The following is a 138,732-nucleotide window of genomic DNA, read 5'->3' on the forward strand; positions in this document are numbered from 1 at the left end:
AAATCTGTTATAAAAAGGGGCATGACAATGTTGTGACTGATGCCCTCTCATGTTTAAGATAAGATAATCCTTTATTAGTCCCACAGTGGGAAAATTTGCATTGTTACAGCAGCTAGATGTACAGGATAAGCAGCAAAAGAACAATACAATAGTAAAACACAATTACAAATATAAAAAATATTGAATAATAAAAAAACAAGGTGCCAAGTATAATAAGAAAACAAGGTGCAAAAACAGTAACATTAAGTTACAAGGTGCCAACAATTCAACAGTCTAGAAAAATATTTATATAAAAATATCGAAGGATGACACCAATACATGTCATTATGTGTTTTACATTTCCTGTCATGATTCACCTGTGTGTGTATGTGTGGCTGCTCTCTTTGTTCTAGGTGCAGCTTGTTAGTGAGCAGTGACTGATTGAGGGCTGATTGAGAGCAGCCGTGGAGCTGTGGGCTGAGGCTATATCAGTGGCTGCATGCTCTGCTCACACTCTCTCTGACTCACTGCACAAAGATGCAGCTTTTTGTTTAGTACCATTTACTTTGTCCTTTTTGCAAATAAATGTTCTCTTTTTGCATCCTACCTGGTGTTGCTTCCTCCTCTGTGTTGTGGCATCTGAGCTAGTAGTAATTTGCTCCATTGCTATTATAAAAATGTTAATCATGGCAACTTTAAAGTCAAAGGCTACATTTCTGGAAAAATAATCTGTGTGATCTTCTCATATCAGGCTTTTTTTTTTTTTTACAATCAGACTATAATCAATCATTTCACAAATCAATTTCAGTCTATAATTAGGTCATTTTTACTCTCCATCTTTGTCTCAGTCATGATGCAGGGAGGTGGTGACACACTGTGGATTCATAACTGGCCTACTTGGCACCACACCACAGCAAAGCGTAGGAGGGAAGTGAGTTTTCCTGCTGCAGAGTGAGCTAGCAGGAATGATCATTCTGGCACAGAGGTCAGGTTGTTCCACTCAGCTGGAATGGCAGTCGGGGTGAAGACCGTTGGTACGAACTAGGAGGATCAAAAAAGCTTCCAGCTGACTGAGCAGCAGGGAACCAACCAGGCACCGGGGACTTAACCCACCGAGGCTGTAAACAGGCCGCAGGTCAGCCTGGGTTGAAGATACTAAGTGGGTTGTAGTGAGATAAAACTGAGACATCAAACGCTGACTGCTGTATACTGGATTATTCTGGTTTCTTGATAAAAATGATTTAAAATACCCTCCACCCACAGATCTGTTGGTCGGTTGATCACTTTGATCCACAATAAACCATCTTAATCACTAATGGATGGATTGCCATGACACAGACACAGATAAATGATGCTCAACATTGTGGACTTTGTTTTGGGGTATTGTTATCTCTGTTTTCATGTTACTCCTGTTCTGTTTCCTATTTTATTTTGTAGTATATATCCTCATGTGTCGTGTGATTTTACATCCCGTCTGTTTCCCTGATTTATTTCACCTGTCTTTCATCAGTCTGTTCTGTCCTTCTGTTAGTCTTCCCTGCACACCTGTTCTGTTTTAGTCTCGTTTGTACCACCCTTGTGTTCCCATCAACACCTTAGCCAGTCTGTTTCCCTCCTGTTCACTGCGTCCACCAACCTCAGCTGTGTGTCGTTGTCTTGATGAGTTCCCAGTGTATATAAGTGTTTCTCTCCGACCCTTCTCAGTTTGTCTGTTACTCTTGCCACAATCCTGCTGTTTGTCCTGAGACTCTACCGTGTTCTCCTTCATGTTGCTGCTGACACTTTTATCTGAATTCTTTGTTGTTTTAGCTTTCTGTTATTTGTGTTTCCTTTGTTTTTTTTATGGACATCAGCATTAAAAGTTCGCTTTTCATTTGCACACCTGCCTGCTTTGTTTGTGTTCTGCATTTTGGGTCCTCATGTGAACTCAGTCCATACAGCAGCCAAGGTTCAATTCCAACCTGTGGCCAGCTGTACTTAAATAATGGCAAAAAGCCCCCCAACAATTCTTACAAAATGCATTGATTTTTATTTGTATGCAATTGGGGAAAATACAATACAGTAAGAGGGCAATTTATGATCTGACTTTACAAATCCCCTGCACACTGGTCTTACTATTGCAGCCTTTCATTGTTGTTATGTGTCAGTGATTACTGTTTGTCAAAGAGAAAATATTCTATGTGGTTTCATTATTTTGGCATTTTCTCAAGGCAAACAAAGAGAATTTCTGATTAAAAATCCCAGAGATTACTTTATTTTTAATAACAGTATGACACACACACACACACACACACAGAAACCATCAGTGTTGTCCATCTTTAACTCCTCCTCCACCCATCTCCGGTCACTACTCCCCTTTCCTCTTCTCTACTGCCTTCACCCGGCCCTCCAGGGAGCTCAGCCGGGAATCCACCGAACATGCATTCTCAGAGTGAGAAGTGAGCAGAGTCAACAGGACGCATCCCAGCACCAGGCCGCCCAGTCGAACCGCTGTGACGTCCGCACTGGCATGCTTATCAGTCACAATCAGTCCGAAAAGCCAGAGTGCCAAGACGGTTTTCACCACCCAGAACACCCGCCTCACCACACTGATCAATAGACGGAGAACGATGGTCAGCACCCAGTAGCCAATGAGGGCCACCAGACCCCACTGGGCGATGGCGGTCACTCCCTCTGGAGTGAAGCGGGGCAATGCATGTGCAACTGTGGAAGTAAGAAAATCCAGTTTAGGCATATTTTAAATCACAAATAAGGCTTGAAACTACTTGTGAGGAAGCAACATAAAAAAGGGAGTGGCAGACAAATTGCCCGAGGGAGAGGCACGTCTGCATAGTTTTAGATCCTCTCTCTCATTAGCAGGCAATTTGCAGCGAGCTACACATACAGGGTTAAAGTGGAGCATGCAGCACACTCAGTGGCTCTGTCACACACACATGAACGCGGGCCATCCTGCTACCCACCATCGAATCCTGTGACCCTGAGGATCTCTGTGACGTAAACAGCGATGACGTTCAGTCCGCTGGCAGCTCCTTCAGCGAGGAATCGGATCACCATCTCAAAAAACTGTGTGGGGGAGGGTGGAAACAAGTCTTGCTTTGTTATTATATAAAGGTGACAATGAAGAAAGGCAGCATTCTTATTAGATGAATACTCATGCAGAGATACAGATCTGTTTACAGAAACACTAATAGCAACTACATGTATTCCCATGGATCCAAAACACAGGCAGGTGCATTTAAATTCATTATTCTGCTACAACACATTAATAGTAAACTTTTAGAGACTCTAAGTGCTGCTGAGTTTCACCTTAAGACAGAAAAAGTGTTGTATTGTTGACTTGGACAAACAGCTGTGCATGCGAGTGACAGCTGGACAGTGTCCGCTCTCTATTCCTGTACAGTCTCTGCCCACCAACCCCCCAAAATCACACAACATGCACAGTGTAGCCTCGTCAGGCAAGGTCAAGGGTAGCCCAGTAAGTTGGACAAGAATCTTATCTGCACCTGTTGCACATACATGAGGACTGTCCAGCATGTCCGAACGAGAGTCAAGCATCTGTCACTCCATGTCAGCATGTGTTTATCATTTGGAAACACACCACTAATCATTTACTGCACTGTTTGGTATTATGGCTCAATTTCCCAACCAATGACAGCCTTAATTATTTTAGTGAGGACTGATTAAAGCCTGGCTTTAATGCTAAAGGCAGGCTGGTGTTAACACACGTCTTTTTAAGAAGGTGCGAGGCAGCCCATCAAAAGCAATTTTCAGCTCTTTTATCTTAAACAAAACAGATGAAATGCAAAATGGCAGCGTGTTTTTCTGTGGGCATCCAAATATGGTTGCAGCAGTATAAGGGTTTGAAGGTATATGTGTACATTTGCTTATCTACGGTATTGAAAAAAAAACCCCAAATGGTCAGGAAATCTCACCTTTATCTTAGTTATTTTGAAAAGGGAGAATTTTTACATTAACTTGCATTTTAAAATTGTTTAAAGTTACAATTACAGTAATAAAATATTTGTTCAACTTCAAAAACCTTCTGTTTTTAGGGTCACAGTAACTCATAATAATAATAATAATAATAATTTTGTAATACTGTGACACAGTAGTATTTTTTGATATGGTTATCATACTGTGAAAGTCTCACAATGTTGCAACCCTACATCCAAACATATAATTCTGTACTGTACTGTATTTCATTTTACTTACTGCATCCTCAATAAGCTTTTAAAGGTGAATAACTTTTGAAGACACACAGTGCACGGCAAGAACATGCAAAAACTTTAACAGCCGCACGAAAAATCAACAACATCTGCACACTGTGCGAGCAACTCCCAGTAAATTTATCTAAGCAACGTTATCAGACATGACCTTGAGGAAATGTTGCTCTGTTGCATTATTGGGGGCTGCCTGTACAGTGTGCAGGTCTTATTTCCAACTTTTACCTTCATTTTTTTATCCACCTGTTAAAGTTTTTGCATGCTCATGTTCTTTACTGTGTGTCCTGAAAAGTGAGTGAGGTTTAAAAGCATTAATTGAGGATGCATTAAGTTAAACAAAAAATAAGTACAATATCATTAGGGTTGAAACAGTACGAGATTTTCAAGGTATGATAACTGCGTCAAAAAATGTTGCACTGTGCAAATCTTTGTCTAACTTTTGCCTTGAGCACTACATGTGATCACTAAATGACATTATTTCCTTTCTTTTAAACTGTGTTTCTCACTGTAATAGAATAGAGTAGAAATACTTTATCAACCCCGTGAGGGAAATTGTTTTGTTGCAGCAGCAAATAAGAGAACAGCAACTGAATTAAATAACTGTTAAAATGTTCAAAACATGCAAATATATATAAACAAACATCAAATTCAGATGGAACAATGTTCTTTTTAAGTTCTAGATTAGATTAAAAATCTATTTCTCGTCAAAGGCTCATGTATACCCCATAATTTGCATTTAGAGCTACCAAATGAGTCTGCCAACTTTACTAGCTTGCCAGCAATTATCACTAAGAGGTCATAAACAGGACTGTGCTGTGGTCTTTCATGAATACGGCCTCACATAAAGCCACAGCTCACTACAGCCATGCTCACTAACTCTCTGCACTAACTAAACAAAGCCACACGAGAGCACTCTGTCAGAGAAACCATGTCAGGGGAAGACTAGACAGAGACACCGGGAGGTTTCTTACCATGGCCACTGTATAGACGTTCTCCTGACCAAGCATTGACTCAAGAAACAACACTGCACTCTGGGGAAAAGGAAGCCACAGCCGGGTGGGAGCAGAAAAGTGTGTGAGGTGGGGGATGCATGGATATAAGAAGATGTGAAATGAGGGCAGGGAAGATGAGGGGATCAGGGGAGAGATTAACAAGTTGAGGGGCATGGGGAGAGGAATGTGTGTGAAGGGTGAGCAGATGGATGGAGAGAGATGACAGGGATGGAAATTAGTGATTAGTTATTGATCAAGAATAGTGACAGAGAAGTTAGACCCAGTAAGATATAAGAAAATGCTAAGAAAAAAGAAGTGTAAAGCCACTTTCTGGTGGAAAACAAACAGCAGGGATATCAACCAGTGGTGCACCGCCTCTCTGTACCTCAGCAGCTGACCGGATCACACCGCTTCCCACCACTGACTCCGCGTACCGCTGGATCTCCGCGCAGGTTCCGGTGATCAGGGTGCGGAGAGTGACCGCCGATGTGCTCTCTCCGGTCGGCTTGGCCTGCTCAGCTTCGGCTCCTGCCCAACCCAGCACCAACGCCAACAAAAAGCTGGAGAGGAAAAACCGAACCATGGCGCATCCGCCGCGCCCAGAGCCAGACGCACAGAAAGTCATCGTTCGGAATTGGCGATCACTAGAGAAAAAAACGCGAAACAAATGTATGTGCACAGGTTAAAAGCTGCCGCCCAAATGGGACTATGAGCAGCTCGCGTTCAGTGAGTGTAAATCAAAGAAAAATGGCTTCTGTTGGGAGCAGTCATCGGCGACGGAGCGTTTTTAAGTGCTGCAGCTCACAATAAAATTATGTTCAGAGCCGCGCAGCTTCAATAACAAATAGGCTGATTCAAATCGGTCCAATTTACGAATAAGACAAAATGTGTTAGTGAAAAAAATAAACACCGTAAGGACTCAATATAATCTGAGAATTTAATTATAAACTTTGGCAGCGCCGCAAATATCCAATTTAGGACCGCTCAGCTCCGTCAAGGACACTCCAGCATTAACAGTGGCTATATTTGGTAATAAACTGTTAAAGGCTTAACATCCTACAGCGATCGAAATACTTCACCGTCTATCAAGATACAAAAGAAAGCAATTAAAAAAAAGATACAGCGCAGGAATACCTCCTAAAGTTTTTCTCTGGTCGCTTTGCGCGTAAAAGAAAACGGCGGTGACGTTGAGCTGACCACGAGTCCCCTAAAGCCTCTTATTTCAGCTCTGAGCTCCACAACCGCTCAAGTTTGGTGTTCCTTTGTCTCGGAGCTTGTACCAAATGCACTATCGCGATGGATTATGTTGCACAACCTTTTTTTAAAAAAAAGCTCCCTTGTCGCCGTCCCCGCATGGCGCTCCCTTCCTTCCAGCGTTTCTAACGACAGTTTCCAGCCCGCAAACACAAATGTTCAGGGAGGAGGAGGAGGAGGGGGAGGAGGAGGAGGAGGAGGAGGGGTGGAGGTGGAGGAAGGCGCTCTGCACACGGATAAACAGAGATTTGCACACTGGGACTTGTGGTTTAATGCTTCAGGTCAAATGTTAAGATTATTCACAGGGAAAAATAATGAAAGAGAAGCCCGACAGTTCAGATGTCAGTTTAATAACCAATAGAAGAGCAATTACACAGCATCAAGTCAGATTTGAGAAATTTCAGGACAATACGTTTTCAAATAAAAAAAAAAAAAATGACACTATGTACACACACATACATCCACAACATGTTGTTTTCTCATTGTCCTGTTATTTTTCTGTGTTTACTGGTTTGTGTAATTGTCTGCTGTCACACACCAACATCACAAAAGTCAGTATGTAATGCAAACTTGCAGAATGTCTCTACATTCCTCCTGCACCAGTATCTCACATACAGCAGAGTGGTGGACGCTGGATGGGACAAGCTGAATTCAGTCGTCGTTAAAAACATGAAAGCGTTCATTTCATAGCATCGCTGTGTCCTTTTGAAGCTGGAATCACGCTGATCCTGTACGTACAGGAGCAGGGGAGGAACAGTGTGTGAGCTCAGTGGAGAGTTTCGCCGCAGGTACTGTCTGTACTTACGCAGTTTTGTTTGCATATCTTCTTGAACCTTTTCCAAACAAGTAACTGCAGCTTTAGCCGATGTATATGCGGTGGAAGTCGTTTGCTCCGAAGGCGGCGTTGCACTTGGGGCACTTCCTCTGGCGTGTGTCGTAGCGAGTCTTGACGCACTCGAAGCAGAAGACGTGAAAGCACTTTGTCAGGACCGCATCCTTCACCCGAGAGTTGCAGCACGGACACGTTAAGCGTGCCTGAGGGAGAGAGAGAGTGAATGGGTTTGAACAATAAACTGAGGAGCCACTTTTGTCCCGAGCTGAGTGGTTTTTAAAGAGTGACCATAAATATCTTCAAGCTCTGAAGCAGGAACACTGATGTCAGGAACATCACATGATATGAAGGCTGATTACTAATCCGATGTGGCCATGACTGATGCTGGAGACCATGAAGAGTACAGAGAACAGTTGACCCACAAATCTTGCGACATGGCAGGACACATCATGACATAAAACCACTTACAAGTTTATAAACTCATCTTGCAAATTACGTAAGTTAAAAATAGCTTGTGTTTTATCCCCAGTGATTCGGATCCACTCCTAAATTTAATGGCTTCTTCCTTGACCCACGCCACACCCTTCTACCTTGTTTCATGAAAATTGGGCCTGTAATTTTTCTGTATTCCTGCTGACAGACAGACAAACCTCTTTTCTTGCTGGGGCCAATAAATCCTCCAATTGTTCATTTAAATAAAAGTAGAAAAATATATAAAATGCTTCATAGTTTTCCTAAACCTGCACTAACTGGAGTTTTTTGGACACTTAAAAGAAGTGCAAACAAGCTGTGAACACATTACTGTCCTGATATCACATTATCACGAGCTCATTAACAAATAATTGCACTTTAAAAAATCTGAGCATCATCTATTTAAACTCAAAATATAAACATGGACTACACAAACATCCATGTGCAGCATTTGATGTGTGATGTTGAGCCTTTGCACAGTTGGTCAGAATTTTAAGTGTCCTTGTGTGTTCTCGTTGTGTGATCACACAGACAGCTGGTCTCATTTAGTGGAAAACCAAAGTACTAAAAATTACTCTGGATCATTCAGTTAAACTGCCTACTTACAAGAGACACAGAGCCTTGTTTGTTCTCTTGCAAAGAGAGTCAGCCGAGAAGATTGATAACACGCTTGTAAATGGGTTTATATAAATAAAGTTTCAGCCAGCCACTGGTTTTTTTGTAGCACAGAAACCTACCTTATAGTCATTGATTTCTTCATTTAGGATATCGTCTCCATTGCTGATTTTCTCAGCTGGTTTCTTGGCCTTCTCGATCTTTCCCCTTAGTTTGGAGATGTCCTCCTGAGACAAAGTCAGAGTTAACAGCCATAAGTTAAAGGAGTCAGATTTTACAACAGACGACATAAATGCCGGTACATTTTAGCAGTCGACTTTGAGGCGTCCCACCATCATTCAAAAGCACAATATGAATCTAGAAAGGATTAGTCGCACGGTGAAAATGTTTATGATGTTGAAATTTTTCACTATATCAGTAGAGGAAAACAAAATTAAAACTTGCAATCAGTATTTAACCTAAGAGACACGGTAAGAAGTAAACGCGGGGTTTTAATCCACAAATCTAACTTTTCAGTAGAGAACAAAGAGTGTACTTTGGGAGAGAGTCATCCCACAAGTCTTATGACAGTCAAACAAAAAAAACTTGCTCTTCCTGTGTTGACTAAAACTTGCATCAGGCCTGACAGTGATATTAGACTTCCAATAACAGTCTTCAAAAATAGCCTCATTGGGTGTCATTTTGTGTTTTGACCATGTCTCGGTTTTAAACTTGACAGCTTGAGTGTATTAGTGGATGTTGTTACCTGTGCTCGTCGGGCGTTAAAGGACTCTTTCTCCCTGGAGATGCTGTTCTCTATGACCTCCTCTCTGACCAGATTGAGCCTCTGCTGAACCTGCTCCAGCTGAGTCCGCACCTCCTCTGACAGCAAAGCGGACTCCTGAGCCTGAGAGACAGAGGGAGGTTATACGACCTCAGATTTCTATCAAACTGTACAATCCTTAAGTACACATAATATCTGAGTGTCTTTAGGAACAATAATCTCAATGCCATTACAGTTTAATTTCCTAATGTGGCTCATGACTACTGCGGCTGTGTTACCTTGCGTTTGTTCATGTCCAGAGCTTGTGTTCTAAGTGCCAGCTCTCTCTCTGCAGTGCTGATGGTGCCCTGGAGGAGACGCTCCTTTTCCTCCAGCTTCCTCACCACCTGCAGCTGGGCATCCACCTAACAAATGGGCACGATCCCAAAAATATGACAGTGAACAAGGATTTAAAATTAAAAATGTGAATTTTTGAAGTAGAAAAAGACAAACATAAACAGTATAAGTGATGAGCGAAGTATGCACTGTAGAGGCTAAAAACTTTTATTTACTGGCAAGATGTTTTACTGAGGAATGAAAAGAGTTGCATATTTTGTTAAATATCATCTGTGGTTGGTCATTGCTGCAATTTAACTGTGTGTTTGTTAATAAACCAGTGTGCACAAACCCTTATTATTAGGCAGATTGCTCCTTATGATGTAGTGGCTCACCTGAGTTTTTAAAGTGAGCAGTTGGTCGGCCAGCTCCTCCTTCTCCTCTTTTAGCAGCTTGTGGATCTGGTTGGACTTGATCCGCTCGCTCATCAGCTTGAAGTTGGCGTCGTCTTTTTCTCTGAGCTGCTGCATCAGACGAATGTTCTGTTCCTGCATGTCCTCGAAGGCCTGGCCCGTCACGTCCATCTCGCTCAGCAGCGCGTCCTCCTCCTGCAGAGGGAGCAGTGAGGCGATACGAACGTTAGAGAGCGAATGAGGTTTACTTTGTGGATGAAAAGACAACTGACGGGCTCACACACCTGTTTTGCTATAGAGAGTTTCTTGTTGAGGATATCGATCTGCTCCTCCACCGAGCGAATCTTCCTCAGAGCCTCTTCGTCGGCCATTTTTTTGCCCTCCCTCCTCTCCCGCTCCTCCAGCTCCCTCAGCCTCTGCCGCAGCTCCTCTCCCTGGAATCAGCATGGTTATCACGAGATGGCCACAAAATAACATTTTAATGATTAATATTATTGCACAAATATCCCTAAATCATGTTAGAGATGGTAACGAATGGAACCAGGAGCAAATCTTCTACATATCAGCAGAAACTTGTACAGTGTGCAGCGTCCATCACCTCTGACTTGGACTTTTTCTCTGCAGCCATCAGCTGGACTTTGTCCCTCTGCTCCTTTGGTGCTGAGCGGTACATGTCCAGCAGTAGTTTCATCTCCCTCTGTGACTCCTGAGCTTTCCTGCACAGTCAAAACAAGAGTCTTTATCAAAACTATCAATATTAACCCAAATCATTAAAAAAAACCACCATTCAAAGTCAAAAATCAGTCATGGCTCTGCATGTTGTTTCTGAGAATACACTGAAATGACAACCAGGCAGGAAATCATCGTCTTTTTCAACCATTCCTCTGTGATTTATCGTTAACCTGCCATATACTGAGACAAAAGTCTACTATTCCATGTGAGCCCCTGCTGGTGATTCACACTATCATTTGACTGCTGATTTCTTTCCCATGTTTCATTGTTAGTTAGAAGAATGGTACATATTTTACTGGACATCACAGCCTGACGCTGACCTGCAGGAACAAAAGCATTGATAAAAACAGCACAAGAAAAATGAAGATTATTTTAACCATCCTCTTCTGCAACTGGGGAGAGTGGAATATATCGCAATTTCTTTACAAACATCAACATGGCACATATTTTGTCTGCCTATAGGAGCAGCATTTTTTAAAATTGAAATCAAGTCTCAAGAGATAAAGAAAAAACCCTTATCACTATCTATTTGTGGGTGACAGACACATGATCTCCCTGATATTCTGACAGTATATGCAACAATATTTTTGACTTCTATAATTTCTTTTCGAGTGTGCGTTTTTAATTTATGCAGGTTGATTTCTGTATGTATTAACAGAGGTTTTAGTGACCATCCATGCAGATTATTCAGTGATCCAGAATGACTGCATGCTTGCTGACACATGGACAATGGTATCAGTAACTACCAGGCCGCTTCTATTGTTTTTCCACACATGATGAATGCGGGCTGCCAGAAGCCAAGGCCCACTGATTGGCTTCCAGCGTACTACTATGAGCAAGCAAGCAGCAAGTCAGGTGCTGCTGGCTTAAAAAAGCATCCAATAGCTGCACAACCTGCAAAACAGCACAGCTTGAGTTCATCAATGGTTTGTCCCCCTCTCATCCCTCTCAGCAGAGGCAACACATTGATTTCCGATGCCCCGCTACCTCCTTTATGTATCTGTGTGTCTTGTTTACATGTTTATGCATCCCGTCACTGGCTAAAATTTGAGTTGCTACAACCGTTACCTAACCATATGGCTATTTTAAAAGCTACTGTAGCTGTCATACTTGCAAAGACCACCTTCAGTTGCCCGAGCAACTCGAATTCAGCAAAAATCCCAAACACCGAGCATCTAACCCCCACCGGCTCCATTCTGGATCAACAAACGTTCAGGCCTTGTAGTCTCCTTGTTTCAGGGAGTGAGATGGAGAGACACCCGCGGTGCGCTAGCCAGCTAATTCTTGTCTAATTTTGGGACACGTGTGAGCCCATCAAGGCTTTCGTCATGCAGAAATTAGTGTCATTAAAGTGGGCTGGAAAAACAATGGATGCCATCAGGCCACGCAGTACTTCCTCATGTATTTGGTAAATTCGTGTAAAATAACCACCGACTCCCATACTTACTTGAGCTCCGCTCTGACAATCTTCAGCTGCTCCATCTCCTTCCTCTTTGACCCTCCAACCATAGACAGGCGCTCCCCAGCTGACTCCTCAGGTTGGCTGCTGCTGCCCGGCTTCTCTTTCTCTTCCTTCATCATACTGCTGCTCCCACTACTGCGGGTCGGCCTCTCTCTCTCCTTTTCCTTCTCCTTCTCCCGCTCTCGGTCTTTCTCCTCTTTCTTTATAATGTCCTTTTCTTTCTTTTCCTCCTTCTCTTTCTTCTCCTCTTTCTCCTCCTCTTTTACAGTTGCCTCAGGTTCTATTCCAGGCTCTGTTTTCACTGAGGCTCCTACAGAAGAGAATAACACAAAGTTAAGGAGAAACTTTGCACTGGTTTTAATATGCATCATAAGAACACAGGGAAATCAGTCATTTACATTCATTAGGAATCAGCTGGGTGTTAGTTACCAGTGCTGCTGGGTGTGGAGGAGCCGTTGTCTGGCTCGGTCTTGACCACAGGTTCCCCAGAGACGGCTGGGGTCGAGGGAGAGGTTGTCTCGTCCTTTACGTCCATCTCTGTGCTGGACTGGGACTGGAGGATGGCGTTGCCCTTTGAAGCGCGGACCTAAAGAGGCAACCGATTAATGTATGCTGTTGATTTCTGTTTCATACTCTTCAGATCTGATACCTTCAAAGGAAACTTTATTGCCTTCGCTGGTGAGGGGTGACTGCACGAGTTTCTCTTCGTGACCTACCTGGTTGAGCTCAGCTTGTGTCTCTCTCAGTCGGATCTTATATTTCACCACCTCTCCCTTCATCTGCTGGTTGTGGGTTTGCAGCGTACTAATCAGGTGACGCATCTCCCTGTTGATAGGACCTGAAAGAGAGAGGGAAAAAGAAAGCAAGAGATGTATGGTGGGGGAAAAAAACAAGTACAGATTAAGACTTTGTTAGTTTGTTTGAGTTCTGCTGCATTTTTAGCACAATTCATTCACTTAATTCACCTTTTAACCCAATTCTGTTACCTGCTTGCTCGTTGGCAGCAAGAGTCTGTTCAAATTCGATGCGCAACATCTCGTACTCCTTCCTGACCTGAGCCAGTGTATCCTCCAGCTGAAACACCTCTGTACGAACCTTCCTCTGCAGAGCCACCTCATCATTCTGCACACAGAGGGAATGAGAATAAGAGCAGGACCAAAGAACACGTGGATGGATACTCACACACACACACACACACACGCACACACATGCACTCACACACACACGCACACATGCACACACACACACACACACACATGCACTCACACTTACCTCCATGTGTTCCAGCTGTCGAAGTCTCGCTGTCCTGGTTGTGTTGAGGCGAGCGCGTGTCTCATCTAACTGAGCCTTGAGGATCAGAGACTCGTTGTAGAGCACAGAAAACTGCGACTGCAGACAGCGATACTCAGAAGTCTCTTTCACCATGCCTTCTGCTCGACTCAGCAGCTCCGTCTGAAAAGATATTTTATTCAATGAATGACTTCTAATGGTGTATGATTCACCAAGAAGATACACTGATGCAAAAAGAAAAGCTGTGGCAGTAAATTAGGTTCCAGGAGTGCGGAGACCACACATGCTGAGGAAGTCCTTTGGTTTAAAGCAGCTTGAATACATTTGAGGGGGATTTATGATCATGATTCTTCAAAAACCTTTCAGCCATGGTTCATTTTCAGATTAAAGTCAAAAGAATGACGTGTGAGAAACAGGAGTCCACCTTCATGTTGTTGTTCTCCTGGTGCACGCTCTGCAGGTCCTGCTGGAGCTTCTGGAGCTCAATGAGACGGTTTTCTGCCAGCTCCCTGTTCTCCTCCATATCACTGTTCATTTCTTCAAACTTGACAGGAGAAGAAGGACGGTGTCACCAAGTGTGAAAATTACGCCGTTGAGAGAAATGGTCAACTTGTGAAATGCGATTCTCACCTTTCTTTTGTTAATAGTGATGGTCCCACAAACGCTGCTGGCCTCCCCGCACACCTTATAGCCTTTGCTGTTCACCTGGGATGCATTACAGAAAGTGTTAATACGTCATCACAGATATAAGAACATTTACACAACACTGTCACGGTCACACAAACTGAGAGAGCACATCCTCACCCTCTCGAGTATCTCGCTCAGGTGCGCATTCAGTCTGTTCTCTCGGCGGCGGATCTTCTCCATGTCCCACTGGAGCTCCTCGATAAGAACCTGCAGCTCGCTGACACGCTGGTCTGCTTTGTTAGCTGCGCGACCCAGAGGACGGGACTGGACAAGACAGGAGAACAGAGACTTGAGACCACAAACAAAAGAGCTAGCAGAATCCTTCCTATGATCGGGGCTCTAGATTTACTTTTTTATTCCTACCACAGTCCCAAACAATCCTGAAATACAATTGAAACCATCCCAAAGTAAATGCTGGCTGTAAACCAGTGCACATTTTACAAACAACAAATTTCACTTTTTCATTCATTTACTCATATCACGTTTTCAATTCACCTGATTAACTTTGTGTTACCTTCTTTTTCACTTGTGAACACTGAGGGTGTGCACAGTGCACACATGAGAACACCATGTACTGCACTATTGTATACTACTACTGTAGGTTATACACCAACTGTGGATAAGTAGCTCATACAAACCCACTTAAAAATTCAGAACTATCCCTTCAATGTCGGCTCAACCTGAGGCTGAACATACTGAGACAGCGAACAGGGAAGGACATTGATTTGTACCTCGCTCGTCATGTGACTGTGCTTCTGCTTGAGGTCCTCAGTCAGCTGTTGCAGCCGCTCGTTTTCTTTGGTCAGTAGGGAGTTCAGTTTGGAGGCTGCCTGCCACAGACTGCCCTCTGAAACAAAAAGCATGGCTGTAAACATGTAAAATAACTCATGAATCCCCTCTAAATAAACTTCATCCTCAGTCATACTCCATTACTGCAATTTTATCAAATCCTCCTCCACCCACACCCTCCCGTCTTTTATCTCACCTGCTCCAGAGTCCAGTTCAGCCTTCAGTTGGTCCACAGTTCTCCTCATACACTCATAGATCTCCACCACATGACTGGCCTGCTTCTGGCTGGACTCCAACCTCTCCTGAAGCTCAGCCTCCATCTCCTCGCTGCTGCTGCTCGCCAGCGTGGCCAGAAAGGAGTTGGAGGTCTCTCCCTGGTGGCCTGAGTGACAACAGCAGGAAAGAGGATTTTAGCTTTGGTGTTTGTTTTGTTACCAAATATCGACATGTTGATGCTTGCAAAGTCATGATCCCGTCTCAGCTCAGCTCCATCTATACCTCTGTCCTTGGCCCGCTCCTGGTTGGAGTCTCCATCAGGTTCTGGTGTTTCTGGCTTCAGGCTCCGTGCTTCGCCTGCCTGGGATTTCTCAGGTTCGCTGCTTGCTTGGTCATAACGCCTGATGATCAGTTTAATGTTTTCATCTAACTGATGGAGAGAGAGAGGCGTCACATTTTCACTCTCTGATATTTACAGAGAAAAAGAGTTATTAGTTTTTTTTTCTTGTCTGAACTTAGTTACCTGGTTCCAGTATCTATTGAGGATCAGCAAACTGGCGTCATCAGTGGCCTGGCGGGTCTCCAGTCGCTCAATTCGCTCTCGCAGTTCATCCTCAATCACCTGCAAACCAATAAGCCAAACAAGAGAGTGCATAGGTACAGCTTCCCGTGGGTGTGTGTGTGTGTGTGTGTGTGTGTGTGTGTGTGTTAAGACTTATAAACATGTATTGTAGAATTAGTTTACCTGTCTTTGATCAAGAGATTCTCCCAACTTTCGGTTCTTAGCCTGGAGAGCTTTGATGTCTTGTTCTTCCTGAAAAATAATTTATTTAAACATTAGTGCAAATAGTGCAAAAAGAAAGGCAACAAAACCTTGTGAACTTTAGGAACACATGCACCAATCAGCCAAAAAATTAAAATCACTGGCTGGTAAAGTCAATGACGTTAAAAAGTGCATTACAATGCCATGTTCCGGTGGTAAACTTTTGGTCCTGGCAATGTGTATTAATTAATGTGGATGCCATCTACGCACCCCACCCATCCAAACACCACACAGACCAAGTATACCGCCCTACATGGCAACAGCTCTAATGACAGTTGTCCCCTAGCAGAACAATGCACTACACCACAAAATAAACACTGATCAAGAATGACCTAAGGCCTCCACATTTCTCAGATCCCAGTATAATCAAGTGTCTATGGGACTTGCCAGTAACTCAGAGGTACACCCAATCCACAGTGGGGCCCTCTAGGATCAGACTTGGCTCTGATCAGTTAAGGCATGAGCATAGGAACTCTGGGTGGTATCTTGTGGTGTTTGACACCAGGGTGTTGGTGGCTGATCCTTTGAGTCCTGTGGATTGTGGGATGGGGTACCAGCATGTTCCACATACGCTAGATCAGATTTGGATCTGGAGAGTCTGGAAGCCAGGTAGACACCTTTAGCTCTTCGTCACGATCCTATGGCCATTCCTGTGTGATGTTTATGATGTGCATTGTGCTGCTGATGGTACTTGGTCTGCAAGGGTGTTTGGGTGTTTGGAGTGTGTCAGGTGACATCCACATGAATACCAGATCCCAGGGTTTCCAAGCACAACATTGCATCGTAAAAAGATGATCAGTGTTATTCACTTCACCAGCTGGCGGTTTTAGTGTTTTAGCTAATCGGTGTATAATAGCAGTGGTGGATAATAAGAGGGGCCTCACTGAGTTGGATACTCCTCCCAGTTTGATGACTGTCTCCACCGCGGTGCTCCCCGCGGCGGCAGCGCTGACGCCGGGACCTCCGTCCTCTCCTTCCCGTTCCCTCCGCTTCTCCGGCGGCGCACCGGAGGACGAGGGACCGCTGAGGTCAGCAGGACGCTTCTGTCCCGACATCTTCTGATTCCTGTAATAAACGGCGAGGAGCAGAAAGTGACCGATCAGAGATAAGAAGGACTGTTAGATTCAGATGCTTTAGCTGAACGAAAGCTATGTTGTACATGTAGCTAGCTAACTTTAAAGTGAGCAAATATGGCTGCCATAATGTTTACTCTGACATCTTATTGATCGAAATGGTCATCAGTCGACAGAAATGGACACAAAAATGATTGATCACGTTTTAAAACCAGAACAAGCTGACAAAAAACCCCAATGTAACGTTATGCTAACGTTAGCTGCTTGCTAACGTTAGCGTTAAAAGCTGTTATTGCTCAGTGGAAACCGACAGATCAATCCATTTACTTTGTGATATTGTCAGTGTTAATCACACCTGCCCGAAATCTTACCGATGCTGATGTTAGGAGTTTTATATTATTAACTAAATCTGTATGTGGCTGTTGATGTTGCTGCCTCCTGCCTCTCGGAACCGGAAGTGTGAACGATCTGAATGGGACAGTTTCCAGCGCTCACAGCGCCCCCTGCAGTCAGGGAGGAGACCAGCCCGTTCAACATGTACCAGGCCTATCAGTATGTTAAAAGTAATAAAAGTTATCATCAACAACGACAATAATTTGTGGGCTTCCACTGGCAGAAAAAAAACTTTATGTCGGGCCCTTGTTCACTCCAAGTTCCCATATATTAAATCATGTCAGTTTTCTTGTGCTGAATTCAGAGTGTTTAAATCTGCGAACCCAGAGGAATTTGGTTTGATTTCTTTTGAAAACATGCGGAAAAAGGCACAGGGCAACTTTGCAAAAAAAAAAAAAGTCCTGCAAATTGTAAGAAATTAGTACATTTAGACAATTATTTTAATTTTAAAAAACGAGAGGAAAATGTACATGCAACTACATATAAAATTATTACAATTACTATTTGTATTACTTTTTTCATGTCATTTCCTTGGCTTTTCTTTATGTTCCTTTTAATTTTCAATATATTTTTAGTCAATTTTCCTTTTTTTAAAAAACCTTTCTTTCAGGGGATAATTTTCAGGGAATTTTCTAATGGCCGACCTATTTTTGGGGGGGGGGTTGTTTCCTCTCAAGCTGCTAATTGTCTTCATTCTACTTCTTTGAAAGAATTCATTTCAATTTGCTCAGGTTTCAAATGGTTAGAAAGCATACCTATCATAGATGGCAGATAAACCTACCAGTACATCCATAACGCAATGCATTGGCCCAGTATTACTGCTGACTCACTTTGTAGCGATTTGATGAGACACAATAATAAGCAAAACACACCATGTGAGCAAAATATAAACTACAATAATTAAGTTTCTTGGACTAAGTATATGTTCTCATATACTGTACTTAAGTGGAAATGTGATGTACTTTTACTTTCTCTGAGTATTTTAATCTCATGCCAATTTCAACTTTACCCCATAAACATTTCAGAGGGTAATATTGTATTTTGTGCTTCCATATAATTATTTAGTTAGTAATTAGTGTTTACTTTACTGGTTAAGACTTTTGCACACAAACATATGGAAATATACAAGTGCAGCAAGTTGATTAGAAAATGAAATGAATTGTTAAGTATAAATTACTTCTTAAATATAAAATAAAAAATGAAATATAAAAAATATTTCACAGCCTTTCAAATATGAAGACTTGCTGGTTTTCCTCATAATTATTTTAATTTATGAAGCTATTTTTTTCTGCATCAATTACTTTTACTTTTAGTATTTTAACACAATTTCTTTAATATTGATTGTGCTTTACTTAAGTAACATTTTCAAAACAGGACTTTTACTAGTAACAGAGAATTTTATAGTGTCGTTTAATACTTTTACGCAAGTAAAGTGTCTGAATATTTTTAACTCCAGTGTTTCCTCATCGGGGCCTACCGGACTGGGAGTGGTCTCTGGTCCACCATTGGGGGTGCTGTACCGTGGACTGTTTCGGCCCGGGTGGCTAGAGGGCTCGGCATCTTGGTGCGGGCACTCCTGTCCGCCCGGGTTGGGATGGTCTCTGTGGCGGCGCCCCGGCGGTGCTGGACCGTGACCTCTCTCAGTGAGGTTGGCCCCCAAAGGTAGCTTCTCCCTCGCCTCAGGTCTCAGTGCCTAGCCATGTCTCTCTAGCCATGTCTCTTTAGTAACAGTTGGTGTGTGTTGGTGTATGTGTGCGTGTGTGTGGGTGGTAAGGGGAGGTGTTCGGGTGCCTTTGCGAATATGTGTGGGAATATCTACATGAATGTGTGTGTTTTGTTGCGTACGTATATGTGGGGGTGGGAGGGTCAGGCTGTCTGTATTTTTCTTGATTTTCTTTGATGTTTTTCATTTCTGTTATTGTTTTTAATCTCTGTTAGGCACTTTGTGTTACTCTTTGTATGAAATTGCCATACAAATAAAGATTTGATTTGATTGAATATTTCCTCCACCACTGCCTCTGGGTAGTCGCCCTGGCTTGCCTTGTTGGTATCCAGCCCTATCTGAAGTAGAGTATGGTTTAATAAAGTGAATTTACCAGATCCCAAACATTATGCAATAACCTCTGCAAAGCCTGCAGCTAAATTAAGACACCATTTGTAATGCACGTGTGCATGCATGCATGATTTCCCTTTATTGGAATTACTAAGACAAATCCAATGTGACCAAATTTTCCCAGAAGATATATTTACTGTTTTTGCAGCATTTTATTGCAGCACCCACAGATCCATAAATGTATGACAGCTGCAATGCTTGAGGATATTATTGCAATTACTGCGCAACTAAAACAATGACACCAAAGTTCCTCTGGGGCTATATTTTTTGTCTTTAGTTCACATACTTGTAGGTTTAAACAAACTTGTCTGAACAACAATTTGCTCTTTTCCAGCTCTCCTTTTCTAAGTCAGTCCTTACGTAAAAAGGGACTCATGGACAGAGACTGAACTCTGATCAGCACTATTAAAGAGTACATTGCACAGGGTGCAGAGTCCAAGTTGTGTAAAAGTCAATTGTGAGTTACAAATCTATCCCAGCCTGTCAGTTTAAATACCCCTATCTGCTGAGGTCATTCATGGACTAATGAGAGCATTACAAACAACCCAACAGGTTTTTTGGGCCATTTTCAGCAATCAATAGGGAAACAGTTTATGCATCATGCTTTTGACGAGCAATGTGACGCATGAGGAAGATACACAATGAAAAAGCAGGTTTTTCTGTTGCAACTCCATGGGCATAACTAGGCGAAAGAGCTGTCTTATACTAGTGTGATTATACACCAAATCTGAAAGTGAATGAATAAAAAATAGTATAAAGTAACAGTTGATAAGTGTTTCTCCTGTTGGGCATGATGCAGATGGGTCTGATGCATTTCTTGCATTAGTACTGAGGGTTTTTTTTTTAATTATTATTTATGCAGGTAAAAAGCTAATAATTGGCCTAAAAATAACTTATGTCCATGTGCAGGGAAAGGAAGAAGTAAGCCCTATACCTCTACATAAATGATATAAAAAGAAATTTACACTGTTGAAAATGTATATCATGATAGATTCAGTATATACTCTGCAGGACTTTGGAAGATGTGACTGTAAAGAAATTAGGTAAAAGTTTTACATAAGACACTGTACTTTATTTACATCATGTACGTTCATGTATTAACCAAAGTGTGACAGGGGGAAAACGCATGACACACCCTCTACCATAAAGAACCATGTTTTACAGTTGTTTTTGTGTGTTCATAGTTTCATGTTATTTTCTTGTAACTTTCCACAAATTTCTCTCTAGGTTTTCCTTTTTTGTATCTTAACATTGAAGTACAGAACTGTACCACTGACATCATATATTATTAATGTAACTAAATCGACCCAACATCTTGGGAGTGGAAATTAAACTGTCCCCTGAATGACCCCAAATTAAACTAACAGACAGTATCACATGCTATTTACCAGGACAAAAGCAACAAAGAAACCTGAACTGCAACATAGCAGCAGGCCTGTCACATTACATTTCATTTCCATTGGAGTGTAGTGTACATTAAAAAAAAAACGTGTGTGCAGTGTAGTGTACATTAAAAAAACGTGTGTGAAGCGTGCACACTTGCAGACTTCGACTTTATAACTTCTTACAGTCGACACATAGTGTTCCCTTCTTGTTTTCAACTCATCCTCTGATATGAGCATAAAGTCCACAATCGAGCATTGATGCCACATCATGCAGACACCGCCCCTGTCTGTCTGAACCGGACCAATTGCCTCTCAGGGGTGTCTCACGCCCCGCCACATCACGAGCACCTCCTCCACAGCGCCAAACAGCCCATAAATACAGCTTTGTGTCCAAATTTCGGCCTTCTCAATCAGTGAAATTGCTGCTGGGAGGCTGTACAGGCCGTCTGCCACTTCTGTTGCCGTCGCTGTGTGACAAAACTCTGTTAAAGTAAGACCCATTTTCTAGTTTTTAGCTTTTGCATTCTCTCTCTGTCACTGCTTTTCAGTTGTTTTCATGCAAAGTGAACAGGACCATGCCGTATTGTTTGTGCAAGATTAGTTTGCATGCGTGGGTTTCCTCGTGTTTTTAAGTGTGCATCAATGGACATAATGCTGCATTTCTGGATTTAAGATGTATCTTTCAGCCGGCCTAGTCTGGTAAAACCGGATAAGCAGGTTGTCAACTGTTATGCTCGAGTTACATTGAGAAATTACATAAGAAAACGTAATTTTTGTAATACAGAATGGTGGTGATTGTACTTTGAGAAGTTTGTAGCCTGTAGTAAATGTCGACGTGTGTTATCTGCTGAGGGTTCCCAGTATGCCTCAGGCTGTGTGCGAATACCTGTAAGGAAACACATCCGCGTCTAACGTGCTGTTTGCTGTCACTTATGGAATGCATGCAAATAATGCTCTTGGTTTTAATGCTTAGCCTTCATATTATGCTGTTTGCTTAAGTTAAGAATAAAGTAACTTTGAGTGAACTATGAACTGATGTTGCACGCCTGAAGGCAGAACATATCTGCATGGAGGCCGAAGTTCAACCATGCAAGCCAAATATTTACAGAGGTGGTGCAACAGAGGCAGGAAGTCAGAGGTCCATTGTTTGATTGGAAAATTAGATAAAATCTTCCTCATACTTCAGAGTTTTTGTGAAATAACTGGTTTCTCTCCTCCAGGATGACTCATCAGTTCCCATCCCTGTCTCCGGAGCAGAAGAAGGAGCTCTCTGACATTGCTCAGAGGATTGTGGCTCCAGGAAAGGGAATCCTGGCTGCAGATGAATCCACAGGTGAGTCACAGTGTCTGATTATTTTTTCTGTGTGGACTTGACTACTAGAGTGTGCATCTGCAATGATTCCCTCTGCCTCTTTTTAAGGAACCATGGGAAAGCGTCTCCAGAAAATCAACGTGGAGAACAACGAGGAGAACCGTCGCTGCTTCCGTGACCTCCTCTTCTCCACTGATGCCTCCATCTCCAACTGCGTGGGCGGGGTCATCTTCTTCCATGAGACACTCTACCAGAAATCAGACAGCGGCAAGCTCTTCCCCCAAGTCGTCAAGGATAAGGGCATTGTTGTTGGCATCAAAGTGAGTGCTGGTTCAGACAAATTGAATATGCACATCTTCAGGTCTTTCACATGTCCTAATTTAATGGATCTGTGTTTTTTTTTTAATGCTTCAGGTGGACAAAGGCACAGCCGGTCTGAATGGAACAGATGGAGAGACCACCACACAAGGTGAAAACAGATGTTATTTATTTTCTAATTCAAAGTCTAAAGGGGAAGTCTTTTTATTGCTGTTTATTTATTTGCACATTTTACCAACGTAACGCAGGCTGAAGACAAACACCACAGCATACCAATATTTTGTGGCTTTTTTTTCCTACAGGTCTTGATGGACTTTCAGAGCGTTGCGCCCAGTACAAGAAAGATGGTTGTGACTTTGCCAAGTGGAGGTGTGTGCTCAAGATCTCAGACGGCTGCCCATCAGCTCTCGCCATTGCAGAGAACGCCAATGTCCTCGCCAGATATGCCAGTATCTGCCAACAGGTGAATGCGGCCATAGTCTCTCAAGAAGTGAATTTGTTGTGACCCAAAATACTGGCTGCAAGTTCTTTATTTTACATTTATGTCCTCCAACAGAATGGCCTGGTGCCTATTGTGGAGCCAGAGATCCTGCCCGACGGAGACCACGACCTGCAGCGCTGCCAGTACGTCACAGAAAAGGTTGGTCTATCATCTTTGTCTTAATTGGCCAAACCACCAATAGTAAAGAAGGATATTGTATATCAAAGCATGTTTAGTGATAAATCTGCCTCATGTTAAGGTCCTGGCTGCTGTGTACAAGGCTCTGTCTGACCACCACGTCTACCTGGAGGGCACTCTGCTGAAGCCCAACATGGTCACTGCTGGACACTCCTGCACCAGGAAGTACACCCCTCAGGAGGTTGCCATGGCCACAGTGACCGCTCTGAGGCGCACCGTCCCCGCCGCTGTGCCTGGTGAGTGTCTGAGGCTAGCTTAGGTTAAACCAATTTAACCTTTGAGAACCTGGGTCAACATTTTTTTTCCTTTTTTTTGCTACATTCTGACATTTTTCTCAAGCATTTACACCTATTGATCCTGAGAAAATTGGTTTGATTTCTTGTGAAAACATAGGAAACAAGGTTATGAGCAACTTGGCAAGAAATGTCTGTAAACTGCAAAAAAAAAAATAAAAAAAATAAAATAAAAAGTGACAAAAATTGCTTGAAAATGACCAGTGTGGAGAATATTAGATATTATCAAAAAAAAAAGAAAACTGTATTTAGCATTCTTATAATTAGATTAATAATATAAATTAAAATGTAAAAAAGATAATAAATACTTTTTTTAAAAAAATAATTTTTTTAAAAACTTTTTTGTGGTTATTTTCACGTAATTTTCTTGCAACTTTTTTACTAAATTCTTGCCATTTTTTGGAGGGGGGGGGGGGTCCATTCAGTTGCTCATTGCCTTACTCTCAATAGTTTTTGAAAGAATTCAAGCCAATTTGTTCAGGTTTCAAAGGCTCAAGAGCATCCTGCAGTTTCTCAGTGGCATGCTGCTTTCTGCGTATTTCCAGGCATCTGCTTCCTGTCTGGAGGCCAGAGCGAGGAGGAGGCCTCCCGCAACCTGAACGCCATCAACCAGGTGCCCCTCCATCGCCCCTGGAAGCTGACCTTCTCTTACGGCCGTGCACTTCAGGCCTCTGCTCTTGCAGCCTGGCAGGGCAAAGCTGCCAACAAGGCAGCTGCACAGGAAGCTTTCTGCACTCGTGCTAAGGTTAGTCTCAGAGGGCATAAATGGCTATCACGAACACTAATCAGACACTAATAAATGAGTCCCACTTATCAATGTGTAGTTGTTGACTGTGCACAAAACTGGCTATTGAATCACTACTCTTGTATTACTCAACTTTATACTGACTGGTAAATGATTGATTCTAAAAAGCTTTTTGTCTGTTTAGTTTGCACTAATGTAGTCCAGGCTGATCATTAACACCCAGGTTTGACTTTGCCCTAACTTCCCCCCTCTGTTGCTCTCTTCAGATCAACGGCCTGGCTGCCAAAGGAGAGTACAAGCCCACTGGCTCAGCTGACCAGGCCTCCATGCAGTCTCTGTACACAGCCAGCTACGTCTATTAAATACTGTGAACATTTAAAAAATATGCAAATGGACCAAATATGACGACAACAAATGCCTCTGCTGGATTTCCCTCTTCCCTGGACTTACCAACACCAGGGGAGGACTTCCATCGTAATGTTGAACTACTGTTTGTCTCCTTAGTGAAATGACAGGAAATAAATTAAGCAACCAAAATGTTGCTGGTGTCATTGCAGTTTTTGTGGTTTGTGATCTTTTGAGAATGTCACATTTTAATCATCGTCAGCGATAAAGCTGTCAGATTTTTACTAACCTCTGTGAATGGAAGGTGGAAAGATAACTGATTACAACATCATTGCACTTGTGGGCTTCATCCACCACTGACTTAGTCTTGCACGTACAGTAGAGGGTATAATGGTTGACAACAAACACATTAGTCAAATCATCATGGTGAGTGTGAAGTGTAATGCATGTGTTGTTAACCCTAACCCATGTGGAAAGAACTGATCTGCCCATCACTATCACGTGCCAAATTCAACATGGGATTAGAACACGAGTATTTCTTTGAAATTTTCACTTCTTTTTCAAACACCAACACATTGTCTGATGCTAATCAGTTTGGTAATGCTGAAATGTTAACTTTTCATCTGTAGGTCAAAGTATTAAATTAGACATTTTATAATAACTTAAAAATTCTATTTCATTGGATTTAAGGTTGGTCCTTTTAACTTGGTATCTTGGACACTGACAAACGTAAACCGAACACCCTGATCAGTTATTTGCTGGACATCTAACATGGAGTTCTAAGTACTCTCGGTACAAACTTTCTGACAGACTTTCCGAACTTCATAATCTCTCCCACTGCAGATTAATGATCATGTGTTTACATGATCATTAATCTCCAGTGCACTGTATTTGTGTGTTTTTACTTGTGCAGACATTATGTCTCTGTGCTGTCCATACATATAGATACATGCATGTGTAGTATCAGTCATCTGAGCGCCACTTTATTTCATTGTTCATTTAACACAGACAAAATACATTACATGAATTGCAACACATTAAACTAAAAGCTAAATCTGTGTTTTTCATACATTCAAAGGTTCAGTCATGTTGATGCTGAACTATATAAACATTACAGTGATTCACAATAATTATCAACAGCTGTACAGAGTTTAAATGACAGTTTAAACCATGACCAACAGCTGGACATACCGTAATAATGATTCACATAATGCAGATAATGATCATAACAAAGGGGTTAAAAGTTATCTGTAAGTTTCCACATTATACAATCATCATAAAATTTCTTTGATTAAACTGTGATGGTTTGATTTCACACATTGTTATTCTTTGTACATAAACATTAAAATTAGGAGAATGCAGTAACTGATAGTTATCAGTATTGATACAGAACGCCTGTTAACTTCAAAGTTAAGTACCATAGCTAAGTGTTTATTACTGTATGACTCGTACAGTGATAAGCCATAAGAGACTAGTGGTTACTATGCTCCATTAACAAGTGCATGTTAAATTTTTCTCACGAGACAACAAGAATCACTTTGATTGTAACGCAAACTTTACAAAAAGCAAATCAATGTGGTTCAATGATACATTCCTCACTGTTACACATACTGTAGCGTGAAGCTTAGTGCAGATGTGGGTAATTAAACTACCTCTAGGTGGTGTAACATTCACATGTGCTGATCTGTGCAGAATGATGACCTATATCTTTCACAGTGTTGGAAAATCAGTGTTAGTAAATGTAGAATAATACTTCAAAAGACTGAGACTAGTTTGTGGTCATGTCAGTCTGCGGTGGCAGGACTTGCTGGAAAACAACCTGTTGAAGAAAAGAGGAAGGACAGGTCAGGGATGAGGACAGCGAGAAGGCAATAACATAATGATGGATAGACAGGCAGTAAATAATAATAATCATCAGATCGTATTGTTCTGGTTGTTGTGGTCTCATTTTGGTTGTTTCTAGGACAAAATCTTTGATATTATTGCATTAGGGAATTTATTTACTGTGATTTTACAATTGTATTTCTGTTTAATTCTGACTTTGTGACATACTTTGTGTGATCTGTATTATGTTGTTTGACTCAATGTTAATGCTGCTGAATTCCAAAGAGGCTTTTCTAGTTAAATAAAGTTTAAAGGGGCACTGAGTAGGATTTAGTGGCATCTAATGGTGAGGTAGCATATATCAACCAACTGTGTATCCCTCTGCTCCCCCTCCCTCTCCAAGTAGTAGCAGGAGAACTCCTGCCTGGGCCGCACTGCCTGCCTTGAGCAGTGCGACGGCTAACTTGCTGAACTGCTGTGCCTTGCATGTGTGTGGTGTTCACATAGACAACGCTGCCTGCTGCTGTCACTATATGTCCACAAACAAAAACTCCACTCATTTATGAAACAGTACAAGCCACTGCATTCTCACCAACATGGCCCTGCAAATATTTCACAATAAAAAGCCTTGTGAATGAAGCAAGCAGATATGTTGCCAGTTGGCTTTTATCTTGAAAGGAAACAGTTAAGGTTGAGTTATAAAGATATGTTTATATTTTTCATGTATGTGACAGTTAAAGCAATTGAAATTGTCAAAAGACAGCTGAGTTCAGCAGCTGAGCTGAATTATCAGGAAATCAGTGGATACATTTGTCACAACATCTGTATAATTGTGTAACCCCGGAAGTCTGACTTTTTGGCTTCGTGTGCTACTGGACAACTTAAAATAATGGGGCCCCACCTTAAATGGTGCATCTATTTCTCTATATACAACCACGAACAGGAGCTACTTCCTATGTAGATATAAACAGCTCATTTTAACAAAAACACAACATTTCTTATTTTCAGGGGACTATACAAAATTGAAAACATAATTAAATATTATATCAACTAAAATAAATACCTCTAAATCCTATACAAGGCACCTTTAAATAAAAAAACATTACAATAAAAATTGTGTTCAGTGAGGGGAGGCTATAAGACTTCGTAAAAGAGCAGGAAAAATATGTATTAATAATACAGTTTCTACACATAACTTTAATGTAGAATACTTCTGCTTGCTTGTTCAATACTGGATAGTCCTTGCTAAATAAAACAAAACAAAAAAATCTGTCTTGTCCTGGTCATCACAGACAGAAATATGCAGCTAGTGATGATTGGTAACAAATAGACATTGCTTAAAGCCAAACTGTTTGAAACTCTGGTCCAGATGACTTTGGACTCTGCTGGTCAAAAATATTTCCCTCCAGAGAGTTAAATTTGAATAATGAATCTCTAATCTCAGTGGGAAAAGCCTGTTTTAGAAGAAGTGATGATGACAAAAGTTTTACCTGAGTGCGTGAGGATTTCAGAGCTATACGTGCAACGCTGCTCAAGAAGATGAGAAGCACCAACACACACAAAGAGGAGGTAAACAATATGAATTCAAGAGAGAAAAGCTGAAACAAAAGAAAGTGAAAGTTAATCATACACGGTGAAAATGTGTCCATTGAGCTTAACACATACACTATAGTACTGTAACTCACCAAGTTTGTTCTCGTAGGCATATAGCGTCTGTAGGGGTAAGCGAGAGAAACTACCAACATGACATATATCCTGTAGCCGAAAGAAACCAAGATTCCTAAAAGTGTAACCACATACATGGCCAGAGATGCGGTCACCTGGGAAAGATAAATTCAACTAGATTACTGAGAGTGAAAGTTAAACACTAAAACTACATCATAAAACCAAAATATACCCACCGTCCTCTTGGATGGATGTATCTCAGTGTAGATAGACAGGTTCCCACAGACGAAAAACTTCAAAAACAAACAAAATAATTATATAATTTGTTCTTTTAATGTAATGTAATTTACCAGCAGAATATTTAATGACTGTTGGTGACTTTTAAAGCCTTGTTCACATGTTGTATTTATTATTGTGGCAGTTAGAGAGGTAACCAAAGCTGGACTGAAGTCGAAAATTTAAACTGATTTTTATTTGGATCAGCATATTAATTTAATAAAGATTATAGTGCAGAACAAAATAAAATCCACAGTCTACCTATTAGCTTGCTCTTCTAACTTATAAAGCATATTTTTAATAAAAACAAGTTTGTAAAAAATAACTAGCTCAACTTCCTTTGAAGGAATAGTTTGACATTTTTTGGCACTTATTGGCTTATTTGCCAGGTAAACGACATAATCGATACCACTGTCACGTTTGTTCTGCAATAATCAAGCAGCAACCTCCAGGACTGAAAATTGAAGCCAACATGTAAGTACAAAAAAACCCCTGCAGTACTTCAGACGGCCACATGAAGCTGGCTCCCCCACACATTGAAATGCATAACTTTACAGCAGAATTAAACATGCTTACAGCCCACTATAAAAGACAGTTTAGGTCTATGTAGCTAATTTTTAACTTTCATACAACTTTTGGCAAGAAAGAGAACAAGCAAAAATGTAATTTCAGAAGCAAAAATTCCAAGCATTTATAAAGCCATACTAATACTGCAACACTCATATGTTGAAGACAAGTGCATGTCTCCAAATATTATGTACCAGAACTCCCTGCCAGAGGGGAATGTAGATATGCCAAGAAGTCATGATACTTAGTCTGGACATGGTAAATCCCATCATGAGCTCTGCACAGCCAAAGATCAGAATAACAATCTGGGAAGAAGAGGAGGGATGTGTCAAAAACACCTATGTAATAACATCATGTATCATTATAGCTGTGATTTATGTGGCACTGGATTATATGATGCGTTACCCCAAGAATTTTGGGCTGTCTTTGGACAAAGCGATGCAAAGGCTTGCCAGACAACAGCTCCATGTTGACTGCTGCCTTATTCCCATCGTTTCCTGTTGCTCTCTGCGTAGTTGTTGACTCAGTTCCCTCCATTGCCAGTAAACCACACGCTAGGGAGAAAGAATGAACTCAACCAGAAATAAACTTTCCCACAGTGATGGCCAGTGATGGTCTTCGCAGCAGATTTAAAGATGCAGGAGTTAGAACAAATTACTGTTAGAAGCAAGAACAGACAGCAGTCTAACAAAATACAAGGATTAAGACAAAAACATGAAGGGATTTACCTTGTTTTAGTATTTCATGCAGAGACGCAGTGTGAATGACAGGAAGGGAGTGTTGAGGAGGAAAAGGGGAAGTGAAGAAATTTGAGACTTCTGCTTTTTTTAGGGAGGAGCTGAACACGTTGTCTGCAGGATACAAGATGAGATTGTTTCTCAGCACCAACGTAGAGGAAGTGCTCAGAATTTTTACTCAATTAAAAGCAATAGGCTACCACAGTGTAGAAGTACTGTGTTACAAGCGTTTCAGTAAAAATACAAAAGTATAAGCATCAAAATAAACTTTATTGCGAGCTATAGAATAATATACATTATGTTACTGGATTATAAATATTGGTGCTTTAATGTCTTCATCACTTTAATGTTGCAGCTGGTAAAGGTGGATTTTATTTTAATTACTTTATATCCTTTTGGGTAGTTTGATTTATAATATCCTACAAAAATGTATTATTACTAGTATGTTTTTTGTATTATTAATCCAAATCTGCAAAGTAACTCAAATTATCAAATAAAGGTAGTAAAGTTAAAAGTAATATACCACATTTCCCCTCTGAGATATAGTGGAATATAAAGTATTCCAAAGTATCAGAGAAGGTAAATTATTAAGTAGAGTACAAGTACCTCAAAAACAGCTCATGAGGAAATCTACTTTTTTCACAACACTGCTCAGCAAAACACTCACTCGGTCACCGAGTCAAAGAAAATCCCACCAAGATCTGAAAAGAAATCCAGGAACAAGAGGGCAATAATGTCAAATGTTAATATGAACAGTTTGTCATCTGTGAGTGATTTTTTTTGTTAGATTATAAGATTACAAGACAGAGGTGAGGACTCGAGTCACATGACTTGGACTCAACACAGATTTCAGTCACAAAGTTGATGACTTTAGACTTGACTTGACTTGACCAAAAAATTAAATAAAATTGCAACCTGACTTGGACTTCATCACCAGAGACTCTTGATGTCACTTTAACTAGAGCCTTTTGACTTAAAAATACTTGATATCTTCCCGCAAACCCAAAGATCAAAAAGTATGTTATTTAAAACATGTGCCAAGAATAAATTCATTTTCCTTTATTCCTAATTCAATTAGCAATAATGCGGTTCATTCACGGCATGACAGCATCAACTAAAGTTGAAGGAGAGAACCATGAAGAACTAACGTTACGTTACTGACTATTTAAAAAAAAAATTACATCCATGCAATAGGAATAATAATTATTTAAAAAAATTTTATCAGTTATTTTGAAATTGTACAATGCAACCTCAGAAAAAAAAGATAAAATCCTATTTGCCATGTCTTTGCATATTTAAGACTTTTGAAAAGTTTATTTGAGACATTTTAATAGGTCTGGGTTCTTGTTTAGATAAATTAATTTAATGTCTTTTAGACCTTTGAACCTTGAGAGAATTAATTTGATTTCTTTCCAAAACATAAAGCATTAAATGTCCAGCAAAATGCAAGATTTTTTTAAGCTAAGGAAATTGTCAAGAGAACTATGTTTTTAATTATTGTAATTGAATATTTCAATTTTTTTTACAGAGTTTTCAAGCATCTTTTTTTCAGGCCCTTTCCTTGTTTTTTTTTTAAAAATGTCTTTATTTTCTTAAATCATTCTTCAGTCATTTGTTTTCTTGTTTTTTTTTATTTCACTGATTTTTATCATAATTATATATTTAAAATTCAGTTACATAATTAAAATATTTTCAACCTTTTTTCAGGTAATTTCTTTGATTGTTTTTTGTTTTTGCATTTTTTATGCTAATTTCTTGTTAATTTCTGGGTCATTTCTCCTTGAGTTGCTCATTGCCTTCTTCCCATTAAAACAAATCATGACAATTTGGTTTCAGGTTTCAAAGGGTTAATTTAGGTGGCGGTCCCCTGTAACTGCAGTACCTGTATCTACCGTGTGTGACCGCTAAACGGCGCTGCAGCCGCCGGCTGAGGTCCATCAGCAGACACCGAAGAAGAGCTTCAATTTCTGTTTTGGTTGTTTTGGCTACAAATAACCAGCAGCGTCCATCATGATTTGAAGTTTAACTCACGTTTAACTGTTTACCTGAAAATAACCATAATGTGGAGGTTAAATAAGGTTCGCCATAAAGTTGGTCGACAAGGCGACAGCTTGGAGGAGTTCAGGTTAAAGAGGCGGGAGCAGGAGAAAGGTGAGTGTTAAAATATGTTGATAAATTGAAGTTATCCTGTGATGTATCCACAGTGTTAGCTGTTAACCAGTCAGCACAGCGTTAACTTAATGCGAATAAAATACTTCAAAACCATGTTATTTTAAATACAATGAAAAAAAAAAGGCTTAAACGGTGACTAAAAAAAATAACGACCGGCAAACATAACGTTTTTTGTTTCCCCAAAACGTTAAACTTGTGTTATTTCAGGACATTAAACGGCAACTGTTTATCTAGGTAACAAAGATGATCCCTAACGTTACATGAAAAGTCTCTTTTTTTGTGAAAGCAGTTTCAGCGTGCAGTTAGCTTCTGATTTGGCAGTTCAAGTGGGGAGTTAAGGGTTAAGTAATTCAGCGACCATTGCTCGGCTTTTTGCACCTTTAAGTGGTGTAAAAGCAGGTTAAACATTTAAGGTAAAGCCCGGAAGCTTTCTGAAACCCACGTTCACATTTGTGAAACATTTATTCTGTTTGTGAAAACCCAAAAAGGGAGATTTTCACATTTTGATCACATTAGACTAGGTCCAGTTAATAAGAAACACTGCACCTAGACAGGTCAAATCTGGACTAGATTATCCCAGAGAGGCTAAATATGATTTAAAACACAGTTTCAGATTTGTGAAACATTTGTTCTATTTGTGAACATATATATATATATATATATATATATATATATATATATATATATATATATATATATATATATATATATATATATATATATATATATACACATATATATATACATATATATATTGATGCAAACACTTTTGAGATGGACAGATTTGACTGCAGGACTTTTTCTTTTAGCAGAGTATTTCTGCACTGTAGTATTGTCACTTTTACATAAGTAAAAGGTCTGAGTACTGACCACCACTGACCACGTGTCATGAAACACTAATATTCTGAGTAATGTTAAGACTCAGTGATGACTTTTCTTGCATATCATTTTTTAAATAAAGGGTATCATGGTTGCTAAGAAATTAAATAATTAGTAATTCAGATATACAGTAACTACTGGGAAACCAGCATAACGTTATTTAATATTAATTTCACAGCTTGCATCATCATCATCAGCATCATCCACAGGGCGGCCATGTCTCTAAAGTTGACACTTCAATGACTTGTAGGATATATTGTCACTAAACAGCTAAGTGTGAAAGGCTACTCAGATGTGATGTGATATTTGTCTCTGTGAAATGCTGTAGCACTGAGACAAGCCCGCAGAGACAGGCAGCTTGTGAGTAAGAGACTTGTGGTGAATGAAGATGAGGAGCAGCCAGAGGTCACCATGGACACTAACTCAGGAGAACAGGTGAGACAGATGTTGTGATAGAAAACATCTTGGTAGGTTAACTTCCCATCTGAATTTGCTTCTCGTTTCCCCAGGACGTGGTCAGTTTGTACCACAGACTTCAACACGGCGGGCTGGAGAGGGAGGCCCACCTGAAGGCCCTGAGTAAAGCTCTCCGTGACCCATCGGCACAGCTCGCCTTCATCAAGTATGGTGGTAACTTTTGTCATCTTATTGACATTTGTGTGTCTGTTTCTTATGTTTCATGTCTGTGTACACCTGTCTTTCTTCTAGGCAGGAGAATAGTATGCATCTGTTGGTTGGTCTCCTCACTGGCTCTGATGCTACGTGCCGTCTGCACGCTGTTCGGTGCCTGCACGAGCTGTCTCACTCTCCCCATGCCAATGTGGCGCCAGCCTGTCTGCCCGCCACTCCTTACCTGCTCACCTACCTGTCTGGCCAGAGCACCAAGTTCACTGTGAGTACCCACTTGTACCAGGTGTTGTGTTCAAAATGCAGCTGCAAGACTATTGATTAGTACGAGCTGCCGGTCCCACATAACACCCGTTCTTGCATCCTTCATTTGGCTTCCTGTAAAATTCAGAATATGATTACATACAAGGCACTGCATCACCTCGCCTCCAGTTAAATATCTGATCTCCTTGTTCCGTGTTCTACTTCTTGACCTCTCCGATCTTCAAATCTTGACCTTTTATCTATCCCCTGCTCCAACTGCAGAAAAAAAGCTGTGCATTTGCTGTTTTAGCCCCTAGCTTGAACTATCTTACCTGGTCCACCAGATTTGCTGAGTCTCTCGACTGTTTTAAGCATCGCACGCAAATCTCCTATCTCCAAAACTGCTTTTTTTAAGGAATTAGAAAAAACATGGTGTTTGTGTGTTCAGTGGAGATAGGAGGTTAAGTTACAAGCTTTTATAAATGCATTTATCGGTTGAGAAATGGTTGAACCCACATAGACGTAGAGGGGGACCTATAGAATTTATTTACGAAAAAAAAGAAGAAAATAGCGAAATGTGGAGATACACGGTTTGTGCCCGACAATGAAGATATGTTTTTGTTTGTGTTTAGTCTCTAATTGTGCTGTGTTCTGTAGTGTAATTTATTGTAACTTGATTAACTCACTTATTTATTTTAGGTGTGTGTATGTACAGTATGTGTGAAGCGCTTTGTAACTGTGTGTTTAAAAAGTGTATATAAATAAAGCCTCTCTGACTTACTTACTAATATCATCCCTTAATTATGCAGAGATTTTTTTAAACTTTCACTGCGTGTATGTTCATTGTTCATGTGTACACAGGAGTTGTGTCTCTACACGCTTGGCAATTTATGCCCAGACAGCGATGCTGTAAAAGAGAAGCTCTTGGCACAAGGACTCGTACCAGCTCTGGGCCACTGCATGGAGGTAAACTAACCAGATTTATTAGTCTTCAGCATTTTAACAGCACCTCAGTCACACCAGTACATTAAAGGTTCAGCTTGAGTGATTTAAGGGGATTTACTGGCAGAAATGAAATATATAATAACAAGTATGTTTTCATGAGTATAATCACGTGAAAGTAAGAATTTGTGTTTTTGGTACCTTGAAATTGCTGAGGAAAATCCCTGCACACATAAATGTGTGACAGGTGTGTCGGAGTAGAGAGCAATCTCTGAACTAAGAGAGAAACTCCCGCACATTGTCCCGCTTACTGCTGACATATTTATTGAATGAAAAAAAAAAAAGACATTTCGGTTTAGCAGATCTTCATTAGGATCACACCTGATGAGGGTCTGCTAGACCAAAACATAGTATATTGGATGGAACTGTCTCAATTACGAGTAGAGATATCAAGCATTAGCAGTTTTCCTATTCACAAATGCCTTGGAAAATGCATGTTTTTAGGACTAACCCCTTTAAACTACTGAAATAAAGTCATGGTGATGGGGACAATATTATGGAAAAGTTTTGAAAAGTTGTTGGTAAAAATGTGTAGGAATCCTGTATCCCCTAACTGATGCCACACAAGGTTTATGTAGTCATAGTAGTAACTCTTAGTGTGTGTGTGTGTGTGTGTGTGTGTGTGTGTGTGTGTGTGTGTTCAGAACCAGAGACATAACCTTGCCGTGGTGGAAGCTGTGGGGTTCACCCTCTCTCAGCTCCTTCAGGCCAAAGATGCAGCGGAGACAATAATCCCGTAATGACACACTACGTCATCTCTCCACTCTCTACGTATTGTTGCTCTTTCATTCCTCTTGAGGCATTGCTTACATTAAACATTTTTTGTCTTTGCTAAAGCAAATTTAGGACGAGGTAAAGAAAACGAATTATTTAAAGAACCCTTCAGATATAATCAGACAGAATGAGGGACCTCATAGCCACATACGCACACTTTACCTCTTAAAAAAAGATAGCTATTATTGTTGTTTTTGATATTGATAGTGAAGATGAGGACGGTAACTTTGTTTTGCACTTTATTCTTTGTTTATTAAAGTAATTTTCGATGGTTGCGTACCTCTATTAATAAAGCTATAACTTACACAAAAACAATAGAAATGTGCAATGGACTTGAAGTAATGATTTTTTACAAAATATATGTAAGATGTTTAAAAGAGACATTGTAATAAAGTGTAAAAAAAAAAAAACAAAACATTGTGTGCTGTATGATAGTCTTACTCTGTGTCTGCAGGATGGTGCTGGCCTCAAGTTTACCTCCACACCTGTTATCAGTCCTGACTCCAGACCCAAACTTCGGCCTGGCACCTGCCATTGAGTGCGCATGGTGTCTGCACTACCTCACATGCAGGTGAGAGAGAAAGTGTCAACAATATATTTACTCAGATGTCCTTATATGTAATTGCTCCACAATAAGTGTAATTTTACTCAGCAAAGCAATGATGATCCGTCTCTTGTGGTTTTTACTAACTCCAAAGCTATGGGGACAACACGGTGCTGTTGGCTCATGGGGCCCTGTCACAGTGCAGTTCCTTATTAGTGTCACTAGGAGGTGCTGTGGCCGCAGGAAACAAAGAAGAAGGAATGGAGCTGGTAAGGAAGTGATTGGATTAAATACATTTTTATATGTTTGTTGCTTTTTAAGGTTTGCTTTTTGTTTCGTGTTAATTTGTTTTTTCTGTTCTGTTTTTACATCCTTCAAACAAATCATATGCATGAGTTCCTCTTATTACTTACTCTCTTTATCACCTTCAAAGATAATACGCGCGTGCGCACACACACACACACACACCCACACGACCAAGATGATGAGTACATTTTCATTCTGATTAATTATCTAAAAGAATCATTATATTTTTTATTATATTTTTAAGCTAGAAAATCAAAAACTAACCAACCTTAAGATAAACCACATTAAGGAAAATCAGCCACAATACAAAGTTTACACCATCAGTAATGTTAAGGCTGAAATATCCAAGATTTTAACTAACATTAAGATTTTTTTATGCGTTCTTCCTCTTCAGTTAATCTGTCCTCTGCTGAGGTGCGTGGGAAACCTCCTGTCCTCCTGTCCATTGGAAGACTTGGGTACTCAAGTGGGTGACATGCGTCTTGTGGTTGCTCTGTGTGCACTTCTTCAGGCGTACCTGCAAAGCCAGCCGGCGTTGGCTAGAGAGAGTGCCTGGGTCCTCAATAATCTCACAGGTTTGGTATAATCAAGCTTTTTGCTGAATCTCAAACACATATTTCTGCAATGATTATGGGTTTAAATTAGTGTAAATTTGGATTTCTTAAATGTGCTCTCTTGGTTTTTTGGCTCAGGGACAGACTGGGTTTAGGGACAGCTCATAAAAAAATGAGGTACGGTTACTTTATTTGTACCTTCTGGTAGATTTGGTTTGCAGCATAAGGTGAGGCATCCCATTGACACACATTTTACAAAACACATAAGACAATAGACAAGCATGATAATACTGAAGTCAGGCTTCAGTAATTACTAACAAATAAATCGTAATTAAAAGCGCTTCCTCAGCATGTGTACGATGGTTTTAAAAAGTCATAAAAAGGCACTGAATCATTTCATCTCAAAATAAGGCCTTAATTGGTATTAAATTAATCTTTTAAAAGACTTAAAAATTCTCAGACATGGGTAAGAGGATTTTATTAATGTTATTTTTCTGACTTTTCTGTTTTAAAAATATGTATATTTTACTGAATGTCTTTTGCATTAACATAACAAAAAACACGTTTAAAACCTGCATTTGCTCAGTAAATATTAGGTTAAACGTCTCCTGGACCTATGTAACTGGTGTTAGTTCATATCTTTTTTTTCTTCAATTTTGGCTATTGGAAGATTGGTCCTAAATTTTATGTCGAGTGGCACTGAAAAAGTCTTAAATCCCACTTGCCCTAACTTACAGGAACCCAGTTTTACAGTGCAGACTGCTGGGACAAAGCTGTTTTTGTACTGCCTTGTTCTACAGCTTGGGACTGTAAATCTTTGTCTTGAAGGAGGAAGCTGATACTCAGCAGACATTATTAAACACATAAGCACAAAAAGTAATACAGTATTGAGTTGTAGTAATGCACCTCATTCAAATCTCTAAAGTTTATGTGGTTGGTTTTTAGTGGAATTTGACTGACAGACTTCTGTGTCACACACTGGGGGAGAAAAGAATATGTATTCATGTAATTAAAAAGTGCAAGTTTCCCATCTCAGTGTAATTTTTTTTATCAGTAGTTGACACATAATGAATCATAATTAAAATGTTGCATGCACATATTTAATAATAATGGCACTAGGGGTATGATGACCTAACTGGTTTGTAATAAAAGTGGAGTTTGTAAAAGGTCTTCCTTGAAATTTTCTCCCTTCATCTCTTTATGAAATATATCTGGTTCCAGAATATGTCCATTTGACTGCTTATTAAAGCTGCGGATCTGTCCTGGGCATATGAAACTATGGAGGTGTCGGGCGCTGTTTCCTCTGTACTATGATTTAAGAATTTGCAGTGGAGGAGGATTGGTGTTTTTGTGAGAGGAGTTAGTGTGTAATAAAGTTTATTTAAATGCATTTTTTCATCTCGCTGTTACAGCTCACTCCGGTGCTTTCTGCTCTGCTCTGCTGACTCTCAACTTGGTCCCTGGACTGATCCAGCTCCTCCCGTACTCTCAAGGCATCAACACCATGGTCTGCAGGCTGGGGCCAAACTTTTATCATATTGCTGTCGTGAAATTTTTATTTCACCATTGTAGCTCTTGATGATGAACAATGAGCGTTACACTAACCCCACTGCTCCGTGGCTTCTTGTTATGCTCAGATCCTGAGGGTTCTAGCAAATGTTGCCCACAAGAGAAAGAAGTTCTGTGTCGAGCTGGCCCATCGAGGATTGCTGTCCGCTCTCTGTGCCACGCTTAAAATGGCCAACCAAGAGATGGTGACCCTGAGTATGGATATTCTGCTCATGCTGGTAGTTAGTGGTCAACAGGTAAATTAGTGACACATGTCATACAGATGCTGCTCAGTGGGAATTACCAAACGAGCCTATGATCAGCTTTTACAATGCTGATGTATTTGTAACACTTCCTTGCTCTTCCCTTTAGGTGGCAGAGGAGTTTGTGCGGCACGGCGGACTCTCACTGTTAGAAGCTATTCAGTACAACAGTGAAGGAGCGATTAGACGCAGAGCAACACATCTACTGGAGCACCACCTGCCGTCCTACTCATCCTACTGCTCGGTAAAGACTGTTGTGCCATTTGTCTTTATGGTTTAGTTAATAAAAACATTTTAAACTAACTGATATTATTTGTTGCACTGAAGGCGGACAACATCCCTCCTGAACCAACCAGAAGACACCAAAGTCCCACCTAAAGGGTACAGTAAGTCACTGATACCACAAGGACACACCTGAGGGCACAGGACAACTCGTTTACTTCTTGCCACTTGTATTTTTTGACACCGTCCCACTCCTCCTTCCTGTTTTGAGATTAACTTGCTTTCTCAAACAATCAGGCTGAAGTTAATAGTATAACGTAATCTCTTACCACGGCAACCAGATTGCCATTCCAGCATAAGTGTCAAGGTCAACATCATTAGCAGGGATACAAATAGCAGTCACTCTAACATATGTTATGGGATGGGGGATTTTTCTCTACCTCTTTAACCTAAAAATGACGACCCCAGTGAGAGGTAGTCATCAGACGATGTACATCAAAATTAATGGTTCGCAGTTTGGGGGACACTGCCGGTGCCCTAACAGCTTCTCAACCTGAACAGTGCAGCTGGCGATGTGTGCACCACTTGCACACATTTCCAGCTGGGAGTTCGCCGACTGACGAGTTCACTACGCCCACAAACTCTATTTTGTTAACGTGATTAAATCCATGTATTTATTAAGATGAACATTTCTGTTACACCCAACTGTATAAACAAAAGAAAAACCGCCTTCACAAAGTACATTTTGCACTTTCAGTTGGAATCTCTTCCAATTCCGTTCTTTACCTTTATTCTGCAAAAGACATTACTCCTATTCTGCTGTTTACATGGCTAATAAAAATGAATATTCCCCTTTTTCATCATCACATCAAAATATGGCAGAGTGTAACAGCCTCCCTCTTTAATTCCTTCAAACACATTCTTGAAAAGGTCTTTGTTTTGATTTTTGCACCTCTCCCAAAACCTGTTAATATCCAAGTCTTTCATGATTGTTTAAAGTAGTAGAGTTTCTCCTTGAGACCAAAAATGTTGGTTTTCTTTTGGGCATGCATCTCTTCCACATCTTTGCAAACTGTTGGCGAGTTGGTTTGTCTACAGCGTATCGATGACAACACAAAGAGCTGACCTTAAACAGACAAGAGGCTGTGTGCTGCAAACTGTAGCAAAACCACCAGTTGAGATACATATTCTGGATATTCTAGAGACATGCAATTGTTCAGTGAACTAACCCTGTAGTACAAAGCAAGTCCACCGAGCTGAATGCTAATTGATTCCACCGAAATTGCAAAAGGTACTTTTCTGGAGGCTATTTTGCTTGTATGTAAGAGTGCATGTAAAAGTGGCAAATGTGGATCAGTTTGCTAATCAGATGGCGGGGTGTGATGGTGCACCTTTGCAAGCTTGAAGGATGACATACGTATGACCTGCAGCTTCTACTATATTCATATGCCATCTTACAATTTTCACCTTTTTTGAGCTATTTGTCAAAACACAGTTTTACAAACAGTGTGGTTTTACAACATAGTGAGGAAATAAGATAAATATGAAATATCATTAGAATGCCAAAATACACTGGATTGGAAAGTCAAATTTTCAATACCTTTTGAGTATGGTCTACTGGTATTTTGAGGTTTACCATCTTCAGTGTTATTATCAATGATTTTTTAATGCATGTAAAGATTAAATATTTTTTTAACGCCTGAGGCTCAGTACCTGTAGTCCTTCTGTTGGATGCATCGTGTGCATCTCATCAGGAGACTGAGGTATTTTTGCTCATCAGAGTTTCTCCTCTGAAACTGGAGGACCTGCTGTCTGTACAGAGAAGGGGTCATATGACTGACTGCATACATCATTCACCTTTCGCTTTTGTGTTGATCCCAGAGTTTAGAAGTACCATGTGTTTTTGAGCCAATAATGCATTGTCAGTGACTGCACAATTATGAAATATATTAAAAATAAATAATACAGATGAACTGATAATGAGAATAATCTTTAGTTGCTGCTCTTCTATCCACACCAACCTGCAAAAGTATTGATTCTTGTCATCACCAGTGCTAAAGAAGCTTTGATCTGAGGACGGCAGAGTTTATGCAGTCACAATTCAAATCTACTTATCAAGTTTTTTTTTTTTATATACAGTAAATACACGTTTAATTTAGCCAGTGGTGGGAGAAATACTTGTCCAGGTTGTAATTTGAAGCACAAAGGTGTAAATACTTTACCAGGGTTCCTGTGGATCCTCAAAGTCTAAAATACTTGTGAAAGGCGTGATTGTAGCACAGGTTAAGTGTTGTCAATCCAGGTTTCAAAGGGTCAATGAACATGAGTTACGCTGTCAAAGCCAAACACTAGAGAAGTCAGTCATCACGTAAAAAGTCTGGAGCTGCTCCACAGACAATGAATGGGAGCCTGATTTTGTGGATCCACAGTTTTTTCTTTTCTTTTTATACCCAACTGATCTTTATTTTGTTGAAATTTTCTGTTTTTTGGATTTGGGAGAGTTGCTCATACTTACTTTTTTTTTTTTTTTTAGACTTTCTTAAAATATAGGAATAACATGTCTGAATTTTACAAATGGGTGTAGCTCCCCTGCAATATTCTTTCCGCTGTCCACAAATAACAGACTTAAAAACTTCAGGCAGAAAAGAGCATTTGCAAAAAAATATAAAAGCATCATGTACAATGCTACAATGCTCATATATGACAGCTTTATCAAACATTTAAACCTTTTTCAAAAACCCAACATGCTTTTCATAAACATAGATAGGCGACTTTACCCAGTGCCAGAAATAGGCTGTTAAAACAGGTTTCTGAATAAATATAAAACTGATAAAAACATGGTGTAAAGTTTTGTTTTCTAACAATAAGAGCAGTTTTTGTAGGCGTCCACAGGGAACAAATGAAGATTTACGACTATTGTGTGATACCATCCTGAGACTGAAAATTTGTTTGAAGGTGGAGTCAGTGATTCTTGAGAAAAAAACTTGTTGATATATGAAGTCAACATGCAGTCGGTGCTCCTCCAGAAGTTTCCCCGGCCCTCTTGCTCCTGCTGCCTTTGTGTACATCCACAGCTGATCCTCTCCGTGCACAGCGTGATAGTGCTGTTCCACGTGTTTGTTCCCCTTTTAATGAACACTGGACAGTTGGGCCGACTGTGAGGAAAGATTTGCTGAATTTGAGTGGATTAGAATCGCAGGCTGCACCTTTAAGAGAGACGCTTTCCCGTTCAGTCGACTGAATTCCACTTGGAAAAGAAACATCCATTTCATGAAACAATTACAAATTCCTTTTACATATTCTTGTCATTAAAATAGCAGTATCAGTACAAAAATAACAGCTGTGGTATAGTCAGCCACACTCTGCCAGTGAACATAAAATAATGAAAAAGAGATTTTTTTAAAAAAAATGTACCAAAATAGAAAAGTCATTTTCTCTTTACAGGTTAAAGGGATTTTCTAACCATTAAAATATGATTAGAAATAAGATGGACAGGATGTGTTGCCTTCATCCTGTGGTTCTGCAGGGATCTTCACGGTTCTGTGCTCTTGGACGATTTCTTTTTCTGTGAGGAAAACCAAAAAAATCAAAAATGTTAAAAAAGAATTAGAATTAGAAGAATTACTATCTGCCACTAAAACAAATATGATACTCTGTTTTGACCAGAGATGGTGAAGATTGCAGGACTGTGAAACCTTTTTGTGGGGCGTGTCACTTAATGGTGTCTCGAGGGTTTGTGTCTCTGCGGCGTCCTGAGCAGAAACGTCAGGTGTTTCTTGGACGTCACTTGATTTCAACTTTTTCTTCTCTGACAGAATGAAAAATGAAAAGTCAACATTAACTTGGAGAGAAAAAACAAAACAAACTGCATTTTGTTAGAATTGGCGTGCAACTTATTTACTCACTTTTCTTCTTCTCTGATGGAGGACTGGATGTGTCAGGGACAGGTGGAGGTAGTGGCTCTGCGTTATCATTTTTCAGTGACGAGTCCTTTTTCTTTTTCTTCTTCACTTCAGTAATCTGCTCTGGCTCACTGCTCTCTGCTGTCTTTGTCGCATTTTCTTCAACGATCGACTCTGACATCTCGTCGTTATGATCAGATTTGTGCTTTTTTCTCTTTGTCTTTTCTTCAACCATCTGCTCTGAATGTTCTTCATCGGGTTTCTCCTTTTTCTTCTTCTTTGATTTCTTGTCTTTAACTTTCTGCTCTGAATTTTCCTCACTGTTGGCCCTCTCCTCTCCCGTCTTTGCTTTGTTTTCTTCATCTATCTGCTCTGGATTTTCTTTCTCTAATACGCTTTGCTCTGAATTTTCCTCACTGTGAGTTTTCTCCTTTTTCTTCTTCTTGTGTTTCTTTTCTTGCACTATTAGCTCTGAGGTTTCCCCATTATCAACATTCCCATTTTTGTTCCTCTCGATTGTTTCTCCTTCAGTCTTGTTAACTTTGCCGTCCCTGTTTGCATTTTTATCCTCCTCCACAGGTTTATCACCAAACTCTTGCTCTGTGACTTTAGTCTTCTTTTTCTTTTCTTCTTTACTGTCTTTGTCTTTTCCATCTCCACCCGTCTCATTTGTGTTCTCTACCACTTTGTCTTCAGTCTCTTTTTTCTTTTTCTTCTTCTTTTTGGGCTCAGTTGTTGTTTCGTCGATTTTTTCTTCACTGGGAGTCACATCTTTCCTTTTCTCCTTCTTTGGTGTGTGTTTAGATGGGGAGATTGTGGACGTTGTTGGTGTGTCCTCTACAGAGTTGATGTTCTGCTCTTGGCTCGGGGTGGCAGAGGACGTCACAGGTGCACTCTTTTTCGGCCTGCTCCTCTTGGAGGTAGCATTCTTTGTTGGGGTTACTGTCACGGCTTTCTCCTCCACCTTTTCTTTCTTTCCAGCCGTCCCGTTATTCTGTTGAACAGGAGTGTCGGTTTTTGCAGGAGGCTTAGCGCGGGGTTTCCTCACTCTCTTTTTTATGGCTGGTGGTGCAGATGAGTCTAGAGCATTGATGGTGTCCATCTTGGCTAAGTCCGACTCTGTGGACAGAGTAAACACGGTGGAGACTTTGAACAAACATGACTATGTGTCACAAATGTTCAAAAGAAAAATACATCAATGGCAGCCACACAGCTCTGTTTATATGAAATCACTGTTTCCCATGGTGACGCTGTTCGTGGGAGGTGCTGTCCTGTCTGGCGGTTGTCTTTCTCCCTTTAAGTGAAAAGACCCAGCTCTCCCTGTCTTCTTCCACCATGTCCTGCATTTTCCAATCCTGTCTCCACCCACCTCTACACCTGTAAATTTGCCTTTTTCTGATGTGAAAACCTCCCCGAAACCACAAACACTTACTCTTACCTGGAGTGTATTTTGGAAGACATAAAAAGACTTAACTATCAATAGATAAATGTAGGAATAAATACAGGTATGAATGAATAAATAAATAAATACTGGAACAAAGGAATAATTACATATATTAATACATATGCACTAATATATACAGGAATAAATAAATACTAAAATAAACACAAATGTATAAACAAATATATGTGTAAATAAATAAAATTGTACAAAATTGTAGAAAAAAGTAAGCTATGAATTTATTTCCTGCTAAAGTATCAATTTTAATTCATCTATTTGTGTATTTATCTGTATTTTTCCCAATAATTATTTAGATATTTATCCTTTATTTATTACGCATTATTAACTTTTCTGTTATTTCAGCATTTATTTTTGCATTTATTGATATCTATGTCTTATTTGGCCCCCATATAGCCATCTAAATTGTTTCAATGCTTGGTTTAAGCAGTAACACACACACACACACACACACACACACACACACACACACACACACACACACACACACACACACACACACAGAGCTACCTGTCATCTGCAGCACCAGTTTCTTCCATTTATCTACATCCAGACTGCTGTCAGAGTCTGAATCGTCTCCTCCAGCAGCCACACTCTTGTCTTCTGTTTGGGTCTTAGACTTTTTCACCTTGATGTCATTTTCTGCCGATTTACCATCACTGTTTTTCCTTTTCGCTGGCACAGACTAAAAGTGAAGAAAAAACAGTCTAATAAGTGAAGTTAGTGAAGATGAATCAGGCCACTTCTCAAATCATTGGCTTAAATGTTGCATTAAAAAATGAAAACAGAATAAATACCCACCTTCTTTTTTTGTGTCTCTGCTTTGTTTGCAGGTTTGTCTTTCTTTTTCCTTGACGTGGCTGGACATAAAAAGTGTGTCGAATTACAAGGTTTATATATATTTTCATTTGCACAACCAGACTAACTTCTGAATTGTGTAACTGCAGTACACCTCATACCAGAATCATTTAATTTAACTCACTTTAAAAGTCCAGTGTGCAGGATTTAGTGGAATCTAATGATGAGGTTGTAGAACAAAAAGGCCTCCTGTGTGCCATGTGTGTAGAAGTACAGAGGCTGACGCAAAACTTGCAGCTTAAACATGAATGGCATTATCCAGAGTCAGTTTGGTGGACATGATGAGATGATGTGCTTCGTATGTAGAACTGCTCATTCTAAGGTAACAAAAACACAGTTCTTATTTTCAGGTGAATATAAAAAAATGATGCATTATTATTTCTATTATGTAAAATTTCTGCAAAGAGATGCCCTTAAATCCTACAAACTGGACCTTTTTTCAAACTTTACTTGAGTCCTCAAACTTCAATACAAGTTTGAAGAGCAATACTTCAACACCAGTACATCTGAGAACGTTTTTAGATTAAAGAAAAAAAAATGAAGTCATCCTATAACAAGCTGGAGGCAATGAAACTGAGACAAGTCTGCTGAGTCAGAGAACTGGTCTGGATCTGGTCTACATCAAGCCAGCCTGGCTCCGGGTATCTGAACAGCCACACACATCTCCAGTTTTGACTGATTAAAAAGTAATTGAATCTAGTTACAAAGATCAAAAAGTTGGACCCTTTTCATGCTGTGTCTGTATAGTTTTAAGAAAAAAAAAGTCATACCCTTAACTGGGGTCTGTTTGGCTGAGTCCGGACGCTTTTTCTTTTTTGAGTTCCTGATGGAGCAAAAAGACCACTTAGCAAACATCAACAAAGCCCAATCAAGATGTTTGATTCCTGCTGAGGAACTCACTTTAACCAGGAACTGTAGATGTCCAACAATGATGCAGATGTATTTGTCTCACCCTGTAAAAAACAAAACAAACACAATTTAGCCTTACTAGAAACAAGGAAATTTTAAATGGTTCCCACGTGAATCTGATTCACAGATTTCTTTTAGAGCAGACATGTTGACATGTTTCACTTAAGCTTCACTTTCAGTTGGGTTTTAAATAGTAAGAATGAAGAAGAGTGCTAGAGCTGGCGCTGACAGAGAGTAGCTAATCACACTGTAAACACTAATTCCAGCAACGTGGATCATGATCCGTAACTTCTGTATGAAGATTATGTGACGAAAGTTTAGCACAGAATAGCGCTGTGTGTTAGCAAACACTGGGGCTGTTTCTTTTTTCAAATCTGAAACACTGTTGCAAACTCCAGCAGTTACAGTGAGTTACACTAACAGCCTCTCTCTCTCTCTCTCTCTCTCTCTGTGTGTGTGTGTGTGTGTGTGTGTGTGGGTGGGTTGACCTGTGGGCTATGCCTCTGTAGCTCATCTGCAGCTGAGTGGAAACCATGCTCCTTCAGGTGACGGTAGATCAGGTGGGTCAGCTCGTGCTTTGATGCGCTCGCTGACATGTTCGGACACACGAAGATAAGTAAGCACGCGACACACACGACTAACTTAAAAGTATATTCATATTAAAACTGTCCACGCGCCTAACAGAGCCACACCACTCACTGAAACATGCACGTTAGCAGGCTGAACTCTGAACTCAGGATGTAGTTTCATTTACGGCTGCAATGCACCATGGGAGATGTAGTTCTTCCGCTAAACAGCCTCTGTTCAGCCATGGCACAGACCATCTTGGTCCATGCAAAATATTTGTAATTAAAATAAAGCCTTATCTAATAAGCTAATGGAAAATAAAACACAGTGATAACATAGATATCATGTAGGATATATATATATATGTATGTGTGTGTGTGTGTGTGTGTGTATATATATATTTAAGCATTAGGCTATATCACACAGGTTCCACTATTATACTGAGCAATTCAGACTTGTTTTTATTTCCACATTTTTCCTATGATTTTGGTCCATTTTAGCTCAATTTCAGCTCAGTTGCATATCCTGTCCCAGGAAGGAAGCCTGACTATGAACAGACGAGCCCCTCCCTTTAACAAGTTAAGGCCTGCACCATTTGGATGTTTTTAATCTTACAAGTGATTTTCCCAAGGGCCAATCTGATTTTACTGGAAGAGATCATAATAGTGATCTGATCTGCATTTTTGGCAGTACGTGCCTTCCTGAATACTCAAGGATGTCTCCTCAACACTTTCTGCAGAGTCTTTCATACTTTCTGTTGGTTCTACATCATTGAGACAGTCGCCACCCTCTGGACAGAAACTCAGGGACAGCAACGCCAAGCAGTAACTGATCTGATGGTGTGGGAAAAAAGCAAGTTTAAAGATTCAGCTTGTGGAATTTAGAGAGATATATTGGCAGAAAATTGAATAAAATATAATAAGTGTGTTTTCTCTAGGGTATAATACCTTAAAATGTTGTTGTTTTCGTAACTTTAGAAGGAGTCCCTTATATCTACATAGAGAGCGAGCATTTGTTTATGGAGATCACCATGTTGCACCTCCATGTTTCTACAGTAGCTGAGAAAGGACAAACCAAACACTGGCTCTACGTAGGGCCATTTGCATTTCTGCGTTTATGCACCATCCACCATAGTTGGAAGCCCATCTGCAAAGAGCAGCATTGGGAAACCACTGATTTGTGATATGAATCTGCTTTTTTCAATGTTTTTTACAGGTTGAAATCACATGATTTCAAGTTTTTTGGAGAGGAGTTGACCTCTGCGGATATTTCAGCTCACAGTGAAAACCTCCTGACCCCAAGGATCTAAAGTTATAAGAGAAAAAAGGTGAGCACACATTAACATGTAGTGAGTGAGCAGTAGCACTGACTTGTGAGGTAAAACTGCTTCATTCAGTGATTTAACTGGTGTGAATCACTTGTGTTGAATCCTCTGCAGATAATTTGGTTCCTGGTAAAACACCGCAGAGCAATACAAGCTGAAGGAATTCTAACAGGGAGAAGTTTCAACTGGTTGCAATCTGTAATTGGAATCACTAGATGCCGCTAAATCCCACTTAATCTTAAACTGAATCTTAAAGAGCGCTTATCTCTGTGATTCTTATTCTCTTAATATTTTGTTGTTTATTTAGGGTATCTATTTAACTTTTATAATTCTTTCAGTCATTGAAGCAAAATATTCTAAATGTCAGAAACATTGTGCCCACTTATTCTTGGAACCTTTAAAATGCAACCTGTCTATTCAAGAATAAAATTCACTCCTGTCCTGAATAACAAAGATCCCCTAAAATCATGGAGTGCGTTTACATGAACATGAATGACCTGTTTATGATCAGGTTTTTGGAGTATCCTGTTTATGTGTTTGAGCATTTAAACACTGTATAATGTTACTGTAACTGTATATGCAAATATGTCTGCTGGAGTACTGTGTTGAAAAAAACTATGGTGTATAAGTGGAATTAGATAGTCCAATTTCTCTGTGCTCATGTAAAGACCATATCCCAAATATGATCATAACTAGAATACACCTCATAAATGGATTATTCATGTCCATGCACCACTGCACTATATAACAAAAACTGAAGGGGGCCAGTGTTAGAGGAAGAATTTAAATCCTTTTCTTTAAGTAAAAGTTACAATACAACATAGAAATACTCCATTACAAGTTACAAGTCCCGCATTTAATCCTGAACCTAAAAGTCTTGTGTGTAGGGTTTTGTGTCATCTAGTAGCTATGGTTGCAGATTGCAACCAAATGAAACTGAGTGGGTAGGATAACTACTGTGGCTGATGGGAGAAGGCTTTTCCATGAATGGCCATATTTACAGCCAGTGCTTGTTGAGTTCTGGGACTCTGTTGAAGGGGTCCCACTCCTTATGTAGTTATAAACAGTTCTTCCTTTCAGGTTATTATAAACTAATGAAAACATACTCTGAAATATTATTTTGCATTTCTGCCAATATCACCCTAAATTCTAACCCCAAATCACTGGACTTGCAAAATTGCAACTTTGAAGATTTCAGTCCTGGTTGATTTGGCGACATCTGTAGTTACTGGTTTTAACAGCAAATATGGTATATCAACAGGTCAAAGAGTTCTGGAGGAAGTAAAACAGACTGTTGTTATTTCAATAAAGATGTTAGGCAATCATTGGCTTTTTTGCATTATTCTGTGGGCAACCCTGATCTGATTTCATGCTGCACGGAGTGTGAGTCTGCAGACAGCAGGGCGCAGTGAAAGAAGTTGATTACCTTATAAAGTTGAAGGTGTGCAGCTCTTCATCTCACCTCAGCTCACTGTGGTTGCTCCTTTTTGTTCCCCCGCTCTCTGCAATAACTCAAACCGAAAATGACCATTGTCTTTTTTTCTAATTTCATTTCACACTAAAAGTGAGAAATGAAAGCAGAGGGCCAACAGAACTCACTGGCTCCTACTTAAGGAAATAACACCAACATTATCCTGTAAGTCTTCAAATAAACCGTCTCGTCCATTCTGCCTGCCCTTTCCGTTGTTACTCTTATGGCTCTAGGTTTCTTGACTCAGCTCTGCTCTTAAATCTATCCATGCTGGAAAAACATCCTTCAACCACAGAGCCAGGCGATCCATGAGCTATCAAATCAAATTGACAACTCATACTAACTTTTTTAAAGCTGTCAGGAAGGTCACTTTCCCGTCGATCAGGTGTATTTTGGATAAAAGTGTGACTTTAATTTCAGCTAGTTGGTTTGGGAACTGAGGGTGTCTGGGCAGTGGATCTGAGAGAGCTGGTAGGGAGACCTTGGGTCAAACTGGAGGAGAGTATTGGGTAAGCGGAGGGTCAGCAGGAGCAAACGGGTGAAAGAGTCCCATTCATAGAGCAAAACCAGGAAAGGAAAGCAGTATGTATTCCAAACTCAACGTCAGTGCTCAGTGGGTCACACCAAGCTTGATTTCAGCAACTCACACACACACACACACACACACACACACACACACACAGAGCACAGGTTTGGCAAAACACGCTTTCTACGAGGCTGACTCAGCTCCTACTAGTGTTGATGGCACAGACCACCAAGGTTTTATGGTAGAATAGCAATTTATAAAATTGGAAATGTAATATTTCCTCAGCCCACTCTCCCTCTAAATATCACCACATGTTCAACTGATACGTTAAATAGCATTTTACAGAGTTCGGAGATGCAGAGGAGGCTGGGCACAACAAAAAAAGAAGCAGGACATTTCCCTCGGCTTTGATGACATGTAGTAAAAATGACTGGGATGTTTGTACAGGTTACACTTGTAAATGGCACTCTGTTTCACAGGAAATAAATCTACTTTACATTCCACACGTTTAGCAGCTCACGTCTGTGCTCACTCTGCAGGTAATTACCTACAACTACACCCAGTGAGATTTGTTATTTTTGGGGACCTTTAATGGGTTACAACCTGCCTTTTTGTTCAGTAGCAAAACTATTTTAAGTACAGTTTAAGATGTATGTTAATATCTCATTCTAAAATAATACGACTGATGGGTTCATGAATTAAAAAGCAAAAGAAAATTTAACATACACAAACACACAAAGTCCAATAGTCCAATTATTAATTCCCTTTCAGATGTTCATCCAGGTGGCTTTGCCGGAGGGTCATAATGAAGTGTTGTGTCTGGCATTCCTTACCAGGTGCTGCTGCGGATGCTCAAGAGCCAAATCAAACACACCTTTAGTCTTGGGCTGAGGCCAGCGCTGGAGCCCTGGACTCACCTGTGAGGTCCCGCCTAGTATGGTATGTTGTGATTACTTTAAAACGGCTGCAGAGAGAGGAGATGTTAGCTGAATGCAACTGGGCTGTTTATACTGATTGAAACACATCATGTTTTTTTACTAACATATTCAAACGGTTCTTTTCTTGCTCTGCAGATACTGAAAGTGGAGCTTGTGGCTGTTGAAACTGTAAACCACATCCACTGCTAGAGCAGGGCTTACCCACACCCAAATCTCATAAACCGAGAAGAACTGAGAGTAGTTGTTATGCTGTTATCATATCATCTTCATAAAGTTAAAGCTTGTACCTGCATATTTAATCAAAGTTGGATTAAGATTTGTGAGAAACATTTTTTTAAATTAGCACTAACTGCAAAACAAAACAAAGCCAGTGAATGACAGTAACTGTCACTGATCTGTTTGCACTCAGTCACTGCTCTTCATCAATCTAGACAAAGATTGCAAGTGAAGGCCAGCTGTTGGTGAGATCTCCACAGTGAACCATAGCTATGCTAGAACTAAATTTACTCACTTGTTTTTTATTTTTATTTGTTTTACTGTATTGCATCCAAAGGCCTGTGTTTCCCTGCTCAATATCCTCTCAATATGACAAAGTAAAGAATCAGTACACCCCAGAATCAGAATTATATATTTTTCTTCTTACCTGTAGTAATATTTATCAATCTATATTGTTTATTACTGAGTTGCTGAGTACTGGAGATATGTGCTGTAGAGATGTACACCTTCTCTCCAGTGTAACAGATGGCATTTGGTTGATGGTGCTCAAAGAAAGAACATACATTTCCAAAACTCTGCAGCAATTACTCCTTCTTGCAACAACCTGGTTACTCAAGATAATCCACCGACCTTGTGGTGAGAAGGTTCATGTAGGAACGCTTGTGCAACTATGTTGTGCTGCTCTTTAACTTCTGTTGAGCAACACTTGTGTCAAACACTCTGTCACAAATCAGGCTTCACAGTGGCCAACACGAAAACACAGATGGCCCTACTTTATTTAAAGCCAGTATTTTGTTTGTCCCTTCTGGACTACTGTAGTTATGTATGTCTGTTATATGTAGATATAAACAGGTCATTCTAAGGTTACAAAAATGCAACAATTCTTAGTTTCGGGTGTTTCTAAACTAATGACAACATTGTGAATATTATATTCTATTTCTGCTGATATGTCCTCCTAAATTCGACACAGTAGATCTTTAATTCCTTTCGCATGTTTTGAAAATTAGCAGAGATGGACTGTATCTGCACTCATTCATGTTTAGTTATCCCATTTATGTGGGTTCTATTGAAATTTTTTGGGGGGGGGGGGTGTTAAAATAATCACCCTTAAGAGGCATAACATAAGGCATTACAAAGAGTCTACCTGTTTCAGGGTGTGCAAGACTAAAAAACTTTGATTTTTTTTCTCTCAACTTCTGTGCTTTTGTAGGTACTGTGGTTTGCCTTTGTAGGGCAATAGTCAGTGACCCTGTTGCCCTAAAATTACCCCTGATTTGATGAACCGATGTTGAAAAAATGATGACAGACAAAAAAAGGTGGTGTTAAGCAAACTCTAGAGACAAAGGTGTTTTTGTATGTTGTGGAGGGGCGACAAGCTGAACACTCTTCTATTGAAGTGAAGGTTTTGGCTCTGGGCTTGGTGCACAGGAAGAAAGAAAACCTCCATCCAGTCTTACTCAGATTAGAAAATTGGGCAGAGAGGGGGAGTAATGTGCAGGTTTACTGGCAGTGCTGCGTTGATTAGAAAGAGCGTAGTGTTCATGGTGAAGGGGAGCAGCCGTATTCAGTAACAGCACCTCTTCCTTTAGCCAAAGCCAACATCTGGTGCCGACCGACACAGAGCAGCAGCAGCGGCAGCACCCCCAGCCTCTGCTTCCCTTTCAACTCATTATTGTATTTCTTGGTTCCCCAGTAAAAGACTTAGAAGTTGGTTGGAGCGTGACGTACAAGTGAGAAGTAGTTGTATGTATGTCTGTGTTTCTGTGTGTTTGAAGATTATGAGTTGGTTAATGAACCTAAAACACATATGAGTTTATACAGCTTTTTCATTTTCTTTGTTGTGCTTACTCTTGATCTCACTGTAAGAAAATATAACCACAGAAACAGAAAAAAAAAACAGGCCCGTTGAGAGAAGAAACATCAGCATTGTATGTTTTTGCAAACCACAGTAGATATGTTAGTATGTTTCATATGTATCATATCAATGTTTCATAGTTCTAACTACATGCAGATGAGCTGATTTTGTAATCAGGGGATTGTGAAAGGCGTGGCACTTAAACAAGACACAGCAGACCAATGTTCAAGACCAACAAATATTGTTTCCGGTGGTGTTTGTGCCACCGTACGAGGGTGTTTTTAAGCAAGACATGCTGCTTTCCTATGACATTTTAGACACCAAATGTTGATGGTTTTTAGCGAGCTGTGTGTGGCACGTACGTGCCACAGAACATGGGTGTTTTTTAGTGTTTGTGCCACTGACTGTCACTGTGTTTCTAGTGGTCATCATGCAACTTAATGTGTGTTCTTTTGTGTTTGTGCCACCAAATTGTAGTGTTTTTTAATGGATTGTCTCTGTGTTTCCAGTTTCAAATGAGACGGTGCACATGGGTGTTTTTCGCAGGCTGTCACTGTGTTGCCCGCACTGTTTTTTTTATTGTTTGTGCCACCAAATGTGGGTGTTTTTTTTAGCAGACTGTCACTGCGTTTCCAGTGGCATTTATGCCACAGAGCTTAGGTGTCTTAAGCCAAAACATTATCTTTTTTTTAACCATAACTTGTGCCAAAACCAAAAGAAGATCACAGCGGTGTTGTAACATAAGGAAAAGTAAGGCATCTTTATTTGTATAGCACATTTTACACAACAGGGCAGTTCAAAGTGTTTTACAGAGTTATAGAATACAAAACATTATAAATACATAAAGAAATGTTAAGTTTAAAAATATCTACAGAGGCTAATATTATGCAAATGTAACGTACAGTATTGTATGGTTTGCAGAAATGTACAACGCCAACATTTATTCTGAGAACAGGTTTGGAAGAAAAGTTGAATTGTTAACACAAGCTACTAGTGAAAAGCTCTCATGCATTGTTCATGAGCCCCTCTCATTACATGTAATGAGATTCTTCTAAATGAAACCATGCTTTGATTGCCTTTTATATATCCCCTTTAGCTCATGTAGTACAGAGAAAAGGAAGCTTGTTAAATTTACGATGTTCCACGACGCTCTGTTCACGTCCTCTTTGATAAGTTATAATGCACGACAAACATGCCACAATGTTCACAGGCCTATTAAGTGCAACTTTGTGCGTTTCTGAGGTAGCCTGATTGCAATGTCACATCTTTAAATCTTTATTTAGTAAAGATACATTTTCCCCTTAAAACATCTCTCTAGAAAGGCCTTATTTGATATTTATGAGCGCAGGAGAGAGTGATTAAAAAGATGAAAAGGATGAAATAAGAGTCTGAGAATGTGATCTACAGACTAAAACTGAAATTTCCACTGAGTCACAAACGGGTCAGCAACGCCAACTCAGCATGAATGGTTCATAAGACTGACCTTCTTCTTCTACTTCTTCTTCTTCTACCTGCCACGACTGCTTGGTGTGTTTAAATCGTGGTTTTTACTGGAATCAGACAGCAGAGATTTACAAGAATGCTAATGAATTAAGATATTTTTTTTTTTTTATAAATTGTTAGCTCATTTTAAGCAGCAGGGCAAGAAAAGTTATGACAAACAAATAACTGAAAATAATCCCCAGAAACCAAAAATGGTGTTTGTTCAACATTTAAGGGTCGACGAAAGCCCTACTCGTGGTGTATTGTGAGGTAACTGTTTCCATAAATACTGTCATCAAACCATTTCTTGGCTAATTCTTTATATTGGCAATATGACAAGTTCAAAAAGGGATGAGCTAAGCTGTGATATATCTGCGGTATCATCCCGTCAACATCTTTGCACGCTTTTAAGTGTGTGATGAGTATGTGGGCGCATGCTTGTGTTAATATTTATGTGTGTATGTGTGTGTGTTTCACTTGGTTTGTGTCAGTTTATGTGTGTTGTTGGTTGTGAGTGGAGTTGTTGTTGACCCGGTTAGCTGCCGCAGTTACACCTCTGACCAACAGAAAACAGATGAGTCACATCTCATAGGTGAAGCTGCCCAAAAGACCTGGACACTCTTACTTTCCTGGCAGCACGCATGCACACACGCACACACCCACACACACACACACACACACACACACACACACACACACACACACGCATGTTCAGTATTATCAAGCCCTTCAGTATGATTTCACAACATCTCTGGTTTTTGGTGGCATTTTTGTGAAGACCTACAGCTGTCCATGCCGCTCCCTCTAGGAAAGCTACATAAATAAACAACAGGGTGTAAAACTTCAGGTGCACCTCAATCATTTTTTTCTTCTCTCTCTTTCCGGACTTGACCTGCCTTAAACTCAGAAGCTCCGTTCCAAAGATGCCTTTGCTGCTGCTGCCGCTGCTGCTGGGCAAACATCCCCGGCCGCAGCTTCATGCCCTTTATGGGAGGCTCATACTTCCTTTGGCTACCCTGCGACCTCCATGCCCACATGTCTCTCCATAACCAATATCAACATTTGCAAGGTGTGATGTTTTACCTTCCAGCGTGTGTTTTTATGTGCAGGTCATGTTTCACCTCAGTGACCTTGAGTTATTTAACAGAATTAGGTGTTAAAATGACAATGATATTCTGACATATACAAAAATGAATGTACAGAAGGTGGAAATATTTGAGCCTCTTCTTCAATCAGTACAATATTTTGGGATTAAACAACAATTCCATTAAGTGTATTATGGTGTAACACAACTGACTGTGCTCGTAGCATACTTCATCAATCAGTCAGACTTTTTTGTGTAACACTGTTCATACAGGCAAAACTGTAACACAAAGTGCTTCATACAATAAACCCCCCAACCCCCACCCCCACTCTCTCTCACACACACACACACACACACACACACACACACACACAAACACACACACACACACACACACACACACACACACACACACACACACAGTAGTACACTAGCTCATGGATAAAAAACTGAAGAAACATTACCATAAAAACACCAGAGGCGGGATGAAACCTTTAGACAAAAAGGTAAAGATACAAAAATATAATCATAATAAATAAATAAAATACTCTAAAAGGTAGATAATTGGTTAATGAAGGGATAACTGCATAAAGTATAATAATAGATAAAAATGTTTAGAATAATAAATGGATATACCATCTTGTAAAACAGACTAAAATGTATAAATTGTCAATAAATAAATAGGAAACGCTGAACATTGGTTTATGTTCAGAGTGTAGGCTAACATGTCTTTCTTATCTGAGGCACATTAGGACCGTCTAATCTCACATCATGGACAATTTGAAAGACATGTATGTTGTGTCACCTCCTACACTCAATTATTAGCTATGTTGCTTAATAATACTCCTCTCTTGATCTATTCTCCTTAAAAACTAAATGTTCTGAATGTTTTTTGGGCATTGGTTGTTTTACATTTCACATCTCTCCACAGAATTTCCTTGACTCTTGGTCAAAGTTAACCTGCAGCATGATGAAGGTCTTCAGAGAACATGTTGTGGGCAGTACATTCACGGAGGAGCTGTGGCTGAGGCTGTGCAGTCCTGCTGCTCTCTGTTGACCTGCTGGGTGATTTGTAAAGTGGCTCTTTGAGGCCTGGTTGGAGATGTTATCAGAGTCTGGGAAGCCTGCTCTGTCTCTCTCCTCAGCTCTGCAGCACTCGAAAAACAGCAGGAATAGTAAGAGAGTGTTTGGGAGTGCAGTGGAGTGGAGTGGCGAACAGTGTCAGTGATTGTGTCTGTAGGGCCCCGCAGCTGCCCTCAAACTCAGATCTCCCCCACACACCGTGTTTTTCTGAGCGAGGGTCTTTCTGTGGAGTCTCTGTCATCTGCTGCTAAACCAGGTCAGATGGGAATGATTTTTTTTCTTGCTTTCTAGTAATTTGTAAACTTGGGAATGTGGTTCATTGAAATGAAATTACCATGAAACAGCATGACTGAAGAGGAAGGCGGTGTGATTGTATATTTATACAGGATTCATTATTGATGAGTCTGCCTCTATTAAACCTCACATTTAACAACTTGTGAAGCAGCTGAAGCTGATATCTCTCTCTCTATCTATCTATCTATCTATCTATCTATCTATCTATCTATCTATCTATCTATCTATCTATCTATCTATCTATGAGACCCAAAACAAATTCCACACTGCAGGATCAACATGCCAAAAAGCCTTTCTTTTCCCATTACAACACAAACTTTACAGACAAATAAGAGTAGGTCTTGCAAATGCGTGATATCTGACAGAGGTCAGATGGTAGCCTCTAGCATGTGTCAGATGGATATTGTTACATAGTTAAAGGAGGAAGCAAGTTAAGAAATGCCTTATAAATAAGGACATGCCAGTGATTAGTTCTATGCATGGACAGTGCAAGATAGCCAACCCTTGCATACAGGGAGCAATGGTGAGTAAAGGCCTTGAGATTTGTGATGAACCTTAACGCTCAGTGGCAGTGATTAAGGAGAGAAAAGCCTGAAATGAAAGCTTTGGTTTTGTTTGCAATTAAAAATATTGTATTTCTAAGTAATAATTACCATAACTACATAAAAATTAGCTGAATAAATTAATTGAAAGACTGAACTTTGCATTAAATAGATAGATAGATAAATTACAGGTTATCTACAACTTTAATAAAAGGTGCTGCTGCCTGATTCTCAGAGGATTATCCAATTTCAGCAAAAAATAAAGCACCTGGGTGCAGTAGAAATGTCTTTTCTGTCAGTGCTTTTGGGTGGCAGGGGGCTGATGTTATTTCAGTGAGGCATCAGTGAGGCGGAGTTAGTGGGACCACTGGGGAGAGTGAAATGTTTTCTAAGGAGGCTGAAACATTTTGGAGAGTCCGCCAGGATGGAGGCGTAGCTTTTCTTTGAGTGGCACATGGGTTTCTGTTTGCCGGACTGCTGTTGAGGGCTCAAAGGGTCAATTGCGACATCAGATGAGATTTAAGACTTTTCACCCTCAGCCTCTCTGCACAATGATCTGCTGACTGAAACTTTGACTTTGTGTCACAGGAAGCATGGCCACCACAGCTCTGACCGGGTTCTCTATGATGAGCCTGCTCAGCCTCGGGTACCTGACCTGGGACATGATGAGTCCCAATCAGGTGGAAAACGAGCCGGAACACGCTTTTGTTGACACCTCACCTGTCCCGCAGCCTCCGCACATCATTTTCATCATGACGGACGATCAGGGATTCAACGACATCGGCTACCACAGCTCTGACATCAGGACCCCGGCGCTGGATAAACTGGCCGCGGACGGAGTGAAGCTGGAAAGTTATTACATCCAGCCCATCTGCACCCCGTCCCGCAGCCAGCTCATCACCGGCAGGTAAATGCTCCTTTTCTTTGGATTAAAGACTGGCTAAATGATGATAACCTGTCTGTCTGCAGGTTTATTTATTTATTTTTTTTTTTACTGTTGATAGTGATAGAAAACAAATGTAGCCTTTGGCCCAACTGCTGAGTTTTTGCAGGATTTGTTTAAAAAAAAAAAAAAAAACCGCTCGATGTAATCAAATTATTTGCATTAGTGGTCGACCAATACTGGTTTTTCAGGGTCAATACCGATTATTAGTAGTTAAGACCGATAACCAATATTCGGAACTGATATGCATTTACAATAGAAATTAAAATCTCTCTGTCAATATTTAGAATTTGGAATATAATAAACTCCAAAACACAACTTGGATTGAATGCCTCTGGCAAATAAAAACTGAAACTTTCAGCATCATATACAGCAAGTTTCAAGCAACTTTTCTTTAAGAAATTCTAGTGAAATTTTTAATTAAAAAATAATACACAAAAAGAGCTCCTAGAGGTTTTACAAAATAAAAGTGCCTCTCATGCTGACACTTTCTTAGTAAAGAACACTTTTTAATAAATTAATTTTATTAGTGATCATTAAAATAAAATGCTGATACAGATAATCGGCAAAATGCCAAATATCAGCCATCTGTCGATCCCTAATTATCATAGATGTTGTTTTTTTTTACATATTAATAGACACTTCATTTTTTCATGCTTTAACTCGCAGGGCCGTAGCTCCAGATTCTTGGCCCTGTGGCTGAGTGGTCTCTGTGGGCCCCCTGTCCTTCCTGTCTTGATCTTTCTCAAGCACCTTTTGATTTTATTTTTCACAGTCATTTTGCTTTCTTTTCATTTCCTCTCTTTCTCCTTTTCTCTTTGGAAACCTGATTTCCCTTTCTTTGGGAAGGACAGGACAGTATTGCTGCTCCAGCAGCATGAGAGGTCACTCACTCAGCTTTAACTGTGTTTAGAGATCAATAGTACAGGAGTGGATCAAGCCAACTGCACCTTCAAGGGGTAAAAGGGGCCTCAGAGAGACCATTATTGTTGTATACAGTTCAGTCTTACAACCAATTTAATCAACCAATTTTGAATTAGTTATAGAATTGATTACTAAGAAATAATAAGCTGCAAACAAACAACTTATTATTCTAGGCATTTGGGCCCTGTGTAATCAGTCCCACTTTCCCCCCACTTCAACACCCCTGATAACCCCCCGATAAAGCAGAATTACTCCAATTTTGAATGGAAATGAATTTTGAATTCCTTTATCATCAACCTGAGTATGAGATCTTAGAAATATATAATTCTGATGAAATATTTCTTATTGTCATGTTTAGGCCCCTCAATATTTGGAACACAAAAGCAAAAGGAGTTTTGTTTGACACAATTTAAGACATTAACACTACAAATTGGTGGAGAGAAGGCTAAAATTGGTGCATTAAGTGTTTGATGCTTGCTTTGAAGCTCCCATTTCTTTTTATTATTATTATTTTCATTATCTTATCTGTTTATTGTATTTATTGAATGCACATTTTCTGCTAGCCCCTCTGGGTGTCACCCTAGACGCCTGCCTATTTTGCCTATCAGAAGCTCTGCCACTGGATATGCAAACAAATATTATAAAACAGCAAGAATGCAGGTGTCAAACTTTTTCACATCTCCTATGTGGCCTGTCTGTCTTTAACATTTGTTAACCACACAAAGCCGAGGGAGTAAATGGGGTCTCTCTCTCTCTCTCTCTACTTCTCTCACTTCCTGTCATATACAGGAAGTGAGTATGTATGTAATTATTTAAGCATGTGATTACTGATCGCACAGTTATCGTTCTGACAGTTTTATTAATCATTAACCATACAGGTACCAAATTCACACCGGCCTGCAGCACTCCATCATCCGTCCCCGCCAGCCCAACTGCCTGCCCTTTGACCAGGTCACCCTCCCACAGAGACTGCAGGAGCTCGGCTACTCCACCCACATGGTCGGCAAGTGGCACCTGGGCTTCTACAAGAAGGAGTGCCTGCCCACTCGCCGTGGCTTTGACACATACTTTGGCTCCTTAACAGGCAGCGTAAACTACTACACCTACGACTCCTGTGATGGCCCCGGGCGGTGTGGCTTCGACCTCCATGAGGGGGAGTCGGTCGCCTGGGGTCAGAGGGGCAAATACTCCACCCATCTCTACACACAGAGAGTCCGCAAAATCCTGGCAACCCACGACCCTCAGTCTCAGCCGCTGTTTATCTTCCTCTCCTTCCAGGCTGTTCATACACCCCTGCAGTCTCCGCGGGAGTACATCTACCCGTACCGCCAGCTGGAAAACGTGGCGCGCAGGAAGTATGCTGCTATGGTCTCAGCTGTAGATGAGGCAGTGCATAATATAACATACGCTCTCCGAAAGTATGGTTACTACCAGAACAGTGTCATCATCTTTTCTACTGACAACGGTGGCCAGCCTTTATCTGGCGGCAGTAACTGGCCGCTCAGAGGACGTAAAGGCACCTACTGGGAAGGCGGCATCCGGGGTCTGGGGTTCGTCCACAGTCCTCTGTTGAGGAAGAAAAGGAGGGTGAGTAAAGCCCTGGTGCACATCACTGACTGGTACCCCACTCTGGTGGGATTAGCAGGCGGCAATGACTCCCTGACTGAGGGGGTGGATGGGTTTGATGTCTGGGAAGCCATCAGCGAGGGGAAGGAGTCACCCAGGTTTGAGATCCTCCACAACATTGACCCTCTGTATAACCATGCACGCAGCGGCTCCCTGCAGAAAGGATATGGGATTTGGAATACAGCTGTTCAGGCCTCCATACGAGCTGGAGACTGGAAACTCCTAACAGGAGACCCCGGCTATGGAGACTGGACACCGCCACAGATGCTTCCGGGTTTCCCTGGCAGCTGGTGGAACCTGGAGCGCCATACTGAACCCCGGAAATCTCTGTGGCTTTTCAACATCTCCGGAGACCCCTACGAACGTTTTGATCTTTCTGAGCAGAGACCAGATGTTGTCAAAGAGCTGCTGGCTAGACTGGCGTACTATAATCGCACTGCAGTGCCAGTAAGGTACCCATCAGAGGACCAACGGGCTGATCCGCAACTCAATGGAGGAGCCTGGGTTCCCTGGGTGGGAGATGAGGAGGAGGACAGCTGGGACACTGTCTACCAGAAAAAGAACAAGGATTGGAAGAAGAAGCTGAAACTGTCCAAAAGCAGGTCGTTTTTCAGGAGACTCAACACTAGGATTATGTCCAACAGGATATAGAAAGGACATGACAGAAAAAAGGTTCAGAGGAGACACTCCTGAAGGTTAAGGTTATACGAAGGACAGTTCTGCTAGTGGATGAAACTTTTTTTTTTTGTTTTGAACAAGGAGCCAATCTTCTGCAAGATGCATCTGCAGTTACGAAGTTGTATCTGCAGGATGATGTTCAGTCTCTCTAGAAGAACTGATTGAAGAAAAAAATCCAAGTATCAATTCCTCCACGGGTTTGTATCAAGAATTAATAAAATGTGTTTCCCTAATCTGAATATTCTGTAATGAAAAAAAAGAACCGATTCCATCTGATGAGGTGACTTTATGACACTGATGACAAAAAGAAACCATCTGCAGCCATTTTTAACAATAATGAATATAAATGATGACTACCTCTTGTGACATGAAGCTTCATGTCTTTAATTCAAACTGCAGCTCTCAATATCTTCTACTTATTGATTGACACATTTTTATATAAAGGAGAAATAGACTTTTTTTTACTTGTTAGGAAACCATCATGACAAAAGGCTTTACTTTCAACTCTATTTATGCCAAACATCCTTTCAAAATTCGTTTTACATGAGATGTCGGGGGCTCAGGGGAGAGAGCGGGTGCCCCATGTACCGAGGCTGAGTCCTTGCCGCAGCAGTCGCGGATTAGATTCTGGCCTTGGCCCTTTGCTGCACGTCGTCCCCTCTCTCTCCCCCTTTCACACGTACTCTCTGTCCTATCAAATTAAGTCCAAAAAAGCCCCAAAAAGCATGTTTGCTGATCCCCCTGATATTAGAAGAGGGTTTCCTTCTACTTTCATTACTCGTGTTCATAAAATCTTTGAATTAAAACCATATATTGTAATTGACATAGCTGCTGTGATGCCATCCATTAGATTGTGGACTCACGTTTTGAAGCGTATAGTTGGACATTTTGGCCATTGCCATCTTTGTTTTTTGGAGCCAGAAGTGACCATATTTGGGCAAGAGGCTGGCTCTATAAAAGAGTGAGAGGTGGATCTGACTGAGAAGCTGAGGACACTATCTGCAGACAGCCCGTCACTCAAAGTGCCTCACTTTTAGATATTAGTTTAAGCATTAAAGAAATGTAAAGGTGTGAGTCATATAATAATTCGCACTGTGCAGTTGTCATAAAATTATTATTACCAAAACCCTTTTTTTTTGGTACCAGGCTGTGTGCATGTTTATTTCTGCTGTAAAGTTGGGCATTTTAACACAGGTGCAGGTTCTAGAGCCTCAGGTGGCCATAAAAGGAACAGTGTTTTTTTTTTCTTCTCTTTTAGCACTTCTGTGTTCGCTTCATTTTTCAGCCAGCTTAAGTCAGACACAAAACTCCATTATCGTTGCTCCATATCTGCGGATAAAAAAAAACCAAAACAAAAATCATCAAGACAGGTCAAAACAGAGGATCATGGTCTTGTGTTGGCTCTTCAAGTGACCCTAGCAAATCAGTGGCACCTTAATCATGTAAAAGTTGTGCACAGAAAATGTCTGCTGACCTGTAACACAGATGGGAAATTAAAAAATCAAACTTCTGCATGTGAGGATTAGAGTTCAGGTAGATCATTATGAAAATAAACTGCGCAAACTCTGACATTTTGATTAAGGGCACAGTCATTCGGATGTAAACTACTGCTAAACCACATTTTTAGGTAGTGTTGGAGCAATTTCTAGCAAGCCCTTAAAATTTCCCATATTTTTAGTCACTTGAATGCATCAGGCCTCACGATCTTCTCATTAAAGGCAGGTGTGCTGAATTAGTTGAGCAGGGAGGACACCAAGAGGATACAGTCTTCCACCACTGTGTGTTTGGTTAAATCTCACTTTTATTGTTTGATGAATTGGTCCATTGATTTAAACTTTGTTTGTGAACAGGTCTGTTTATTTTGGGGGCTTGTTTGCCTTTTTAATGTCATTTTGATGCGACAGAAAGATTATTCAGTTTAGCCTCACCTAGCAACTCTTCACACTTCCTGCAAATCAGATGACACCCCGGCACATCCTGGATCATCAAACAAGACAGCAAGTGCAACCCAGTAGAGCGAGCGACCCAGCGAGTTAGTCATATCTAACATGCTGTCTGTGGGTGGCTATTTTGAGCCTGTTCAGAAGCCACAATTGGTAGTGTGATTATTTTTTAACTTTAAATGGTTTGATTTTGTTTCTTGCAGCCATGTGCATGCACAATTCTCACTTCATTTTTCCTAGGAGATCTAGAAGCAGGACCATTTAAAAACAAAACAAAAATCACAGCTGCTTTGGCAAATGTGGTTAAAATGTTAAAACTGTCAGCAGAGAGGGACAAATAAAAAAAAAAAATCTTCACATGCAAGTATTTCCTAATAGCAGCACACTACAACTGCCCTGCAAATGCAACATGCTGTTACTCCACGTTTGGTCAAAATTGAGTAATAACACCACTATCTTACTTCCCAAGCTACTTTTAAGTCACATGCATAAATGCATGCAATAGTAAAATATTATATCACATAGACCCCCCCGAAAGTTGACTTTCAGACAAACAATTGAATGTTTGAGGAAAGAAATTGTTGGTAGATAATGCAGTTTTTCTGAGCAATCAGTGAGCTTTATCCAAATGCAGAGTGCAGTATCTGCAAGTTCTGGGAAAATGATCACCCTGAAAAAGTCCTAAAATGAAAGCTACAACCCTGCTTTCTGTTTTCAGTGTGCTTGGCAGTCTAAAAACTTTAAGCCATTTTTTCTCTTAACTTCTCTGTCCCTGTAGTCCTTACACTCTTCCTTCGCACCACAGCATACAGCCAAAGACTTGTGCTTGCACGGAGAAGTGAAACTATTAACCTCATTTCCTGCCTTCCAACTGAATATAAAACCACCACTTGAGTACTGTTTCCTGTCTCTATGTGTGACAAGTTGAGGTTCACCTTTGCTATGTTTCAGTAGCTTTAACAGTGATTACTTCATCATTTCTCTGAAGCAATAGAAGAGCATGGAGACTGTTTTTATTCTTTTATTGTTGGCTGGAGTGTCGCATGGTAAAATCCTCTGTGAAAAAGTTCAATACTTTTCGTTTTTTCAAATATGTAAAAGAAGATTTCTTTAGGCTGATTTTTGTTTAATAGCTTATGTATATTTCTAGCTTTCTTTCCAGTTGCTGACACAAAATGTAATGCCACCCAGAACGCATCCCTGTGCACTGTCACTCTCGGAGGATCCGTGTACATCCAACTGATGACCAACGCCAGCGGCCATATGCTGCAGTGTAAGAAACAGCTTTCCACTGGACTCATGAATGTGTTCTCGTTGAAGAAAGGCAGGGTGACCATACAGGAGCCTTTCAGAAACAGGACGCAGTTTTTCATCAACAACGGGACACTGAAGATTACAAACGTGGAGAGGAATGATTCAGCTCAATACACAGTAGATGTATTTTATGCAAATGGGGTCCTCCTGAGAAACATTACTGTGAAACTGGATGTTCAAGGCAAGTATTCAAAACTGTTACCTTCCAGCCTAATTGTACACAAGTTAACAACAACTGTGCTTGCAAGTAGTTTTTATAAGATCTCAAGTGAATGATTTCCTTATTTTGAGAAAACAAACTTCTTCATCTCAAGGTAACATGATAATCAACCTGTTATAACGAGAAAATAAGTTTCATTTTATTATGTTGAGAAAACAGCTTTGTTATCTCAATAACAAGATAATTACAAAAAGGTTGTTTCCTCTTATTGGGCTTCTTATTATGTTTATTAGAACATGAGTGTCATACCAGCATGGTATGACCCTAACCCTTGACAACTGTAGCAACTGATTTAAGCTAAAAATGTCAGATCAGAGTACTCGTTATTGATCAGTGCTCATGTTTTCCGGTGCACCTTTTACCATACAGGGGGCATTACCTTTGACTTCTGTGACTCTCTTTACACCTGCAGCAAGTATCTGTCCCACCTGCAGTCTTTAAGTGGAGTGATGTTGTGCACTTTAAACATTGCAAGTAACCCAATAAACATAAGTAACATAAAACTTCAGTTACTAGCCCAGGCATTTGCTTCAATCACTGAACTCAGCTGACTTATATTTGGGATGGGCCTCTAATGACTTTTTGCACAAAACTCAAAGACAGGAAATACTATCACATTGTTCTTTTAAATCTGTATCAATATTAATTGAATTGCTTTTGAAAGGCATATCAATCATGAATTAATGAATGAATGGCTACATGTCCAGACTTTCTGACCTCTTGAGGGTCATAAAGGTGAGGGTAGGGAATAAGAGCTTTTTACATCTCTTTTGTTCACCAAGCTGGTAAATCTGAACTTTTTTGGCTCATGGTTTCCGTAAAATGAACTGAACAATTGAATTGTGGAGAATCTTACTCAGCTAACGATGTCCATATTGGTGTATATTATATGTATTATATAATGACAAAAGTCTATGCTTTTATGTGTAATACAGGCAGCTTAGAATAAGCTCAGATGGTTAGCTGATGACCTGGTTGGCTTTTGAGAGGTTTGATGCATCCAAAGAAGTCCTATGAAAATAAACTGCTTCAGTGCCAATGACATCTGGACCCTTCGTCTCACTGAAACCTGCATTATTTGTAAAATGTGCCACACCCAGCTAGTAAAAGACACTCAGTGTTTAATTAGTGCTTGGCTTTTAATTAAAGTTTTACAGTAGCTTAAAGAGAGGAAACAACTGTTTGGTGATTAGGATCTCAAATTCGTTCCTCATTAGGTCCTCAGTAACTACTAATTTTTTGTGTATCTTAAAGTATTATCCAACCTTTTCTTTCGTCTTGATAATGGAAAGATTATCTCTTATCATGAGCTGTCTTGAGAAAACAAGATAACTTATATCAAAATAATAGCATTAAAAAAACAGCAAGCATGTTTATAAATGCTTTAATATTTCTATGTAAAGTTATCTAATCAAATATGTAAAGGTTAATCATTATTTGGATGGGAAAATACACAATGGCACCCATTTTTGCAGTGTAAGATAAAAGACTAAAGTAGAAAATATCAGAATCTCCTCTACAATATAAGTGCTCTGTAATGTTTCTTCCAAAAATTTCTACTTTGAAGAAATACTTAACTTCCTCAATCTGGTGACATTTTCTGTTGCTATTGGTAACATGTAGGCTACAACTTAAAGATAGTCTTGCATTGCACAGTGGCAAATTGTTCCTAAAATATTCTTAAAGTTGGATTTTCATTCAGTCACTGATTTTTATTTTTACGTTTACTGAATACATTCTGTGGGTGGCACTGATGAAAGGTGCTGTGAAAAACTGGTACTGCTAAGTGCATTTACAGGAACTGGGTGTGGTTCAAAGGGAACTATCAGTATTTCCTGCTTTGGGCCTTATTATAATTTGATATGTCTAATCTATTAGGGCATTTTTAAAGTAATCTAAGCAAGGAGTATAAACCTGCTATAATTTTCATATATACATTTTTTAAACATTTTTTTGTTGTTGTTGTCTGGCTCATGTATGTAAAACAGTCACGCAACACAAATAACAGACAAATCATACAATTAAGTGAAATCGAACCAAAAACTTTGGCTCAGTCACCTCAAATGTACGTCTTTCAGTGTATAAACCAAAAATTATACAGAATGTGTTTCTCTGTGTATCCCTCTGGGTGCTATTGTCATACTACACCTCATGCACTCGATAGGAGCAGCTGTATTTCTGATTTGTCTGTGAAATGAAGCACCTTGACACTTGTATTTGGATCTGTTTATGGAGCCCTCAACCACAGCTGGCTCTTTCTTCATAGGCAGTAAATAAAGACTGCAGGTTGTGTGCTGTTTCAAATGATTTTTGGCAGTTATTCAAATTGCTGCCACAACAAACCAGTGCACTTTCATAATTAAATTGGGTCTGCACATTACAGTTTATTTTTGTTCATGCTGCACATCAATGTCTACAGTTGACGCTGTGACCAAAATGTAACATATAACCTAAAGTGTATCTTGCGATAGATTACTCCAGCCACAATACAGCGATTCACAACTTTAAACAAATGTGGGCCAGTGGGCGTAAAGTGGGGAGCACTGGCTCCTTCCCAACTTCCTACCCCCTACTTCTGGCCCTCTTGCTCAGACCACACCCATCTTCAAAGTCAGACTTTATTTTGATCTCAGCTACACACCTGTCAAGTTTTGTGACTGTATCTTACACGGTTGTGACATTATCACATGGACAAAATCTAAAAAATAAAAATTAAAAATCAGCAGTAAGTGGTAATTCTTCCTACCTGGACCACATGTAGCCATGGTGACACACACACACACAGACTCCTGAGAGGAAAACAATATCAACTTTTGCAATGTTGTCATGGCTGGTAATAATACACGTTGCAATGCTGTACAAATTTTAAGAGTGTATAATTACTTTTAGAATAGAATAGAATAGAATAGAATAGAATATTCCTTTATTGATCCCCCATTGGGGGAAATTTCAAATGTTTTTTTTTGTGGTTTCTTCTCAGAAAACAATTTGCACATCTGGATCCTCGTCTGTTGCGCAGTGTTTGCTGTACTGATAGTGGTGTGTTGCTGTTTGTGCTGGAAAAAGAAATGTCAAAAGAAGTCAGGTAAGACTTTAAATGGCTGTTTGTCAGTAAGATAATAGCAGAATTTCTGTCAATATGTTGGTGGAAACGTCAAAGTCTTTTGTTCAGCTTTAACTGCAAAGTCATTTTGCTTTATCTTGTCTTTTGCGCATCCTCAGGTATATAACTAATAAACGCCCTGAGTTTGGACTTTTAACTGGGGCACTTATGGGCACCGAAGGGAGGACTCACAAAAGGAGCAGGACTTTTACACAAAATAGGAGCTGGAAAAGTCTTTGAAGTTTTCTTTCTGTATCTAGTGTTGAAAAAGATTTTTAATATGCAACGCTGACTTATATCAGTGAATTGCAGCAGCAGCAACTGTGTAACTATATTTGTGTGGTCACTGGTTAAAATAACTGAATGTAAATCACCATAGTTTTGATCTGCTCTTTGTTAAACATTGATTCGAGATTGTTGGTCATTATGTAAAAAAATGTAAAAAATTACAGTAACTAATCTTTATTCTTTTAAATACATGATTATTTTTTTCTCTTTTTTGATTTCATTCAGTGTCTGTGGTCTGTTTATGTTACTGTGCTTTACTCAAGTTAAACTTGGTGTGTAATATGAACTGGAATGTTTGCACTGTAGATACCAAAAATAAAACTTTGTACTATTAATCACAACATTTTTAATACAGGTTTGACTATTTCGTGACTGGACTTTTCGTTTAAAGGGAGGATGTTGCTACAAATAAATGCTGCTTTAAATGCTGGATATTGAAATTAAGTTGCATTTTAACGGTAACAATATTTTTAATAATATTAAAATAATTAAACGTTATTTATACAGCACTTTTCAAAAGTTACAACGTTAGAAAGGTAATAAAAAATAAATCAGGACTGCAATAAAATAAAATCAGGCAATTGCAACAATCCAAGTTAAAATGGAGATAAAATACCCCAAAGTAATATCAAGGTAATGCAAATAAAAAAAAGACAGGAAAATTAAGAAGCGACTTAAAAGATTTTAATGACATTTTAGTGAAAAATCATATTGATCTAAGACTTTAAAGGCTAGCAGGTAGTAGATTGCTGCATTAGTTTATTTCTTGAGGTTGGTTTGCTGATGCTGCAGTTTATTAATCATGTTGTGTTGTGACGACATCTGCAGGCTGTGTTTGGGTTTTCACTCACATCATGTCCTGGTTAACTAATAGTTGTTTACATTCACCTTCAAATGTAACTTTCCGTTGAATTTTCAGCCTGGATATAAGAGACATTTGTGTTTAATGATAGTTTCAGAGACTTCACAATTATTTTCAGTACCAATGATATATACTTTCTTGTGTATATGTACAAATTGTGAAAGTATTGAAATATCTTGTGTCAGAGATTGTAATGTTGTCTCACTTACCACACTTTGTCGAAAATATAAATATGTCGCACTGTAAAAAAATTGACATTTTGTGCATTTTAATCCTAACATCCGTATCTTACATGTGGAGAATGATTGACAAGAACATAATATATAATAGCAGAAGGTCTTTGTGGGAGAAACTGTGTTTTGTTTTTGTTTTTTCGCTTCTTTCATAGCAGAGTGCAATGACAGTTTTTCCTGGCAGAGCATTATGAAACTTAACATCTAATTTTAACTCTGCAGAACTTCAGAAACCACTTACTTGGACTTCTGTTAAAGTTTGTTTGTCGTCAGGATCCTTTTAAGGGTTTAATGATAAATGGTATGACTGAGGAACTTAATGAGGAACTGACTAGTTGGCCACAATAATCTGCTTCCTTCCTTATTTGACGCTGATGGCTTAAAGATAACTTTTCAGGCTGCTCAGTGTAAGTGTGCATGTTTGCTGTTGAATAAAGAATAAAAGTTTGTGTGGAGTCTGAACTCTGAAGTGAGGAGACATGGAAGCTGTGATCGGACTGTTGGTGATGATGATCGGAGTCTCTCATGGTGAGCTGTTTTTTAATGTGAGACATTTTATGCATCTATGGGGTCAAATCTTGTCAAAGGGTACAATTTGACATGTTCATTGTCATATTTTGCACCTCAGACACGGTCATTATCATGGCACAAATTCAGCAGATTGCCATGTTAATATTAAAACTAAAGGCTTCCTCTACTGTGATTTCTTATTTACATATGCCAGTATAATTCAAACTACAAGATGTTAGATTTATTTTTATTTCACTCATCTCTCTCAAATGCAGTACATTAAAAGGAGGATCTCACACTCAGTTTTGAAGCTAATGCTGAATTATAACTACTACCACAATAACAACATGCTGTTACAACAGAAATACAGTGTCTTCAGTAACTAAAGGTATTAAGAGGAGGGAAGTCTGTGAATGAGTCAGTAATATACAATTTTTCCTGTCACATATTTGTCTATTGTATTTAAAAAAAAATAAACAGTAAAATAATATTTTTCTGTTTTTTCACACTTTTTGTTGAAACAAATGAAATAAACATGATCTTTCTCATGTATTTAAGGGAAATTAATTGGAATTTTCAAATTAAGTTAACTTGTTTTGAACAGTTTTTGCATTCATCGTGAGTTTTTAATGACTGGGTGGGATAGACTTGATTTAAACACAAAATATTTTTGCCTTTTGCGTTTAATTTTTAAAAAAAATAAATTATTTTCCAGGTGTGGAAACCTTCTGTGATGGCAGATATGATGGAGCTCAGTGTTATGGAGCTTTTGGAGGAACTTTGGTCCTCCAGCTGATGGATAGCACCTCAGAAATATTTAGATTCCACTTGACAAAACAAACAACACGAATGCTCCTTGGGAAACAGAATCAGATTTTGTTGAATGCGTTCAGAAACAGATCATCATTTACTCCCAGCAATGGAACATTTCAGATCAATGACCTGAGCAGGAATGATGAAGGTGAATATAAACTGGAAATCTCTGATTCAAGTGGACGAATATCAGAACTGCGGACTCTACAGTTGACCATTCAAGGTAAAAAAAAAATCTTATCTGCTGGCGAATTAAGTAATATATTGATCCCCATACATGTCATATCTATTGCTAAATTACATATATATATATATCTCGTACTCAACACACAGTATATCTGTATTTACGTCTGGTTTGTTCTGTATCACAAGCTGCATTAAATAACCAAGATGCTGTAAGTATGGAAAGTCACTGAGTTTGTTTCCTTCAGTTCCTGTGTCCTCTGTTGGGCTGGTCTCTGAGTGTCTGTCCCAGGGAGAGATGAGGGTGTCCTGCTCCTCTGAGGGAGGGGACAGTCCTCAGTACAGCTGGACTCTGGATGGACGCACACTGACAGACGCTGAGCTCCTCTCTGGAAACACTGAGACAAACAGCATCACTCTGAAACAACACGTCTCAGGACATCTGCTCTGCACAGTCAGCAATCAAGTCAATAGTGTCTCGAAAGAAGAGAAGATAACCAACTGTGGTGAGTGAGACGATGGGTAGAAAACAGTTTTATGTAATTGACACTGATGATTAACTGCACATCAGTCACTGATCTGTTTCTTTTCTCACAGGCTTCATATTCATAAACTGCACCATCAATGATACAAACATAGCACAGTGGGTGTTTAAAGACAGTAACACCCTGTGTATTACAACGACAACAGCTCCTACCACTGTCAAAGAAACCTCCACTGTGGGTAAGGAGACTGACAGCACAATTAACCCCTGCACTAATATCACATCCTCCAATCAAACTGTGACTTCTCCCAGTAATGGCCCATGGTATAGTAAGTGAAAACTAACTCTGCTGCAGTGGACTCATTAGAGTCATTACCACCTTTTTTTCTTTGTCTGTCTTTATAATAAAAAAAACCCTGTAATGATTGCTAACTTAAAGATTTCTGTGTCCCTCCCTTGTGCATTTTGACATGAGATCTTTGTGTCTCTTTTTCCAAACAGATCACTCCCTGCTCATATGTGGTGTGCGAGCAGCTGTGGTAATTCTTGCTTTAATTGGGATCACTGTCTTTTTTGCCTGGAAGAAAAAGAAATACAAGATGGCTGAAGGCTCGGACGTCCAGAGAAAGATGGACCATCAAGAGAACTCTGTTATGATGGTTGAAATGAGAAGTTCTGCTTCTGAACTTTACAATAACTTGTGAAACCAACAATCTAATGTCATCTGACTCATTACAGTCAGTCACTTCACTAGTTGTCAACTTGGTGAAAGTCAGATCCTTTATATAGAATTAACTGTAACTGAGTGAAAAAGCCTCTAGAGGCCCACAGCTCTACAGCATAGTTTGTCCTAAAGCAACATATGATATGTGAATAATATTGATATTGCCATAGTGCAACTAATTTTGATGCAACATAGAAATTATTCTGCAGTAGATTTCAACATCGTCACCATCCAGTGAAAAATTTGCAATTTTCCCTGTTGTGGTTTTTGTATTTTTCAGATAAATTGAAACACAAAAACACACTGGATTATCTGGAAAAAACACAACATCAAAAAACTGTAAAAAGTTGATTTTTTTTCATATTGTACAGACACTTGTTGTATTAAAGCCCAAACTGTTTTATACATCATATATATTTATATAGCAAAAGATTGCTAAACTCTTACAGACTGAATTATATTGAATTGTGTAAATTATAAATTATATGTAAATTATAGCTTTGTAGTTTTCCTCATCTGATCACTATAACAAATGCAGCTCTGTTTTGCTTCCACATTCAAAGACTAACAATGTAATAGCGTAAAACCTTGCACAACATTCAGTGAAGAGCTTTTTTTTGGTTGCTATCTTGTTATATTTGACATGTTCGTCATTGGGCCAAGCTCATGCACAGACAACACAGCTGTTGGTTGTGCATTTACAAGGCCTTAGTGGGTTGTAAATAAATTATTATTGCCAAACCGGTGTTTTCCATACAGGAAATAAATGAGGGGTTGATTTTAAACAAAAATAGTGCGCTATGGAAAAAGACAAAATGTGTATCTTTAATTAGAAAAAAATGTCTCAGTCGTTTCAAATAACAATGTGCCAAGTTGAAATAGGCCCATGTGTTGATTTTCAGGTGATATTTGGGTAATGTAGCTCTTAAATCATATGTGTCTTCTTCTGCACGCCAAATGGTCAATTGCAATATTTTGGAAAAAAATAGCAGGCCAAGTGTTGCATACTGGGTGAGGCAAATGCTGATAACCTTTCCTTTGGAGAGAGTGACATATGTACAAAACGGGAGGCAGGATGCTTTTGAAAAGGTATGGGAACCGTTTAATTTGTTTGTGAGAGGTACAGATTGAGTAGATGGTGACGAGGAGGAATAGATACCAAGGTAAGCCTATGTGAACCTTGCAACATGCTTAATAAAATGGTTAACAAAATTTCCTTAATAATAATATGCATTTAAGATTAATGCACAAAGTGTCTTATGTTTTTCTTGGTGTTTTTTTTTTTTTTGGTTTGTTTGTTTGTTTGCTCTTGTTGTTTTTGGTTTATTTAGTACACTTTGGCAACAGTGTGTTTTTTGGCTGAAGAGGCACATTTCATGTTTTACATGTTTGATATATTAAGTTTATGTATATGTTTGTTTAGAGAAGAGCATTTACTGTAAACATATTATAAACATATATTACACATTATATAACATATATAAATAAACATAGTGTTGAAAAAATCCCATAGCTCTTACATTGGTGATTTTTTTGTGATAAACTCGCGATACTACAGTCACCTCACCATCCAATCAGAAGCCCTGTTTACTGCGCGAGTTAGCGTAAGGTTGGCGTTTCCAGCACTTCCGGTTTGGATGTTTGAATTTCGGCCGCTAACGAGCGCAGAGTCCATTAATTACTCTGAAATCACACCAGAAACTCGCTGGGGAGCTTTAAGTTTTACTTTGTTTTTGAAGACGTAATCCGTGGGACTGCAAATATCAGCGATATGTGATGTATCGAGCTGAAAATAGATATCGTGCGTAGTGAAGTTTAAAAGTTAAAAAGACGAACGAAAGCTGGAGTGTCCGCGCGCTGTTTTCTCAAACCACGAGCGAAGCCCTGAGAGTGAACTTCTCTGGTGAGTGACTGCTGCTCATGTTTGTGTTAACTAGTTTAAAGTTGTCATTTTGGCTGGTTAATGCGCTCTGGTGCTGTTGTGGAGTTATTTTTGTGGATTGTTTCATTTATTCTCCGAAAGCCGCCTTTTCTGGTTGTGTTGAGATTTTGCAGTGTAATTTGACTTCATGCATGTGTGTATTCTGCGGCCGGTGTCCAGTTGAAGGAAAAAAGCTGGACAGTGGTGGTCTGAACCACAAATCCATACAATGATGTTAATCCAAAAAGGGTTGTCATGGTGTTGTGACCTTTATATGTGACAATTAACCATGTGAAAGTTGTTTCAGTGAAGAGTAAGGAGAGACACAACAGGCGAAATCACTAATATGTGTAACTGATGATAGTTTCATTATTGTGACTTTATGCATATAGAATGGATTTGATTTGAATTTTCCCCTCCTTGGGTGTGTGTGTGTGTGTGTGTGTGTGTGTGTGTGTGTGTGTGTGTTTTTTTTGTTTTTTTTTTAATATTTTATATAGTTTTCATCTCAAAAAGCAGACTGGACAGAGATACAGCTGTGTTATCATATTACATAAAGAAAAAGGAAAACATGGTTAAGAGTCAAAGAACTTTCATGCAGCAAGGATGGCAGAAGTCAAAGGTCAAGGTCACAATGTCTTCATAAAACATATTTTTGGTCATAACTGAAACAGTTCATTAAGCATGTATTACTGTGGGAAGTTTTTTTTTATTTTTTTTGATTTAGTCAATCTGTTTGCTAATATTGACATTGACATGATAATATAACTACAACTATTATTTTTTAACTATGTTTAAGGTGTTATAGATACACTGAAGTTAAAGGGGTTTTCTTCAAACATTAAATGCTAAATAATAAGCTTTAACTTTAAGGTATCTATCTATCTATCTATCTATCTATCTATCATAATTATATTTGCATTGAAGTTTGAGATTTTATTATTTTATTTTCTACACTGAAGTTAAAAAATGTGTTGCAGTTACACTTAAAATGTCTTTTGTGATTTTAAGAAGAAGCATAGTGGGTGAGTTATAGAAGGATGGTCTAACCTTAGTATAACTGCTGTTATCTAATAAACTAGCTAAACAGCACAAGTGACCACTAAACATTGTACATTTGAAGGGTGTTTGATTAAAAACAGTGAAATACTTTGATCAAAAAGGGAAGCAATCAAATCCTTTAAACTTACCTGATGGTTTGGGCGTCCTCTTTAGTCTTGCTACTTAATGCTTACTGTTAAATGTTGCTTTCTCCCCTACTGATTACAGATGTAGAGATGCAGGTATCTGTACTATCAGTGTCTACTAAAGTTAGCTGGAGCTGAGACAAGTTATGCACTCTTGTTGCTTATGGATAAGTCTGTATTCAGTGAAATAATCAATCAAATCAATCAAATGGCTATTAATAAAATATGATATACTGATTTTGTCAGAAATGATGAGATGGGAAAACATTTAAACAGTTCATTAAAAATGTCACCTGTAGGAGGAATGCTTCCCTCTCCTCTCAGTCCATCACACACGGAGGCTGTCGTTTTGATTCGTTTAACAGGAAAAGTAAAACTGACATCACTTCCTTTTCTCCGCTCTGCCTATAAAAAGATGAATACAGCAATGCTAAAAGTTTTCACGTTCTCCTCTGAAGCTGATCATTGAAATATATCAGGTTGGTTATCATAGGATGTGCAGGTTTGCTTTTTAATAAAAAGTTTGTGCGGAAACAGCTTCAACAGAGTCTGAACACTGCGGAGAAATGGAAGCTGTGATCGGACTGTTAGTGATGATACTCGGAGCCTCTCATGGTGAGCTGTGCGATCTATAACTCTAATCACATGTTAATATGATACCTTTTTGTGCAATAGTTGTCATGAGATAATCCTCAGTGATGCAGCTCAGGCAGGCTGGAGACGTGTCGGTTTTGAGAAAATAACTTTTACAGATACATTAAGATATGACACTTAACTGACATCTGCAGCAGTTTGAGGCTGATATTTGACCTTCGATAAGGTTAAGACATTTTTTATTTTTATTTAAGTGATTTTGAAAAGCAATGACAAATAATCCAGAGTTTAATTAAATATTTTTAAAAATATAAAATATTAAAAATATAAATTTAAAATTGGTAACACATTGCTCTATACTTTCTACTGCATCTCTGTAATTGACTTCAGCAGTTTGTTATTGTAAAATGTACAACACTATTCAACAGTAGGATATGAGTTTTTTTTATAATTCATGTTAACCCTATTTATTAAAAGGAAAAGTGTGACAACTTGGAAAGTTTTATTTATAACTTAAAATATATGTAATAAATAAGAAAGACCTTTTTCGGGCTGTCAGTTATGACAGCTGCCTCCCAATCTCGTTTAATGAAACAAAACAAAAAATCACCATTAAACAGATTGCTAAAATGAACTTGGTATGTTGTCTTCATGTGGCTTTTTTTGGCAGGGTTGGCATCCAGGTGTTCAGGTTTACCAAGTTAGAGTGAGAGAGAAAAAGAGAAATGAGATTGGAGGGCAGAGTGAAACATTTCAAAAAAGAAGGGACGCCTCTATGAGCTCTTTCTTTTGCTTTTATCTAAAGCATCTTTCTTTATTAATTTAGCACTAAGATTCTATAACAAACAAAAAGAAGCTGACTTATTTATTTCATGGATTGTGCTAGTTTTTTGTGTGTATTCTTTGAATAGTAATGCAAAACCAATCAAAAGTAATTCCAGTAACGCAAGACAAAATGATACATATTAGTATGCACACTTGTACGATAGCTACACATATAAAAGTTCTCATCAACATCACATCTTATGACCTTTCTTTGAGTGTGCCAGGGGTGTGATCTTTTTGCAGGAACATCCAGCATGCATTGCGTTAAAGAGTGACATCTGATGATGTTGCTTGTGGTAATAAAGCAACATGTTCAGATGTTCGTGTTTCCTCTTCCACAAGGAAAATAATTCCTCTCTGGAGTTGAGGAGTAGACAGTAGAAGGGAAAGTGGGACTGCCTGAAATAAAATTTGGTATCTCTGGGGTGTGTAACACTCACAAAACATAACCTGCCCGATGGCATAATGTGGTCTGAGAGAGACAAAGCTGCAGCTAATCACTATTATTTGCTTTAGATTAATATTTGCATACACCTCAAATATCATCATTTGTATTGTATAAATTAGATGATCAAACGTTTGGCGTCTACCTTTTTCCTCCTTCAAACTTTCCAGGTGTGGAAACCTCCTGTGATGGCAGATATGATGGAGCTCAGTGTTATGGAGCTTTGGGAGGAACTTTGGTCCTCCAGCTGATGGATAGCACCTCAGAAATACATAGATACCAACTGACAAAACAAACAACACGAATGCTCACTTGGAAAAACAATCAGATTTTGTTGAATGCGTTCAGAAACAGATCATCATTTACTCCCAGCAATGGAACATTTCAGATCAATGACCTGAGCAGGAATGATGAAGGTGAATATAAACTGGAGATATCTGAGTCAAATGGAGTGACATCAAACCAGGCTCTACAGTTGACCATTCAAGGTAAAAAAAAAATCTTATCTGCTGGCGAATTAAGTAATATATTGATCCCCATACATGTCATATCTATTGCTAAATTACATATATATATATCTCGTACTCAACACACAGTATATCTGTATTTACGTCTGGTTTGTTCTGTATCAGAAACTGCCATAAATGACAAAGATTCTGTTAATATGAAAAGTCGTCTGATTGTCTTTTCTTCAGCTCCAGTGTCCTCTGTCCTGCTCGTCTCTGAGTGTCTGTCCCAGGGAGAGATGAGGGTGTCCTGCTCCTCTGAGGGAGGGGACAGTCCTCAGTACAGCTGGACTCTGGATGGACGCACACTGACAGATGCAGAGCTCCGCTTTGGAAATACTGAGACAAACAACTTCACTCTAAAACAGCGTGTTTCTACACATCTGGTCTGCACAGTCCGCAATCACGTCAGTAGGATATCAGCCTGTGGTGAGTGAGAACATGACTGCAGTTTGATGTTTATGACACCGATGGTTAACTGTACATAAGTCAGTGATGTTTCCCTCCCCACTACAGGCTTCACGTTCATTAACTGTACCAACTCACCCAATATGATGCACATATCACAAGGGGTTTTGGCAGCCAATGATACCCTGTGTATGGGGCCGACAACAGCTCCTGCCACTATCACTGAAACTGAGGCCTCCACTGTGGGTGTAAAGATTAACATCAAAGTGTCCATAAAACCCTCCGCTAACATCACTCGTGCCTGTCAAAGTGTTGCTATCCAAAGTGATCAGTCCCTGCTTATATGTGGTGTGCGAGCAGCTGTGGTGATTCTTGCTTTAATTGGGATCGCCGTCTATTTTGCTCGGAAGAAAAAGAAATACAAGCTGGCTGAAGGTTCTGATGTCTGCCGAAAGATGGAACATCAAGAGAACTCTGTTGAAATGAGAATGCCTGCATCTTTACTTTACAGTAACTTGTAATTTAACGATATTGTGTCGTCTCTCACCTGCTGTGACAAGAGTTTAGAGCGGAAATTCTCTTCTAATTTTATTCTTCTCAATTTCACTTCTGCCTATTGTGTTGACAGCTCAGCAGCTTGATATGAATACCCTCTTATAAAAAAAACCGACTAGTGTGTTTTCTGCATTTGCATCATGTTTTTTGATGTTTTTTCTCTTCTAGTTATAATTACAAATACAAATCTGTCTTCTCCAAATTTACAACAATTACTAATATAAAACCTTTCAAAGCATTTAAGAGTGATGGCTTTAACTTAAGTGTTATGTTTTAAAATGTTAATCAGTCGTGCCATCAGTCATCAGTTGTGACATTTAGATTTAATTGTACCTTTAGAAGGTCTGACGTAAACAACATTCAGAGCATTAATAAAGCAACAAACCACTATTTGTGATGCTAAGATATACTGAAGTAATGACGTCCTTAGCAGAGAATGAAGTCATGCTACGTGTGTTTTTGTGTGTGTGCGTTGTAATGAGAGCTTCTCTGTGGTTTGTTGTGGTAAGCCAGTCCAGCTGTGTATACATGCGTGTCCCACTGGATGGCTTATCGCAGTCACTTTGCACTGTGCTCATAAGGTGGTTACTGCTGATATTGGGACAGCATCATGACTAAAGAGCAGGACCCTCGCTCTGGTTCCCCCCTGGTTAACACCATTAGCTCTGCCTGTACTGTTGCCATTGTTTTGTGCTGTTCATGGAGTTTTTGGGGACTGGTCTTCAACAGGTTTTCAGAGTTACTGCAGGGGGGCTGCCAAATTAGTGTTTGATACTTTTTTCATAGTACTTTTTCAAAATATGAGTGAAATTTAACACTTATATGAATCCAACATCTTATTGGCAAAGATAGATAAGCCTGTTTGTAAAAATAAGCAAACAAACAAACATTAAATTGATGACAGGCTATCTGTTAACCATCCTTGTCAAATGGATCTGTGATGTATGTTTTTTTTTTTTACTCTGTCAACTATTATTTTAATGGCTTAGTATTATATGCACCATATTAAAGTATGTTTATACATGGTACTTTAGGCTGCCAACATTATTGTCGACCCACTTTAATATACAGCTCCTTTTTCTATATGTAGTACGGGGGTCTCGGCTCCGCTCAGGGGTCCTTGGCATGAAAAACACTTGAGATCCCTGTTTAAGGGCATTTGCCTTTAGTCAAAACCGCCAGTAGAGGGCAACAGAGTTTAAAGATTGCTGAGTAGCATGAATCTTTGTACCAGGAGCCAACAGCAATAGTGTGAATGTACATATTCAAGCATCTGAAGATAGCATGCTGTTACTTTTTTTTTCTTTACATCATTGACATACCCCTGACAAAAGAAAGAACTTCTGTCACAGGAATAAAAAAATAGGAAACATTTAGGTAGTGTTATAGGTCTAGTGTTGCAATAACTGTAAGTTTACTAAAGGCAAAAAACAAAGGCATTAATCCACCGATGATAAAGTCTTAGGCAAAGATGCTGTTCTACCAATGTGGCCGACATTATATGAAAATATAATATTGCAACTATCGTTTTATTATCACTGCAGTATTCAAGTATTCACAATAACACAATGAAAATTAAAATTCATGTACACTTCAGTAATCCAGTGTGCTTGACTTGAAAAATTGGATCCTAAATTTTAAATGTATTTAGAACTAACTTAATATACTATCAGTGTTATTTTTCTTTATCTGAAAATTCCCTTTTTTAGCTTTATAGAACTAAATGTTATTCTACATTTTGTGAATCCAATACACTGTATTCTAGATGTATTTTAATGTATGTTTTTCTCAAAATTGTGTCTAATTTAGATTTTTTAAATAGCCAGCTAACATAACATTGTCCTATTTCAAAATTGTTGTATTGTGTGTATTTCATTAGATTATTTGAATTGGCAGGCTAATAATGAGATATAGGCTGATGCTTAAAGGGATACCTAATTTTTCTTGAACTGCGTTTGTAGGAGGCACCTATCCATAGTCAGTGTATTACCTGCAGTAGATGGTGCTCAGCACGCACCTAGTTTGGAGAAGCAGGCTGGAGTACTGCCACATAAGCTCACAAATCCGTTGCTGATGATAGGGTTACCTGCAAGATGTATTTTAGCCACTTTAAAATACCTAAAAAAAAGATCAACATCCGTCTAAGTGGTTGTATGTTGAGAATATTTTCATTTTTTTTTTACCTTACCATCAGACAGCCCCTGCCATTGGCACTACATTTTCTCAACCTTACACCTTTCACATTCCTATGCATAAGCAAAGCTGTGCCGCTCACTGTATTACGCCACAGATCAGCAGTTTAAGGCCAGATTTACGGCTTTTTTTTAAGAGACAAGTGCAAGAAAATTAAAAAAAAAACACAAAAAAACTGAGTAGTTATGATATGGATGACGAAATGCCAGTCACTATGGAGACAAATGACACATTAATGAACAATAGTATAGAGAACTTTTGCAATGGGAGACTAAACAGGATGAAAAAGACACAGCAAAGTCAGACACAGCAGAAGCTAACTTTGTAAACTGTAAATGCACGCTCACAGACCCAGAGATCTGCTGCCACCATGAGTGGAACTTGGTTACAGCACAACCGTGATCTTTCTGCTAACTTCACACTTGAGTGGTTGTTTGCTAAGTTGTTTCATTTATTTGTAGGTATTGAGCATTATTGTAACTGATGGTTGGGTACAGCATGGCTCATAAGCATTGTTGTTCTTGCTTATTTGGTGGTGGTTTTACTTAATCCTCTTGAGAGAAATTTTGCCAATATCTCTCAGTCTTGGTTGGAGTCTTAATCCTTATATTCAGTGAAACTCACCATAGCCAGAAATGGACAGACGTAAGTGTAATCAATTAGAAATGTCAGCTGTCAGTCTCAAATCCTCTTTCAGTGCAGAGGAAGAATGCTTCCCTCTCTTCCACTCAGTCCATCACACACAGAGGCTGTCGTGTTGGTGGCTTAAAGGGGAAGTAAAGCTGATATCACTTCCTTTTCTCTTCGCTGCCTATAAAAAGATGAATATAACAATGTGCTGGTCGGTGCAAAGTTTTCACACGTTCTCCTCTGAAGCTAATCACCGACGGGAAAAATTTTGGTCTGTTCAGTGTAGGATGTGCAGGTTTACTCCTGAATGAAAGTTTGTGTGGAAGCTGCTGGCTGGATCAACGGAGGCTGTGCCCCGAAGAGACATGGAAGCTGTGGTTGGACTGTTAGTGATGATACTGGGAGTCTGTCATGGTGAGCTGTTTGAATTATGGCAATAATAACACATCAATATTTAATTTGATATTATGTGAATAAAATGTTTTACAGCTTTAACTTTTTACCCAGCTTCTGGTTTCAAGTATAGCCATAAGTAGTATGGACATTATCCTCCGTTATGTGCTACATCGTCAAAGTACTGTAGTCTGGATACACCCGTTGGTTCTAAAGAAGTTACCACTACTTTAGATACACGGATCACCTGACAACTGCCGTCACTGTCTGAGCTTTTCTAAGTTTCAGTTGCTTTAAAAAGAGTCTAGTTATTTCAAATAACTAACAAATCCAGAGATCAGTTATACTTTATCAGGCATGCACATAATTTCTGGCAGAGCAGACATTTAATTAATCCAGTGAACCCTATCTTTCCTCTTAAATTATTCCTGAAATCACTTTAAGATTAAAGATGAAACATTGAGTGCCATAATACCTTGTCCTTGCATTTATATAATGTTTTTACTGAAACTTTTTTCTTCATATCATCACTGATGATATAGAGTTGAACTGTTCTTGATATCTTCCACATTATTTTATATGTTTCCCCCCTCAAATACAGCCTGAAATATAATTTGGCATCTCTGGGGGAGTTGGGTGATCTACTATAACTTCAAATAAAACTCTGAGTGTGAAAGAAAAAAAACCCAGCATGATTTTGTAATGACTGGATGAGGATAACTACAGTTAATAGTTTAACCTTAACTGTTCTGCAGTCACATATCTGTGTTACGCTCAGCTACACATCAATAAATGCCTGTTTACATAATGTATTATGAGAGGAAAAGCTGCACTAAATAAGTATTGTTTTGGATTAATTTTGCATCTGTCTAAAATATTGTCAAGGCTGTTCCTTTTGTTGAGAATAAATGATCAAAATTTTGATTTTTCAAAATTATAATTTGTTTTGTTAATTTCCAGGTGTGGAAACCTCTTGTGATGGCAGATTTAATGGCACTCAGTGTTATGGACCTTTGGGAGGAACTTTGGTCCTCCAGCTGATGGATAGCACCTCAGAAATATTTAGATACCAGTGGACAAAAAATACAATACGAATGCTCCTTGTGAAACAGAATCAGATTTTGTTAAATGAGTTCAGAAACAGATCATCATTTACTCCCAGCAATGGAACATTTCAGATCAATGACCTGAGCAGGAATGATGAAGGTGAATATAAACTTGAAATCTTTGATTCAAGGGGACATATATCAGAGCTGCGGACTCTACTGACCATTCAAGGTGAAAACTATGTTTACTTACTGGGAAATTTAGTAACATTGATAGATGTGAGATACATGTATCTCATACTGCACATTTTCTTTATCTTTTTTTATCTGTTCTGTATCAGAAACTGCATTAAATAACCAAGATTCTGTTAGTATGAAAAGTCACTGAGTTTGTTTCCTTCAGCTCCTGTGTCCTCTGTCCAGCTGGTCTCTGAGTGTCTGTCCCAGGGAGAGATGAGGGTGTTCTGCTCCTCTGAGGGAGGGGACAGTCCTCAGTACAGCTGGACTCTGGATGGACGCACACTGACAGATGCTGAGCTCCTCTCTGGAAACACTGAGACAAACAGCATCACTCTGAAGCAACACGTCTCAGGACATCTGCTCTGTACAGTCAGGAATCAAATCAATAGTGTCTCGAAAGAAGAGAACATAACCAACTGTGGTGAGTGAGACGATGGGTAGAAAACAGTTTTATGTTATTGACACTGATGATTAAGTGCACATCAGTCACTGATCTGTTTCTTTTCTCACAGGCTTCATATTCATAAACTGCACCATCAATGATACAAACATAGCACAGTGGGTGTTTAAAGACAATAACACCCTGTGTATTACAACAACAACAGCTCCTACCACTGTCAAAGAAACCTCCACTGTGGGTAAGGAGACTGACAGCACAATTAACCCCTGCACTAATATCACATCCTCCAATCAAACTGTGACTTCTCCCAGCAATGGCCCATGGTATAGTAAGTGAAAAATAACTCTGCTGCAGTGGACTCATTAGAGTCATTACCACCTTTTTTCTTTGTCTGTCTTTATGAAAGAAAAAAACTGTAATGATTGCTAACTTAAAGATTTCTGTGTCCCTCCCTTGTGTATTTTATCATTAAAACAGGCAACTTGCCGATAATGGCTGGTGTACTCTCCGCACTGGTACTACTGTTAGTGGTCGGGGTGGCTGTCGTCTGTGCTCAAAAGAAAAAGCAAAACAACAAACCTAACGGTACAAAACAAAACTTATTTCTCATGTGTTAATGTAAAACCAAGATTTTACCGTTACCTCTTTTTGAGTCACTAACCAATAATTATTTTTATTGCTCTGTACAAAAAATATTTGTGTCAACTTAAAAAAGTTAGTGTCCAGGCTGCATTCAAATTTTAAGTTGACTGAATTTAAAAAGATACGTTGAGGAAATTTTGTAACTTTTCACCCTGTGTTTTAAAATTCAGTCATCTTTAAAATCTCAGGCAGCCCCAACACTAACATTTACGTTAAGACAAATAATTTCTTTTTCAAGTGCATGCATTAATCTGCTGATTATTTTCTCCATTAAGCAGTTAATTGTTTGTTTTGTAAAAATAGTGAAACGTGTTTATCACAGTTACTCAACAGAAGTGACACCTTCACAATGTTTTTTATAATTGTAAAATGATTTAAACGGGATAAAAATTATTGAAGTAATTAAATCATCTGCTGCTGTTTCATTAAAAGGACAAGCAGCATTTGTGACGATTGAACCATGTTTTTTTGTTTTTTTTTAAAACTATTTTTATTTGTGAAAGCAATGCAAGTACAACATTTATATATTTTTTACATATCACCATTTTTTCTTTTGGTCTACCAATTAAATCACAGCTCAAGAAGCTGTACAAGAAAAAAATTACAAAACAAAAAAAAAACAAAGCAAAAATAAAACAACATAAAAGAAAAATAAAAACAAATAAGTAAAATTACTAAGTAAATGGAAAAATGTAGTGAAATATAAGTAGAAAGCCACATTAAACGGAAAGATTCAAGAAATCTCAAATTTGTACTTGAAAGAATACTTAACCCACAAAATGACCATTTGTACATGAGTTTTTTTCTGTGGTTTGACCTTGAATTTGTGAAGAAAAACGTTTTTCTTGCCTCCACAGAAAAGGTGGACACATTGATTTATTGACTGATTGTGAACCACGTTTAGAAACAGCAAAACTATCAAAACATCTGTTTACAAACTTAAGTCATGCAATATATTCTGAGTCTGATTTATCCAGTTTTATGTTCAGCACTTCTCAAACACATGCACTTTCAATGACATATGTCAGTATTGGAGTCTGACTTTGAGGAAAGCAGAGATAGGTGTTACTTTCAGTTCAGTTTTAAATGGTAGGGTTTCGGCAAATATGCATGTTTGGGAAGTACTGAGCGTACGACTGGATAAATGAAGCTGATTATACTGCATGAGCTGTGTGAGAGTTTGTAAACAGGTGTTTTTTGGCGTTGTTAAACATGGTCCCCAGTGAATCATTAAATCAGTGTTTGCAGTTTTTTTCTGGAGTCATGTGAGAAAACCAAAAATGTTCTTCCTGAATTCAAGGTAACATGGCATGACTGTTGACTTACAAATAGTCATTTGGTGAGTGAAGTGTTCCTTTAAGCAGAGCCCTGGAGTAGATGTACTTAGTTACATTCCATCACAGCTTACACTGAGTATATGTAGTTAAATATAATTTTCCACTTCTTTCTTTCTCTCTGCAGAAAATGATGAGCAGGAACTAACCTATGCTGATGTCAGGATTTGGCAGCGGCAGGGGAGGCAGATGCAGCAAAGGGCAGAGATGGAGGTGGAGTATGGCCAGGTCAAGTTTTCAGAGCGACCTCGGCAGACCGTTGAACCAGCCCAAGATGAATGTGTGTACTCCAAGGTCCGTAGAGGCAGGTGATTCATGGTGTTGAGGGTTTTTACAAAGACTGCACCACTGACAATGGAGGACATGTCAAAATGCGTAAACCTTTTTCACCTTTTATTTAATGTGATATTCAATAGAAAATCATTATTAATATTATCATTATTATTGTCTCCATCTGTTGCATCACAATGGGGCTTGTTTGTATAGATGAATTTTTGTAGACTATTTAATATTTTCAAGAAAATATATTTGTAATGTTTTCGACAATTGTTGCTCTACCCTCTTTATATTAACAGTATGTTGTATTTCTTTGTTTTTACTTGTTTCTAATTTATGAGCATATTTGCTTTTAGTTTATTGTTAAATCACTGTAAACTCATAATAATTCCAATATAAATTTCAAGAATAACATTGTCATGTTTTTATTACTTTGCAGTGATTGGCTGGTGTCATTGGTACATTTATTTTGGTCTAAAGTGACTACTTTTAACTTCATGTAAAAGTTCTAAAGTTTGCATAGATTAACATGTATTTATTAAATAGATGTCGAATAATAGTTTAGGGTCAGACTAAATCAAATATACCAGCAAATAGTAGCTGCATTAGTAGTGTAGATTTAGGTTCAGGGTGGTGTGTGGGAGTTTATCTCAAATTTGCTATCTTACTTTGGCTGTCTTGCCATAAAGATAAGTTTGTAGAGAAAAGTCTTGTCTCACAGGAAGTTCGCAGTAACCACGTATTTTTTTCCATGATGTAAACACTTCTGCTTTTTCTCTGGTATGTGTTTTCAGTCTTACAAAATTGGTTTCGCAGTTAATGGAGGTGTTTTTTATTATTGCATTATTACATTTGTGTCCCCATTAATGCAGTCATAAATATGGGTGGCCTGTGTAGTGTTTATTGTGCTTGCTCTAATATAAAAGTTAGGGAGGAAATATTTCTATTTTAATAGAAATAACATACAGTCTAATTATATTATATTTTAGAAGAGGCCCGCAACAGTATGTGTGGCTGCTCAGTGTTTCTTATGCTCATGAGTTAGCAGCGAAGGAGGAACACTTTTAAAAAAGGGCTTACTTTTTCTGTGAATAAGGAGAACTTAGAGAGACACATTTTAAGGAACTTAAATTGTCACACTGTGAGCAGTCAGTGTGTTTATCTTTTAACACCATCATTTTTTTTCTATGCATAGTTTGACACGTCCTATGTCTTTGTGGCTACCACTTTAGGAAGTAAGTACCACAACAGAAATATAGATACTAGTGTTACTGCGCAGTAGTAAGACTTTGTGATGATGTATTAATCTTAATTGATAATAATTGTTTCTGGGTAAAGAGAAAGTCAGTTGAGAGCAGTGCAGCTGACTTGTGATTTTTTGTGATTAATATTAATATTAATATTAATATTAGTAAGTCAACCATCAAAATGGTTCATGATTAAAAAACAGAGGCCATTTGTCTGGAATTAAAATTAACTACATGCAAGTGCAGACTTGATCAAGTAGATTTCATTTATAGCAATTTTCGTGCCATGAGCAGTAAAGTCAGTCAAACTTAAACTGACAATAATGCACAACAAAATTTAAGTTTTTAAGTATTGTCCAAACACTGCTCTCACTTGGAAATGCACAGTGTTTTCTACACCAGTTTCTGAAGAAGAACGATTTAGAAAATGAGACCACAGATATCACACAGTAGATATCAGATTCCTATAAAATACTCAACTACTCTACTCTCTTGGTTTTCCTGCCTCCTCTAGACCTTTTCTGAGTTAACAATTGTGGAGTGTGGGAAGTAAAACAAAAATAGTTATTTTGAAATGATATTCACAAGAAATTTCATAACCTGTGGTCGTGTATCACATTTTGTGAGCATGTGAAAAAACATTTATGCAAAAAGTGTGTCAAAAAACCCCATCATCATTAACAATAACAACAACAAAAAAAGCCCAAATCCAAGTTTGCGGAAGATGTAATTCAGTTTGGCAGCTGTAGATATTTTCTGTTTACAAAGATTTTTGCACAAATTAAAAAAGATTTACACACAGTTGCACAAACAGGGTCAAAATGTGTGCTTGTAGCTTGTAACTTTAGTGTCATTTACAAAAAATAGGAACTGTTGTGTATCCTTCGCTCAGACTTTGTGAAAGCGTATTGTGAAAATGCTCCTGCGCAAAATGTTTCTACATTTTTTCACACGTGCAAATGTATGTGTTCACAAAATATTTTTACACATGGACAAATTATATCTATAGCTGCACCACACATTTAGATGCACAAAATGGGATATATAGAACTGCAGGCTATGAAATCATTTTTGATCATTTCACAAGCGCAGAATGTTAATGACCCTTGTTTGCCTTCCTAAGTGTGCTTGACTGCACAATAAACAGCGAGAGCAGAAACAAATTCAATACAAGCTATCGGCTAGTTGAATCAAGTCTCACTTTTGTAAGTTGATTTCTCGACTCGTCGACCTAAGAATGTACAAACAAAGCAACTCATAGTGGACATTTTGGTTCACTATGACAACACTTTGATATGTCAAAGCTGTTATCAGATGTTGTTGAATCTGCCAAGGGCCTTTTGGTCTGGGCGTGGATTCAGGAAGTGCATGGCGAAACCTTTGATCCCCAGGCAGAGAACCCTTCTTTTCTCAGCTCAGTATCTCTCTCTAAAAATGGTTTACTTCTGTTTTAAGCAAAACATATTTTTTAAATGCAGCCATTATAAGTTAATTTTTCCTGTGTTCATTTTGACGATTTCTTTTTTATAGTTTATATCACACCAAGTGCTTCGAGTTGTTTATTTGTTGTAGATTTAATAAAAGACAGAGGTTATATGATTGGTTTGGTTTGATAGTGTGAGGTTAAAGGTTGACAACCACAGACTACCATTCAGCTGATTCACAGAGCCATAAAATTGGTGTTTATGGTTCATGATAGTTGCAATATCCTGAAACAGCCTCCTGAATCCAATTTTTTTTTAGTTGAGCCCTCTGGTTGAACCTCTGTCATAATCTTCTGAGCAAATAATTGACAACACAAATGAAGTGTAATAAAGGTGCTCCAAAAATCAAGAATCCTTTTGCCATCTAATCAGTCAGCCACTTTGTTTAGTACAATAATTATACCAGAATGTTCAGTATTGTTGCAGCCATTAGCCATTTATTATGTGTACAACATTTGAAATCCATAGAGATGACTGTTGTACTTAAAGCGTTTGATAGATATGCTTCAACCATAATCAAACATTTATGTTTTCCTCATAAAAAAAACCCACGTGATTTTATCAGTGTTGTGACACATTCATGTGATGTTATCCTGTCAGATTATATTTAGTTAACTATAAAACCAAGACTGGTGCCAGTTCTTCAAACCTTGGCACGACAGTGTCTTCTAAGGATATCCATCAGGAGACTTATGATTTAATGTTTAAAGAATTGATCAACTTTTTCGCAAAAAGAAAGTAAATGGTTTGATTCAAAGTAGTTGACATGTAATTTGGGATTTGCACTGCTGTTTTCTCTGGGACAGGTCAAATGTTAAGAAGTGCAGTCGTATAAAAATAACTATAAAAACATTACAGATTTCTGTGAAAAGACCATCTGGCAGTGTAACCTATATTACTGTATGGTTCAATATACAATTATGATACAAAGCAGGGGTCTTCGCAGGTCAAATTTTTTCTTTAAACTCATGTTTTAATTAAGTCGTTTTGTGGGCATGTAAAGCTTTATAGCATTGGTACAATTCCTCATTGATGGCATAATCTATCTTCTAATGTTTGAGAAATTGTGGTGCAGTAAAAGCGGATATACTGATATACAGCTGGTGACTATGGGCATATCACAGTGCTAATGAACAGAGAGTGCAAACCACATCGATAAACCTTTGTGCCGAGCATGCTTTTTATATAATGTGCTGGAAAACCAACATAAACTTCAGTGTAAACATTTGAACATGCAAACAGATTATTAAGGTTGTTTAGAAAGAGAAACTGGAAAGTCTTGCATGAGTTGCACAAAGTTAAGTGGTACAGTGGTTCACTTTGAATCCAGTTTTTGCAGACCTTGATGGTCAGAGCTAAGTTTACATTGCTACATTTGCAACTTTCCTTCCTCTTTAAAGTGACACACAAACAGGAACAACCTTGTGTGTGAACATTCTTATATGTACTGGGCAGAACTCTAGACACAATAAAATACTGTAGTACAGTTTAGACATACTGTAATCCCAAAAGACTAAAAAAGGAGAAATTTAAAATACTCTGATAAAGGCAAATGTCTGTATTTAGTGTTACAGTGCTGGTAGACCACGAGTCATGTGGCAACAGTTTTTCAGGATGTGGCCAAATACTGCTGTCTGAGTGTGATATCCCACAGCCATTTTTAAACACATTTGCTCTCAGTTCCTAACTGCTATCTCAGTGGTGTTGCTAAAACGTAAAAACAAACATATTTATGAGTCAAAATGCAAAATGTTTTAACAATTTATTTTCATGTCATAATATACAACTGTTAAACAAAAAATGGCAAGTGATGACATTTGCATTTAATATCAAACTGTCATTGCTTTTACTTCCTTTTTTAAAAAAAAAGAATTTCTGTGCATTCAACATTTCCATTACACTCTGCACAGCTGCCTTCCTCTGCCTACCCGAAACCTATTGGTTTATTCTTTTCACTGGTCTATTCCCTGCATTACAATTCAACAGAACTTTGGCCTTATCTCTTTAAAGTTTTTTTCTTTCTCGTCTTTCCCTTGTAGTAACAAACGTAATGCTTTCTGCTCGCTCTCTATTTCCTGAAAAGTGAAATGCTACTAAATAGGTTAATTTGCATCATTTTTCTTCCCTTCCCTTTATTTTATGCTCAGGTTGGACTTTCTGATATATGTCCTCATGCAGTCAAATCAAATTAGAGTCAGGGCAAAGGGAGGCAACTTGCTCCGGAGCAGCACGTGCCTCCTTAACCCCTCTCCCAGCTCCTGTGTCTTTGACAAGAAGTCATGTGGAAATGAATAACTGTTATTTTTTTTACATTTTAATTTCCATTATCATTGTTTTAGGCCTAAAGTGTGTCAAACATTCTCCAATTGTAAAAATGTGTAGCCTAAATTGAAAAACAATTTAAAATGTCTTATTGCATCCAACGTCTGCGGCCTGGCACCTTTTCTTCTAAATTATGGCAAAACCTAAAGAGCGGTGGTTAGTCTTGAGCTGCTTGGCTACCTATGTATTCCAAATCCAAAAAGGAAAAATCTCAGAGGAAAATAGCAAAATTTAAAGTATGCTGAAAGATTTGTTTGGTTTCACTGTCAAAGCTGCAAAATAAAGTAACCAAATAATCCACTGCAAAGTCACATTGTTTATGAATGCTCCCTCAGGGTAGTTTAGACTTACTAGACTGTTACCCTAATTATGTGGCACAAATATGCTCTGCAGCTCAAGACAGACTTTTTTTTATGTTAAAGGTTCCTGACACCAACCCATTAGGACACTGGTTTCCAACCTGGGGGGGTTACAGGGGGTGCAAGGCCGTCTTGATTTTAAGAAAATGTTAACAAAAAATTGCAGTTTTCCTATAACTCAATATTTCTGTAAAGAAAAATAAATTGAATTGTTATTTTTAGTTATATTATTGAAAGTATGTATATAATATATACTATATTATTATTATTATATTATTATTCAAGATCTCAACAAAAATCTCACAGAATAAGGGCATGCTGAAGACCTGAACACAAGCTATGATCTCAGAGCTTTCTCTAAAACAGCCTCATCCTGCATTAGAGGTAGGCAGTTAAAACTACTTAAAAGCTGGTAGAACAATGGCCAAGTGCCTGAGAGAAGAAAACACTGACTGTCAAAAAAAGAAGCCTATTATGTATGTATGATTGTTAAAAATCGAACATAACACAGACAGATAAGTCATTGATTTTTTTTTTAAAAAGAATATCAGGAAAACTCATCACTGATAAAATAATTACAGGAAATAATCTGCTCCAAATCTCTGTATTATTTTACACAAACTTCCTGCAGTTATTGCATTCACTTTTGGGGTAAATAGTACAGTTTATTAGTTGCTCTGTACTGTTATTGTTCATCACTGAGTATAATATGAAATATACATAAAATATGTCAGGGGATTGTCAGTTTACTCAATGACAGAAAAGGGGTCACTTAAGAAGGCCGATTTTCTTTTTAACACCTAGAGATGGGAAATGCATTGTCACTTCCATCAGCCAAGATTAAGACACATTTATACATAGTGTTAAAGAAGGAAGAATAACTGAAATGCTGTTTCCACTGTGGCAAGTTATCCATGATTCTCCATTGGTAAAATCAGTGCCATGGTGTTGAAAATGATCCATATTAACGCAATAAAGTCCTGTGATTGGCAAATGTCCACAAGAGATGATCGGTGTGACAGACATGTAGCGCTGGTCATTGTGAAAGGCAGGAAGTGCAGCATTATAGCATCATCATTGTCTTCATTCATTCAGTGGTAAACTTATAAAAACAAAACAGGCTATGTACATTTTTCATGCTGTATCAGTCTTCCATGTGAAATCCATCTAGTATTCCTCAGATATTGTATCAGACAAAATGTTGCTGCTGGGGCTGGTGGTGATGTGGGTGTCAGCGGGTCCACCCAGCGCAGGCGGGGTGGGTGTTGTAGTGGAGGCCTGCTGAGAATGCTGCAGCTTCTTTCGGGTTATCTTCCTCTCCTTGGCACGTCGGTTCTGAAACCAGATCTTTACCTGAAATATCAACACCAAAATATATCTATTAGGTATCTTATTGGATATTAATTACACATAATGAGAAATCTTGTATCTGGTAATTTATCTGGTATCAAATGTGTTAATATTAGTGGATGGTGAATTGCAATGAGTCTGCTCTTTGTGTATCTTTTCATACACCCTGCCTCACATACTTTGTCTGAAGTTTAGCAATTTCCTCTATTCCGAGAATGACTTTGTTGCACTCAACTGTGGGTACGTTGAGCAGAATGAGTAAGCAGATGAAACAATAATAACTATAATAATAGCATCACAAGAGCGAGAGTGAGGGTTTCACCATTAATGCTACTTATGTGAGATGTTTTGTTTGGCCACATAACATTATGATTTATAGAGGTTTCTGCTGTTTCATCTAAAGCTGATTTCTTCAAATTGACTGATTGCAACTTTAGCTTCCCACTTGACACAGTTCCTCCTTGGGTTCTGAATATTTGGGTCATGTGCCAAAGCTCATGTGAACATTTTGTAGCCTCAGGGAAGTCAAAGCTTGGCTATTTTCGGAAACAGAAACGTTCGCACTAAAAGTTAAATCACTGATGCTTGAAATGTTTTAGTTTGCTACAGTGTGACATATCCAGTCGCTCTGTATTTGGATGTACTGTCACGGGCAACAACACAACAGTGTAATCGGCTACATTATTGCAGAGTCCCCACTCATTGCTTGTGAACATGTTACGTCGCCACAGGCTTGTGTGTGACTGCTACGTTTCACTTTTCAAGCACCTCGACTGAATGTAATCTAGTTTGCATTTAGTCAGAAAATATATATATATATACTCTTTTGGTCAATGTTTGATCCTCATTTTAATATCACATTTTGCCACCCCATTGCATCTGCGTGTGCAGCGCAATGCATGGAAAGCTAGCATAGCATCAGCTAACTGAGCTAAATAACACAGCACCACAGCTAGAAACATATAAATATGATTGGTTGATGCTTCACAGCAGCATGATAGAAAAACTCAGAATTGACCTTGTTTGCATCTCAACAGTTTTACTATCATGTCTGTGATGATGTTGGTCAATGGGGAAAATGCTTTCTGGGCTGCAGGGAATTTTTTTTCTGCAATACTGTGCGTGGCCACCGGGAAAAATTTGCTGCAAGGGGAAGCAGCTTTGATGGGAGCCTGGTTGTGGCGTGTTTGTTGATATTTTCAGAAATGAAGCTGGGCTTTTACTCTAAATTTTGGCAGATGGGAAGTTGATATATTGTAATTTTGGATTTAATAGAGTTCTATAATATGTCTGAGGAGAATATTCCCAACGGCCTCATCTTTTTCCGCTGACACATAGCCTTTGCATTACCTACACTACAGGACTCACTCACTAGCTCACTAAATTGTCAGCCTCAGTAGTCTCTGGACACCAACAAAAGCGTCCATGTTGCCGTTGCTTAGCAGTGCTCCCATGTCTTTACCTCTAGAACGTAGTGCACAGAGCTTCCCATGACATTGTTACGAGCTCACAAGGTCCATTTGAACACAATTTGCTGGAGCCTCACCTGTCTCTCAGAAAGGCTCAGTGCCATTGACAGCTCAGTCTTCCTTCTCATGGTGATGTAGCGGTTGTACTGAAACTCCTTCTCCAGCTCCAGGCGTTGCTGGTCGGTGTACACCACCCTGTACTTGTCCTTAGTACGAGTCTTTGCTCCTGAATCACGCAAAATAACGCTGATTTAGTAAGACAACATACTAGTGTGCATGATTGACTGGCTTAGTGAATGTAAGTGAAAAGGTGTGTGAAACATGATTGTAATGTTAGTGAGTCACGTGCACTGTGAGCTACACAGATGACTAATTAGAAGAAGTCTGGTGCCATGTTCAAGTTCAGGCGCCACTTAAAGCCTCATCACCTCTATTAATCATGCTAACTATTACCAATGTAAAGACTTCTCACTGCATTGCATCAGTGGTTCTCCTTATCACTGTGAGTGGTATTTACATAGGTGTTTACACAGGCAGCTATTCATTGACATGCATGTTAACACGCACACACACACTCTTAGGAAAGGGTGAGTCAGAGTTATTGATCTGAAATCTTGAGCATGTGACAGCATCGATCGAGTCAGACCAAGGAACAGACACTGGTGAGGCCTGAGGGTTCGCATTTAGTGGAAATTTGGTTTGACTTCTGCAGACTTCCTGTAGTGCTGGTGTTATCTAGCTAGGTTGTCACCCTTTTTCACCCACCCAGTGGACAGAGAGGGTGGGGAGTGACACTTTTGCAGACTTCATGGCCGCCACTGTTAGCTTTGCATTGACATTTCAAACCGTGCTGGCGGAAGGGAGAGGCGAAAAGCTTGATGGATGTGTGTGGGAAGTCAGTCTGACTTTACTTTGTGTTGAAATTGTTCCTGTCTATGAATATATGTTTTACCACATCTGTGCACCCACTCAAATCCTGGCTTTTAGTTTATCATCATCATGTGATTGCACTATGGCCTGTTTAATAAAAGTAATTTTGAGCATCCTCAGTCTTAGGGTAAGGGTTGTATCTTAGCTAAACTTTACCAGTTAGAGCAATTAAACAACATTTAAGATATGTGATTTGTGGTCATAGACCAGACCATTGTAAGTATGGTTATTTATGGTGGAGGGAGGGTCATGCCTTTCCCCCAGTCACTAAATAAGGCTCAAGGAAAAATACTTGTACTTCAGGGAGGGTTGTGATATTAAAAAAACAACAAAAATCAAAAACAACTTAGACATATCCACCCCCCTACCGCGATAAATAAGGTACAGTCCCTAAAGTTTTTTTTTGAAATATTTAACTATATTTATATCTTATTGTACACAGTAAAATCTGACAGGTTGATTTTAATTTTTAAAAAATCTATGAAACTGATTGAAAAAAACAAAAACCCCAAAACAACAAAACTATTAGTCTTGATTAATGTTTACCCACTTGATAATGCACTTGTATTTACTTGATTTTGTGAATTTGTTGCAACTCAAAAATGAGAAGATAAATTAAATAAATCTTTCGAAGTTTTAGCAACTTCAGTCAACCAAGTTTCCTGCTTCACATGTCTGTATTCTGCTGGTTGTGAACTAGTCGATCATATTTGTCATTTCTCAAACATGTTATCAAAACAGAACTTGCAGATCTCTCTCTGCATCAAAACCCTCTTTGTGATGAACAAGTTAAGTCAGTTTAACCTGATTTACTGAAGTTGTTAACACTTATAAAAGAACAAAGTAATTCTACTTGTCATATTTTAAGCTGCCACAACTTCAAAAAATTAAGTAAATACAGCAACATTTTAAGTAAATATAACAATAATATGTAAAGTAAAAATAAATAAGATTATTATTTACTTTCCTTTTTTCAAATTGTTAAGTAAAGTAAGATCAACTTCTCAGATTTAACAGTGCAATATACTGCTTATCATTGGCCAAAAGAGCATGTAATCACACCAAACGGCCTCTACATTGTGCCTTGTCCAGTAGGAGTCCCACCTGAGACGGACGGTCGGATGGGCTCCTGTGGTTTCCTCCTGGAGCTGAAGGGGTCCTGTCCGGAGATGAAGTTGTACGGGGTAAACGACCCTCCTCCCGCCGCGGTGGGCGTGCCGCTCAGCTCCGGGGAGGAGAAGTTGACCTGCCCGGCGCCGGGGCTTGACCCCGGGAAGCTGTACGGATACTCCTCCCGGGGAGCGTAGACGGAGTTCCAGGCACTGGTCGACGGGTCACCGACTCCCGGGACGTGATGGTAACCGGTGAAGTCATACGGAGGCGGAAAGTACTGACCGTTCAGTGACAGTGTCTGGTGTCTGGCTGACTGTGAGTTGGGGTACATCCCGGTGTCCTCTTGCGACAGGTAGGGTGACTCTCAGGTAGACCTCGGTGAATCAGACCACCAGGCGCATGTTAGGCCTCCGTGTTTATTCCCAGCAGGCTCTGCTTTAACGCTCTGTTTTCACTCCAGTCTAAGGTCCAGCTACCTGTGCAGTAAGACTACACACACCTTTATAGATTTACTGCCGAGGAGTTCAAAAGTATCATCATGACGTCACGTTTTACCTGAGACCCACCTGCTTTCACGTCTTGGCGACGTGGGGGCATTGACCTCACTTTAGCCATGGTGCCCTGGTGGATCACTTTGATAAGGCCATCATGTAAGATGTTCCTGAAGTGTGCAATGTGCACGCGCGTGTGCACGTACATGCGAAATGGCTCATGTGATTTCCAGCACAGAGATTGTAAATCGAGATTTAAGAGGGCTCAGTGGTGGTAGAAGTATATTTAAAACGGACCACGATGTAGGGCATATACACAAGGCATATTCACAATCTTATCTGTGAACAAAGGTACCTGTAAAGCACAGAAATTTGACAAGCAAAATGACAAGTAAAAGTATTCATTAGGCAGGTCAGTAGGGCAGTAAACACAATTTTATGAATGCTGAGGCCATAGGTTCAAACAAGGTCCACATTGCCCGACCCATGCAAAGTCTACAGATGTTTCATTTTACCTTCAACTGTGTTTTATGTTAATGTAATCTTATCACATTGTTTATTTTTACTACACTGCTAGGTGTGCAAGGTATGTCTTGGAAACCTTAAATACTTTTAAAAATAAGTAGTAAAATATGTGTGAATTTAAAGTATTTAAAAGAGAGTATGGTCATAACCAGCTCTCAAAAGCCCAACATGTGAAATGACTGTGAAATGGTAGAACATAAACTCATTTTGATGTTATGTAACGCCCCAAATATTCAGAAATATTACAGAGAATAGGATGGTTTGGTAAATACATGGCTTTTCCTGTAGGTATTTTACAGTATACCGTATTCCACTATTAGTATTATTATTAATATTAGATTATTCTGACAAATTCCTAATGGAAGCACTATCTTGATGTAGCTACATTGAGGTTAAACCAATTTAGAAGTTAAGTAAAATTTGGTAGTTTCAAAGTGACACATTTTCTAAGCCGATCCTTTAATTTAAATGTTAGGCCTAAACCTTTAAAGTAGTAACTGACTCCATCAGATAAATGTAGTGGTTTGAAAGCACAAAATTTGACTGTCAAAAGAAGTGAAAGTATAAAGAGGAGATGTGAAGTGCCTCATAAATGTACGTATATGCAGTACTTGAGTGAAGATAATGTGTTACACCAGTGAGAGGACCTAATGTATATGCTTATCAACAGATGGTGTTAAGGGCATATTTTTAACTCCACTAATATGTTTCCCTCCATCGGGTATGTGTTTTTAACATTAGCAACAAACATCCTCTTCTTATTCTCCGAAGTAAGAAGAAGTAACAACAGTAAGATAGGGTCTTTTCTTGGGTCTTCCGCGTTATTTTAATTGAGTCTTTTAATAGTTCAGAATGCAGGAAGACAAATTTGATACGATTATAGGATGTTATTCTTTGGTTGTGACTCTGAGGTGAAGAAACTCAAAGAAACGTAGTTGAAAAACAGACAGATGTAGCTTTTAATGATGTTTATAATGATTTCCATTTGAAAAAAAATCACTATTCCCATTACTTTCTGTTATGGGTAATCAGCTACAAATGTGTGGCAAATGCACATTTACAAAAGTTGGCTATTCCAATTAAGTTTAAAATCATGGTAATGTGATATGGGTTTAGTAACCACTATGTCCTTGCTTAAAACAGCCACATGAGGGCAGCAAAAAGCTGAATACTTGCAGGTAATTTACCAGGTCTGCAGTTCTTCAGAGATACAAACTTTTGATTAATATAAATATGTTTTTTCATATGGTGTTAATACTCAGAATATCATGCTGTAAAGTATACTGTGTATTCCATATGTTGAGTTTTTCTGTTGGTCCATCTGCATCTGAGTCTACCAAACATTCATAAAAGATTCATGTTAGTGTCTTGGTCAGAACAGTCATTATCTGCTATAACAACTATCTGCCTTTAGCTTGAAGCAGGCGCATGTTAATGGTTAGAAAAGTGCTACAGGCCTGAACATTAAGGAAAGTGCAACATTAAACTTATATCTCAAAAAGCTTGAAATACAATCATAGCCACCACGTGAAAACAGCTTGACTAAAAATAAGGAAAGGTGGTTTTAGCACTTACAGTATACATTAGAGTATGTGTTGATGTGCAAAGCAGACTGTTTGGGTCTAAATGTGCTGCCAAACATTCAAAACTCCAAAATTTACAGCAACTGTCTGCTGCTGTGTCCCAAAAATGAAATCCTGAGCTATTTTCAGGCTGTATAAAACTTTTATTTTATTATTTATCTAAATGATAGGCTACTTCAGACGGTGCAGCTTAAACAGTGTTCCCACTAGTCTGCTTGTAGTCGTCCCGATGTTCAAGTTCATCGAGGGGGAACTAATAAGAGGCTTGTCGCCCCTTTTCACCAGTCCTAAAAGCTCACATGTGTTAGAGAGCTGCTGTAGGTGCCCAGACACACCCAGAGCTTTCATCTTCCACAGTCAGGCTTCCTCTAAGGCCTATTAAAGTCTGCAAAAAGCCAACTAACAGTACTTATCGAGTACTAAACAACTACAACATGTTTGTAAGATTCTGCCTCACCATGACAGCCCACCACTGAAAAGTGGAGAATGGTATATGTTATTTAAATGCTGAACAAGAAGCATTATTATCATTTATTATGATAAACTCAACAACTCAAACAAAAAGTGGTCATTAAGCGATGTAGTTTACTCAGTGTTACAGCAGTTTCAGTTATTTGATTTGATCATAGAGTGTGAGGCGGTCTGCGCACCCACTCTGTCTGTCTGTGTTAAAATGGCCTCACTGACAAAAGGACAGGACACTATTTCAACACAATGCAGAACTGTATCAGGTAACTTTTCTTGATGCACAAAAATCATATTTTTGTTTTTTTGAATCTTTAAAAGAAGACTGAAAAAGTTGAATCAATTTTGTTTTTATTCTGAATGGAACCCAACCAAACTTTCCAAACAGCAACATAAACACATGATAGAGTGAGAAAAAATAAAAGCAAGTTCGCTGTACCCAGTTTAGTTTTTTCCTCTTTTTCTTTTGAAAGTAGGTACATTTTTTAAATGAATTTTCTGCCTTTATTGGACAGTAATCAGCAGAGAGCTGACAGGAAATGAGAGTCAGACAGAGGGACGACCTGCAGCAAAGGTCCCAGGCCGGACTCGAGCCAGGAATGTTGCGATTAAATGGTCAGTGCCTCTCATACACACACACACACACATAGAGGCTGCCAAAAATGTCTTTATTTCATGCTTTCATTTTGTGGTTTTCTCAATGTAAATGAATCAATAATTTGGGATTGCTGCTCCATCTTTTATTTTCTTAACTTAAGTGAAAAAAGCCCATCAAAAGTTCTAAATTGAATTTCATTAATTCTAAAATCATGTCCTAAAATTTCTTATTTTGTCTGAACAATATTCCAAAAAACAAAGCTTGTCAGTTAAAATAAAATCACATAAAAAAACAAGCACCAATTCTTCACATTGTAAAAAACCAAGAGTATTATACCATTGATGGCAAAATTAAAATGAATCAATTATACACTATAAATAGATGCTAAATATTTTTTTGTGGATTGACTAATGAAACTAATTGTTTTTAGCTCTAAATGGAGTTTTTGTATTTTTGGTATATTTATTTTTTTGTATTATTATTATTAGTGTTAGTATTAATAATACTAATACAAATACTAAGAATAGCTTATGTTTATTTTTATATCTTTAATTCAATCACTTAAATCACTGAGTGCAATATCAGTAAAGCCAGTAGACAATTATAAATTCCTAACTGTATTGACTCATGTGCAATTATACTTTGTATATATCAGCTAGCAGCTAACTCACCTTAGGTGATGGCTCTTAACTGTTGTGTATTTTACATGTTCCATTGTTTTCTGAGTTTCAGGTTTGGGGCTGAACAGCATGTGAATCAAGTCTTTAAGCACCTCCGGCTATTACATCCATCCATCTTCATCTATCAGAGGTATGTTGGGTTAAGTTCTGGGTTTCAGGCCCCCGGCTGCTTCTAGCTCATGCCACCCCTCCAGGGGCCTGCGGGGGCTCGTGTCTGTCAGACACGGAGAGATAACTTTTAACTTTATCCAAAATCCAGAAATAATACAAACCCGGGATCAGAATACACAGTGGTGTGTCACATTCTGCCTCTCTGTCCCTCTGTCCAGTCACATTTTCACTTCCTTAAACCTGAACTCTGCCATTCTCTTCCTGTCCACCAGATGCCCTCTGACTTTTTCTCCTCTCAGTCACCTCACTCCCTCCTGCCCTGCAGTAACCCCATTCCCGTCTGTCCCAGTCACCTGATCTTCCTTGCTCACCTGTTCCCACAACCTTTTTAACTCTCTCCTTGTCACTGTGCTGCACCTTTGCTTTCAAGCCTCTGCTACCCTGAAACTTTGGAATCCTACCTAACAGGAATATGTGTCTGCCTGCACTTTTTCCAGCCCCATTCCTGTTTTTCCGTGGACTCAATAATTCTTCTGTTTGGACATGCCAGTAAGCTCATGTTTGTTTATCTTTTCAGCAAATCCCTTAACTGTTCCTGTCTGCTTGTATTGTCTGCATTTGGGTCCTTTCTCCTGTCGCTGCGCTCACACCCACACGACAAGTTGCACTAGTTGCGCTCCAGCTATGGAAACAAGCCCAGATCAGCAGTGAGAGAAAGCACTCTTCTGCTGTTCTGATAGGCTGAATAGGCTGTGTATTGTTGCAGCAGAATGATTCAGAGTCCAGTATATCAAGTGGTTTGCTACTTTGTCCAACAGTATGAATAAACACCACAGATAGCTGCCAAATATAAAGCCACAGATACCCCCTTGTTTTCTATGTCTCCACCACTCCATTGCAACATGCTGCAATTATAGATAATAACAAAATACCACATTAGACAGATACAATATCTGTCTTGGGTGGGTACTCTTAAAACATTAGGAATTTACACCCAGTGTGTCCTGTTAGAGCTGCAGGATGTTTTGAGTGTGTGTCTGATCTCCAGATGATAAAACATGGTTTGCAGTGCATAATGTAAAACAGTAAAACAAACAAACAAACAAACAAACAAACACGGGAATGACCTGGAAAAGAAATTACCTAAACAAGTTTTCCTAGCGTTTTAAAAATAATTCCCCAAATCCACTAATTTCTTGCAATTTGAGAAATGGTTTAAATGGTTTAAAAACTTGTGAAGGGTGTCTGAAAGCAGCACTTGGGAAGTGATGTCGGTCCAGGTTTCAAAGGGTTAATCTGTTATCAGTTAACCTGTTTACCTGTGAAATGATCCTAACTAGTGTTTTTTGAGTATTACTCAAAATTCCAAGTTGCACCAACTTTTTTGGAACGTGTTGCAGGTATCAAATTCAGAATGAGTGTAGATTTCACAAAGAAACCTAAAGTTTATCAGTTTGAACATTAAATATTTTATGTTTGTGTTCTATTCAAAGATTTACAAATCAATCATTTCTGTCTTTATTTATGTTTTACACAACGTCCCAACCTCTTTGGAATTGGGTTGTAGATTCATGGGGTTAAGTAGGTGGATTTTGGGCAGATTTATTGAGAGAAGGTGTTAATTACATAGTTAGAAATAGGCTGATGTGAAGGTGGGACAGCCCTGTTTGGTGTTGCTCCCCTCCTATCTAATAACTGGGGCCTCACTGGCTCTCTAATTACTGCTAGCAGGGCTTTTAGATTTACCCTCACAATTAGAGGAGAACATGGTTACTGTCCAATTTAGCCCCTGTTCCCTCCTCCTCCCCTGTCTGCCCCCCCTACCCCTTGTTAGAGACAAAAGGCCTTCGTCAGCTGCAGGGTTGCGTTATGAATTTCAAGCCATCCACTCATATCCTGGGAAAGGGAGACATTAGGGAGAGAGCCAATGCAGAAAACAGAGGTGTTTGCATGGTGTGTGTTTGAATGAGAGACTGAAAGAAAGAAGACAGAGGGAGGTATTGATGTATTTTATGTGGGTTAAATGGAAAAAGATAGGAAACAAAAAAAACAGAAGACAGAAAGGGAGATGTAACATCTAAGGGTTAAATGGCTAAAGTAACCCATGTGTTTAACCTCTTTTACACTCGATTCTATCAGTATGATTATATAAGTGAAGTTATTTTCCCGAGAAACTGAGACTTCCATGTTTGTTTCCAAAGCAGGCCACGATCAGCTCTGCCAAAACCTTTTTTTTCTACTTCGCTTGGACCTCTCACTCAGTCTTTCTCTTCCTTTTTATTGTGTTTGTTGTTTTATGGAGGGGTTAGATGCGGTCCAGATTGCTGTTGCCAATAGAGACTGTCTCAGTTCACCTCCAGTTCCTCGCCACTCCATTCATAAACAAATCACCCCAGCTCCAGACCTCTGCGCTGCTACTGAAGAACAACAAGCACAACCTGTATTTTGAAGTTTTCTCCCTCTGTCTTTTCTCTTTCTCTGCTCACTCCTCTTTTTCTTTTTTCAAACTTCCCTCTATTGCCTTTTGCTCAACTCCCACTCACAATTCCCTCCCTCCTCTCCCTCTCCACTCTTACTCGAGCCTCAGCTGGGCCGGACAACTGGCTCCCTCCTCTGTGTGAATCTGTCAGGAGAGCAGTGTGTATGTGTGTGTGCGCATGTCACTTCTTTTTAAACTTACTCACTCTTTGGGAGCGGTGGGCAGGGTTTTTCAGAGTGTGAGAGAGGAGAGGAGACCCCCGTGGTGCTGTGATTTGACTAAACAAACAGCCGAGTTTCAGAGCGGTTCCTCCTTCAGCGGACTCCGGGGACAGCAGAGATTAACCCCAGACACTGAACATCTGAGGGATCTATACATCTGAGGCAGCAGCCCCCTGTAGAGACAACCAGCTGGAAACCTCTGCTCTGATTTCAGAAGGAGGACTCCTGGCCGGCAACCTCCTCGGACAGAGAGGAAAAACTTGTCTGTACTTCTAGGATCACTCTGAAGGTAAGCGGTCTTATTTCTCTGTCACTGTCAAGGATTTTACTTTTAGTCACGGCTGCTTGGCAGCTGGTGGCAGAAGTGAAGATGAACTGGGGAAAATTCACTTAGCCTGTACGGGAAGCCCACTGAGACAGATTTAATTTCATAGCTGTCTGTCTCAGCGAGGATGCATCCTTACAGCACTGCACTGATGGTTCATATAACTTTGACTTAAACCGATAAACGATCAAAATGAGCCTGTTTTGTTTTGTGATGTTGTTGCTAGTTAGTGTTAATGTGTGTCTATTGCTGGTGTTTGTTACCCACATACTTGAATGTGTATACACCAGGAATAACAATGTGAAAGAGTGTGAGCAACCTGTTCAAACATCAACATGGCAACCATGGCTTGCATCTCTGTACATAGACACCTTTTCATTCTTTACAGGGCGCAACTTTAACAATGTTTATCTTCTCACTGAGAGAATGCGATTGACAAGGTGTCCTGGGGTCTTTCTTACACACAAACACACACACTCACACACTGAGCTTTATAGCACAAGCTGTTTGTATGCGCTTCACTTTGTGCTTCACTGCGAAAGGGCTTGTTTATACAGCTCTCTTCAGTCACCCTGAGTGAACCGGTGGTCCTCACTGCTACGACCATCAGTCTCTTTCCTCCCCTGTGAATGGCCCTACAGAATCAATCTTCTCTGCATTGCTACATGGAGGAGTTCATTGACAGACCGTAGCTGTGAAGTGATATCAGACCTGGCATCAGTTGCTGTCACCAGCATCTTTTGGATCTCCTTTTAGAGATAGCAGCTTGAATTTACAGCCTAATGCCTCGGCCACCCTTTTTTAAATGTAAATCTCTCGTAAAGCTGTGATTTGGTCTCGCTTGAGGAACGCAGACATAAACAGTCTGTTGAATCATCTCCTCTCATTCATCACAGGAGAGGGCTTTACTACCTGGCATAAGTTACATTATAGCAATGTGAGCTATTTCATGGCAGACACATGTGTCATGCATGTCTTTTCACTCTAATCCGCCATATGTTTTGCACCTGAAAGCCTTCCCACTTCCCCGCTATGTGCGGCCGCAGCTTTGTTAAGTTGTTGGGTTTGCTGCACATCCATCTCCTGTAACCCTTGGAAACCTGAGCAAATTGACTTGATTTCTTTCAAAACATGGAAAGAAGACAATGAGCAACTTGTCAAGAAATTACCGAAAAAACTAAATTGTAAAACTTAGTAATTAGTAAAAAGTTACAAGAAAATTAGCTGCAAATAAGCACATAAAACAAACTAGCTAGTGTGCAAAAAAGAAAGGAAAAAAAAAGGAAATGACCTGAAAAAGTGCTAAAATAAAATAAGTATAAATAAAAGATAATATATTTTGAATATATAATTGTAGCAGTTATATATTATATAATCTAATGATTCTCCTGCTCTGATTTTTAAAAGCTCATTTTCAGGTCATTTCCTTGTCACCTTTTACTATTTTTTTGCAATTTGCAAGACTTTTCATGCCAAATTGTTGATTGCCCTTTTTTTCATTTCCATTTCACATTTCAAAGCTTTAATTGCTTATGAAAGGCGTCTGAACGCAGCATAAGAGATCTGATGTCAATCCAGGGTTAACCAGATGACCTTTCTGATATGGGGGCATCTGAATTAGCATAATCAAAACAATGTTGGCATGTGTTTTGTGTCTGCTGCTCTCCTCCTCCTAAGTTTCCTTTTGACGTTTTTGATCTTCTTTATGTCTGTGGATATTTCAGTCCAGTCTGTTGTTGCAGATGGGCTGTTGGAAACTTGCATACATATCATACTTTTACCATCAACGGTATTAGATGTTATTGCATTCATGTCATAGTTTTATCAGCTGGATGTCTCCTGCTGAACATCTCACAGCCTCACCTTAAAACAGTGGATATACTCTGACAAATCTTCATAGCTTGGATTTGTAAAACATAGTGAAGTCTAATTTGTCTCCTGACCATTGGGGATTTTTCTCCCTGTGCGTCAGGCTGCTGGTATGTGCTGCAGCAGAGCTCTTCTCTGCGGCCCCGATGCAGCGCGGCCCAGTCGGCTCCACTCCCCTGGCCCAAACCTAATCCTTCGTCATCAGCTGTTTCCTGGCTCTCCGGCCTCTCCACATGCCAACCGCGCTGAGAAAATGTGCTTCACATTATGACCATGCAGAAAACATGCCAGGAGTCTGATTCGGCTCACATGTGCTGATATGTAGCAGCCTGAGCTCGGATGCAAGTTTTGAAACACGTTGATCTCATTTTGTCCGCTTGTGATTTATCCTCTGTGAGCTGAACACACAGCTGTTCAGCAATCGTGATCTGACAACTAGTGTGACGTTGTTTAGATGTGGATGAAGTATGACGTTTAAAAGTAATTCAAAAGTACTCAGACATGTTATCACGTGTTTACACTTATTGATGAGTGTAAGATGTTTTTTTTAAATTTAAATATAGCTGCCTCTGACTCAGTCAATTATGGCTGACTCATAATTCATCCTTCATACTTTTGAACTGAGCTGTTTTTTTTTCTCTGGAAGTCTATCAGTCTCTTGCCCTTGGCCTGCCTATAGGTCATTGCCTCTTTAGTGCTGTACTCAGACACTTACAGTATTTGAGTCATATAGCTTTAATGAAGAGCACTAAGTGCTGCTGTGATACAGCATCCTGTACGGCTGCCCGTCCATCTGGCCTCCCCCTTGTTCCCTCCTTTTTTTCCCTCCCTCCCACTCACACAGAGCTGACAGGCAGCTGCATCTCATCTTCAGCCGGAGAGCTCAGCCACTCCTACTGGACAACTCCTGGGGGAAATGTTTCTGTTTGAGTTATAATGCCAAACTTTTAGGAGATCAGCCTAGAAATGCAAAGAGGTAATTTTGAGGAGAAATTCTTTATGAGCATATACATTTTATCCAACTTTATACCTCTGTTTTACAGCATTTCAGATGGAAAAATACTTTTATCACACTACACACTATACTCTATTGGACCACTATAGTAGCTAGCTATTTTTCAGATAAATATTTTTAAACAAAACCTGCAAAACTTAAGCCTATTTATGTTTCAAAGCCAATTTCACTGAAATCTCATCAAACCAAGCTCACACAGTTGTGCTAAAGCAGATTAGTCTTAGTGTTTGAGTGTTAAACTCATAATAAATGATAACTTAGGGTGTTTTTTATGACCTTAACTTGGGTGCTGCTTATGTATACATAAATATTTAATGTTATAAAGAAATACATGCTTACTGTGCCTCTTAAAGGGATAGCTTACTGATTGTCAAGCAGCGCTCATATGTGTAAATGAACTGTGGTAAGATCTTCCTGCTCATCCCTCAGCTCAAGTTTTTGCCGATCTAGGGCTGTTGCTAAAACTTCAGATTGCACACAGACACAAACAATACTCACACCTCTCTCTTCAAACTCGGATCAAACTGTGAAACTAGGAAGTGCTGATTAAGTATGAACCAAGATTCTGTTACTGTGTCTTTCTCAACTAATTTTTCAAACATATTTTAACTTACCGTTTAACTGTAATTCAACATTGTTTTGTACCAGCCAACCTCCATATTGTTTCTTTTGTCATAACAGCCAAGCTCACACCATGTCACCCACCAGCGGGGGTGTTTATTTGTCTGCTGTGGCGCAATGCATTTTGGTAGTAGGTTTTCTACCTCCTCAGTGAAACCACGTAACACCACTTCCAAAACTATTTGTGTCTTTTTACTGCACAGACAGTCCAGTTTTGCCAACATTGAAATACTTCTTTTTTAAATTTACTGACAGAACAGTTGTAGACAGATAGGAAACAGTGTAGAGAGAGAAGGAATAACATGAAGCGAATGGCTGCAGGTTGCAGTCAACCTGAGCCGCTGCAAAGGCCTCAGCCTACATGGGATTCACACTCTACCAGATGTGCTGGAGGCTGCACAAAGTGAAATACTTTTTAAAGCTCACTTATTGACACATTATAGTGAAAATGGCAGTTTGAAAATAATCTGAACCTAGCTGTTTCACTCTGTTTCTTGTGTTTGTGTTAAGCTCAGCTAACTGGCTGCTGGCTCCTGCTTCATTTTCACCATACAGACATGACTTTCAGTAAAAATATAAGCATATTTTTCCAAATGTCATGCTATTCATTTAGATTGGAAACCAGGTTGTTACAGGCTTTAAGTAAAAAACTTAAAACTCTGATTTGCTTGCACACAAGGAATTGTTGTAGCATCACCACCATCATTCATGTAGAGGATGTGACTGCTTCTTCCCCCTCTGTGTCTGTATAACATAAGAGAGATATTAAAATCTCCTCCCTGAATTTACTGCATAAGGAAAAATCCAGATTTCCAGCAGGAAGTTTTGGTCTCCATCAGACTCTTTTCAAGCCCCACTCTTTCTCTCTGGAGTTTATGCTGTCCTCAGTCCAAAAAAAACATGCTGGAATTGGTGATACAGTGCAGTGAGACAGGAGGACGAAGGAAAACAGTCTTTGCTTTTACAAGATACAAATATTCCATACAATGGAAAATGGAGACTTATTTGGTTTTCTCTCAGTTTGTCTGATGGATATGTGCTGCTTTTCAGAGTAAGTTGTAACATCGTTTAGCTAGTGATATATCTAATTATCAGTCGCATTTCTTTAGATTTGTCAGCACTCACAGAGAGCCTTTTTAAGACTGCTTTGCTGTAAATGCCACAAATGAAAGCTGCACATGTTGTATAAATTATCTCCCAGATTGATGCTTCCCTGTCACTCTTTCCCCTCCTTTTCCGCTTCCTTCCAACATTATCGTGTTCAGGGCAACGAGTGGAGTTTAAAGCCAGGCCTAATTGTATTCAGCTGTTTCTGCTTTTTTCTTATAGGGAGGCGTGGGTGTGTCAGAGTGGAGGGACTGGAAGTGTGTAGGCGTCCTTCATTTCTCACAGGGCAGGTTGTGGGGCTTATACCCTCAAGGAGGGTGCAGAAGAAAGACGTTGGAGGATGGGGCAGAGCTTATGCAAGCAAATATATCTGATATCCTTGTTTTCCCTATGAGCAGTGTGAATTTGCTGGGACCCGGGCAAAGTAAAATTACAGCCTAACTGGTAGTAACAAGATTTACTGGTCAAGAAAAAAGGGAAAAAAATGATAACAGCTGCTTTAGTTTTTTCGAAATCTTAATCATTTTCCCTCATTTAGGTCCCCAAATGAGTGGAAAATTATATCATTAAACTGATATCAAACACTAGCCACATCTGAGGCTGTCATTCTACAACCATCAGTTTTACCCAGAAGCCCTTTACAGCCCCCCAGCGCCACTACAAACAACATTTACAACTCTGTTTGAAGGGGAGCAAACCAAAATCCAGAGTTACCCAAACATGTGTTGCCTCAGCATGAGCGCAGAGTCACTATGATCGCTGTGAGTCCACTCACTGTCATTGTGTCCTAAAAACCAAAGGGAGATTTATTAATGGCAATGATAGGAAGGAACTTTTTTTAAATGCACCAGCATCTGATAATGCAAACTTGAGAAGGCTTTAATGCAGCTTCAAGCTCTATAAAGTTACAGGATACAAGCTTTTTTTTTGCTGATACTGAAGTTTTCAAAGTTACGTGTCCAACTGTGTATCTGCAACTGTTTGCCTCTGCAGCCATCGTGATGAAAATGTAAGACATATTTTCAGTCTCAGTCTGTCTAAAAACACTTACTCAACATTTGCCAAAACCATTATGACACAGACACGTTTCTGGAGTGTAGAAATATGTAGGATATATGTAATGTTTCTTTTTTCATTTGCTAGTAGTGACAAAACCATAGAGAAGTAATCACTTGACTGTGCAGCTCTAAAGGGATTTTTAGCTTCTTTTTGATCATGGAAACTGAATTAGTAGATAAATCTTGAGAAAGGCTACATCATTGGATCGCAACATTTTTCGTGTCAAGGACTCCTTAATTTATAAACACTACGTCATGGACCCCCATTTAATGTGATTTTGCTTCAAAGACCTCCACCTGAAAAGATTTTGGTTGTTAGATACATTTAAGATCCAGTATTCAATAGCTGACAACTATAGCTGAGGAAATAACCATGGAGGAGCTTAAACCTATAATCACAGCAGCAACTCTATTGACTCTTACATTGGACTCACTTTTATAGTGGTTTATATTGTGAAAATAAACTACTGCACATTTTTCTGGGGACTCTGTAACTCCCTCGATGACTCCCTCCTACTCCTGATAAGTTTGGTTTTAATTTGACAATATAGAAAGGGGTAGTGACATCAGGATTGACAGCTGTGATTGCTTGTGATCAATGATGCTGCTCGTAATTGGCCGGACAGCAGGAACTTGGTATTGTGTAAATCGCTACTGCACAGACTCTGGCTTCAACTCGATGGAAGCATTAATTAGCATTTTCTGGAAATTTCGTCAAAGTTTGCTCTACATTTGGATGGAAACTTATGTTAAATTCTAAGTTTACAGCTTATTTCCACTGCCCCCCAAATCTATTATTGCAACTTTAAATGTGGCACACATGGCACGGAGAGTGCTATTAACTTAAACAGATCAAATTAAACTGATTTCCTCTTACAAGATAGAAGTGTAACTGTCTTCCTCTCTTCTTTTACAATATAAAAGATATATTATTATGACACAAACACAGGCTCCATAAGCAGACAGCACACATTTCCTGTTTACACTAACTCACATATTCTGACCGCATGTTGATGACATGTGTGCTCTCTGCCTTTTACTCATAAGCCTGCGGTTTATCATCCTTACAGCTCTGGTAATGTAACGTATGCGTACTAGCCGTGCTGGGGGACAGCGTGGCTGCCTGGGGTGGGTGCAGTGTGTTGTGGGTCAGCTGCTGAGGGACCAGAAGGTTTGCCTCAGGGGGATTTGTCCGTCCAAGACAAGTGATAAAAATGGAGGTTTGTTTTAACAAAGACACACTGGGTCATTTTTTTCCCACAGTGCTCGCCAAAGTCCGAGATACATCAAGAAAACTTGACATCCTTCTAAAAACTAAAAAGTATGGCGTGTCCATTAATCCTGCACTGCAGCTATTCTGGTGACATGATTTAGTGCGCAACCTAATAAAGTGGTCAGTGATAGACTTATCAGAGCTATAATTGTTTGCATTGGAAAGAAGTAACCACTGAGTTTGAGATGTTTGTTTTGTAGATCACAGCTTCCTGTTCACTTCAGCCGTGTAAACATCACCGTCTGTGATGTAAGACTGTGTGTGCGCTCCCTCTGCTGTCCCACTTTGATGTGGTGTTTCCCATAAATTGTGTTCTGTACGTCTGCATGCTCCCTTTGTTGTCTTTTCCACTGTCTGGTGCTGTGTGCAATGTTCTTGTGGTGTGTCGATGGTTCATCATGCTTTGTCATTGGTCTAATTGGTCTGTTTTTGCTTGATGGTTTGCTTTTTTTCTTTCTTTGTCCTTGTTTTCGAGTTTACATCTATTTTGTGCAGCTTGTTATTTGGAGGAGTTTTTTTTTGTAGAAGTTTCATCAGTTTGGACTCTTTTCATTGTGGTGTCTTCATGAGTTTTTGGTTAGTGTTTGTGGTGGTCTGCTGTACACTGATGCATCACAGCCTTACACCCACACAAGGCCAGAAAATTTCCCCATACAGGAAGTTGGAGCTCTCCAGCTGCACTTTGGCAGGCTTTTTTGGACATCTTTCTCTCTTTTGTTATAGATTACACCCCCCCACCCCTTCTTTTAAATGCAAAACTCCCCCCTCGGGACACACTCAAGCAAACATTTGGCTGCAAATGTGGTTCAAGAAGCAGTTCCCACCTCATCCAGGATGGCTTTATCGCTGCCAGATGTTTAAATCAAACATGCAGCTACAGTATATATATGTATATATAGATTATCCCAGAGGTGGGATTACAGGCTGCTGTGGGACTGCACGTGGGCTTGGTGCATCCCGCTGAGGTTGATTTTAACATTCTTCCTCATTAGCCAGTGACACTTTGAGTGTAGCAGCATTGTTTATGAAAATCATGGAGGGTCAATCAGCCACCAAATTCCCAGCAACTGTGGGAAAACGTATACAGTGGGATAACAGTTTATCCGTCACAGTGATTACTGCGCCATCCCTTGCATAAACAGGGTTTGTTTTTGACCTCCACGATCATTGCGGGAATGGAATATCCCATTTCGTAGATTAAAATGACAACAATAAACATGTGTGTTAGAAATAAGTTTTTCAGATCCTTTTAATCATCTTTAAGACCCTCCACAAGATCCTCAGCCTGAGAGCCACTTGACTTGACTTGATGTTTGGATGTTGCAGATTGCCTCAAACACTACTTTGTCATCTCTAAAGTTCCAACAAAGAGTTGCTTTTTGTTTCAGGGTTCCAACTGCTACCAAGCGTTTTTATTAAGCGGGAAACAAAAGTCACTGAAAAGCTGCCAAACCTTCTTGGCAGATTCACTAGTGTCCTGACCCTTTTTGACATCACTGTTTGTATATTCCCTTTCTTGCACAAAAAACCCGACCATGGCAGAGATTAGCACAAGAACAGCTATGTTTGCAACCGTTCTTAGATCGACCCTTAAGTGTCTCCTCGCACCAGGAATAAGACTTTGATGCTAGTGTTGCATGTTCTTAAATCTTGGATAAATCTCGCCATAGTGTTCACTCTTTTTGAAGTGGTGTTCTGGCGCCCCTTGGCCCACCGATCCCAGTCAGCACATCCTATCTTAGGGTCAGATTCCTTCTCTGTTCAAAGCCCCCCCTGTCCATTTGTCAACATAAAACCTCATCATGTTGCAGTAGCCAAACATTATTTTTTCCCTCTTTTGCAAAGACCTCCAAAATAAGATTTGAACACACCAGTTTTCTGCTGACCTCAGATGTAAATCATATCCTGCAGTAGCCCTAACGCAGCTCTTCGGCTTATTTTAGCAGAAATAGCATCAGCAGCCAGTCACAATAAAATCTGTTGGTCCTCATGCTGCCAAGTGACACATGACTTTGGCATAAGCATAATTACTGTTGTCCCTCAAAGTCATCATCGCTGACACTGAGGTTGCTAGTTCTCGTAAACGCTGATGTGTGGCTTCCTTAGTGGACGGTCCTTCGTTGCTGGCTGCTCGGGCCCCTGGGGATATGGTGACCTCCCCTGCTCCTGCCGTCATCACCAGCACGGACCCAAGTGTATCAGCGGTCCTGGGAAAGTTCCAGAGGAGTACTGTGGGAACTTGAACTGTACACAGACCGCAGTGACAAAAATGGAAAGGGGGTGGGTGGGGTGTGATCCGTGTGTGTGTGCGTGTGTAGATAGTGGGTGAAGACGATGGGGGGTGTAAGTGTAATACAGCGTGTGCCTGTGTGAACAGTGTGTGTGCGCCAGCACATGCTTGACGCACCAGTCAGGATGTGCGTATGTGCACATGTGTGTGAACTATGACAGACAGAAAAAAGCATCTCTCTCTCCTTGTCTGTTTCTCCCTCCCCCCCTTTTTATTAGAACCAGGAGGCAGGGGAGGAAATGGACCAGTCATGTTTTTGGAGCAACTCAAGTTTTCGTTTTGGGAGCGGAAGTGCCAAAGGCAGTTAATTTAGAGAGGCAACGTGTATCTCTGGTTTGAGTAACTGGCTGTGGGTTAGTCATGGAACTTCTTGTACCCCACCACCACTGCCAAAAGTGATCTTTCATCTCTTTTATGTCTCTAAATAAAACAAATCTGTAACTTTTATACACTTTTATAGAGTTTTAAAGATGGTGTTGCTCTGCATGTTCAGTGAAATGAAAACTGACCGTAATAAATGACCGTAAATGAAACTGACCGTAAATGAAACTCCCAATAGTTGGAGATAAGATGGAGAACTATCATCATCAACACATGCCCCATTACATAATATGTAAAAATAGTCACATTTCTTAAAATAGAGATTGTAAAATTGGATTGCATTATCAAGCAGAAACTCTAAATGGGGCGAGATTTCTCAAGATACATTTCACAATTTTTCCACTGGCTCGTTCCCTCACTTCCTCATCCACCCTCGCTCTTCCCAAGCCTCGCTCTTCCGCCCTCTCTCTCTTTCCCACCCTCTTGGGTACAGGCCTGTGATCCATCCTTAACTGTTTCCAGACGTCTGTGTGCTGCAAGGCTTAACCCCCATCCCAAACATAATAACAAACCATTCCTCCCCTCCTCAACCTTTCCTTCTGCCTTCTGACTTTGCAGTGGCTAACAGTGGTTAATGTTTAGATGGTAGAATGGGACTTTAAGTTTTAGTCACCTTTGACCCCAATAGCTCTTAAATATTTGTTGATATCACATTGCTGTACAGCCCATTGGTATTACAAAACCAAAGCAGCCTTTCAAAATCCTAAGTACACTTCTGTGTCAGCAGCTTATGTGAATGCCCTCATTTTCACTTTTGTTTACACCAAAACCAATTAATGTCTCAGCACGCCTCTAGAATAGCTTGGACGCAGCATTGTTGCCAGTGAGCGTGTTGCAAAGCTGCACACAGTGACCCGTTTGTTAGTGGGCAGAATGCTGGTGAACCAGGAACAAAAAGAGCCAGACATTGTCACTCTGTCCTGGTGCAGCGAGGCATCAAATACCTCCAGAGTGAGTTGCATCTGCACCTCAGACTCTGAGGCCTTTAAAGAAAGCAGCTTGACAACACACTAAATACATTTTGTTTGTTTCCTGTTGTTTAAGCAGAGCATTTTCTGTGATTGGAAACAGATTTGTACTGACGTGTAATGGGATTTATTTTCTAAACTCTTGCTTAACATGACCCGCTGGAGCTCAGGCGGGCAGGAATCAATCCATCATGATATGAAGCCTCATGAGATGTTAACTGTGGCAGTGCTGTGTGTCTTTTGGAGTGGATGCAGAATAACGTTTCCTGCTGAGTTCTATTAAGTATTTTGTGGAAAGAATCTGTGTTTCTTCAAAAATTGGCAGTTAATGTTTGAGGCATAATATTTCTAAAAAAAAAAAAAAGGTACATGAAGTTTGATAAGCATTTTTATCCCTTCTGTTTGTCCGGCAGAACAAAGTGAATTGAAGGCGTCCACCATGAGGAGGGTGATGGTGTCTACGCTTCATCTGACAGTCACAGTGACAGGTGAGAACGCAATCTCAAGATAAAAACAAAAAATGAAAATCTGTAACAGGTTCTTTTGCAGGCAAGCGTAGAGCATGATGCCAAGCTTAGGTGGTGTATTTCACACTTTTTTCTTTTTCATAACATATCCAAATGAAACTTTATATTAGAAAAAATCATAACTTATGAATGCTCGAGCTATAGACACTTAAAAAGTAACGGGTTTTTTGGATTATTCATTAGATGTCCATCCTGTGAGATAAAACATTACTTTGATGAAAAGAACAACTGATGTATTCAAACTGACCTCTGGCTTTTAAAATATATTTGTCACCGAAAAGGCATCATAATCCTCCCACATACCCAGAACACTCATATCTGTCATCATTTAGAAATAGAGCAGGATCTGGCATGTGTTGTTGACTTAACCTTTGACCTCATGCTGCTGCCTCTTTGACCTCCAATCTGACCTTTTTTCTTGTTGTGCCAACAGCAGCTCTGCTGTATTTCTGCTCCGAGCTTTGCTGCCTGGAGATCACACCCGATGGCACGGAGCTCGTCCTTGCTGAGGGCTCCTCTCTCACCCTCACTTGCTCCGGCTCGGGGGACACGATTTGGGAATTCAAGAGGGACGATGTGCCGTACATCCAGGTGGAACAAGCTCAAACTGGTGGTCAAAGTTACCAAATCGTGCAAAGCAGCACCACTTCCAGTGTTTTGACTTTGAATAATGTGAGCTGGAAGCACACTGGGGTGTATCAGTGCGTTGATCGACACACTGGAGACACTAAGGAGGTGGCTGTTTTTGTCCCAGGTGAGGCCTGTCTTTTCCCCGTTGCAAATTAACTGTTTAGTGCAAGCATGTCCAAAGTTTCTTGGAGGGCCAAAGCTGATACTTAATGGTGGACCAAAGGCCGAATGTAAACCCCTTTTGTATTGTATTGTTAAGGTGCAGAATTCTACTAGAATCCCTTTTCCCTGAATTGCAGGACCTTTCATCCATGTGCCACTGTCTTCATAATTTTTACCTCAGTCCCACAAAAATGATTTCCTGTACAAGGTGTCACTCTGCCTTCTGTGCTTAGATTAGAAAAAAAATAATTAGTAATTTGGCATACTATATAATTAATGATCAATTCACCACACATAAATTAAACCAGTAAAAATTCAGTTAAAAATCAATTTGTTTGCGCAGTACTTCACAAACACATGCCTTTTTTTGGTTGCTAAAAATGTATCTTTAACTTAACTAAAATTGAAACCTATCTAAGCTCTCTTCTACGGAAGCCCTAAGCGGAAGTGTTTTTTTTTTTTTTTTTACAAGCCGTTTTCTCGATATAACGAGATATTATCTCGTTATAACAAGATATTATCTCGTTATCTCGAGAAAACGGAGTTTGTTTTCCTGAGATATTATCTCGTTATCTCGAGAAAAGCGAACTTTGTTTTCGAGATATTAAGTCGATATCTCGAGAAAACGAACTTTGTTTTTTGGTTTTTTAAACTTTATTGAATGAACGTCAGAAGAAGAAGTGGCGGGTGGATGATGTGACAGCAGGTGCCGTGCGGTGTTCAGCGCGGACAAATGTGTGCAGGTTCTCACCCCTGCACGTACCAAAAAGCACCGGAGCAACAGTATAATAATCTAGTTATGATTACTGATGAATTTGGGTGATGTGTTCCTGTAATAATCATCTTACCATGCGCATTTGTCCGCGCTGAACACCGCACGGCACCTGCTGTCACATCATCCACCCGCCACTTCTTCTTCTGACGTTTATTCAATAAAGTTAAAAAAAACAAAAAAAAAAACAAAGTTCGTTTTCTCGAGATAACGACTTAATATCTCGGGAAAACAAAGTTCGTTTTCTCGAGATAACGAGATAATATCTCAGGAAAACAAACCCCGTTTTCTCGAGATAACGAGATAATATCTTGTTATAACGAGATAATATCTCGTTATATCGAGAAAACGGCTTGTAAAAAAAACACGTCCGCTTAGGGCTTCCGTACTCTTCATAGCTAGAATTGAAATCATTTTTTAAAAAATTTTGTTTTTGCAGAAATGCATGTTTGGGAAGTACTAGCAGACTTAACTTAGACTGCATGAGTTGTGTGAGTATTTTGCAGTTAAACGTGGACCCCAATCAATTATTGTGTTTTTTGTTTTCCATGGAGGCATGCAAGAAAAACAGTTTTTTCTTCATGAGTTCAAGGTAACATGGCATGACAAATTGATATACAAATAGTCATTTTGTGGGTGAAGTATTCCTTTAAAGCATCTCATTCATAAAACAGCAAAAAAAAAGAACTGTACCTTGGTTACATACTAATTATCAGCAAGTTCCCATTGAAAAGTAGAGAGAGGGCACTCTGCGTGCTAAAAATATCTAAAAACACATTTTGATTTTTTTAAGTGTGCTCCTGACGTGCACATTTATTTTCCCACAATGCAATGCACAGCTGCACAGAGAAAATATCATCAGTGGTGAGAGAGCTCCAGGACAGTCTCGGAAAACAGAAAAACAAGAATTAAATCACTGGAAAAACATTTTGCTTTCTAATTGTCAAAGTCAAGTTCAAGTTTTCTGTTTGTTGATCGGATATATTAAAACTGTAACAACAGGAAACCATAAAGTTGAATTACTTTGTAGTATAGAATTGTATACAGCAATTGTTTGATCGAAACTGTCTTTCTGTCCTCAGACCCTCATGTGTGGTTTATAGAGAGCTCCCACGGCATGGTAACAAAGACCAGTGAGGAGAGCACCATCCCCTGTGTGGTCACCAATCCCAACATCAATGTCACCCTGTATGAGAGGGACACCGATCTGCCCATTAGGGGGCTTTATGTTCCCAGTGAGGGGTACAAGGCACCACTGGAGGACAGGACCTACGTGTGCCGTGGAGAGCTGAATGAGGAGGTGAAAGAGTCTCAGGCCTTCTACGTCTTCAGCATTGTTGGTAGGTGTTCAGGTTAAAGAGTTCAGTTTGAGAAACAACTTTTTTTCCCCCAAATAAATGCTTTCATTATCGACTCACCCCCGTGTGTGCTGAAATGCCAGAGAACTCACAAACATGCATACAGAGTTGGCTCCTTGAATTCAATCTCAGTCTACACCCTAACTATTAAAGTTAATGAGTCCATCTTTTGAAAGCACCATAAAAACCCCCATAAAAAAACCATAAAAAGTCCATCACATTTCTTCATACAGCTTATGCAGCATAATTTACAGGTTTTGTATTCAGAGTATTGCACTGTCAGTCCGAAAGTATAATTCATTTACGAATCAGCATGTGCATTTGTCAGCTTACCACTCTGGTGGAAGATGTGCTACTTGAGGGTGTGCAGTTTTTTTAATAAGGAAATTATGAGGGGAACACTAAACTTTTGGTCACAGAGTGCAATAGAGAAAACAGTTTAAAAAGTGCTGCACAAGTTTGGAGGTATTTGAAGTATTCTTGGACTTTTGTGTAGATGTAAACTTTTTTTGCTGCAGGAGCCAGCTTCCAGGTTTAGTTCTGACTCATACCGATGTAATAAAAATATTATTTTTAAACAGTTCTGTGATTGGTGAGTAGTTAAGAAGACTTTTTCGACATATTGTTGTGATAAATCACATCAACTCCACCTCTTTCTCCTCCTCTCCCCCTCACTCTCTCTTCCCGTCCCAGTCCCAGAGGCCATCGACGCCTACATCAATGTGTCAAAGACCGTGTTGAAGCAGGGCGAACCGCTGACAGTAAACTGCACGGTGCATGGAGTGGAGCTGGTGTTTTTTTCCTGGGATATCCCCAACAGAGAGGTGAGTGGGAGTGGAACAGAACAAGCGCTTTTGTTCAGCTTTCCCTTCGTGATCACTCTCAGGCCTCATGACCGAGCCAAAATTGCATCAAGATGTAGAGACACACCTTAATTTTGATCCCACTGTGAAATCCTACTGATAACATATAGTGTTGGTATTGTTATAATCGGTTCTTTTAGTGTTCATTTTTGGATCATAATGAAGATCTCCTCAGAGACGTTTCAGCTTTTCAGATTTGTGGCAGATTTTTTACATGTCCCAAAGATTAAAAACTGATCACTCAAAGTTTGATCCCATACCTTCCTACATGATAATAAAACGCTATATCCTCCCTCTCTCTTCAAGGTTATTGAGGTTGAGCCGCTGACAGACGTGCTGTCCGCCATGAACATGCGCTCCTGCCTGATCTTCCCTCGTGCCACGATCGCCCACAGCGGAAACTACGTCTGCCACGTCCACGAGGGTGTCCAGGACCAGTCTGCCTCTGCCAGCGTCAACATCACTGTGCTTGGTTAGACTAACCCACATATACACACAGAACTAAAACAAACTGATGCCGGACAGATTATTATTGCATTTCGCTGACACAGAGAAGACTGCTTATTATGTAAACCTTGACAAGTCAAGGTGAAAGAGGTGCTTCTTTTAAAGGAAATGAAGATGACTTCTATTTATTTCTGTTTAAAGTGTGAAATAAACCTTCATATTGTGTAGATGAGTGATACCTTGAAAAACAGAGCTTCAAGGTGAGGTGAAGCAAATCTATATTTAGACTTTTGAACTAAAACTCGAAATACACAAGATATGTTGAGGTTTGATGTCAACCTTTAACATAAATTAAGCCCAAAATATACACATAAGCAAATATGTGATCTCATGAGCCGCAACTAGAGGGCCAATAAAGGCAGGATTCATCATACCGAACTTCCTTTCCTCGTTTTGTCTTGACAGAATAGGTTTGGGTCTGTGAATGCTTATTCTATCTGCAGCGAGGTGTGTTATGTTTATGAAATCCTTGAATAACTTGAACTTCCGTGCTCCATGGAGACCAGGACAGTTTAGTAGTGCTCTCTGGACATCTCAGTGGAAAAGACAGATAGGGTCTGTCCACAAAAGGGCAACAAACAGCAGCAGTACAGTCTGAAGTAATTTGAATGTAACCAGTTCTATAACTATGCTATACTCAATATTTTATCAGCAATAGGTCACTTGGCTATTTGTATATGAAAGACTGTTTGTAGTGTTAAATCTACCAAGAATGATATAATAACATATATTTTGTGCAGGAGATCAAATTAATGGCATTTCCATTGTGTTGCTGATAATATTATCTTTATTTCTCAGAACGAGGCTTCGTGGATGTGAAAGCTGCTCAGCAACAAAACATTTCAGCCAAGCTCCAAGAGAACGTGGAGCTGAGAGTGGAGATTGAAGCCTACCCTCCCCCTCAGGTCCACTGGAGCAAAGACGGCGTTACCATCAAGGGAGACAAACCCATCGCACCTAGACAAGAACATGAGATCAGGTGAGACATCCAGTCAAATCCATTAAAAATGACCCACATACCGTAAAATCAAATGAAGTCCTCATATGAGTCAATGCATTTAAATAATTAGCACTGGACCTCTGTTGGGGTGGCAGCCTCTGGAGGCGTCTAGCTCTTGTCAGTCATCACCAGATAAGGCCTCCGCAGAGAGAAACACAATACTCTTTGGAGGTCAGGACGCCATCATTCATCACACAGGAACCATAAACACAAGATACCTGTCACAACTCACAAAGGGCTTTTAGTAAAAATGCCAAACAGTGTTTTAATTGCAGGACTGTGGTTTCATGTTTTTGCCAACATGCATTCAAAATCAAAAAGACAAAGTGAAACATCATCCAAGTCCTCCTTCACAGATGGAGAAACATGCGCTTTGTTAACAAACACCACCAAGCCCTTCACCATAAAGAAAAGACAAAGAAATATTTGATAATATTTTTAAAGTAAACTTTACTGAATTGCAACAGAAACACATAGAATAGTACAGAACAATATTGTTCCAGGTGTTTCTTTTCTTAACATCCCCCAGGATATAAATTGAATAGTTAGTTTGCAGTCCAAAACTTCAATCAAGTGGAAACATGTCCTCAAATCTGAATGGTACTTAAAGGGTAACTATGGTATTTTTCAAACAGGACTCTTTCCTGTGTTTTTGTGTCCAAGTGACAAATGGGAACAACAATTTTTGAAACTGGTCCACTATTGAACAAAAGCACTGCAGCCCTCTGCTGTGAAACTGGATGCAATGTAAGTACTTGGGGCATTTATGCAACCTCAATTTACATCCACTAAAAGTGCTTTTATTTGACAGTGACAGAATGTACTGCAGCATTACGGACAGGAGCACTACAGAGATAGGCCTAAAAACCACCAGACTCCTTTTGGATAAGCAGTGATTTTATTATTGTAAAACACACTTCATTCGAAGTTGACAGAAACAAAAAAAAACCCACCAAACCTTGTCTTTGTTCATCTTTCTACTGTTACAACAATCGCCAGCTCTCGTTTGGTTTAAACAAACCCTTAATTCAGAGTTAGATGTGAAACTATATTTGCTCTATACACACTAAAATTGATATTTATTAAATGGAGTCAGGTGAGTTTGGTGATAATGTTTTTTGGGCTGTTTCTGTTGACCTCTGTACCTGTGTAGTGATCCTTTCAATAATACTACGAGTGGTTACATTGCAGCTTGTTTTGCCGCTGCTGGCTGCAGCAGTCTTACTCAATACTGGACCAATTTCAAAAATTGTCGTTCCCATCAGTCACTTAAACACAAAGACATGGGCAAATAGGGCTTAGGTTTAAATAATACCAAAGTTACCCTTTAATGCATATATATGTATAGAGAACAATTCATTTTGTGCAGAACAATGTTGTACCGACGTTTCCTTTGTCTGTTGCATGTAAAATTAGTATTTAAAATTTTTGTCTCCTTCCAATTATTTTAATATATTCAATACTGAAATATCACTCCTCAAATATTTAACAGCTCATACATATTGGAGGAAAAGAGTCATGAATAGTCATAATTGTATCTTCTCACTTTTGTCTACATCAGGTATGTCACCATTCTTACCTTGGTGCGGGTGAGGACGGAGCAGAAGGGCCTCTACACCGTCCTCATCACAAACGGAGATGACACAAAGGAGGTGACCTTTTACCTGGAGGTCCAAGGTGAGAGGCTGTTTCAAGAATTATCACATTACGTTCTTGTATATCTTTAGTTTTTAGACAGCAGTACTGGTCTTCAAGGATAGACAATTTAAAAGTGTGTAAGTCCAGACTGTTTTTATTCGTGTCAGTAATGATTAATGGCCGCTGCTCCCCTGTGCGTAGTTCCCTCTCAGATTAAAGACCTGACTGACCACCCCCTGTCTGGGAAGAGGCACGTGGTGACCTGCATAGCAGAGGGAGTCCCAACCCCGACCATCCAGTGGTACAGCTGTGACAGCATGCACAAGTAAGTCGCCCATTCATCACTTTACCGTCACATAACAAACACAGGGGGGCTGACAGAGAAATTTATTTGACTTTCAAAATCTGTGCGTCTGCTTTGACTTTCTTGGCTGCAGGTGTAGCAACCAGACAGCAGTGTGGCAACCGCTGATCCCAGAGCCAGAGGTGCTGAGCATCCACACCAATGTCAGCTACAGCAAGACTCGTAAAACCAGCCAGGTGCGGAGCCAGGTGACCTTCCACAAGCTCCAGCAGGTCACAGTGCGTTGTGAGACCAGCAACCAAGCAGGACTTGTTGACAGGAGAGACGTCAAACTGGTGTCCAGCAGTAAGTATCATGCAAAGAATGCCTCATTTTAGTGGTTTTTATATTTCACTGTCACTTGAAGGACCCATACAAAGGTAAGTGAAAATTGTCGAACTTTATGTTTTATGTATTTTTACCACTTTCACTGTGTAAATGTGCAGTCTACCACTTTACTGATAATTTAAATATGGTAATAATGAAACATACAAGATTATTATAATTTTGTTAAAGTAAACCAACACATGGTGGTCTGGGGAAAAAAAACAAGATTTAAGTCTGAAAAGTTTATACTTTAGAGACACAGTATAGGGTTGCACTAAACAGTAAGTCATGCGTATTTGTACTGAAGTACCAATCCAAGGATAAGTTCCTTTACAAAGTCAATGCCACCATGTTTATAAAGCAAAGTTTTATGTCTGTTAAGAATTCAAGAGAACTTGGTATTTACAGCCCTTTCCTCATCTTTGTGTGCTTTTGCCTGTTGCAGCACTGTACTCCCAGGTGGCAGTGTTGGCTGCTGTTCTAGCCTTAGTGGCCATCATCATCATATCTATCATCATCCTCATTGCTGTGTGGAGGAAGGTAACAAAGTCAACCATCAGCATTTTTAGTTTCTTTTCATAAGTCATACTTAAATGCAATATATAGTGAATTAAAATGTATAAAAGAAACCATAGTTTTTTTGAAATAATGTTTTTTTTTCTGTGTCTTTCAGAAACCTCGTTATGAGATCAGATGGAAGGTGATCGAGTCTGTGAGTCAGGATGGTCATGAGTACATCTATGTGGACCCCATCCATCTGCCCTATGACCTGGCCTGGGAAATGCAGCGAGACAACCTGGTGCTGGGTGAGTCGTTGAGGACAGATGATAGTGTGGAGAGTCGGTCATGTGCTAATGTGGGTAATCTGAAGCCCATTGAGAAACTGCATGGGACATACTGTAGGTTCTAACAATTTAACCTGCTATGATTTGGATCTGTTGCCGTATGCAATTAATATTTATAAAGACAGTGTTATTGTAGTTGTGTAAACACAAATATTTAAGATTTTTTACTATTAAATTGGACATGAAAAAGAAGAACGGATAGAATACTTGATGTCTATTGAAATATATGTTATTAAACATTTTATGTAGATAAACACATATTCATAATATTCAACAAATTAAATAGACGTATCCACAGTGGTGCAATGTTTTTTTTTAAAGGCTAGCGCCTAGCCAAAAAGTCTTTTAAAAAGAGGGCAATTTTTTATCTTTTTTAATTTCAAATGACATGAATTTTTAACTTAAAGTTTTAAGAATTTAAGTATTATTGATTATTTTATTAAAATTTAAAACAAAAACCCTCTTAAAAAATTCTCTACACTATAGCACAGTGTTGCTCTAAGATAACATACCCCAAAGTGTACCCCCCAAAAAAAAAATTTTCGGAAAAGGTCTTTAAATTATGTTCACTTTGTCTATTTTATGATAGAAAACATTTACATACAAACATTTTTTACCAACTGGCATCATAATGTGTACCATGGAGTGTTAATACTTAGATGTAATTAAATAAATAATGCATAAATACCTGTATAGTATATCTTTAATTACTTAATAACATTCGATAGGGTCTCCTGGTCCATTATTGTAGTGGTTGTTGTTTGCAACTAAATCAATTGGTTATTATCAGAATAAACAGACTTTTAGTGAGTATTCTGCTAGACGAGAGCAAAGAAACAAGTATGTAGCGATCAGCAGGTGACTTTAGTCTGGTGGGTGGTTTTGGTTGTTTGGGTCGTCTGGGTGCAGTTAAGGCAAGAATACAAAGTGCGGTTTGTTAAACTGGTCTTCTTGGCTCTAATCCCGCCTCATTTTTAAACTCTTGTCTTCGATAATGTGCTTTCGGTAGTCAGCTGTTCCTTACAGGCCTTCCATGGTGAGACATCTGCTCGAGTTAGTCATCTGGACCACCTGTTATAACCTGCTCAAGCCAGTTACCAGAGAAAAGTGTTTACATTGATATTTTAATGAACAGATAGGACCTCCATCCCTTTGCAGGTCTACCATGTGCCTCATTCACACTCTATCCCACTGAGCCTTTTCTTTGTGTTTCAGGTCGCACTCTTGGATCAGGAGCCTTTGGCAGGGTGGTCGAGGCAACTGCGTATGGTCTCACTCATTCCCAGTCCAGCACAAAAGTGGCTGTGAAAATGCTGAAATGTAAGACATCCAATGTAAAAACACAGTCAACAGTCATGTACATATTCATGTGAACAATGCAGAGATCACATTAACGTCCCCTGCATATGGTAGCTGTCAAATATTGTGACATCAGCGTCATATTCCTGGGAGCACAGAGAGCAGCAGCCTGCAGAGCTTTAGATTGGTTGCCAGCCTGATTTGGCTTTCAGCCAGCAGGTCATTGAGCAGTTTGGCAGTGGCACAGTGTGTCCTGGTCTCAGTATGTTTAGTTCTCATACATACCTCATACTGCCCTACTTTTATATATATCTCTCTGTCTCTCCCCGTGCTTCTTTCTCCATCCAGCCACAGCCAGGAGGAGTGAGACTCAGGCTCTGATGTCAGAGTTGAAGATAATGAGTCACCTCGGTCCTCACCTCAACATCGTCAACTTGCTGGGAGCTTGTACCAAACACGGTGAGCAGAGCATCACAGTTACCATAGTGCTGACACATGATGAGTGAGTTCCACAGATCGACTGTGAGCATTTACCTTAAAGGCCCAGAAACACCAGACCGCTGTGAAGGAACCAGCAGCCACTAAGCTGACTGATGCATTACCTCACTTCACCTGTGTTCTCGGCCAAAAAGTTGCTCATAAACACATCGCAAAGACTACAACTGACAGCCAACCAGCTATTGTGCTTCTGTGTGAAGGGAAATAATTCTACATACCAGGAGATGGCGGTAGTTTGTAATTATACCGTAAATTGTCATGACACTGGTTAGTTAGCACGTTAACAACACATTCCAATTTTGGAAGAACAAAGAAGGTTAATCGTGCAGCAGTAAAAATATAAGGCACACCATGAGGTAAGTTTTCTGCTAAAGTGCTCAGTGGCTGAAGAAAAAAAATTCTTATCTACATATCATATCTCTGTCTCTCTTGACTTTAGGTGTTTGTTTGCTTTCCTCACTTCCATTTCTTTTTTTGTGTGCTGAGCTGAACTGCCAATCAGACCGATTTCATTGACTGACGGGCTCCCTACTTTGCAAAGAAAACATCCAGCATTTTGGAGACATTTGATGCTTATTTTATCCACCATGCCTCTTTTTCCTTGGTCCGTGAATTCATGAAACACATTTCAAATGTTCTTTGAAAGTGAGAATCATTGTCCTTTTATGAAAGGAAATGCAACTTTTCCTTTTTTTCTTCATCTGGTTTAGCAACAGTCATCTTTGAGTGTCAGAGAAAAGAGTGACACACTTTGGATTTCATGCAAAGGGTTCAAACATTCATGTGGCTTCAGAGGTTGAGAGAGAGAGGAGGATGTAAACATGTTTAGGATGTGCTGCTGTCTAAGTTCTGTTTGACCTAGAAACACTTGATTCCTTGTTGCTCATCAAATTATCCATAGCTTCCCCTGTCATGCATTCTTATATACGATTTCAACAATTTATTTCCAGTTTATTAATTAACCACAGTTAAATAAATGCCAGTTATGAAAAAGATAGCAACACACAGTCTATTTAATTTAATTATACATTATTTGGTCATCTTTAAATTGTAACTTACTTTTTTAATTAAAATAAATTATTGACATTTTTAACAAAGAAAAAAAATAAAAAATAAATAAATTTAGAATTTATATATGAACATGTTAGAAATGTAACTGAATAACTTATACACCATTATTTTATGGACTAATGTATAACATTATCGACTCGTATTGAAACTTTTCAATTAAAATGTAGACTTATTCTGATGACCCCTTTTAAGTTGATATTACTGAAAACACTTACCTAAATATTTAACTGACATCTAGCTCAGTGTTTTTTAATGTCTCTTTCTGTGATGTGAGAAGTAAGTTTTCTCTTTCCATAGTGAAATAAAGCTTATTTGCACAAGTAAATCCCACATTTTGTTTTGCTTTCTTCAGGCCCTCTGTACCTGGTGACCGAGTACTGTCGCTATGGCGATCTGGTGGACTACCTGCACAGGAACAAGCACACGCTGCTGCAGTACTACGCTGAGAAGAACCAGGATGACAGCTGTCTCATCTCTAGAGGAAGCACTCCGCTAAGCCAGAGGAAAGGGTGAGAAGAACACACAGATGTCTTCCTCATATTAAGTTTGATATGATGAAGGACACAAAGAAATATGCATTTAGGTCTGTTTATCATACTGTGTTTTTTCTTACACTTCATGTGTCCCTCCAGCTACGTTTCTTTTGGGAGTGAGAGTGATGGAGGATACATGGACATGAGTAAAGATGAGCCCTCACTCTACGTGCCCATGCAGGAGCAGATGGACACCATCAAGTATGCCGACATCCAGCCCTCTCCATACGAGTCTCCCTACCAGCAGGACATCTATCAGGAACAAGGTTTGACTTGTGTGTCTGTGCTGATGTAAGCATAGGTGTCATTTACACCAGAGATGCTGGCGTGTTCCTTATGTCACTTAATGACATGGCCGATAATCGCTTCTTTAATACATAATTTGGTAAAAAAAAAAAAAAAAAGCTCTGAAAATAATATTTTGCACCTAGAAATGTAAACTTTCTTAAATAACATATAACATGTTAACTAACATATTTGAGAATAAAATGGGTCAGGTGCAGTAGGTTATTCTGTCATGTACAAATATCCATCAGAATGAAATACTTCCTGTACAAATGTAATTAGTTCAGTTCCAGCACCTCAGTCTTAGTCCAAATACTGGGTGAATGGTGTATTTCAAGATTTGAACCATTATCTGTCAAAATTAGCGGGAGAGGCGCATGGAGACACACCTTTTCCTAGAGTGTGAAACATGAGTTTAAATTAATGTTAAATTATCATGTTACAATGCGATAAGTGGTTGTCATGTCATGTTATTAGAACAAGAAAATTTCTTGTTTGAACATGATACTGATATCTTTTTCTGATGTGGTTGCAATTTGCTTCCCTATTACTGCAATCCTTACCTGAACTTGGTGTTTACATTTTCATAAATTAAGATGTTTTTATCAAAAATTGATGCATAAAAAATCACCAAAATGCAGGAAATTAGGTGTTTTATACTAAAATTCCTGGGGGAGAGCCACCAGACCCCCCCACCCCACAATGTTGAAATGCCCTTTGCAGAAGTTAAGGCTAAGCCCTTTTGATGGGCTGTTTTATCCCAACCCAGTTATTATATGCTCTGACCTAATTTTGATTCCTCCAATTACTTTACCTAAAATCTCTGGTGTTGACTGCCAGTGAAAGATGTGTCGAAGAGCGGTGGGGATGTAAAGGCTCAAATGGAAAAACAAAGTGACCCCTTGAATGTAAGTCTGTATTGAATATCAATATCAATAATAAATATATCAGTGTTGTAACTGAAAAGTAAGTATGAAGAATTCAGCACACTGAAGACAGGAAACAAGGAAGGATGAGATGCGTTTGATGTAAAGTATGACTTTGAGGCCAGCCAGCCACTGCTAATGGAGGATTTCTGGAAAATTTAGCTGCACTTTTGTGTGAATAACACTATTTTTAATCAGTGAAGTTAAAGACAGTGCCTTTCATGAACACAAGAATTGTTTTAGCCTTATAAATCAATGAATATACTCTGCATTCTCTCCGGTCTTTGATCAAAAGGACCGAGAAAATTATTTTAGCCAGTCACAGTACAGCTGGAGTTTCCGCTGCACGTCATTCATGAGACATTCGTCACCTGCTCTTCTTGTCATGATAGTTTTTTCATGTTGTTTTTATGTTCAGGTGGCGGCAGATTGGACCTGGCCATCAGTGACTCTTCCATTCTCACCTATGATGATCTCTTGGGATTCAGCTACCAAGTGGCGAAGGGAATGGAGTTTCTTGCCTCAAAGAATGTAAGATATTCTATATAATGTTGCATAATATGTCGCTGGTGAATTCTGACTGGAACCCCTAGATTTTGTGAATTTGAACATTAGTTCTGCTATTTGGGGTAATTTGCAGCCAGTTAGAAAAAAACAAAAGCAACCCTGAATAGCCACTAAAGCTCAGTAATTAACCCTTTGTATCTTGTTTCTTTAATCCGTGAAAAAACAAATTATCTGATCATGTTATTTTATACCACTGCAGTGTGTCCATCGTGACCTCGCTGCCAGGAATGTGTTGATTTGCGAGGGCAAACTGGTGAAGATCTGTGACTTTGGCCTAGCAAGAGACATCATGCATGATTCCAACTACATCTCTAAAGGCAGCGTAAGTGGGTTTAAATGCGCTTATACAAAGTAACCTCAGACAAAATGTCAAATTAATGTATTTTTATGTATATAATTCTACTAACTGACTGTCTAATGTGGTATTTCTTTCATTCAGACCTTCCTGCCTCTGAAATGGATGGCACCAGAAAGTATTTTCCATAACCTGTACACTACCCTGAGCGATGTTTGGTCATACGGCATTCTTCTTTGGGAGATTTTCACACTGGGTCAGTCCAAATGCACACATATAGTATTTCTACACATTACAACTGGATTACGAAACTCTTGCCCCCATGGCAGTGAGTACACAAACCTGTCATATGCTTATAAAGTATGCCTGCAGGTCAGCTCTCCGCATCTCTTTCACCCCCTGGAGTGCTTCCTTCAAGTCTTCCCTTGCAAAAATGCTGCCTTTTATCTTTCCTTTGAACAAAAAGTTTCTGTTTTGTCTAGGGCATCCACTCAATAAACTTTTGTTTTGGACACTTCTCAGGATTTTTGGCCACTTCCTGCACCCCTAGCTCTGGCTAGTGGCCGTGAAATGTGTGTGCCAAAGTGGAAAAGGTGCCCCAGACACCATAACTCCAGTTTACTGTTAAATATGGAGAGCTTTCCCTGGCGGCGATAGGCTCAATTTCAGTATTGTGTTAACTTGTTTGGAAAGGGCTTGAATCTAACAGACATTTATTTATAGGTAAACGTTCTGACCTCCAGCTTTAATACCCAAAAAAGCCATTTATCCAAATCAAATTCAGAACTTGTTTACTCATAATAGGGATTTGTCTTCTGTAATTGCGTATGTAGGTCACATTGTACGGTTTTCACTTGCTTGACTCCCATAAACATTCCCAGACTCCTCATACATTTCTCTGGTAAACCGTAAATTACGAGGTGTCTAAAATGACAATAACTGTGAATATGCAAAGCAAATTCAAAAGCCATGTCTAATTATGAGTACATACCAGTTTATTTGACAACTCATATAAGGTCTAAACCTTATTAGGCGCAGTCAAGGTTTGAAATCAGAATTTCCTGGCTTAGATTATTGGGAGCTTTTTTTTTACTCTTCTTAATAAAAACCCTCTTCCCAGGATTTTTGTAAACCAGCATGATAAGAAAGGAGACGGTTTATTGCACATTCAACTTAAGCCAGAGTTGAAAACAAACTTACAATTCAGCCTCTGTAACTGGTAATAACCAAAGAAACACAGGTTTTCCCTGTTTTAATCTGACTTTCACTGCACTCTTTTTCTTATCAGGGATCAGAAAAAAATAATTATCAGCTGGTATTGGTGTTTCTCAGAAAATAAATGTGCAGGAGTTCAGGTTTATAGTTTGGATTTACAGTTTAGAATTAGAGCAAGCCCATTCATAACTTCTGATTTGAAATGCTTTCTGCAGGAGGAACCCCTTACCCTGATTTGCCCATGAATGAGTTGTTCTACAGCGCATTGAAGAGAGGCTACCGAATGGCCAAACCCACCCACGCCTCTGATGAAGTGTGAGTCTTACTGAAACCTTGCCATTAAAGGGTAATTTTGGTATTTTTAAAACTGGATCATATTTGCCTTTGCTTATGTGTCTACGTGTCTAAAGGGAAAAACAATTTTTGAAATAATCCCATTGTCCAGCGAGAGGGCTTCAGCCAGCAGCGGTGAAACAGGCTGCAATGTATTCACTGAGGGCATGAGTGCATCGTCAGTGTAAGTGCTTGTTTTATCACCGACAGTGTCTGACAGCAATAGGGACGGTAAAACTGATTTATTTTCTGGTTTCTGGTTGACAAAAAAAGATCTCTTTAACATAAATTTCTGTGGGGTCCTTTCCATAATACCACCAGACACTTATGATAATAATCCGAGCCTGTCAGTGGCAAGAAAAACACTCTTAGTGGACATAAATTGACAGTGCATAATTTGACGGAGTTGTATCATTGTAGCCTGTTTTGCAGCTGCAGGCTGCAGCGCTATCTCTCAATGCTGGACTGATTTCAAAAATTGTTTTCTCATTAGTCACTTAGACACAAAAACATGGCAAAATAGAGTTCAAAGAAACTGAATGCCAAATTGCTCCTGATGGCTATGCCATCAATGTGTAAGTGCGTGAGAATAGTTAAAACCTTAATAACAGGTGGCACCATGAACGGTAGCCGCAGCCACCAGTGTATGAATGTATGTGTGAATAGTTGAATGTGACCTGTAGTATGAAAGGCCTTTGAGAGACTAGAAAAGCACTATACAAGTGCAGGTCCAGGCCCATGTGCATCAGATTTGTTACAAAAGACTCTGTATTCAACATCACGTCTGTGCAACCCTAATTCCATCATTTCAAAGTATTTCACATTAAGTTCACTAAAGCATACACATTCGATAACATTCATATTAATCAGTCTCATCAGTCTTTAAAATTATCCTCAAGGGCCATCACCAGAGAGCAAGAACAAGTTGTGACCTATGCTGATCTATTGAACCATTTATCCACTGCTTAAGTTACAAGAGATACCCTTTTATGTTTTTTCTCCAGTAACTCTGACTCAAGCAATACACTTTGTGTTGTTTATGTTGCAGTTATGAAATAATGAAGAAGTGCTGGGATGAGAAGTTTGAGAAGAGGCCCGAGTTCTCCTTCCTGGTTCACAGTGTGGGAAATATGTTGACAGACAGCTATAAAAAGGTACTTTATTCATATATTGAGAGAGTCACTGACTGAATTATTTTTTTTTAATTGTATTATGCAAACAATTCTGCCCAACCCGCATGGGCTTACAAGACATCATAAAATGAAAGCTAGTCAGGACCAGACTTGAGTTTACATATTAACAGACAGCACTGAAGTAAAGACAATAGAGCAAAACAAAGCAACAAAAGTATTGTACATAATCGAATCATCACTGAGTAGAATGGAGTTCATGGATCATTCACAGAGACAATTGCTGTGTAGCACTGAAAGAAAAGTCACCAACTACTTAAACTTTCTCACCTTTTCTTCCAGGTTTTTGCATAAAAACTGGCAACTTAAATACATCAAAATTTAAACAAACGTTCTAGCTTTTGGTAATCCGAGCAGCAGATTAACAAAAGATTTCTTCTGTGCAGTAGAAAAGAAAATGGCACTCGCTTGCCACTTCACCCAAATCTCACAACTCACACAGTCTGTTGTCTTCATGAATGTTGTTGAATCACCCAACCTCAATAGCCAGGGGAAAAATAGCAGCTCTCAGCTGTGTAACTGAGGGTCTCTGTCTTCTCGCTTTGAGATAACACATATGGTCATATGGTTCAGGAACAAACGTATGTTTTATATGCACATATGTTGTTAATCAAGTCATTGACAGAATGTTTTCAAACCTTGTCTCTTCAAATTTTAGTCGCTGCCTTTTTTAAACAGAGTTAACATTGCAGCATAGATTATCCCTGTGAACACACACCATAGATTGAGCAAAGCTCTTACGCCCATGAGGATCTATGTGATTTACTCTATGTAAACACCTACTTATTTATTCTGCCCGCTGCCATGTTGATTAGACGGTTCCATAATCTGATCATTTCACATTTTTCGTTGCACCACTTCTGCTACCAAGCGCATGTCTCCCTTAATTGTTGGAATGGGAGCAGATTTATGAACCCCCAGAAAACACTGTATGGCTCTATTCTGAATCTCTATTATTGCTGGATGCAGACCTTTGTAAGTGTGAATTTGGACTTATAACTCTTATTCTTATTCTTATTCTCTCTACGATGTTTTTTTCTTATAGGTGGGTGAGGTTATCTACCTAATCACTCATCTTCATCTTCTCATTCACCCCCAGTCATCCTATTTGCCCTCTAGTAGCTGTTTGGAGGAAATAAAGAACACTTGCAGGATAACTGCAGTTCTCATAGTAGACCCTCCGTGCACCAGTTTAATTCCTCACTGATTCTTGAAGTAAACTGTTTAGTCAGCTGTGATGTAAAATCTTCATCTTATATTTGCGCTCTGCAACCTAAATAAAGCTCACAAGCTGTTGGTTCATTTGTTCCTGATTGATGAAATGATCAAACTTTTGTCCCCTGGCAACAGAAATACAATCAAGTCAACGACAACTTCCTGAAGAGTGACCACCCAGCAGTCGCCCGCACCAAACCCAGACTCTCTTCACCCGTTCCGATCGCCAACCCAGCATTCGGCTCCCCATCCCCTCCCTACATGCCCCCGGACCCCTATAACCAGAGCCTGAGCCCCAGAGAGTTCAGACAAGAGGCAGACACACAGGAAATCATACCTTCATACAACGAATACATCATTCCCATCCCAGACCCCAAGCCGGAGGACGTTTTCACTGAAATGCCGTCAGAAAGCCCTGCAAGGTACAGAGCCGCTGAAAAAAGATGCTGCAGATGTGTGCCAAATGCTGGCATTGCAAGAAAGATGAGGATGTATTTGCTTAACAAGAGCATTTTTTCCCACCACACACCCACTCATCCAGATGTTGAGCTGAGACAATAGATGCATTATGGAGGCAGATATAAACACGCAGCCAAGCAAAGTTGGCTTGAAAGGCAAAATAAATGTTTGAGTGCACAGAATCCAGATATATTTACATATATAATCAGTAGTAGTGCTAGTCTGTGCAGTCAAAGAAGTCAGTTTGGGAGTGAAAGCAGATTCCAAGATACGTGTTGTATTATGGCAGCAGAGCAATTCTTTTGCTTACATTTGTAGGCCATATTTTAAAAATTGTGTTATGAGTTTGTGGTCTTTGGCCCCCTGGTGCAATAGACAAGCAGTTTTTGTCCAGGGCCACAGACTGTTGTCGACGAGGAACTCTCCTGGACATGTCAGGCAATATCTTAAACCATATATATATATCTCGAAATATTCACTACATGGGCCAGTCATTGACAAGATTATTCAACAGTCATCCCTCTATTTGTCTTTAAAATTGGCAATGCAGGGCTAGAGCTGAACCAATTAATTAATTAATAAGAACATGACAGGAAAAAGAATAAGCAATTATTTAGATTAAAGTCTTTCTTTATAACAAACATGCATTGGTTTCATCTTGAAATGAATCATCTTGATTGTGAGGATTTGCTGCTTTTGTTTATGGGGTTTTTTTTCACAGTCAGAAAAAACAAGCCTTGGGCTTCAGAGAAAGTTTTTCTGTAATTTTAAATTTTTTTTTTTTTTTTTTTACAATTTTGTAGACCAAAATTAAATTACTGATATAACTGAGAAAATATTTGGCAGATTAATAAAAATTAAAATAATGCATTACATGATGCCCTATTTACTGTCTAAGACAATTATCACTCTCTTTTTAGTTGTCCAGCTGATGCGTATATATACAGATATATATTTATTTATTTTGGATGTAATACATTTTCTGCTTAATATCCCTGAGGTAATGCCTCTTGTATCAGTGATTATTCTGAAAATACATCAGATCAGTTTGGCCAAAAATTAGTTATGACCAGTAGATCAGTGCACGTGTAAGAGTACCTTTAAGTGCAAGAAGTACACAGGGAGTACTCAGTATTTCTCTATGCAAAAAGCTGCATTTTAAATACTGAAGTGCAAAGCATCTAAATGTTCTCAAAATGTGTAAGTAGTTTCATTTTGAGGTGAAATGTGACTTGTGGTTGCCAGAAGGGAGATTAAAAACGAGGGAAGACGTCAAGATCGGCTCTGCCAGGGGACATTATTAAATCTGAACAGTGGAGTTTTTTTCTATGACTCATATGTGACTCAGTGCACAATGTGAAGATGTGTTTTGTCTTCCTGCCCTCAGCTCTCTCGTTCTGGAGGAGGAGACAGACTCCATGTCCCAGGACACTGCTGAAACTCTCCCAGAGGAGGACAGGCTGGAGGAGACGAGTGAGAGAGACGCTCTGCTGGGTTCTTCCGGTACGCCCGAGGTAGAAGACAGCTTCTTGTAGCCACATGTAGAAAACCCTGAGAAAACATCCCCTTTTCTGGGAATTTTTTTTTTTTTAATCCTGCCTGAAAAAGGGAACGTGACTAAACTAGAATGTAGCAAAATTGAGATGGAGAAGGCAATCTTTGTATTTCCACTAAGCACTCAAAGTTTTGCCCTTCTTCTGAGTTTTGTATCAAACTTAGTACCTCTGAAACTACAAAAGGTTACAAATAATCAGTTACAATACAGACATTTATTGGAAGCTTGCCATGATATAAATACGGTACTCTCTTCACACTCCTATAGAATCGGTTTACAGTAAATGTAAATGTATTTTCTATTGTAGTCAGAGATTTATGACGCCTTATGAGATATGTACTTTTTTTAGTTAGACACATTCAACCATATGCCTTATGATTTAACCCCCACCCTAGATTTTTAGAAAAGCGGGTATTATTTGTTTTACTTTTCTTTTTTTTTTGGAAAAATGTTTAATTTTTAGTTTTAATAACACAGAATGATTAACACAACATAAACAAACAAAACACAAATATATATTAAATAATGCCCAAACAAGAACCATATGTATTTCCGATTTTAGTGGGAATCATTAATATTAGCCCTAAACCATAATAATAGAAAGTTAATGTTTAAATTCCAACTTTATGTTGCATTTTTTCTCACCTTAAGTACAACCAACTGTGTTCACCGAATTATAGTATTTTTGTAAGTTTAATTTCCAGGATATGAAATACAGATTCTACATGCACTGTTTTATCATGACAAACACTTTATTTTTAGTTACATATGCCGTAATGCTTCCACTTTTCTTTTTTGGTGAGAATTATATGAAATTTATGTCATATGTGAATTTTGAATACTTGTTTATGTAGGTTTAATTCATAGTTCTGTGCCAGATTTGCACTTTATTTAGAAAAGGGTGGATATTCCTTTTGAAAACACAAATATACTCTATAGTTAAGATGAAATAGTTCAACTCAGAATCAACTTTTGACCTAAACTCGTGGCCGTTACAGTAAATCAGTTTCTGTGACAACAGGTGACTCAAGCGAACACACTAAACACAGCGTATCACTGCCTTAGCACAAGATGGCACACATCAGTGCCTGTGTATAGACTGACAGAGTTTTATCCTGCAGCTATTGTTGCTTGCTGATATGAAGGGCTACCATACTCAAGAAACATAGATAGCCATATGTGTACATGTAAAAATGATGCTTTTATTCTTCTGCTGCACTGTATAGCATTCACTCACACAGTGTTTCAACCGTCAATACAATAGTGTTGACGATAGTCTACTCTAAACAACACATTGTCCTTTTCTGTAGCAATTTAAAATGCACAAGATCACTGTATCACAAGCTATGGTACCAAAGCTCTTAACGTTTACAAATGTATTTTTTATATGTGCCATTTTATATGTTGTAAATGTGACAATAAATGTGTATTATTGTAGTAGCACTGGACATGTGAGACTTTTATGTGAATTCAATTGCCAGGGGCCATAGCACCAGATTATGGCCCCTATGCATAAGCAGTCTTTGTGGGCCCCTGCCATCCCTCTCTTGTTCCACATCTCCCTCATGCACCTTTGATTGTTTTTTTGTTTTTTTTAAGTCAGCTTTCTTTCTTTCTCTTTCTCTTTCTCTTTCTCTTTCTCTTTCTTTCTTTCTTTCTTTCTTTCTTTCTTTCTTTCTTTCTTTCTTTCTGTCTTTCATTCTTTTAGTGATTTCTGACAGAATCTACTTGAAAGATCTACAGATCTACCATAACTCCATACTTACATTTCTCTCTTGACATATCTCTCAGGACTTTTGTCTGATTGTGAGGTCAGATTTCTGAGAGCCCTTTGACTCTCCATCCCTCTCCCATGAGTCCACACTGGCAACAAAAACCCTGGCAGCCAAAGTCCAGCAGTGCTGGAGGTGATTAGTCCCACCTCAACGGATGTCTGAGGAGAATTGTGCCTTTCAGTTCAAATTGAACTGGCTCATCAATTTGTTGAGCGTGATATGCTGATCCGCCTCCTCACACACGCATACACACACACACACACACACACACACACACACACACACACACACACAGAGTTCCCTCCACCCTCCGCCACTTGCTAGTCTGAAAGATTTCATGTTTGCTGTGTGACTTCTGTGGTGAAGAGACTGTACACAAGCAGAAGGAGAAGAAGGGCAGAGGCGAACAGAACGGGAGGACTGGACTCATGTGTCAGCTTTGGATGAAACATCAAACTCAGGGACGTGATTAAACCCTTTTGTCAAGCTGAGAACATCTGCAGGTGAGTACATTTTAAATTAATGAGTCAGCTCCAATAATTCTGCATTTTAAGGTGAAGTGGCTTATCAATTTTCTAACTGTAATAATGAAAAGCTTCCTTAAAGTATTTAATTTGTGACTCTTTTTAATTGTAATGTATGCATTATAGGACAAAGATGTGGTAGAAAAGATCCATGTTCAGAAGAGACTCGTGTTTACGAGCAAAGCTGCTTTAAGTGGTCAGAAAAGAGAAGTTGATGAGTGATAGCACAACTTCAGAGGTGGTTCTCATTTCTTTCTTGATCGCCACAGATCTAAAGGAGAGTGTTTCGTCGCACGAGCAAGCATCAACATTCAAACTGCAGGTTTGGAGGTGATCCAGGATGCAGCCCTACTTCGCTCTGCTGCTGTGGATTATGCCCTCTGCTGCTTCAGGTAAGGCCCAACAAGCACTGATTGATAAATCCATGGCTGCTTTGCATTTTGCGTCTTTTCGTTTCACTCTGACTGTTTTTTGGCAGCTACTGTAGATTTAAAAAAAACTTAAATAAAACAAAGATTGGAGTAACTTATCATTTTCATATTGATTTGAAAGATGTAACATCTGACAATATTTAGGATTCAGTGTTTTAGTGAAGTGAAGGTCTGGCTTAACTTAAAAGTTTTACATTTGGTCAAATCATTATAATATATTCTTTAAAGGACACATTTCTCTGCACTACTACAGACCAAATTTTTTATAAAATCCGCCAAACATGACTTCTCGTGTATTTCACTTTATGGTACATTTCATGGCATAAACCCGTGGTCGGTGCAGATGAGCGGAGAAACACTGCTCCATCTAAGATATAACACACGCTTTCTTTCTCTTTTTTTCTTCCCCATTTTAGTTCAGCTCTGAACACAACATAGTAAACAAATATCACCCGCCAAGCATCAAATCGCAATTTCATGTGTTTGCATTACAGCACATAAAGAATCTGTTTATTTGGTTTAATTATGGCTAAATCAATTAGTTTTGCTTTCTGGTGGATTACTGTATGAGGTGTGCTTTGGGGTCATTTTAGGGTTGGATGAATAGTTCATTTAGGCTATTGAAGAGCAATGGCAACTGTTGACACAATCAGGAAGTTCAGAATCAAACGCTGATTGGTCTCAAACTGCATTTCTTTCCCACATTATGTTGTGTGTTGTGGTGGATAGAAAAAAAAATGCTGAACATGGAATCTCAGTTCTGCTTCAAGCTTCGAAACACACCGTGAAAACCTCCCAATGGAAACTTTTATAACCTTAAACGAAAGTGGAGACTGAGCACGAAATGAGAGAATACTTCAGGTCGACAGGAACATGTCAATCTCTGCCCTTTTCACAAAATCCAAAAAGCAAAAAATTTTTTAGATGAAATTAGTTGTCCAGCTGAGTTTCTATTAACTTCTAAATTTTCAACAAAGTCATCAAAGAGAGCATTGTTGTTAACATTAACACTAAAATGTTAACACTCCCTTGGGATTACGGGTCTTTTTGTGCTCCAATAAAGATGGCCGAAAAATATTATCCGTGCTTAAGATTTTTGAAGTTTTTTCTCACAACTCCAGTGTAAAGATAGCGAACTCAAACTTAATTACACCCTCTTTTTAAGGGGACTATTGAGCTCCTTCAAAGAAACCCTCTTTCGTATGTGTGTCTACTCTTATTTTTGGTGTTAAACATGAGGGCCCCAAAAACACAACAGCAACAGAGTGAAAAAAAAGCAGAAGTGAGAAGGATTGAGGGATGTTATTAGGCTCCAAGTCTTCAATCTGTTTCCTGAATTCATAGGATTATTTCCAAAATAGATCTGAATCATGGCACAGACGAGACAACTCTGCGTTTTTTTCATAATCTTTTTTTTTTTAATGACCAAAATTAAACACAAAAAAGAGGAGAAATACTTCCAAAGTCCATCTTTATTCATTTGTCTAACACTGTGTTTCCATTCCACGTTATTTCGTATTTTTCCCTCTCAGTGGAATGGAGGCGTCCGGTGATCAAGTTCAACTCTAAGATGTTGGGGAGTTCGGA

The 138,732-nt window shown here is 39.3% G+C and overlaps 14 protein-coding genes across 25 annotated transcripts in view; 9 read left to right on the forward strand and 5 right to left on the reverse strand.

The window, feature by feature from the left end:
- Positions 1-1,985: 1,985 nt before the first annotated feature.
- LOC121948319 (voltage-gated monoatomic cation channel TMEM109) lies at positions 1,986-6,623 on the reverse strand. 3 transcript variants are annotated; one of them, XM_088081146.1, is made up of 5 exons: positions 6,510-6,623; positions 5,580-5,838; positions 5,174-5,233; positions 2,940-3,042; positions 1,986-2,682 (listed from the first exon to the last, which is right to left on the reverse strand). In XM_088081146.1, the coding sequence occupies exons 2-5, from the start codon at positions 5,817-5,819 to the stop codon at positions 2,327-2,329; spliced, it is 759 nt and encodes a 252-aa protein (XP_087937272.1). In that variant the 5' UTR covers positions 5,820-5,838; positions 6,510-6,623; the 3' UTR covers positions 1,986-2,326. The 3 variants fall into 3 exon arrangements, with proteins under 3 accessions (XP_087937272.1, XP_042349621.2, XP_042349623.2); XM_042493687.2 differs by having other exon boundaries at positions 6,329-6,613; XM_042493689.2 differs by lacking the exon at positions 5,174-5,233 and having other exon boundaries at positions 5,580-6,609.
- Positions 6,624-6,777: 154 nt separating this feature from the next.
- On the reverse strand, positions 6,778-17,454 carry rnf20 (ring finger protein 20, E3 ubiquitin protein ligase). The gene is made up of 22 exons (XM_042493916.2): positions 17,301-17,454; positions 16,741-16,921; positions 15,779-15,847; positions 15,557-15,655; positions 15,316-15,463; positions 15,014-15,199; positions 14,760-14,875; positions 14,146-14,292; positions 13,972-14,046; positions 13,766-13,885; positions 13,324-13,503; positions 13,038-13,173; positions 12,768-12,889; positions 12,481-12,637; positions 12,037-12,361; positions 10,456-10,573; positions 10,142-10,291; positions 9,840-10,052; positions 9,408-9,533; positions 9,112-9,252; positions 8,489-8,593; positions 6,778-7,483 (listed from the first exon to the last, which is right to left on the reverse strand). The coding sequence occupies exons 2-22, from the start codon at positions 16,909-16,911 to the stop codon at positions 7,307-7,309; spliced, it is 3,081 nt and encodes a 1,026-aa protein (XP_042349850.2). The 5' UTR covers positions 16,912-16,921; positions 17,301-17,454; the 3' UTR covers positions 6,778-7,306.
- Positions 17,455-21,154: 3,700 nt separating this feature from the next.
- On the forward strand, positions 21,155-24,723 carry aldob (aldolase, fructose-bisphosphate B). The gene is made up of 9 exons (XM_042493917.2): positions 21,155-21,310; positions 22,041-22,153; positions 22,241-22,452; positions 22,547-22,601; positions 22,753-22,913; positions 23,007-23,090; positions 23,191-23,365; positions 23,968-24,167; positions 24,434-24,723. The coding sequence occupies exons 2-9, from the start codon at positions 22,042-22,044 to the stop codon at positions 24,527-24,529; spliced, it is 1,095 nt and encodes a 364-aa protein (XP_042349851.1). The 5' UTR covers positions 21,155-21,310; position 22,041; the 3' UTR covers positions 24,530-24,723.
- A 747-nt stretch (positions 24,724-25,470) lies between these two features.
- Positions 25,471-29,710, reverse strand: LOC148188933 (membrane-spanning 4-domains subfamily A member 4A-like). 2 transcript variants are annotated; one of them, XM_088081147.1, is made up of 7 exons: positions 29,573-29,710; positions 29,250-29,460; positions 29,039-29,149; positions 28,238-28,294; positions 28,022-28,156; positions 27,827-27,934; positions 25,471-26,331 (listed from the first exon to the last, which is right to left on the reverse strand). In XM_088081147.1, the coding sequence occupies exons 2-7, from the start codon at positions 29,379-29,381 to the stop codon at positions 26,281-26,283; spliced, it is 594 nt and encodes a 197-aa protein (XP_087937273.1). In that variant the 5' UTR covers positions 29,382-29,460; positions 29,573-29,710; the 3' UTR covers positions 25,471-26,280. The 2 variants fall into 2 exon arrangements, with proteins under 2 accessions (XP_087937273.1, XP_087937274.1); XM_088081148.1 differs by having other exon boundaries at positions 29,250-29,398; positions 29,573-29,682.
- Positions 29,711-31,527: 1,817 nt separating this feature from the next.
- On the forward strand, positions 31,528-40,494 carry tmco6 (transmembrane and coiled-coil domains 6). Its single transcript, XM_042493111.2, has 13 exons — positions 31,528-31,732; positions 32,961-33,067; positions 33,142-33,254; positions 33,341-33,524; positions 34,364-34,468; positions 35,149-35,240; positions 35,733-35,849; positions 35,977-36,091; positions 36,523-36,703; positions 38,095-38,189; positions 38,320-38,487; positions 38,603-38,737; positions 38,821-40,494. The coding sequence occupies exons 1-13, from the start codon at positions 31,642-31,644 to the stop codon at positions 38,869-38,871; spliced, it is 1,554 nt and encodes a 517-aa protein (XP_042349045.2). The 5' UTR covers positions 31,528-31,641; the 3' UTR covers positions 38,872-40,494.
- A 915-nt stretch (positions 40,495-41,409) lies between these two features.
- On the reverse strand, positions 41,410-46,464 carry LOC121948445 (uncharacterized). Its single transcript, XM_042493841.2, has 8 exons — positions 46,332-46,464; positions 45,835-45,887; positions 45,705-45,757; positions 44,878-44,936; positions 44,587-44,761; positions 42,621-43,736; positions 42,411-42,523; positions 41,410-42,280 (listed from the first exon to the last, which is right to left on the reverse strand). The coding sequence occupies exons 1-8, from the start codon at positions 46,437-46,439 to the stop codon at positions 42,248-42,250; spliced, it is 1,710 nt and encodes a 569-aa protein (XP_042349775.2). The 5' UTR covers positions 46,440-46,464; the 3' UTR covers positions 41,410-42,247.
- A 146-nt stretch (positions 46,465-46,610) lies between these two features.
- Positions 46,611-61,629, forward strand: LOC121948376 (arylsulfatase I). Of its 4 annotated transcripts, XM_042493768.2 has the most exons (6): positions 46,611-47,737; positions 50,568-50,670; positions 55,130-55,291; positions 56,238-56,645; positions 57,814-58,132; positions 59,971-61,629. In XM_042493768.2, the coding sequence occupies exons 5-6, from the start codon at positions 57,819-57,821 to the stop codon at positions 61,367-61,369; spliced, it is 1,713 nt and encodes a 570-aa protein (XP_042349702.1). In that variant the 5' UTR covers positions 46,611-47,737; positions 50,568-50,670; positions 55,130-55,291; positions 56,238-56,645; positions 57,814-57,818; the 3' UTR covers positions 61,370-61,629. The 4 variants fall into 4 exon arrangements, with proteins under 4 accessions (XP_042349702.1, XP_042349699.2, XP_087937275.1 ...); XM_042493765.2 differs by lacking the exon at positions 56,238-56,645; XM_088081149.1 differs by lacking the exon at positions 56,238-56,645 and having other exon boundaries at positions 55,133-55,291.
- A 2,599-nt stretch (positions 61,630-64,228) lies between these two features.
- On the forward strand, positions 64,229-68,605 carry LOC121939359 (uncharacterized). Its single transcript, XM_088081158.1, has 4 exons — positions 64,229-64,385; positions 64,490-64,834; positions 67,854-67,958; positions 68,096-68,605. Exons 1-4 carry the CDS (start codon positions 64,340-64,342, stop codon positions 68,101-68,103), a joined length of 504 nt encoding a protein of 167 aa, XP_087937284.1. The 5' UTR covers positions 64,229-64,339; the 3' UTR covers positions 68,104-68,605.
- A 147-nt stretch (positions 68,606-68,752) lies between these two features.
- LOC148188934 (uncharacterized) lies at positions 68,753-73,585 on the forward strand. Its single transcript, XM_088081160.1, has 5 exons — positions 68,753-69,887; positions 70,585-70,905; positions 71,114-71,371; positions 71,463-71,678; positions 71,851-73,585. The coding sequence occupies exons 1-5, from the start codon at positions 69,839-69,841 to the stop codon at positions 72,051-72,053; spliced, it is 1,047 nt and encodes a 348-aa protein (XP_087937286.1). The 5' UTR covers positions 68,753-69,838; the 3' UTR covers positions 72,054-73,585.
- A 104-nt stretch (positions 73,586-73,689) lies between these two features.
- Positions 73,690-79,556, forward strand: LOC121948477 (uncharacterized). Of its 2 annotated transcripts, none has more exons than XM_088081157.1 (4): positions 73,690-73,976; positions 77,216-77,533; positions 77,741-77,980; positions 78,068-79,556. In XM_088081157.1, the coding sequence occupies exons 2-4, from the start codon at positions 77,296-77,298 to the stop codon at positions 78,478-78,480; spliced, it is 891 nt and encodes a 296-aa protein (XP_087937283.1). In that variant the 5' UTR covers positions 73,690-73,976; positions 77,216-77,295; the 3' UTR covers positions 78,481-79,556. The 2 variants fall into 2 exon arrangements, with proteins under 2 accessions (XP_087937283.1, XP_087937282.1); XM_088081156.1 differs by lacking the exon at positions 73,690-73,976 and adding an exon at positions 75,625-75,796.
- A 2,006-nt stretch (positions 79,557-81,562) lies between these two features.
- On the forward strand, positions 81,563-86,080 carry LOC121948396 (uncharacterized). 2 transcript variants are annotated; one of them, XM_088081155.1, is made up of 6 exons: positions 81,563-81,751; positions 82,691-83,008; positions 83,180-83,437; positions 83,529-83,654; positions 83,894-84,001; positions 85,520-86,080. In XM_088081155.1, the coding sequence occupies exons 1-6, from the start codon at positions 81,703-81,705 to the stop codon at positions 85,702-85,704; spliced, it is 1,044 nt and encodes a 347-aa protein (XP_087937281.1). In that variant the 5' UTR covers positions 81,563-81,702; the 3' UTR covers positions 85,705-86,080. The 2 variants fall into 2 exon arrangements, with proteins under 2 accessions (XP_087937281.1, XP_087937280.1); XM_088081154.1 differs by having other exon boundaries at positions 81,565-81,751; positions 83,529-83,744.
- A 4,062-nt stretch (positions 86,081-90,142) lies between these two features.
- Positions 90,143-96,607, reverse strand: cdx1a (caudal type homeobox 1a). Its single transcript, XM_042492790.2, has 3 exons — positions 95,934-96,607; positions 93,977-94,125; positions 90,143-92,433 (listed from the first exon to the last, which is right to left on the reverse strand). The coding sequence occupies exons 1-3, from the start codon at positions 96,271-96,273 to the stop codon at positions 92,248-92,250; spliced, it is 675 nt and encodes a 224-aa protein (XP_042348724.1). The 5' UTR covers positions 96,274-96,607; the 3' UTR covers positions 90,143-92,247.
- Positions 96,608-101,831: 5,224 nt separating this feature from the next.
- On the forward strand, positions 101,832-135,863 carry pdgfrb (platelet-derived growth factor receptor, beta polypeptide). Of its 4 annotated transcripts, none has more exons than XM_088081153.1 (23): positions 101,832-103,383; positions 114,412-114,490; positions 114,966-115,283; positions 117,176-117,433; positions 118,145-118,275; positions 118,621-118,786; positions 119,620-119,800; positions 121,383-121,498; positions 121,661-121,784; positions 121,897-122,108; positions 122,575-122,669; positions 122,803-122,935; positions 124,190-124,294; positions 124,622-124,732; positions 126,195-126,351; positions 126,475-126,641; positions 128,005-128,117; positions 128,353-128,475; positions 128,593-128,704; positions 129,879-129,978; positions 131,045-131,150; positions 132,537-132,823; positions 134,248-135,863. In XM_088081153.1, exons 2-23 carry the CDS (start codon positions 114,442-114,444, stop codon positions 134,393-134,395), a joined length of 3,312 nt encoding a protein of 1,103 aa, XP_087937279.1. In that variant the 5' UTR covers positions 101,832-103,383; positions 114,412-114,441; the 3' UTR covers positions 134,396-135,863. The 4 variants fall into 4 exon arrangements, with proteins under 4 accessions (XP_087937279.1, XP_042348928.1, XP_087937278.1 ...); XM_042492994.2 differs by having other exon boundaries at positions 101,833-103,384; positions 114,416-114,490; XM_088081152.1 differs by having other exon boundaries at positions 101,834-103,383; positions 114,963-115,283.
- Positions 135,864-136,483: 620 nt separating this feature from the next.
- The window catches only part of csf1ra (colony stimulating factor 1 receptor, a), a 17,408-nt gene continuing 15,159 nt past the window's right edge, over positions 136,484-138,732 (forward strand). The window contains exons 1-3 of the mRNA XM_042492995.2: positions 136,484-136,693; positions 136,984-137,106; positions 138,678-138,732. The exon at positions 138,678-138,732 is cut by the window's right edge and continues 230 nt beyond it. Coding sequence (XP_042348929.2) covers positions 137,055-137,106; positions 138,678-138,732 — 107 coding nt within the window. The 5' untranslated portion in view covers positions 136,484-136,693; positions 136,984-137,054. The remainder of the gene's footprint in view (positions 136,694-136,983; positions 137,107-138,677) is intronic.

Source organism: Plectropomus leopardus, chromosome 8 (assembly GCF_026936395.1).
Source record: "Plectropomus leopardus strain MGB_pleo_1.0 chromosome 8, ASM2693639v1, whole genome shotgun sequence".
NCBI classification, from domain to species: domain Eukaryota; kingdom Metazoa; phylum Chordata; class Actinopteri; order Perciformes; family Serranidae; genus Plectropomus; species Plectropomus leopardus.

Bases quoted from the DNA above. Each gene is read 5' to 3' on its own strand.
- cdx1a (XM_042492790.2), bottom strand. From the start codon at position 96,273: ATGTACCCCAACTCACAGTCAGCCAGACACCAGACACTGTCACTGAAC. The intron at 94,126-95,933 runs GTGGGACTCCTA...TGCGTGATTCAG, and splicing joins CATCCGACCGTCCGTCTCAG to GAGCAAAGACTCGTACTAAG. The intron at 92,434-93,976 runs GTGAGGCTCCAG...TTGATATTTCAG, and splicing joins TGAGCCTTTCTGAGAGACAG to GTAAAGATCTGGTTTCAGAA.
- aldob (XM_042493917.2), top strand. From the start codon at position 22,042: ATGACTCATCAGTTCCCATCCCTGTCTCCGGAGCAGAAGAAGGAGCTC. The intron at 22,154-22,240 runs GTGAGTCACAGT...CCTCTTTTTAAG, and splicing joins GGCTGCAGATGAATCCACAG to GAACCATGGGAAAGCGTCTC. The intron at 23,366-23,967 runs GTGAGTGTCTGA...GCGTATTTCCAG, and splicing joins CGTCCCCGCCGCTGTGCCTG to GCATCTGCTTCCTGTCTGGA.
- pdgfrb (XM_088081152.1), top strand. From the start codon at position 114,442: ATGAGGAGGGTGATGGTGTCTACGCTTCATCTGACAGTCACAGTGACA. The intron at 119,801-121,382 runs GTGAGACATCCA...TGTCTACATCAG, and splicing joins AGACAAGAACATGAGATCAG to GTATGTCACCATTCTTACCT. The intron at 126,352-126,474 runs GTGAGAAGAACA...GTGTCCCTCCAG, and splicing joins CCGCTAAGCCAGAGGAAAGG to CTACGTTTCTTTTGGGAGTG.
- LOC121939359 (XM_088081158.1), top strand. From the start codon at position 64,340: ATGGAGACTGTTTTTATTCTTTTATTGTTGGCTGGAGTGTCGCATG. The intron at 64,386-64,489 runs GTAAAATCCTCT...GTATATTTCTAG, and splicing joins GTTGGCTGGAGTGTCGCATG to CTTTCTTTCCAGTTGCTGAC. The intron at 64,835-67,853 runs GCAAGTATTCAA...GTTTCTTCTCAG, and splicing joins TGTGAAACTGGATGTTCAAG to AAAACAATTTGCACATCTGG.
- rnf20 (XM_042493916.2), bottom strand. From the start codon at position 16,911: ATGTCGGGACAGAAGCGTCCTGCTGACCTCAGCGGTCCCTCGTCCTCC. The intron at 15,848-16,740 runs GTGAGGCCCCTC...ATTATTTTTCAG, and splicing joins TGGGAGGAGTATCCAACTCA to GAAGAACAAGACATCAAAGC. The intron at 9,253-9,407 runs GTAACACAGCCG...TCTGTCTCTCAG, and splicing joins TGGACATGAACAAACGCAAG to GCTCAGGAGTCCGCTTTGCT.
- LOC121948477 (XM_088081156.1), top strand. From the start codon at position 75,748: ATGGAAGCTGTGATCGGACTGTTAGTGATGATACTCGGAGCCTCTCAT. The intron at 75,797-77,215 runs GTGAGCTGTGCG...CAAACTTTCCAG, and splicing joins GATACTCGGAGCCTCTCATG to GTGTGGAAACCTCCTGTGAT. The intron at 77,981-78,067 runs GTGAGTGAGAAC...TCCCCACTACAG, and splicing joins CAGTAGGATATCAGCCTGTG to GCTTCACGTTCATTAACTGT.
- LOC121948445 (XM_042493841.2), bottom strand. From the start codon at position 46,439: ATGTCAGCGAGCGCATCAAAGCACGAGCTGACCCACCTGATCTACCGT. The intron at 45,888-46,331 runs GTCAACCCACCC...TGTTTTTTACAG, and splicing joins TACAGAGGCATAGCCCACAG to GGTGAGACAAATACATCTGC. The intron at 43,737-44,586 runs GTAGCTCTGTGT...CTCTGTCCACAG, and splicing joins ACTGGTGCTGCAGATGACAG to AGTCGGACTTAGCCAAGATG.
- LOC121948396 (XM_088081154.1), top strand. From the start codon at position 81,703: ATGGAAGCTGTGGTTGGACTGTTAGTGATGATACTGGGAGTCTGTCAT. The intron at 83,009-83,179 runs GTGAAAACTATG...TGTTTCCTTCAG, and splicing joins GACTCTACTGACCATTCAAG to CTCCTGTGTCCTCTGTCCAG. The intron at 83,745-83,893 runs GTAAGTGAAAAA...TCATTAAAACAG, and splicing joins CAGCAATGGCCCATGGTATA to GCAACTTGCCGATAATGGCT.
- LOC121948319 (XM_088081146.1), bottom strand. From the start codon at position 5,819: ATGACTTTCTGTGCGTCTGGCTCTGGGCGCGGCGGATGCGCCATGGTT. The intron at 5,234-5,579 runs GTACAGAGAGGC...CCTTTTCCCCAG, and splicing joins TGATCCGGTCAGCTGCTGAG to AGTGCAGTGTTGTTTCTTGA. The intron at 3,043-5,173 runs GTAAGAAACCTC...TCCCCCACACAG, and splicing joins ACGTCTATACAGTGGCCATG to TTTTTTGAGATGGTGATCCG.
- LOC148188934 (XM_088081160.1), top strand. From the start codon at position 69,839: ATGGAAGCTGTGATCGGACTGTTGGTGATGATGATCGGAGTCTCTCAT. The intron at 69,888-70,584 runs GTGAGCTGTTTT...ATTATTTTCCAG, and splicing joins GATGATCGGAGTCTCTCATG to GTGTGGAAACCTTCTGTGAT. The intron at 71,679-71,850 runs GTAAGTGAAAAC...TTTTCCAAACAG, and splicing joins CAGTAATGGCCCATGGTATA to ATCACTCCCTGCTCATATGT.
- LOC121948376 (XM_042493765.2), top strand. From the start codon at position 55,201: ATGCCCTTTATGGGAGGCTCATACTTCCTTTGGCTACCCTGCGACCTC. The intron at 55,292-57,813 runs GTGTGATGTTTT...TTTGTGTCACAG, and splicing joins CCAATATCAACATTTGCAAG to GAAGCATGGCCACCACAGCT. The intron at 58,133-59,970 runs GTAAATGCTCCT...TTAACCATACAG, and splicing joins AGCCAGCTCATCACCGGCAG to GTACCAAATTCACACCGGCC.
- LOC148188933 (XM_088081147.1), bottom strand. From the start codon at position 29,381: ATGGAGGGAACTGAGTCAACAACTACGCAGAGAGCAACAGGAAACGAT. The intron at 28,157-28,237 runs GTGGGTATATTT...TATCTTTCCCAG, and splicing joins TACATCCATCCAAGAGGACG to GTGACCGCATCTCTGGCCAT. The intron at 26,332-27,826 runs GTAAAACTTTTG...TTTCTTCAACAG, and splicing joins TGAAATCCTCACGCACTCAG to GTTGTTTTCCAGCAAGTCCT.
- tmco6 (XM_042493111.2), top strand. From the start codon at position 31,642: ATGTGGAGGTTAAATAAGGTTCGCCATAAAGTTGGTCGACAAGGCGAC. The intron at 33,525-34,363 runs GTGAGTACCCAC...ATGTGTACACAG, and splicing joins GCCAGAGCACCAAGTTCACT to GAGTTGTGTCTCTACACGCT. The intron at 38,488-38,602 runs GTAAATTAGTGA...TCTTCCCTTTAG, and splicing joins TGGTAGTTAGTGGTCAACAG to GTGGCAGAGGAGTTTGTGCG.